General features: G+C 35.1%; 10 protein-coding genes across 14 annotated transcripts; 6 read left to right on the top strand and 4 right to left on the bottom strand.

The window, feature by feature from the left end:
* The first annotated feature begins 17,770 nt into the window (after nt 1-17,770).
* LOC141658465 (phospholipase A(1) DAD1, chloroplastic) lies at nt 17,771-19,210 on the top strand. Its single transcript, XM_074465411.1, has one exon. It carries the CDS (start codon nt 17,785-17,787, stop codon nt 19,207-19,209), a length of 1,425 nt encoding a protein of 474 aa, XP_074321512.1. The 5' UTR covers nt 17,771-17,784; the 3' UTR covers nt 19,210.
* A 20,320-nt stretch (nt 19,211-39,530) lies between these two features.
* On the bottom strand, nt 39,531-47,820 carry LOC141585957 (ATPase 7, plasma membrane-type-like). 2 transcript variants are annotated; one of them, XM_074407041.1, is made up of 21 exons: nt 47,741-47,820; nt 47,486-47,605; nt 46,302-46,400; nt 45,543-45,680; nt 45,041-45,175; nt 44,067-44,246; nt 43,678-43,884; nt 43,463-43,582; nt 43,258-43,377; nt 43,020-43,142; nt 42,810-42,914; nt 42,566-42,710; nt 42,304-42,471; nt 41,950-42,188; nt 41,832-41,864; nt 41,424-41,505; nt 41,183-41,343; nt 40,676-40,888; nt 40,398-40,580; nt 40,067-40,251; nt 39,579-39,815 (listed from the first exon to the last, which is right to left on the bottom strand). In XM_074407041.1, the coding sequence occupies exons 1-21, from the start codon at nt 47,789-47,791 to the stop codon at nt 39,764-39,766; spliced, it is 2,859 nt and encodes a 952-aa protein (XP_074263142.1). In that variant the 5' UTR covers nt 47,792-47,820; the 3' UTR covers nt 39,579-39,763. The 2 variants fall into 2 exon arrangements, with proteins under 2 accessions (XP_074263141.1, XP_074263142.1); XM_074407040.1 differs by lacking the exons at nt 47,486-47,605; nt 47,741-47,820 and having other exon boundaries at nt 39,531-39,815; nt 46,302-46,613.
* Nucleotides 47,821-50,939: 3,119 nt separating this feature from the next.
* LOC141658464 (uncharacterized) lies at nt 50,940-58,254 on the bottom strand. The gene is made up of 4 exons (XM_074465410.1): nt 57,786-58,254; nt 56,977-57,062; nt 55,309-55,470; nt 50,940-51,499 (listed from the first exon to the last, which is right to left on the bottom strand). The coding sequence occupies exons 1-4, from the start codon at nt 58,173-58,175 to the stop codon at nt 51,328-51,330; spliced, it is 810 nt and encodes a 269-aa protein (XP_074321511.1). The 5' UTR covers nt 58,176-58,254; the 3' UTR covers nt 50,940-51,327.
* Nucleotides 58,255-71,482: 13,228 nt separating this feature from the next.
* Nucleotides 71,483-76,410, top strand: LOC141585956 (RGG repeats nuclear RNA binding protein A-like). The gene is made up of 7 exons (XM_074407039.1): nt 71,483-72,292; nt 73,952-74,270; nt 74,354-74,419; nt 74,507-74,639; nt 75,092-75,250; nt 75,367-75,420; nt 75,930-76,410. Exons 1-7 carry the CDS (start codon nt 72,112-72,114, stop codon nt 76,140-76,142), a joined length of 1,125 nt encoding a protein of 374 aa, XP_074263140.1. The 5' UTR covers nt 71,483-72,111; the 3' UTR covers nt 76,143-76,410.
* A 680-nt stretch (nt 76,411-77,090) lies between these two features.
* On the bottom strand, nt 77,091-84,687 carry LOC141585955 (ras-related protein RABD2a-like). The gene is made up of 9 exons (XM_074407038.1): nt 84,154-84,687; nt 82,149-83,104; nt 79,759-79,831; nt 79,546-79,593; nt 79,410-79,457; nt 79,209-79,280; nt 78,924-79,079; nt 78,732-78,835; nt 77,091-77,490 (listed from the first exon to the last, which is right to left on the bottom strand). Exons 2-9 carry the CDS (start codon nt 82,160-82,162, stop codon nt 77,397-77,399), a joined length of 609 nt encoding a protein of 202 aa, XP_074263139.1. The 5' UTR covers nt 82,163-83,104; nt 84,154-84,687; the 3' UTR covers nt 77,091-77,396.
* On the top strand, nt 84,304-88,287 carry LOC141585954 (pentatricopeptide repeat-containing protein At1g02150-like). Its single transcript, XM_074407037.1, has 2 exons — nt 84,304-84,690; nt 86,567-88,287. Exons 1-2 carry the CDS (start codon nt 84,304-84,306, stop codon nt 87,818-87,820), a joined length of 1,641 nt encoding a protein of 546 aa, XP_074263138.1. The 3' UTR covers nt 87,821-88,287.
* A 4,468-nt stretch (nt 88,288-92,755) lies between these two features.
* On the top strand, nt 92,756-95,161 carry LOC141658463 (cyclin-U4-1). Its single transcript, XM_074465409.1, has 2 exons — nt 92,756-93,184; nt 94,764-95,161. Exons 1-2 carry the CDS (start codon nt 92,841-92,843, stop codon nt 95,068-95,070), a joined length of 651 nt encoding a protein of 216 aa, XP_074321510.1. The 5' UTR covers nt 92,756-92,840; the 3' UTR covers nt 95,071-95,161.
* Nucleotides 95,162-97,183: 2,022 nt separating this feature from the next.
* Nucleotides 97,184-103,988, bottom strand: LOC141585953 (uncharacterized). Of its 4 annotated transcripts, none has more exons than XM_074407033.1 (11): nt 103,540-103,988; nt 100,480-101,114; nt 100,300-100,389; nt 99,959-100,198; nt 99,410-99,631; nt 99,005-99,317; nt 98,464-98,789; nt 98,241-98,356; nt 98,029-98,132; nt 97,847-97,920; nt 97,184-97,592 (listed from the first exon to the last, which is right to left on the bottom strand). In XM_074407033.1, exons 1-11 carry the CDS (start codon nt 103,730-103,732, stop codon nt 97,446-97,448), a joined length of 2,460 nt encoding a protein of 819 aa, XP_074263134.1. In that variant the 5' UTR covers nt 103,733-103,988; the 3' UTR covers nt 97,184-97,445. The 4 variants fall into 4 exon arrangements, with proteins under 4 accessions (XP_074263134.1, XP_074263137.1, XP_074263136.1 ...); XM_074407036.1 differs by having other exon boundaries at nt 100,480-102,203; nt 103,540-103,942; XM_074407035.1 differs by having other exon boundaries at nt 100,480-102,323; nt 103,540-103,930.
* A 2,223-nt stretch (nt 103,989-106,211) lies between these two features.
* On the top strand, nt 106,212-111,482 carry LOC141585952 (uncharacterized). The gene is made up of 3 exons (XM_074407032.1): nt 106,212-107,905; nt 109,706-109,967; nt 110,994-111,482. The coding sequence occupies exons 1-3, from the start codon at nt 106,824-106,826 to the stop codon at nt 111,192-111,194; spliced, it is 1,545 nt and encodes a 514-aa protein (XP_074263133.1). The 5' UTR covers nt 106,212-106,823; the 3' UTR covers nt 111,195-111,482.
* Nucleotides 111,483-113,185: 1,703 nt separating this feature from the next.
* Nucleotides 113,186-116,051, top strand: LOC141585951 (large ribosomal subunit protein eL43). Its single transcript, XM_074407031.1, has 5 exons — nt 113,186-113,468; nt 114,849-114,888; nt 115,381-115,469; nt 115,559-115,641; nt 115,787-116,051. Exons 1-5 carry the CDS (start codon nt 113,466-113,468, stop codon nt 115,848-115,850), a joined length of 279 nt encoding a protein of 92 aa, XP_074263132.1. The 5' UTR covers nt 113,186-113,465; the 3' UTR covers nt 115,851-116,051.
* Nucleotides 116,052-131,744: the final 15,693 nt, after the last annotated feature.

The following is a 131,744-nucleotide window of genomic DNA, read 5'->3' as shown; positions in this document are numbered from 1 at the left end:
CCATTACTTGTATTTTGCAGTAAGTATTTCATTATCTTCTATGGGTGATTTTACAATGTTTTATTGTAATGGTTTTACCTAAAATTTATTCTTTTTAAATTATACTCCCTCCTATTCACAATAAACCTCCCATTTTATTTTGGCACAAATATTAAGGAAACACACTATCCCACCATATAATTAAATTTCAACCACACAAATACACTACCCCACCATATAATTAAATTTGGACCACACAAACACTTACCAAAAAAGGAAATAGGGAGGTTATTGTGAATAGACGGAAAAGGAAATAGGGAAGTTTATTTTGACTGGGAGGGAGTATCATTTTACTTTGAGGGTAAAATTCAATAATGTGATAGCAAAACCCAACAAAATACATCCATTTACACTTTTTAGTTGGCAAAAATAAAAGGAATAGACAATTCCAAAAAATATAAAGAAATTGCTTAAAAAGTCAATCCAACGTCAAACTCGAGAAATCTAACCATTACATCATCTATTCATGATAATCCCCGCAAAGAAAAAGTACCTCCCATAATTGAATGATTGTGATGATACATTAATACGTACTTTATTTTTCTAGATGATTCCCCTATTTTATTTTACGCTAAGTCTCCTTTAAAATGAATGTATCTATTTTTATCAATAAAATGGGTTATTTATGTATATAAGGCAAATTTGTTGCTTTTTTTCATGCATTATGCTTTTGTTTTATTCTAATTATTTGACTCGTTTTAAGCTCAAAATTGATAGTGTCGTCTTAAATAAGAATCCTCTATTTACTAAATGAATAGTTATATACTTCAAAAAAAAAAAAAATTGAATAGTTATATACTAGGTTAGAACCCGTGCCACAGCACAACATTTTATAGTGTGATCTTATATAGAGTGTATCAAAATTAACAAATTTACATAAATTATCTATGGTTTTAATTTAATGTTATAATTTATTAAATTTAATAATGTATAATAATAATAGTATTAAGAGGTAAAAAGAGGATGCTTACTACCATTAGTTCATACTTGAATTATCTTTTTCTTAACCTCTATTGTTTTTAGTAAAATTAAATGTATAAGTTTGGCATTGATTGAGAATTACAGCAATTATTTAGTCGTAACATATATATGTAATTATGACAATGATTTTAGAGTATATTTTTTACGGGTTATAATCTTAGAAGGCAAAAAACGTAAAGAAACGCAATTATTCTTCTCTACTAAGTACCTCTCCTATGCAGGTAGAGTGCAGGTTATCAATTCTGTGGTGTTTGGCCTTAGTAACTTTTGGTGCTCTAGCCTTCTGCTACCTGATCAAATTTGCAAGCTTATCTCCAAGCTCAATAAAGATATTTTCTGGGGCAATGATGTAGATAGCAGGAAGCATGTTTTTAAGAGTTGGAAGAGTATTTGCACCCCCTGGGGGGAGGGAGGGTTCCAAATCAAGGATGTTAAGGGATGGAACCAGGCAGTGCTACTGAAATGGTTATGGTACCTTGATCAAAGGAATGGAGCCATTTGGTCCCAATGGAAAAGTCAGTACCTTACTCACAACTGCTCAGTCTAGGATCTTGACAGGAAGGAGTACTACTCTGATAGCATCCGAGGCATTTTTAAAGTCAGAGATAGCTGCATTGAGAAAATGGGCAGTGTGCAGAATGTTCAGGATTTTCTGAACAGCTGTACTAAACTACATAATAATAAAATTACATAATTTCCCGCCTAAGAGATTATAGTATTCATTTATTTAATAAGAGATTATAGTATTCATTTAATAAATAGGGGATTATGTTCTCAATTTTTCCCTCCAAAAGGCATCTTATATTAAGTAGGGAAACTACTAATTATATTTTATTTCATTAAATTATTATTTTTCCACTAAAATTAATCTTTTTTTTTTTATCAAATTATATTATTTCACTGAACTCTATGCTATAATCTCTTAATTAAAATATAAATAAATTTTATATAAAACTATTCATTGCTAAATCTTTTATTAATAATGCTATTATTTGAAAATAATTTGACTAGTATAAAATAAAATTGTAAATCGTTACTATTACTTTCGTGAGAAAAAAAATTAAGAGAAAATAAAAATTGAAATAATTAACTTTGTGATATAAAAAAATATTTTGTTTAAAATATATTTTAGCACTTTACTCAATTCTCTTAATTAATTGTTAATTACAATTTTTTTCTCAAAACAAAATACAATGACAAGAAATAAGAACAATTAATGAGATATTACTATTATATAATAAATTTATTAAAAATAAAAAAACTCTATATACCTTGCATTTATTGCACGGGGTCTAAACTAGTTTGAGTATAAGTGATAAAAGAAATAATATTATGAAATTTTTTTATGAATTAATATTATGAAATAATTTTATACATTCCATGTAAATAAAATTAATAACATATACGCAGAATGAATTACAAATGCGAGTAAATGAAATTGAATTACATAATTTTTAAAACAAAACTACATAATAATAAAATTACATAATTTCAAGAAGGAATAACATTTATATACGGGATCGAACATAAAACGCAAATGAATACATACATATGTTAAAGTTGATTATATTAGAATATATTTCTTTTATCCGGATGTAAAGTTTTTTATGTATGCAATTTTTATTTACAAGAGTAGATTACGTTATTTAATCCTTATAAACCAGTGTATGTGAACACGTGTTTTTAACAAATTTAAACATAAATTATGTAGATCGTAGATTTAGACCAACTACATAAGTACAATAGAAATGCAAAAACAAATATATATCTAAAAACATTAATACTGGCCCAAATACATATCCTTGCAATTTTGCACGAGTTTAAAACTAGTTTATTTTTAATATAAATACAAAAATATTTGATATAGGAAGATATAGTGCTCCCGAATTGAAAGACATAGTTCACATAATTACAGATATATGAAAAATATAGTTTTCCAAAAAAATAAAAAAAATTTATAATCTATGAAATGACCCCAGTTAAAAAAATAGTACTCTCTATTTTTCTATTTTTTTCTCACTGTATTTTTCGACAAGTAGATGCTATATTTTTTGGTTATCTAAAATATAAAATAGTATTTTATGTATTAATAATTTTTATTTTCCCGTATAACTTTGACCTTATAAAAGCAAATGGAAATAAAATAGAAAAATGGAGGAAGAATTCTTGTGTCCTCCAGAGGACCATACTCCTCACACTTAAAGACAATCTACCAAATATAATACAGTATTATATTATAAAGTCTTAGGTGTAAGGGGTATGGTTCTCCCGGAGGACACAAGAATTTTTCGAGTTTACAAATACTTGTATAAGGCGGTTTTACATAAATTTATCGTAAAACGGAATATTTTAATAACCACATTTACTTATTAATAGGTTGTATTTGGATCCATTTTATAACTATATTAATGTAAAATCGTCTTATATAAGGACTAACTCTGTAGCCTTAAGGATGGTGACCATGGCAAAGCAGAGCAGCGAAAGGGGATTAGCCCCTCCACTCATGTTGCGCTCTTTAGTCTTTATTATATTAAGATTTGTTATCGGGTTTGGACCGTGTTTGTACGGAGGAGTGAGGACTGGAGGAGAGAGTCCGGTTTATAAATCTAAAAAGATTTCTTTCCAAAATTAATTGATAATGAACGGAGTAAGGTGACCTCTCCCATCTGAATTGAGATCATCTTTACACTTTTCCTCCCATGTAAGACTTTTTTCCGGTAGACCGGACCTCCACGACTGCAATTAGTTGGCTCAATTTTTTTTCCTTTCATTTTTTCTAGCATGCCCATGTCTTTATAAGAATGGGCTCTGATGATACCATATTAAGATTCATTATCGGGCTTGGGCTCCACCTAGACCTGTCAAAACTCGGCCCAACCCGAAAACCCCTCATCCGACCTGTTTTTTTGACCCGCGACCCGTTTAACCCGAACCCGAAATGACCCGTTATTTTAGGGTCGAGACCCGACCCGAACGGGTCGACCCGTTGGGTCATGGGAAAATCATGAATTTTATTAAAAATATTGATATTTATATATTATATTTGAAAATATAGTTAAAAAATTATTTTTTTATTACTTAAAATTAAAAATTCAACTGAAAAGTCAATTTTATATAACTTTTATAATATTTAATAATAAAATAATTATTAAAAAAACTTTATTTTAATAATTATATCAATATAATTATTGTATATGATGAATATGGTTAAAATAATAATTTTAAATATATTTTACTTTTTAAAAAAATATTTTTTAAATTAAAAAAATCGTTTAAAAAGACGTTAAAAATTATTTCTTGACCCGTATTCTGACCCTAACCCGACCCGTATCTGACCCGACCCGTATTTTGACCCAACCCGTATGACCCGACCCGACCCGACCCGCTTGACAGGTCTAGCTCCACCCATACGAAGGAGATAAAGTCCTCTTTATAAGTTCAAAGAGTTTTCATCCTAAAACCAATTGATAATGTGTGGGTAACTCGTTGATTTATATGATAGACAACTCTCTCATATTTTTCCAATATAAAATCTCCCATATTACATTTATCATGGTGAACCCTTTCATCTTCACATTACTCGGTAGGACAATGACTTTTTAAATTTTTAATTGATATTTTTGATTTTTTTAGTTTGAATTTTGGCCAACCACCCCCCTAGCCCAACTCAGCCCCTCTCACCAACAGTGTTAGCACTGTTAGGTTTTGAAGGCCCGACCCGCATGACCCGTGAAAAAAGGCCCAGCTTGCCTGACCTGTTCTTCCCCGCCCCATTACGGGCTGGTCCCGGATCCACCTAGTCCCTAGCACAACCCGCCTTGCCCAACACACTTCAACCCGTGTTGTGTGGGCTCGTGCCACCATGTCCCAACACACAGCCCGATTCACAGTCCACCTCTCATTAACCTTATTTTATTATTCGTTTATCCCTTGAAATTTCGGCTCTCTAACTAATAATGCTGATTCCGTCACTGAATCATGCCTCTTTAAAAAGGCAAGTCCACATCTTGACAACCATTCCTATCAACCCCTCAATCTTAGTCAGCCGAATAGTAAATCATAATTAGTCTATATCATGCACTATTAATGGTCAATTGCCGAAATGTGGCATAACTAATTAAGTAGACCTGTGATTTCACATTGAACTTGACTCATTGACTGAGTTTGCTTAATTTGGGTTAATCAAATCATTTGTAGCTTATTTTGCCGTCCATTAGACCAATACCTCAATTCAATATGAAATCGCAATATAAAAACATTCATGGTCAAGAAACCATCTCAATTAAAAGCTTAAGTTCATGGTTGAAGTTTCAAAATCGGTGTTTTATACTCTAACACGCCCCTCACACGAATGCCCTTTAGGTTTGAAGTGTGAGTGTAACTGCAGTCTACAGGCCTCCCCAAACCTGGTGCTAATATTCTACTTTAGAATTGAGGGGGTGAGATTCGAACCCGTGACCTTGTGGTCACACTGTCTCTGATACTATATAAAAAAACTATCTCAACCAAAAGTTTAAGCTCATTGTTGGAGTTTCAATATCGGTTTTATACTCTAACATCCATGACGAGAAAATTAGTCACTGTTAATGATAGATATTGCAATTTATATATATGTGAAAAAAAGTGAAATCTCCACACTAGTTAGTTGTTTCTGTATTTGGTTAGCCTTATAGAGTAGGACTTCTGAGAAACCGTCCCATGCTAGATATATGTGAGACGTGTGATTAAAGCCCTGTTCTTTTCTGTTTAATTTCAGCTCTTATTCAGCTCAGTTCAGCTCTATTGACTTAAACAAACTTCAATTTAGTTCCCAGCTTCATTCAGCTCACTTCAATTCAGGTCAGCTCAGTTCAGGTCAGCTCGGTATCATTCAACCCAAAAGAACAAGGCCTAACTATACTAGAAACTACTCGTTCCAAACAAGAAAATAAAAATAAAAATGAATTGATAACTAACCCTATCATGTGACAAACCGTCTTATAAGAACTAAGACGATGTATTGATATATGCAAAATAACACAAACTATCAAATAAGAACCACATGTATCTTACCGTGTAAGGTGGCCCGGCCCTTTAAATTGTTAAACACTCACTTATTACTATCAGTAAATAAAATGAGATATTTAACATACAAAAAATCATTGAACATTGTACAACAATCTTATACAATAATTATTCATAAAGTAAATAATACTTCATATCTAAGGATGTTTTATTTCACTTTATAAGTGACACAATTATGTTTAGCTGAGGTAGTGAGTGATTACAATCAAATGAATTGTCAAATCTTGTGCTTTATTATTCCTCTTGGACAATGTTATTTTTAAATAACAAAATATTGTCCTACCCAAAAATTGCTCAAATTTGGAGGACATGCAACACTAAGAAGGAAGCTTAAAGAGACAAGAGGGAGTGAAGAGGAAAGTCATTGTTGGTTGTTTGACAACTTGTTCTTATAATGCTTTCCTTATTTATGAGAAGCAATAAAACTAATTTTTTTGATAGTGGGCCTTGAGAGAATAATATTTAATTATAGCTTCTAATAATGTCTTCAAATGTAAATTTGGGGCACAAAGGCAAAAATGCTTTAAGCTTGTTTTTGAAAAATAAAATTTAGGCATTGTCTATTTATTAAGGTCCTATATATTTAGATTTCTAAATTGATGTTACAAAAATGTTTGTTGATGAGAAAAGTTAATCTTGGAGGTTCACTAAGGCTCTGTTTTTTTGGACTGAAACGAATCTGATTTGAACTGAACTGAACTTATAGGATCTGAACTGAACTTATAGGATCTGAACTGAACTGAACTTATAGGATCTGAACTGAACTGAACTTATAAGATCTGAACTGAACTTATAGGAGCCGAACTTAACTTTATTTTATTTTATTTTATTTAACTTAACTATTATTATTATTATTATTATTATTATTATTATTATTATTATTATTATTATTATTATTTGCCAAGAGAGAACATTGATAAAAAAAAATTATAGTCTAAAACACAAGGTAAAATAATACTAACATTTTTCCGCTTTATATGCATTGGTTTGTTCATACATTATACTTTCCATATTATCATAATCCTCATCACTTTCATCTTCACTATCACTCTCAACAACGGATCCATTGCCTTGCCAAATGTTTTTGACTATGTTGTTTCGTACCTAATACTGATACATGGTCTTATTCCGCTTTTTATCAAACATGCCCAATCTATTGTGACGCTGAAATTATTAATGAGAGGAGTGATTTTTTTAAAAAAAAATAATAATGTATGTATCAAATAATTAATGTCAAATGTTTTTGTATCGGTCTTTAAAAATAATACTCCGTATATAGCTTTTCTGAACTGAACTTATAGTATCTGAACTGAACTTATAGGATCTGAACTGAACTTATTGGATCTAAACTGAACTGAACTTATAGGATCTGAACTGAACTAAACTTATAAGATCTGAACTGAACTTATAGGATCTGAACTGAACTGAACTGAACTTATAGGATCTGAAGTGATAAAATTAAGTGACTTTAAGTCCAAAAGAACAGGGACTAAAGAGTTCTAATTTATTTCCTATGAAGTATCGAATAAGGTCATTTTCATTGCATAAATATTCGTGTAAAATTGTTCTACGTTAATGTTTTAATATCAATTTGATGAAATTTTTTATGTACATCATGTGAATCGAATCATTGTACATTCTAACCAATGAAGATACTAATTTTTTTATATTTTAGTCGCATGTCATATTTTATCTATATTTTATTTTGATACTAATGAGAAGTATTGTTAATTGTTAATCTATAAATATTATTAAAAAGCTAGCCTAAAAATGTCACGTAGACAATGCCACATGAGATGAAAAAAAGTCATGTACACATTAACAATGTGACTTGGCAAACTAATATGACATGCATTATCAATTTATTATTATATTACATTAATTTAATTCACTTATTTCCTTTAAAAATCTATCCATATTTCATCACCTTTAAACTTAATTAATTAACTAAAAAAAACAACAATAAAAAAATATGTATTAACTAGAAGTTAATAATTTCAAGATATTGCATATGGAGTGGTATTATATGTATTCGAAGTAAAAAAAAAAAAGTGAATACATAAGAAATTAAGAACGAAGAAGAATAAATGAAGTTGAAAACAAACAAAAAATTGTATTGTCACTAATTTCACTACTTTTTTTTTTAAAGGCACTAAATCACTATTATTGTTACTATAACTTTGTTTTATATAGAAGATGTTTTTCAGAACTAATTAATCGACAAATAAGTATTAAAGATCATATAAAATATTTTAGGAAAAGAAAAAATATATGGAAAAGAAAATATTTATTTAATTTAAGTAATTTACAAACAAATTCTGTAAATACTTAAGTGAAATTAAACACTAATAATATAATTTTAAAAGGGTAGTAATACCGTGTATTTAGTTCATGAAATTATTTCACGTAAAGGATAAGGTTTTGGAAAAGAAAAAATATATGGAAAAGAAAATATTTATTTAATTTAAATAATTTACAAACAAATTCTGTAAATACGTAAGTAAATTAAACACTAATAATAGAATTTTAAAAGGATAATAATACCATGTATTTAGTTCATGAAATTATTTCACGTAAAGGATAAGGTTTTGTAAAAAAAAAATTGCATTGTTTAGCAATATATTTAGTAAGTAAAACTAAAATAATTATATTTATAATTTTGTGTTCATGGTAAATTTAAATGATGAGACCTTCTCCATTCCACTTTTATTGTTTAATTATCCTTTCAAATTTATTCCAAATTAATTGTTTTTTCGAAATTTAGTATGATAAATGACGTAACTATTAGTATCTATACAATTTAATAAAAAGGCAAGATGAGTAGTTTATTATTTGACACGTGTCATGTTATGCAATTTTAAGTGCCACATTTTATGTTATTTTTCTTTGCATTTTATTAGGAATTGTAAGAGACTATGAATTGGTATGTATAAATTATGACACAATGAATTATCATTATTAAGTTTATTAGTGAAATTATGATGCAATGAATTTGCATAATTAAGTGTATTAGTGGTGATTTTTCAGTTACTCACTGAGTTTGTACAAATAGCTCATCATAGAGAAATAAGAGAACCAAACAAATACAAAATCAATTTTGTAACTCTCTAAAGTCAAACACATTTTATATCACTCATCCTTAATTCTCCATGGGTCGTGTGAAATGTACATTGACTCCGTTTTATTGTGCTTTGAAAATTAATGGTTTAATTTCATATAAATTTTGGATCTCAAAGGCGCTACATTTCTACTTAAAGTTTAAAATTTTTAGTTTGTTTGCATGATCATTTCCTGATTGTTCATAATTTTCATAATATAAAGCTACAAATTTTAAAAAAATAATATTTAAATTGTGCGTAAAATAAAAAAGTTCAACTTCATAGTTATGAAGTAAAATAACCAACTCTGGTTTCTTCCTTTCTAATCTCTAAATCACATGATTAGTATTTGTAATTTGTTTATAAGGTGATTAATTTGCTTACATGTATTTTTTTTGTTGACTTGCAGGTAGTACGTATAGATTATATAATTGAACAAGTCAATATGGAAGATGTTGTGCATTCGTTAATTAAGTAGTTTAATTTACATTGCTAAGACAAATTCGTCATATTTCAAGATTCCGACAGATTTGCAGTATTTGATTAGTCACACCAATTGTTTGATTTGAAACGTAATGTAGAATATTCGGTTGTTACCCTACAAAGTAATTAAATAAAATGTTATGTAGATTATAACTGTGATGCAACTCAAATTCATAAGATAGTCCACCAAAATGAATTTAAGTTTGCATACTTTGTCATTAACATAAAAATTTCCACGTAAATAAAACTATGTGTTACTTCTTTGTTTACAATGTCATCACATTAAGTACACGTCGACTTACTAACAAAAAAGTACATTTCGACTTCGCAACCCACTTTGAACAAACATATGCATGAATAAGTTTTAAAAAGGACATTTCAACTTCGCAACCTACTTCTCAAACTAAATTTTTCCCTATTTTAAATCTTACTACAACATGGATTATTTCTCAACATGTGTAAACCATTTTACATTTTATCTTAAAATATTTTATTTATCGTTGGAAAAAAAATTGGTCTCCATTTTCCTTCCCCTTCATTAAATTTTCGTATCAGAACAAAGTTTTAAGAAAGCGTCTTTATAAAAACCGTGCATTACACGGGTCACAAAACTAGTTTCTTATTAATTTGGTTGTACTATGATTGGTATACCAAATATGTCTATAAATTTCTCCTTTTTTTGTGTCATATTAAAAAACCACTTACTCCCTCCTATTCATTTTAACCTTCCCCTTTCAAAATGGCACGCAAATTAAGGGTAGGATTATTTTATTGTAAAGTATTGTGGTGGTGTAAGGTAATTGGAGAGAGGGAAGGTATTATTGTGGGGTAAGATGATTAAAATAAGTATTGTTGTGGGGTAAGGTGATTAAAATAAGATAAAGTATGAGTATTGTGGGGTATTGTTGTGGGGTAAGGTGATTAAAATAAGTATAAAACTTTACTAAATAAGGAAAGGGGGAGAGTTATATGAATAGATGAAATAGGAAAGGAGGAAGGTTAAAATGAATAGGAGGGAGTATTAAAGATCACAAGTTGGTTAATTAAACTCTACTTCCAAGGAGTGGAAGTATATCTCAAGTATTCGTTTACCTTATTAAAAATCACATATGGTGTATAAGAAAAAAAAAAAACAATCTTTTTTTTATTAGTCTTACTTATAAAAGTTGTATCTTACAATGGAAGGGTGATATCGGGGGGAGGGGGTATCCCCCGCTGGCGTTTGAAAATTTCAAAAATTTTAATTATATTTAAATTTTTTCGAGGCTACCTTATAATATTTTTAACCTTATACTAGTTTAAGTTAACATTGACAAATAATACTCTGTAAAAACTAGAAACTCTTGTTTCAAAGATAATTGCATTGCTCCCTATAAGTATATCCTTCTCCCATAAATTTCTAAGTTTTCGTGGCGTAAGTATGTCTTGTTGTAGGTACTCCTCCAAAGCACATTTGATAAAGAAGAAAAAAGAAATGTCCGTCCATTTGTTTAGCTCTGATCGTCCCTTGAAGAAACTTACTTTGTTTAGCAACCCTATCCTTAATTTAGTTTCTTATTCAAATAATGTAATAATAAAGTCTGAAGAGTCGGGTTAGTACTGTGTAAGTGACATTTTCTTTATTGCCGCCAAAAAAAAAAATTAAAGAAAAATTGAATTGCTCCCTCGATTCCTACCATATTTGTTAAATTTGGTGCATTAGTACTAGTATGATCACACCCAATTTCCACAATTTTGGGTACCACAACATAGTATTGCGGCTGAACACAGCAATCATGCATCTTCTGTCATTCTCTTCAATAACTATCACCTGCTCTTGTGTAGTTTTACGACTTGTGTTGTGCGTACTATCTAGATCCTTTATTTTTTTTCAAACATAGAATTCTCTATGAAGAAACCCAAAGTTCCACATGTTAGGGTTGTCTCACATTGATAAAAGAGGAGAAAAATTACCACTTTATAAGGCAAGGGGCTACTCCCTTTATAACCAATTGGTTTTAGAGTGTAACCCTCTTGGACCTAAGTTGTGGACTCTTTCTCCTCCGTTTGGGAGCGGCCCAGACCCGTTGTTGAATTTAACATGGTATCAGAGCCCATGGCTAAAGACCTGGGTTTCATGGGCCAAAGTTTGCAGTCGGACGAGCAAAGTTGCTCAGTTGAATTTGTCCGGTCTGAGTTAATACTGGACCAAGTTTACAGCTGGACGAGCAAAGCCTGCTCTGTTGAATTTGTCTAGTCTGTGTAAAAAGTGAAAGAGGAGAAGAATTACCACTTTATAAGGCAATGAGCTACTCCCTCTATAGCCAATTGGTTTTAGAGTGGAACCCTCCTGGGACTAAGTTGTGGACTCTTTTTCCTCCGTTTGGGTGCGGCCCAGACCCGTTGTTGAATTTAACACTCTATTTTCTTTGGCAATTCAGGGGGTGTTTGGCCAAACTTTCTAAGTGCTTTTCTAATTGTAAAAGTAGAAGCAAGGCCAAACACTATAATTTAGGGAGATAAAAAACTACTTTTAAAAAGTCAGAAGTTAATAAAAAGCTACTAGAAACAGAAGCACCAAATTGATGCTTCTGCTTCTACTTCTCCCAAAAACTCTTAGGATTATGGAAACTAAAAAAAAAAAAACTAAAAAGCAGTAGTAGGCCAAACACATCAATTTGTTAAGAAACTACTTTTACAAAAGTTAGGCCAAATAACCACAACTTTTTCAAAAAGTAGTTTATGAAAAAACTCATTCTAAAAAGTAAAAGCTATTTCACATAAACTAGGCCAAACAGCACCTCAGTCATGGACATCAAATTACCAATATCTTAATACACAATAATAAGATGATTATATCCATTTTAAGTTTAAAACGAGTTAATATTAACTCATACTGTTACTTGTTAGTTGTGACGAATTTGCTGTTATTCTTAAGACATTATGTTGTTTTTTTTGTCTCATCTCACTATTTGACCCATTTTATATTTAAGACGAATAAGACGAATTCGTGTTGTTTAAATTGTTACTCCTTCCCGTTACATCGAACTTTCGGAATAAGTGTACAAAGTTTATGGAAATTTGAAATCTAGGTAGTTTTGCGTGGCGATATTATTACGCTTAACATGTGCCGGAGTTATCGCCATTGTTCAGATTAATTCCAATTAACCAAGCTAAGGAAAATTAATTTGTGTTATCAAGTCGCACTGAGTCTCGTTATCATGCTCTCATATGTATGTAAACTCTATTAAAATAATGTATTCAATATAAGACTATGTGAGAGTATACTGAGACTCCAAGCTATATGATGTTGTCCTACCATACACTTTAAAGTCAATTCATTTTTATTCAATTGTATTGAACTTAAAGAATTAAAAGTTATAATGAAATAAAATGTAGATTGAAAGTTCCTATTTAAAACCATCATTGAACTATAAAGTATATTGCTTCTTGATGGACTTTCGACTACAAGTTGGAGTCAAAGATGGACTTGAGAAAGCTAAAGCGGGGTAATTAATTTAGTTGATATCTCTTAAAATGGTTATATTCGTTTAAGTCTAAAAATGGTCAAATATTTACTACTTCCTCCGTACCAGACCAAAGGTAACACTTACTATAAACGGACGTACCACACCAAAGGTAACATTCCTTATTTAGCTCAGAACATTACCAAGTAATCCTTATACCCATTTGATATTTACACAAAATGTCATTCCATACCCCACCTACCAACGCACAATTAAACCTACAATTACATACCCCACCTATTTTTTCCCTCTTTACCCTTACTTTTTTTTTAAATACTCCAATTTTCCCTACGTTACCTTTGGTGTGGTACGGAGGGAGTATATTATTAGATGGAATATACTTTTTGTCCTTATCAATACACTTTACTTTTTGTCTCATCAAACTATTTGACCAATTTCATGTTTAAGACATGGCCGTGTTAAACAATAATATAACTCAAAAAATAATATAACTCAAACGATGGCAACGTCATGATCATATCGTTTACTATTCGATAGATAAAACTGATAGAAAAACCTTCTCACGAACAAAAATCATCATTCGACTGTTATATTGTACGTGATACAAGTGGCGGAGCCAAAATTTATAGTTAGGGAGCGAAAAAATACTGTGGAGGCGAACATGTAATGATATAGCGTGCGGAAACTTGAAATTTTTTCAGAGATTTCAACCAAAACTTGCTAATTTCTAGCGGGATAAGCCCCCTAAATCCACTACCGGGTGATACCGTGATAAAATAGATATAGAAATAGTTATTGTGAACTAATTAGTTGGACACATAGAGGATTCGAGGCCATATATACATGACTACATTGAGGAGATCAATTATTTTCATAACCGAAAATAAATATTTGAAACTCATGATTGTGTGATAAAGTAATCGAGTGTTCATTGCATGTTTTGAGTCTTTCACAATTCACTTTTAAAGATGGCCCTGTTTGGTAAACAGCGAATTAATTTCAGCATAAGCAGATTGTAAAAGCAGATTATAAATAGCAGATTCTATCAGAAGGTTTGACTAGCATATTATAACTAGCAGAATTAATTTGAGTGTTTGGTAATTGGCAGATTACGATTAGTAGATTGTTAGTTTTCTTTGTAAAATGGAGAAAAATTTCCTATTTTACAATATGCTAACCAATATACTAGGGTAAGCAGCATATTGACCCCAAATATGCTGTTTCAATATGCTGTTTACCAAACACTAAAATTAGCATATTTATTAGCCAAACATGCTAAAACCCTTAAATATGCTAAACATTGGCCAATATGCCGTTTACCAAACAACGTCATAAGCTCTTAAATTTCCTTGTCACTAATAATTACACATATCTCATTTATCTCAATTATTTATTTATTTTTAATTAAAATAAATTAAAAAGTACTAAAAAAAAAATGTAAATAAATAATTAAGACGGACATAGGGTCTACCAGTCTACCAATCAATCTCATCATCATACGAGCAACTACAAGAAAATAAAGATGGTTAAATGATCAAATGGATATTACTATTCCTATGAGGTTTGGAATATAAAAATGGACATCATTGATTTTTCATCAAGATCCACCAAAATCAGTCCTTTATTCCTGGGACCTTTAGTCCTCTACTCACTTGGCAACTGATATATTGGATTATTGGGTATATAAAATGTAGTACATTGTACTCAAGTACACTATTTTATTGCCTTGTATACGATATGCTGTTTACCAAATGTTAAAATTCACTCCGTATAAATTTACAAGTTAAGTTAAATCTATTAGTCTGTAGAATCCATTCAATGCCTAATCGGAAAATAAACTTGGGCCAAAAATTACTTTTTAGTGTATTTAACCCAACTTAAACACTCAACTCATAATATTGTGAATGTGATAAGTACAATCCTAGTTCACCCATAAAAGGTTCTAAATGATGATTCATGTCAGCCGATCCCAAATTATTTTGGGATTAAGGCTCTGATGGTGTTGTTGTTGTTGTTGTTGTTGTTGTTGATAAGTACAATCCTAGCTTTTGTTTGTTGGTGTCAAATGAGCTACAAGGACGGTACAATATCGGGTGGGGGATTTGCACCTAAGACCTATTAGCCACTGTACATTCTTCTTATATTCTTCTTAATTACCACTAGGCTAACACATCTTTGATATTCTAAGTTTTATTGTGTTAGGGCCCGATTCAATGTTCTATTGTGTTATGCAGGAAATTTAGAGGACTTAATCTTTTACTACCTACAGTTCAACCCTTTTGACTTTTACGGTCTACTAGACGATACTTTAACCACATTTTTCTTCATTTATAAATTATTTTTTCTTGTAAAGAGCTGGCCATCAGCACTGGCTGGCCTGGCCCGCCCCGCCCTTGGCCTGTTATTGTAGGCAATTTGGCCCACCCTTAGCCTGACCCGCCTTTGGCCCGGGCTGACCCAGGTCCTAAATTTCCAGCCCAGCCTACCCTTGGCCCGCTTAAAGCAGAACATGGGCCTGGCCCGGGTTATATCTCCCACAGCCCGGCCCGGTCTGCCTCACTCACGGGCCTGGTCAGAGCCTGACCAAAACAGCACGGCCAGAACCCGGCCCGAGAACACCTCTAGTTTGGTGTGAATTGGAGATTTGAGTAGTTTCGTACTAGTATATACTATATAGGATCAAAAATAAATTCCAAATAAAGAAAGAAACTTAATTGGCTTCTTTAAGTCTTGAGATAGGTATACCTTTTTTTACCGCTGCTAAAAAAAAAAAAAAAAAAAAGTCTTGAGATATATCGTCACTCAATCCCACTATATAATCTCTACTGTTTGATGAGAAAAATGTGAGTTAATCCATCATCCTCAAGAAAGCTATGTTACAAGTACTTGCTTTTTTAAGTTCTTAGTGATGGATATAGCACTTCCAACAATTACATTATCTAATCTAACACTTGGCCTTCTTAAATTCTATCGTCTACGTGCATGGTGCCTTGATTTGTGATAATGAATACGAGTATATTCATCATCATATGGTTTTACACATTTACAAGTAGCTTTTCTGAGTCATGTCCTTCCTAGCTTAATTTTAGCTTATTTCAATACAGTTCAATTCAACTTCATTCAGATCAGCTCAGCTTTGCTCAATTCAATTCAGTTAACTTATATGCAGTTCAATTCAATTCAACTGGACGATTCAAAGTTTGATGGAATTAATTACACACAAGTATGTTTTCTATATGTAAGTATATTCATTATTAGTTCGGATTCATTTTAGAGAATTATACAATTTTAATATTTTATATCGTATAAAAAACAATATACGATTCAAGTTAACTTCTTAAAATACCTTTGGCAAAACAACTATGTTATTGCGTGCCTCTCAACTCAAATTTAAAATGTACTTATTACTCAGAGCAATGATATACTCCGTATTAAATAAGAAATCAATGTACATTAATTAATACGATTGCTTCAAAACCGACTTCAACAAGACAACAACCCACAAGGCGACAACTATGATCGGATTTTGATATGTGTTTTTCTAACCTATGCCCACTAGGTATAGGATAAAAACCCCAAAAAGGAAAGAAATAAATGATATTTTTATGGGAAATTGCAATATCAACTATTTTTACTTTGGGGTCGTTTGGTTGTATGTAGGAAGTTGCATTGCCTAGGAAGTGATAAATCACATGATTTTAGAATTCATGTGAATTAGGAAAAGTTGTTTGGTTGCATAAAGGAAATGCATTCATGTAGGCATTCCCACTTACTGCTAGGGGCTGGGTAAGAACTTCCTCCATTATGGAGGAATTAGAGTTCCTAGGCAATTCTATTTCATGTGAATTGGGGTAACCAAACAAGTTACCCATTTTGCAATTCACATGAATTAGAATTCCTGTGTTATTTAATGGGTAACCAAACAACCTCTTTGATTTACAAAAAAATACATTTATTACTTTCTATTTTAGGTTTCTTATCCTATGCCTAGTGGGCATATGTTAGAAAAACCCTTGATTATTATTTTGGAAAAATTCCAAATTTAGTGCTCTTTTTTCTTGGTGGATGGTGGGCCTTACTTATATCACCCATAGCCTTAAAACCTTTGGTACCCCACAATGTGACGGACCTCAAATTAAAATCTAGAAATTGAGAATTTTTCTCATATTGTTTTATACTTACATTAAAATTTATACTTAAGAATTTCTGGATAATAAAAATCGATAATCTTAGATATTTTTAAAAATTTGGGGTAACAACTGCTATATTGATCAGGGTAGGACCAATATATCTCATCTTTTCGAATGAGTGAGGTATGTTGAAACCATTGACTTTCAAACCAGCTCGAAAGAGTTGAACATTTATGTCCAATAAAAGTCATAAAGTCAATAATCCTGTTGACTTTACGAAAACAAGGTTTACTCCGCCCAATCACACATTCAACAAAATAAATTTACTCGGTGAATATCTCTCGTTCACTTTTTGTATGATGACCCCTCCACCTTCACTACTTTCACCTATATAAAGCTAAACCATGAGTCCTATAAAAACATAACGTAATTTCACATTAAAATATCATTCATATTTCATTCTCCTACGTACCATACAACTTATATTATATATTTAATTTATTATTTTTTATATAAAATAAAATGAGGCTATCCTTAAAGCCTCATAAAATATATAACATCCCTAGCTTTTTAAACGCACCACCACACGTGAAACAAAAGCATAATTGTAATTGCAACCTTACACCACAAGTAAACTATACTCGTACCACTACTACACAACCATACTCACAAAATATTTCTCCTAAAAAATGGGAATCCTTCATTGAACCCGTTTTCACGGGCCACGGGCCAGGACCGTCTCGGATTGCTGACCGGTGGATGGAGTACATGGGGGTGGAGGATTGGGCCGGGTTGCTTGACCCGCTTGACGATAATCTTCGGACGGAGATTATTCGTTACGGGTCATTTGTTGAGGCCGCGTATAGGGCTTTCAACTTTGACCCGTCCTCAGAGTCTTACGGGTCGTGCAAGTACCCGAAGAAGGAATTGTTGGAGGAGTGTGGGTTTCCCAGTACAGGGTACAGGGCAACCTGTAACCTGCGGGCTTCGTCAGGGATACAGGTCCCTGACTGGGCAAAATCCAGCTGGTCTGCGACAACGCAGTCCAGCTGGATTGGGTATGTGGCGGTCTGCCACAACAAGGCAGTGATTGATCGGCTAGGCCGTCGAGATGTCGTCATTGCCTTGCGTGGGACCGCCACATGCCTTGAGTGGCTCGAGAACCTACGTGCCACTCTCACCCCGATCCCATGGGACAACAATGTTGTCCCATCATCGGACCGAGGTGGCGCCCCAATGGTGGAAAGTGGGTTCTTGAGCCTATACACTTCAGGGAGTGAAACACAGCCTAGCTTACAAGATACATTACGTTCAGAAATACAAAGAATCCTCAATCTCTATCCGGACGAACAACTAAGCTTCACCATCACTGGTCACAGTCTCGGGGCCGCCCTTGCTACACTGGCGGCCCACGACATTAAAACTACCTTTTCCCGGGCCCCACTGGTGACGGTTATGTCATTTGGTGGGCCCCGGGTGGGAAACCGTAGTTTCCGGTCTACCATTGAGAAACAAGGGACTAAAGTCCTAAGAATAGTGAACCCAAATGACCTTATCACCAAAGTTCCTGGCTTCGTCACTGATAACAATGAAATTAACAGCACTACCACTGGTAGCACTACTGATGCTACTAATAAAAGTAACAATAGTAATAACGAAAAACTGCGACCATTAGCAAAGCTATGGCCGAATTGGATGCAAAAACGGGTTCAAGATCCGCAATGGGTATACGCGGAGGTAGGTCACGAGCTCCGGCTAACAATGCCGGAGCCGGAACACGTACCTCATTACTTGAGTAATATGAACTTGGCAAAATGCCATGACCTTAAAACGTATCTTCAATTGGTAGCGGAAGGCGTTACTTCTAATTGCCCAATTAGAGCATCTCTTAGAAGAAAAAGACTAGACGTTCAAAATCTGCCAACTAGTCCTCCAATTACTGTGTAATTTACGTACAAAATTTTTGTAATTTTGTAAATGTATGTTAGCTTAGGCGTACGTAATCAAAACTGTTTTGAAATTATAAGTAGCATTATTGAAATTGTACATATATAAAATTTTTAACTATTAGTATAAACCGATTTATATAAGTATTTGTGTCGTAATTTTAGCCATGCATGCAAGTGTTATCATGGTTAGATGTGTATAGTAATTTTAGTACATTTTTTTGTTATTGGGTATCAATATTGTTTCCATTATCGTTATTCCTTTTTTACCATACAGTTAATAGAAATGTTATAATTAAACATCTACTCTGTAAAATAATACTCCCTCCGTCCCGGTTAATTGTTGTCCTTTGGTTTTGGCACAAAGACCAAGGAAAGATGAATGAACCAATTACTAATTGACAAGTGGAACAAATTGAGTGAGAATGATCTAATTGCTCATAAAATTCATCCTTAAAATAGAAAGGACAACAAATGACTGAGACACTCCAATATGAAAAAGGACAACAAATGATCGGGACAGAGGGGTACTTCGTATTTAAAATGAAGGTAACTATTACTGAGATATAAAACTAAAGGGAGAATATATAGTTAACGAACTTCCCTCCAATAATGAAATAATTACTACCGGAAATGAAGGAAATGATTCCTCCTTCACCTCCCGTTTCACCCTCCACAATCACCACTAAGTACTAACCATTAAAATTAGCTTGTCTCTTCTTGTTTCGTTCTTATTTCAAGGTCTATTATTCCATGCATTAAAAGTTATTACTTTCATCTCGAGTGAGCCCTTAACAAAAGTATTATGATCACTGTACTAAATATTAAAGGATATAGATATATATACTCTTTCTTATTTATTCTCTCTTTACTTTCCAGACTCGCCCGACATTGTAATTCTTCCTTTTATCTATTTTACAAAGTGAGAATTACAAAATTATATGGAGTCCAATAGTCCATGCACAATACTCTTTTCATTCTAAACATCAATCTGTTTACCTTTGATTAAACAAAGAATAAAAAAAAGTAAATAAATAAATAAGACATAAAGGTAAACAAACAAATAGGAAAAGGTGGTGAATTATTATCAATGAAAAATTGCCATAAGGTCGGGTATGCTATCGCGAGGATCACTATCGACCTAAACCCTAGACCCTAGCTAATTAGGTAAGTAATTAGTGCTTATCATAAACTAATCACATTTTATCCGTTGCACGATATAATGGTCGCACGCAGTAACTTGTTAAAGCATTGACATACTATTTTGTGAAATTCTATATATTTGTATCCAAAATCCAAATAATTAAATTTTCATGTGTGTACAAACTTAACTAAAAGTCATCTAAATTATTCTTTAAAAAAAAAAGTCATCTAAATTATTGATTTTTTTTCCTCCAAAAGGTGTAAAAAGGCAAATTTTGTTTTACACTAGTCAAATATAATTCTATAAATTAATTATATTAATGATCGATGAAGTGGCACGTATTAAGGCATAGTTTGGGAGTATAAAAGGTTGCATCATGCATGCCTTTATAACACCGTCCGTGGTTCGTACCCCAAAATTACATGCAACGAAAACAACGTCTTAACCAAAGTTCACCGGCCACACCAACCATTTCTTTTCAATTTCATGACCAAATCTTCTTTGAAAATAATGTTGTGACAGTCAATGATTATACTATTATATTCACGCCGCATTCTCGAGTTTCATTACTATTTGTGAACCTTGATAGGGAATTTAAGGGAGGTTATTGAAACTGATACTACTAATATGAATGTATTGATATAAACATAAAGAACATGATGAAGATTAGAATATTATGATTGTAGAATAAAGGAAAATATCTTGTAGAAGTTTGTTAGAGAGAATTGAGTTTGTTAGAAATTGTATTCTGTATTATGAATTTCTTAACCAAATACATGAGAGCTGCTCTTGTATATATAGCAGCTTGTTACACCGACTTTCTTCCAACTAACTATGGTTGAGTTAGTTCTTAACAGACTTAGTTAACAAACTAACTAATCTTAACTAACTAATAACAACCATGAATCCTATACATCTAATATTCCCCCCTTAAGCTGGATGGGGTTGATAAACCAAGCCAAGCTTAGTAGACAAAAATTTGTGTTGAGCAGCACCCAATGGCTTAGTCATCAGGTCTGCTAACTGATGATTAGTTCGAATATGCTTTGTAATGAGAAAACCTTGTTCTTGTTTATCTCGGACGAAGTGGCAATCAATGCTGAGGTGCTTGGTCCTTTCATGAAATACTGGATTATTGGAGATATGTATAGCAGCATTGTTGTCACAAAACAGCTGGATAGGTTGATGTATATGTATGCCAAGATCTTGCAGCAATGCTTCTAACCAAACTAGTTCAGACGTGGTGTAAGATAAACTCCTGTACTCTGATTCAGCAGAGCTCTTGCTTACAGTGACTTGCTTTTTTGTCTTCCAAGAAATTAAGGAAGATCCAAGCATAACACAATAGCCACTCAAAGACCTGCAGGAATAGGCACATTGGCCCCAGTCTGCATCACTGAATGCAACCAGTTGCAGATCAGATTGAGAGCTATAGAATAAGCCTGCATTTATGGTGCTCTTAAGGTATTTAACAACATGTAATGCTGCTTGGAAATGAGGCACTCTTGGAGTATTAACAAATTGACTGAGATGCTGCACACTGTATGAAATGTCTGGCCTTGACATGTTGAGATACAGTAGTCTGCCAATCAACCTCCTGTATTGCTCTGGATTTTCCAGAAGATCACCTTGATCCACTGACAATTTTAAGCCTTGTTGCAGAGGAAAATTTGCACCTGAACAATGCTCCATTTGTAAATCTTGTAAAATATCTAATATATATTTTCTTTGATTAATCATGAGTCCTGATTTATTCCTTGAGATCTCTAACCCAAGAAAATATCTCATCTCTCCCAAATCTTTGATTGAAAAAGCTGAATGTAATTCCCTTTTGATACTATCAATCTCAGAGGCAGATGTTCCTGTCAATAGGACATCATCTACATAGACTAGAGCAGCTGTAAAGGACTGATCAGTAGCATTAACTTTTGTGAACAGTGAATAATCTTGTCTAGATTGAGTGTAGCCTTGACTTTGTAAAAACTTGGTTAACTCTTTATTCCATTGCCTTGAGGCTTGTTTCAAGCCATACAAAGACCTTTTCAACTTGCAAACTTTGCCTTCTTCAACTTGATAACCTTCAGGTGCTTTCATATAAACTTCTTCGTCTAAAAACCCATGAAGAAAAGCATTGTTAATGTCTAATTGGAACAAGGGCCATCCTCTAGCAGCTGCAACAGCTAATAATGCTCTAACTGTTGTGAATTTTGCAACAGGTGAGAATGTATGTTTATAATCCCTATCCTTCACTTGATTGAAACCTTTGGCTACCAATCTTGCCTTAAATCTTTCAACAGTGCCATCACTGTTATATTTGATCTTGTATACCCACTTAGACCCAATAGCTTTATGACCTTTTGGCAAATCCACAATCTCCCAAGTTTTATTAGACTCCAAGGCCTGCACTTCTTTCTCCATGGCTTCTAACCACCTGGTATCCCTCTGAGCTTGCTGAAATGTATAGGGCTCATGCTCAAGCATGACAGTGGAGAGTGACCCAACATACTCAGGATGATAGTCATCAAGGGATTCCAAAATTTGAGACTGAAAAGCATTGGACTGAACAGAACTAGAAGATGACTGCTGACCTGGTAGGGAACATTGAAACCCTTTCAACCAGGTAGCCATTTGCCTTGGCCTGCTGGATCTTCTTATTTCAGGTGGATCTGAACTTATATCTTGAACATGGGTATCCTGATTCTCAGGAATTGCCTCAGAAGTTCTGGTTTCAGTAACAGGAAGAACAACAGGACTGGAAACTCCACCAGATTGTTGTGAAGTATTTGTAGCTGATTGTGGAACAATTATAGTGGATACTGCTGGATTTACTAGAGTACTTGTTGTAATTTGTAACTCTTTGTGGGGCTTGTCTTTGTGAAAAGGAAAAATCGTCTCTTTGAACAAAACATCTCTATTTACAAAAACCTTATGCAATTTCAAATCATACAACCTATATCCTTTCTGATTGTGAGGATAACCAATAAAAACACATTCTCTAGCCCTACTACCAAATTTATCACTAAAAGTAGGAGGCATAGTAGCATAACAAAGGCATCCAAACACTTTGAGATTAGCATAACAAGGTTCTTGATTAAACAACAATTCAAAAGGAACTTTATTGTTGATAACTGGTGTAGGCATTAAATTTATTAGATATGTTGCAGTCAACAAACAGTCTCCCCAAAATTTTATAGGAAGATTAGCATGAAATCTCAAAGCTCTTGCTGTTTCTAAAAGATGTCTATGCTTTCTTTCTACCCGACCATTCTGTTGAGGAGTCCCTACTATACTAGTTTGATGTAAAATCCCTTTATCTTTAAACAAACTGCCACAATGCTCTTGTAAAAACTCAGTACCATTGTCTGATCTTATGATCTTAACATTAGCCTGAAAGTGATTTGTGATGTAAGCTAGAAAATCTTTTATCAAGTTATAAACCTGTCCCTTGTTCTGAAAGAGTATAGTCCATGTATTCCTAGAAAAGTCATCTAATATGGTCAAAAAATACTTTGCACCAGACAGGGTGGGTTTCCTATATGGCCCCCAAACATCTAAATGCAAAAGATCAAAACAATTGGATGCTCTATTAGAACTAACAGGAAAAGGTAGCCTGTGATGCTTGGCTAAAACACATGAGTCACAATGAAAATTAGCATCTTTTATTATATCAGAATATCCTGGTACATACTTCATTTTATTTACAGACATATGCCCCATTCTAGAGTGAATGAGATCTAACTTTTTAGAACTATTAACAGAAGAGAAAACTTCAGAATTATTAGAAATGCTAGATCTATTGTCTAAAACAGCACGAATTTTAGCTGAGACTAGCTGCTTTACAAGACTGACTAGATGCAGTGACTGTTTATCCATAGAAGTTTTGTCAAATCTGTATAAGTCACCCACTCTTCTTCCTTTAGCTACTATTTTCTTATTTGAAAGGTCCTGAAAATTACAAGCATGTGAGGTAAACATAACATATAAATGATGACTATCTAACAACTTACTAACAGAAAGAAGGTTTTGTTTAAAATCAGGCACATAAAACACATTAAACAGGCTAATTTTATCAGTTAGCAGGACAGTACCCATCATATGCACAAGCTTTACACTACCATCAGGCAAACCAACCTTAATAGGCTTAGAAAAATAATGAACATCAGTTAGAAGATGTTTATCAAAAGTCATGTGATCAGATGCTCCTGTGTCTATAATCCAATCAGTTGAATAAGAATGCTTATTAGCAGTAAAAACATCAGAACAAGAAGGAATCATACCTGCAAAATTAGCAGAGGACAGCTTAGGTTGTTGATCAGAAATTCTCTTAAGAACCTGATCAATAACAGAAGTAATAATGCCATCCAAGACTTCAGAATTAATGCCATTATTGGTAGAAACATTGCTGTTAACACTCAAACCATTATGAACCTCTTCTGGAGAACCTTCATCCTCTAAAGGTGAGTCAGCAAAAAGAACATCTGCAGCATGTGCACCTCTAGTTGGTGGTTTAGAATAAGAAGCTGAATTCTTGTCTTTCCCTTTATTCCTGTCATTTGGGAATCCTCGAATAACAAAACAGTTAGCTGGATTGTGTCCAGTCTTCTGACAATGTGGGCATTTAGTAAGACCAAAACAGGTCTCTCTGGTATGACCATTCTTGTTACAATGATCACAGTGCTTGACTGGAGCAGAACTGGTGGTAGCATTCTTAGCAAAGGATTTCTTTGAATCAGACTGTCTGAAACTTGCATAAGCATTTGCTTCAGTCATTGCAGCAACAGTTTCTGTAATTTGTTTTTGGCGCTCAATCTTCTGCAGGAGACTCAATACCTTATTCATGGTAGGTAGAGGTTCCATTGAAAGAATTTGAGTCCTTATGCCATCATACCCATTGTTGAGATTCATCAAAAACTGTATAACTTTGGCATTATTTTCCCTTTCCACTATCTTCTTGAGTAAGGAACATGTGCAAAGACTGATCTTTCCACAAGAACAGGCTGGTAAAGGATCCAAACAATCAAGAGTTTCCCACAAATTCTTCATTTTTCCATAATACTCGACAAGAGACAAATTATCTTGAGAAACATCTCCTAAGTCTTTTGTTAACTGATAAACTTCAAGGGCATTAGACTGTCCATAACGCTCAAGTAAATCATGCCAAAAACTCTCAGAGGAAGTAACATACTTAAAATTCTCCCTTAAACCTTTCTCCAAAGAATTAGACAGCCACCTCATTACCATAAAGTCACATCTTTTCCATTGTTTGTGACGTTTATCTGTAACAGAAGGCATGCTACAAGAACCATCTAATAACCCGTCTTTATTTTTTGCTGCCAAAGACATTAAGACCTCCCTTTTCCAACCCAAAAAATCATGGCCATCGAACAAAAAAGAAGCAAGAGTAGCAGTTGGTTGGTCAGAGGTTGATAGGAACAATGGGTCATCATAATAGTCAAGTGCAGAAGAAGAATCAGTAGAAAATGTTTCAGGCATTATGATGAAATGATGAATACAAAATACTGATCAAGATTTTAGAAACAGAAACAGATCAAAAACTGAAAGAATAAAACTCGTGAATGCGGAAGCGTTTATACCTCTGATTCTTGATTATATTCAGGACAAGAAACCAGAAGAAATGAACCCCAGAATCATAGAACTGAGCTAGAAACTGATACCATATTAAAACTGATACTACTAATATGAATGTATTGATATAAACATAAAGAACATGATGAAGATTAGAATATTATGATTGTAGAATAAAGGAAAATATCTTGTAGAAGTTTGTTAGAGAGAATTGAGTTTGTTAGAAATTGTATTCTGTATTATGAATTTCTTAACCAAATACATGAGAGCTGCTCTTGTATATATAGCAGCTTGTTACACCGACTTTCTTCCAACTAACTATGGTTGAGTTAGTTCTTAACAGACTTAGTTAACAAACTAACTAATCTTAACTAACTAATAACAACCATGAATCCTATACATCTAATAGAGGTATTGTTAGACCTGATAATATGGACCCGATCTGATTGATTTGACTAAAATAACCTTCTTCGACACTCAAACTGAGAATTTGAGCATGACTCGTATTGCAAATTGATCTAATCAATTAGAACTGTTTTTGTTATAATTTCGTTAGTTTGTTTGATTAAGCTAAGACACAAACTATCTACTTAAAACACTAAAGTAATTATCTTTGGTTGCCAATATAAAAATGGGATAATTGGGAGTTTCCATGAATTGTAAAAATGGAACATGTTTGGTTAAACCAAATCATGCAACACAAATTGGTCAGACCCAGTTTATATAATAGCCCTCTCTGTCTCTCTCTCAAAAACCCTAGCCTCCATCATATTATACAGGGGGCTCTCATCGATTATCAATCGATCGATGGTAAGCCCAAAATTGTTTCAAATTTCAATCAATAGTATGCATATGTATCTTTTATTCAATAAAAGTCTCCCTTTTGGTGAGAATCGTTTTTCCGTCCCTAATTTCGGGGTTTTTCCATTTATTCATGGGGTTAGTTTTATCAATAATATAGTCAAGAGTAGTTCGTTGATGGTTTGCAGCGTATTCTTTCAAAGGGTAAAAGTGATTTGTTAACGATCTTTGGAACCAGTCAGAGGTAAATTTTATCTCATAAATCAAACGAAGGATCCCCTCAAAAGCTACATGAAGATAGCGATAATAGGACGAGCCGAATTGTCAGATGCTGTTTTGAGATCCCTAGTTTATAAGAAAATTATTTTTCTTTGGTTTCCATTAGATTTGTTTTCGATTATAATTATTCTTTGTAAGTGTCGTATGACGTTCTATTAATGAATTGTTCTTTTCTCTCAAAAAAAAAAAAAATCATGTAACACAAATCAGGTAATTTCTTTTTCTCGTGAGTTGTTAACTCCTTTATAATGGAAGAATTTGATTACCTAACCTCCCCCTAGGTAATTAATTGGAAAGTCCCCAAGTCAATTAAACTTCCGGATGCAAACGAGTTTTAAGCAATTCACATGAATGAATTGTACAATTCAAGTGTTTTGTAAATTCATGGGAATTAATTCTCCTATAGCAACCAAACAACACCTTAAATAATTTTACTTTATCAGTATTACCAAAAAAAATTTAACAAAAATGAAAACTTTAAAAAGTACATAAATAAGATGGGATGTGCACCTTCGGATTATTTATCATCACTTAAGCCAAAAAGCACAAGATCTTGTATTAAGTAGTGGGTGAAATCTCTTACAAACTTCTCATGATCTCCTCAATCTATACATGTGGGACAACTTTTCTCACATTTCATGAGGTGTTACCGGTACGACCTCCTGAAAGGCTCAAATTGAAATGCATAATACACGAAATTTGGGATTTCAAAGTTTCAGTACAAAAATGTATGAAAATTGTATGTAAGGTTTCTCGGGTCAGATAAAGTAACCACGCAAATTTTGAGGAGCAACGAAGAACATTTGGGGGCGCCGTGTATGCGATACCCCGACCTCGACCGAATATCGGATAGTCTTGCAAAAGTGATCATATTTACCTTTTTGATTTGGCTTTAAATCGAATATGGTGTATCCCGAAGAAACCCCGAAAACATGATAAAAAGCCGGGTGAAAAAAAAATGGGCCGTTACAACCTCTCGAAGGGCTCATATTGAAGTACACATAACATAGAGTTTCTGGAGATTTTCAGGACTCGAAAAAAAATGTCTGGAAATCGTTCAGAGGGTTTCTCTGTCAAATAAAACGGTCACACAAATTTTGAGGAGCAACGAAAGACATTTGAGGATGCCGGTATATGATAAGTTATCATCCACCGAAAATCGAGTAATCATGTCAAAGCGATGTATATTTGTTGTTTGAGTCTGAAATCGAATAGGGTAACACCGGAATTGAAGATGTACACATGGTATAAAAATCGGGAGAAAAAGAATTGTGCCCTAGTACGACCTTCTGAACAACTCAAATCGAAGTGTATAATACACGATTTTCAGTGATTCAGGGGTTGCGGAAAACAAATGTCCGGAAATAGCACGGAAGGTTTAATGGGTTAGATACAATGCACACACACATTTTGAGAAGCAACGAAAGACATTTGAAGGTACGCCGGTATGCGATAAACCGGCCATTGCCGAAAATCAGACAATCGTGAAAAAGGGATGTATACTTGTTATTTGGGAATGAAAACAAAGAGGGTGACTCCTGAAATGACCCTAGACATGTGATGGGAAAAAAATGGAGAGAAAGAACCAAGACCCGTTACGACCTCCCGAAAGGCTCAAATTACTGTGTATAAATACACAGTTTTCGGAGATTTTGGGGTCATGTACTCCTGTGTAACAAAAAGGTACAGAAATCAGACGGAGGATTTCTCAGATTAGATAAAGTGGTCACACAAATTTATAGGAGCAACTAAGGAAATTTGAGTGTGTCACTCTGCGATAAACCAGAACCAGCCTTGACCGAAAATCCGATAATCGTGGAAAAGGGATATATGCTTGTTATTTGGGGCTGAAATCGAATAAGGTACCTCCTGAACCGACCCTGAACACATGGTAGAAAAAGCCGGGAAAAAAAGAAATGTTGCCCGATATGACCTTCCGAATGGCTCAAATTGAAGTGTATAATATACATTTTTCGGGATTCAACGGTCCCGGAAAAAAAAATGTCTGAAAATCGCACGGACGTTTCTTTAAGTCAGACAAATCGGGGACACAAATATTGAGGAGAAACTGAGGATATTTGGAGGTGACACAATGTGATAAACCAGCCTTGACCGAAAATCGGATAATCGTGGAAAAGGGATATGTACTTATTGTTTGGGGCTGAAATTGAATAAGATACCTCATGAAGCGACCTTGTACACGTGGTAGAAAAAACTGGGAGAAAAAGAAATGTTTCCATAAATGACCTCCCTAATGACTCAAATTTAAGTGTATAATACACATTTTTTGGGATTCAGGGGTTCCGGAAACAAAATGTCCGAAAATTGCACGGACGCTTCTTCAAGTCAGATAAAGCGAGAAGGCAAATATAAAGGAGAAACTGTGGATATTTGGGGGTGCCATTATGCGATAAAACAGCCTCGACCGAAAATCGGATACTCGTGGAAAAGGGACATATATACTTGTTAATTGGGGCTGAAATCGAATAAGGTACCTTATGAAGCGACCCTAAATACGTAGTACGAAAAACCGAGAGAAAAAGAAGTATTATCTGATATGACCTCCCGAATGCCTCAAATTGAGATACACGTTTTTCGGGATTCAGGGGTCCCCGAACAAAAATGTCCGAAAATCGCACAGATGTTTCCTCAAGTCAGATAAAGCGGGGACACAAATGTTGAGGAGAAACTGAGGATATTTGAGGGTGACACAATGCGATAAACTAGCCACGACCGAAAATTGGATAATCGTGGAAAAAGGGATATGTACATGTTATTTGGACTAAAATTGAATAAGGTACCCCATGAAGCGACCCTGTACACATGGTAGAAAAAATTGGGAGAAAAATAAATGTTTCCTGAAATGACATCCCAAATGGCTCAAATTGAAATGTACAATACACATCTTTCAGGATTTATGGGTCCCGGAAAAAAAATGTCCAAAAATTGCACGGACGCTTTCTTAAGTCAGATAAAGTAGGAACGCAAATATTGAGGGGAAACTGAGGATATTCGAGGGTGCCACTATGCGATAAACCAGCCTCGACCGAAAATCGGATAATCTTGGAAACGGGATATATACTTGTTATTAGGGGCTGAAATCGAATAAGGTACCTCATAAAATGACTCTGGACACGTGGAAGACAAAACCGAGAGAAAAAGAAATGCTACCCTATATGACCTTCCGAATGGCTTAAATTGAAGTATGAATACACGGTTTTCGGGATTCAGGGGTCCCGATACAAAGATGTCCGGAAATCACACGTATGTTTCCTCAATTCAGATAAAGCGGGGAAATAAATGTTGAGGAGAAACTGAGGATATTTGAGGGTGACACAATGTGATAAACCAGCCTCGACCGAAATCGGATAATCGTGGAAAAGGGATATATATACTTGTTATTTGGGGTTGAAATCGAATAAGGTACCTCATAAAGTGACTCTGGACACGTGGTAGAAAAAACCGAGGGAAAAAGAAATGTTGCCTAATATGACCTCCCAAATGGCTTAAATTGAAGTGTAAATACACGTTTTTCGGGATTTAGGGGTCCCGGAACAAAAATGTCCGAAAATCGCACGAATGTTTCCTCAATTTAGATAAAGCGGAGGCACAAATATTGAGAAGAAACTAAGGATATTTGAGGTGACACAATGTGATAAACCAGCATCGACCGAAAATCGGATAATCGTGGAAAAGGGATATATATTTGTTATTTGAGGCTGAAATTGAATAAGCTACCTCATGAAGCGACCCTGTACACGTGGTAAAAAAATTGGGTGAATAAGAAATGTTTCCCGAAATAACCTCCCGAATGGCTAAAATTGAAGTGTAATACACATTTTTCGGGATTCAGGGATCCCGGAACAAAAATGTCCGAAAATCGCACAGACGCTTCCTCAAGTTAGATAAAGCAGGAGCGCAAATATTGAGGAGACACTGAGAATATTTGAGGGTGCCACTATGCGATAAACCAGCCTCGGCCGAAAATCTAATAATCGTGGAAAAGGGATATATACTTGTTATTTGAGGCTGAAATCGAATAAGGTACCTCATAAAGCGACTCTGGACACGTGGTAGAAAAAACCGAGAGAAAAAGAAATGTTTACCGAAATGACCTCCCGAATGGCTCAAATTGAAGTGTATAATATACATTTTTCGGGGTTCAGGGGTCCTGAAAAAAAATGGCCGAAAATCGCAAAGAGGCTTCCTCAAACTCATATAAAGCAAGAACACAAATATGAGGAGAAACTGAGGATATTTGAGGGTGCCACTATGCGATAAACGAGTCTCGACCGAATATTGAATAATCGTGGAAAAGGGATATATACTTGTTATTTGGGGCTGAAATCGAATAAGGTACTTCATAGAACGACTCTGGACACGTGGTAGAAAAAACCGAGAGAAAAAAAGAAATGTTGCCTAATATGACCTTCAGAATGGCTTAAATTGAAGTGTAAATACACGTTTTTCGGGATTCAGTGGTCGCGGAACAAAAATGTCAGAAAAGTGCACGGATGTTTCCCCAATTCAGATAAAGTAGGGACACAAATGTTGAAGAGAAACTAGGCATATTTGAGAGTGACGCAATGTGATAAACCAGTCTCGACCGAAAATCGGATAATCGTGGAAAAGAGATATGTACTTGTTATTTGGGGCTGAAATTGAATAATATATACCTCATGAAGCGACCTTGTACACTTGGTAGAAAAACTTGGAGAAAAAGAAATGTTTCCCGAAATGACCTCCCGATGGCTCAAATTGAAGTGTATAATACACATTTTCCGGGATTCAGGGGTCCCGAAACAAAAATGGCTGAAAATCGCAAGGAGGCTTCCTCAAACTCATATAAAGCAGGAACACAAATATTGAGGAGAAACTGAGGATATTTGAGGGGGACACTATGCGATAAACCAGCCCTGACCGAAAATCGGATAATCGGGGAAAAGGGATCTATATACTTGTTATTTGAAATCGAATAAGGTAGCTCATGAAGCGACCTTAGATACGTGGTAGAAAAAACTGAGAGAAAAATAAATGTTGCCCGATAGGCCGACATGACCTTCTGAATGGCTCAAATTGAAGTGTATATAATACACATTTTTCGGGATTTAGGCATCCCGGAACAAGAAAGTTCCAAAATCGCATGGACGCTTCCTTAAGTCAGGTAAAGGGGGAACATAATTATCGAGGATTAACTGAGGAGATTTGAGGGTGTCGCTATTCAATAAACCAGCGTGGACCGAAAATCGGATAATCGTGCAAAAACATTATATACTCGTTGTTTGGGAGAGAGAAACAAGATCCAGTACTACCTTCCGAAAGGCTCAAATCGAAGTGTATTCATAGTTATCGAAGATTTTGAGGCCCTATTACAAAAATGTACGGAAATCAAGGGGTAGGTTCCGCAGGTCAAATAAAGTGGTCACAAAAATTTTGAGAAGCAACGGAGGACAATTTGGGGTGTCGGTATACGATAAACCAGCCTTGGCAGGAAATCGAATAATCATACAAAAGCGATGTATGCTTGTTTTTTGGCACTGAAATCGAATAGGTTACCTCCTGAAGCAACCTCAGACACGTGGTGGAAAAAATGAGAGAGAAAGAAACAAAAGCTGGTACGAACTAGCTCCCGTAAGCCTCATGTTGAAGTGTATACATGTTTTCGGAATAATTCTGCAGTCCCGGAATAAAAATGTCCGAAAATCGTACGTAAAGTTCCTCGGGTAAGATAAAGTAGGCACACAAATTTTGAGGAGAAATGGAGGAAATTTGAGCGTGCTACTCTGAGATAAACCATCCTTAGGTGAAAATCGGATAATTGTGCAAAATTGATGTATACTTGTTGTTTGGGCCTGAAATCGATATATACATAATTTTTATTTTTTTACCGTATTACTTATATGTTAAATCGACAACTCGGTAGTTTTCATATTTCAGCTCGGTGTATTTTGATTTGAGAATTAATAAACCGATCTGAAAAATCAATCAAGAAAGTTGAATAATGTCATGAAATGTGTATTTTAATGGAAATAAATTTTTAATTTGAAAACAATGATCTCTTTTTATTGATTTTCTCAAATTTGTTAATGATTTTTTTATCAGCTAATAATAACAGTTTGTGGTTTGATTTTATTTGGATAAGTATGCGTATATATTTTTATGAAAGGATAATTATTTAATGAAAGAAAATCTATTCTCAATTTTTTTTTTTTTTATTTATAAAGTATTCTCCCCGTCCCGGTCAATTGTTGTTCTTTGATTTTGGCACAAAGACCAAGGAAAGAGAAGTGGGTCAATTACTAAATGATAACTAGACCAAATTGAGCCAATTCATGGACTATACAACCAGATGTATATGTTGTACGGTGTAGAACCTGAGCTTTGTGTCAAAGTATATGAGCTTTATATTAAAGAATATGAGCTTTATTAGAAAGTATTGAGTTCATTCATTTACACATTAAAAACATGAAATTTAAATTAGCTCAGGAAAAATTACAAGTAAGCTCGAATTCTTATACTTGGATGTACCATGCTTATGGTACAACTGGATGTATAATCCTATTTGCGAAATTGAGCTTGATTGATCAAATTGCTTATTAAGTTCATTCTTAAAATAAATAGGACAATAATTGACTAAGACACCCAAAAATAAAATAGGACAACAAATAATAGGACAAAGGGAATATATTTCAGAGGAAAAACATTTAACCTTGCCTATTTTTTTTAGGGGATGACCTGGTTCAAACACAATTACTTTTGTAATTATTTTGACAATATGAAGACTACAAAAAACTTAAATACGGTTACCGTATGATAGATTTACAACGACGTCATCTTATATTATGTTCATTTTTATTTAGTATGAAGTGTATACATTTCCTAAAAATGGATGATTAATTAGAAAGATTAAAAGATTCCACAAAAGCTAACGAATGAAGCTGCTATTAACACTTCATCTCGAGTATTATGCAACAACCTGAATTTACAGTTAATGTATTATACAACTGGTTGTATAGACAACTTATTCAATGTAGTTGAGCTTTGTTACAAAATTATCGAGCTTTATTAACAAAATTATCGAGTTATGGTACAAAGTTATTGAGCTTAACAGAATAATTAAAATAGCTCAATAACTTGTAAAATAGCTCAACAGTTTTGTGTAAGAGCTCAACAACTTTGAGGCGGTTGTATGATGCTATTATACAACTAGTTGTAGGATAGTATTTGTGCGGAATTTATATATTTGGGAGAAAAATGGGGTAGTTATACTTAGGGCAGTCTAAGGGTGTTTTTTAGGTTCTTTAAACATAATACATAACCTTTAAATTTTAGGGGATCAAACACAATGGTGGAGCGAGGGCGTAGCGGTCGGAAATTTCAAAGTTTTTAGTTAAAATTTTCCAACTTTATTCGAGTTCCTCACTTTCTCTTACACCATTACCCGTTTTTAGGTTAATTCGAGTTAATTATGTTTTTATGTAGGGTTTTTCTAAATGTGCCCTAAGGGTACATGTTAATAACTTTAATATGGTAAGATTGACAACATATTCTCATGAGATAATATTCAAGTATAAACTCATTGTTACCATAAGTACTGAGAATATATTATTAATCTTATCATATTAAGGTTATTAACATGTGCCCTTATGGCACATTTTAGAAAAACCCTTTTATGTATAGTAAGGTCATATTCTAGTTTAGCAATTTAAGCTCGGTCATTTCATATCGGTTTAGTATCGCAAGTCAACAAAACTTAAGTCAATTTCAGGTCGGGTTAAATTAATTCAAGTTTCGAGTCTCATCAGATTCCACAATTCGAATTAGTTGTGGTTGGGTTGGTTTTGCTCGTTTTAGTCACTTTATAATATAAACATTACAATGCGAGTACGAGTGACATAGACCTAGGAAGCCAGATTCAAGGTATGTTTCTTATAGTAAGTACACGTTTCCCATTAAGGCACATTTTTATTTCACACATTTATCACAATTGCAATAGTGACTATCTAAAAAAAAGTTGCATAGTGCAATATAGATCTATAGAATATAGATAAAATCTTTATAATGGAGGTCAATCTCATGAAACTAATAGTAAGTTATCATTTCCTATCGAGTATAATGATGAATGAACCCCACTTATAGTTTAACTCGTTTAACAAAATTTCTCTAACGTGTGTGTTTTAAAAACTAGTATAGAATCCGCGTATGCATGCACGATATTTCTAGATCATTTAATTTATAATGTATTATTTATAAATTTAAAATTAACACATTATCAATTTTTTATATTTTAATAAGGATAAAAAATTAAAACGGAAAACTAATCAAAAGAACTGAGTAAAGTCATAAAATGTATCTTTTAATGAAATTTTTTATCACAAACAAATGATTTCTATTTATAAATTTTCTCAAATAGTTTTAAATAATTTCTTTTGTCACTAAATTAATAATATCAGTTCATAATTTTTTTATACGAATTAAGTACGTGATAAATTTTTTTTATACGAAACTAATAATATCAATTTATAGGGTTTTCATATACGAATTTTCATATTTATATCAATTTTGTTTTATTTTAGTTAAAATATTATAATTTAGTTAAAAAAAAGTATAATGATTAATAAGTTATATATTAATTAAAAGATAATAATTTAATAAAAAATAAAGTATTATTTCCATATTTAAGTAGATTCCTTTTGGAGGAAAAACTATTGAAAATTTTAATCTCTAAGTAGTAAGGGATATGCAAATAAAGGGAAATATTCATTTTAAACAGATCTTTTCTGTCTGAAATTAAGGCAGAAACAGTATGATTATTTTACGATAATGTATACATTTCCTCATAAAATGTTACCTTTAGTTTATTATTAAAAATGACAATTTTAGTTGTAATATTTTATCATTAAATGACCACATTTTATCATAAAATATTGATATTTTCTAGTCTAAAGGGGGACTTATTCCAAATAAAGAACCTGTTTAAAATGATACTGTGAGAATTTGAAATGTTAACTTATTTTTACCATATTTAATGAAATACGGAGTAGTATATAAAACTTTCTTTATATATATATAGGTTTTTACAGGGCAATTTTATATTGAGACAACATATAATTTTGACAGTATTATTACCAATAGAGGTGGCGATGGGTCACTTGAGCCAGTTATGGACTTATGAGTCTAGTCAAAGTTGGTTGAGTGATATCGAGTTTGGGTTGTATCAAGTCATCAATGTCGAGTTCGAGTCGGTTACAATTCATGTCACGTCATCAATTCATCATTGAGTGACAAGTTAGGTCGAGTTGGCTTCAGGTTAATACCGAGTCATATTCTCAAAATATATTTCAACTTATGCAGAGTATTTAATTTTGAACGAGTAATTTCATGCTAAGACAATGTGTAGGTGTAATTGTACACAAATAAATTAAGGGGTCGTTTGGTTCAACAAGTCGGAATGGAATGGAATGAAGTTTGATAGTATGGTGGTATGGAGTTCTAAATCCATACTTGTCTAATGTTGTTTGGTTCATCATAAATTATAGAGGGAGGGAATGGAGTTTGAATCCAAGGGAGGAGGGTGGGTATGGGATTCCAAGGGGTTGGGGTGGAGTTAGAATCCATTGGGTATCTAACTCCATTCCAAATCACCCCAACCAAACAATGGAATGGATCAAATCTATTCCATTCCATTCCAATATGTCCAACCAAACACCCCCTAAATGTCAATTTGATCTTATTTACACCATTATTAAGCTAGTTAATTTCTCATCAGGTTATCCATCGTATTGAGTTAATATCAAGTCAAAGGTTTGTTTAGGTCGGGTCAGATTAGATTGGGTTCGTTTAGAACAAATAAGGCTATTATCGATTGTTCCGGGTGTAATTTCGGAGCAGGATTATGACCACTTAAGCTTGTAGAATGACGTCGTTGATTGTCTCTTCCTTTCGCTCTCTCTTGTAAAGATGAACAAACTGAGGGCTCGGCTTGGTACCGAGCGTACTCACTCCGACGCTCAAGTCAGTAAACTTAAAGAGATAAGTTGTGTGTTAACTTGGCAAAGTATATTGTAGAGAGATAAAGGAGTTTATACCAGATTATTTGGTTAGTTTTGGGATCCTTTTCTCAATGAGAGAAGTGGAATATTTATAAACTTTCACCTTTTGTCACGTAGTGGCCAAGTGGCTAGCAGGTGGAAAGACTATCTTACCCTCGGCCGAGGGACCCGTGGCAGGCCGGCAGGCCTGGTTGACTCCATGCCGAGGGGGCTGGATGTGAGTACGCGGATATGCCTCTCGGCCGGCTAGTTGCCGAGACCGAGACCCAAGTGACGGGCCGACAGGTTGTGTCGGTTAGGCTGTTAATACGTTGACTTGCTGTTATTTAGCTTTGACCTTGCTCAATGTGTTGACTCGGTCAGCGGGTGCAGAATATGCCCCATCATCGATAATCAGCTAGCCTCATATCAGGTTCGTTTTAATTCATGTAATTTTCGGACTTTAATTTATCGAGACAGGGGCTAAAGACAGATCAGGTCAACTTTTACTAGCTTTAAGGCCTTTAACTGTCGCCAAATAACAAAAGTCTCAATCTACAGTTTCAAGGTAGATTACGTTTGCTCATAATTACAACGTTTGACCACCTACCAAAAAGCACACATGTCACTAATCATCACTATGATAGCATGTATGATATGCCTCTTCTCTTCAAGTTCAAAAAGTACTTAAGTTCTCCGACCAAAATATACCGAGTACTTAGACGGAATGAAGAAAATAAAAAAAATAAAGTAAATAAATTGAATTCCACTTAGATTCTTGACTGAAAATTCTTGAAAATGACTAGAATAGCAAAAGTTAATTTAAAAGTATATGTAGGGTTGCTTTTCATTTTGCGGCTATTACAGTTAAATGTCAAATATCTATGATATGGAAATTTATGAGTGTAAGATCAAGTGAGAATGCAATATTTTGGGTTGAGCATTTAATGTCTCTAATTGAAAGATGTATAAAAATTTGAAAACTTATATGGTCAAGCAAAATTAAATGTACTTTCAATGTTATAGACTCATAATTGTGTAGAGTTGACCAACGTGGAGGGCCAGCTCGGCCAGGTTAGGGCCAGCCTGTCTCATCGGGCTTTTCGGCTAGCTTGGGTAGTAGCTTGGGCCAGGTTAGGGATGGTCTCCAACTCGACACGACACGACACGACTTGTTAAAATTGAGCCGATCCAAATGATCGACTTGTACACCACCAGACACCCGAATATAAATTCGAGCTTGATGATCAGAACTCGAAATTGGTCCGATCCAATATAACCTGACTCGGATATTTATTGTTACACACTGATTATTATTTATAAATAACTTGATAATAGCAGAACCGGAAATGACCCGAACCCGAAATAGCCGGACCCGAACTGAACTCTTGCAAACACGAAATTGACCCAGTCCAGCCTGGAATACCCGACCCGGTTAACTCATTTTCCAGGTATAGGAATGGCTCGAGACACTACGCCCTATCAGTGCCTGGACCACATCCTACGAGGCTAGTGCGATGGTCATTTGGTCCGACTAGTGGCAAACTCTTATGCTATTTGAGACTGGAAATCGGGTCAAACAGGTCGGGTCGAGTCAATTCAGTTGGGTCAGTTAGAGTTTGCAAGAATTCGAGTTAGGTCGGGTCGGGTCAATTCGAGTTAGGTCAGATAATTTTCAGGACTGTTATTTACAAGTTGGGGATAAATAGGATAATGATCAGTTTGCAACAATAAAACATTCGGATTGGGTTATATAGGGTCAGGTCAATTCGTGTTCGGTTCATGTTGGGGTTCTCAATTCGGATGTCGGGTTGGCTAATTTTACCAGGTCTAATACATTAAAATTTATTGACGATTTGAAGTAATTTGTCGACGACTTTTAACGGTACCCATGATTAAACCTTAGCTAGCCCATGAAATATACTTTCAAGTCCTACACTTTGTATATGATTGGCCCAACGGCTGAAAGGCAGCTCTATCAAATTTGAACGTTGACTTACCTTTGCTAACCAACGTACTTTCAGTAAGATTACTTGACTGCTCAATTTCCAAGTGGAGGTCCACTTTCAACTACTCTTAGTCCATTGGAGCACAACGTAAACTTCGTAAAACACGTTTGTAAGAGGTCACAGGTTTGTGACAGTCACAAGCGAGAGCTGCCGAGATTTATTTATTTGATTAAAATTTTGTTTGTACTTGGTTAAATCAATTTCGGACTGAATATGAGTTAAGTTTGACCAAATTTGAGCTAAGTCGAAACTTAATATAGTCAAGATTAGATATTTTTGGGGTTAGGGTAGGAAAAATACTAAACAGAAAAATGGTAATGCGAAAAGCCGAAAAGATAAGGAAAAGTGCAGCAAAGAAATACTTAAAAAGTGAAAAAGTTTCATTTTCTTTTTTCTTTTCCTAAATGCTCTAACCAAACTCGCTTTGTTTATACTTAGCGAGTTGATACCTACAAAGTAAGAACAAACTATGAAATCAACAAATATTAGTATTAAATGGATTACCCTTGCAAACATAAAATGTTGGTTAATTTTAGTAAGACCACACAAAAAGAATGGGATTATATATGCCAAATAATTTCCAACAAAAATAAATAGGTGTTACAAATTGAATGTGGGCAAGAATTAGGTATTAGGACATACTCATCTTCAATATATATATTCAAAAATAAATTAAGGAATTTTTGTGTTAATAATAAACCTTCTTCAAGAACTTGAGGGTGTGTCGTTGCGTCGCGGACTTTGGAGCTCTCTCAACCTGCAAAATGTCCATTATAATTTATGTGATTAAATCTGTATGAAAAATTTAACAATTCAAATATTATACGGAATTTTATGAGAAATATTATCTCCAACCACTACCGTATTTTATTTTATTCTAAACATTTTAATTTAATACAGAGTATACTCGTTTAAGAGTATGTTGATACTGAAACTCAAAATCGCCTAAGAATACCACATTTAGTTCCTTAATCAACTTAAGATTCTTGTAAAACATTGAGACAATACCTTGCAACTTCAGCTCTTTTCATAGCTTCATCAGCCATAGAACTGAGTTCCCTAAAAGAGGCGTTCCTTTCCGCGAACATAGTCTTCATCTCTGGCGACTTCTTTCCATGTTGCGTCCATTTCTCCGCTGCCCATGCTGCCTCTCTCGCTTCCTTTCCAAAGCTCTTTTGCGTACTTAATCCAATCTTAAGTACCCATCCAAACAACAAACAAATATACATTTGTTAGGTTTAGATGATAATTCAAAGTTTTCGTGTTTGTAGCAACTTTGAAGGTTTCAAGTCGATTTACCATAAGATAGTCTTATACAGAAGAAGTAAAAACAACTTACCCTTTCATTGAAAGTACGATGCCAAGCTTTTCCGCTAAGGGCATATCTTACTCCGAACTTGATAAGATCAAGAAACATGTAAGTAACAATGTTAAACAGCCATATCACCCCACTCCAACCCCATCCAATCGCCCGAATTCCAGCTAAATCCCAGTTCACAGTCGCGGAAATTATGGTTGCAATCTGTGCATTATTTCATCAACATTTCAGTACAAAAATGCAAATTTTTCCCTGGAAACTTTGATTAGAAATGTTCCAATATGTTAGAATTTAGTTACCAGTTGAGCAATGAGAAAGGCAGCGACAAGCAGAAAGCCGGGTCTTTCAGTAAAGGACCATCCCCTGGCCCGAGTAACGAAAATAAGGGCTTGACTGATAGTACTGACTTGAAGATAAATAGCTGATGCCATTCTTTGGTGTAGTTCTTTGACAACTTCAGGCTTTGTCATGTCATGTGTGTACTGGTTTAAATCCCGAACGTGGAAGTGTTTCTGCTCAATATAAACCAGATATAATCACTAAATATAGTACTTCAAGCTGTTAGCTGCGCGTTATTTACAAGACGCACCAAGTCGTTTTGGTTAGTGTCTTACTAAGCATTGGGCTTAAGTAACCTTTTTTTATTGGTGTAAAGGGAGCCACTAGGGCGATTTTGATGATGTCGGGATTTGAACCCAGGTCATGAGACCTACCTCTCATGACTTTACCAACTAAGCTAGTTGACATCTGCAGCACATAAGTACCTTGGTAAGATTAGATAGTTATGAGTGGAATAATAAGAGTACCGGGAAGAAACTTGTGTCGTAAGCAGCCCAATAGAACACAATGGTCATGACAGCGAGGTAGGTACCGAGGATGACCCCAGTAGCGAAAATTTCTCTGAGGTTCCAACGATCAGGTGTCGGTGATGGTTTCACTCTGTCCTTTGATATGGTCATTATAGTACCTTTATATGTACAAATTGAACAACTTAGTGTATAGTTCCGCTACCAATCATAAAAAACTGTAAGGGCTGATATAACTAACCGTCATTGAGTATGGCAATGATCAGCACCATTAGAGGAGGGAAGTCGAATTTCCATATGACACAAAGCATCATGAATCCCATCTGTCACAAATAAAAATCGCCGTCTTCTGTGAATATTTGCCATACTGAAAAGTAGACTAACACGTAAAAAAACAACCAAATGTAGACCTGAATCTGATTATCCCGACACCAATGTGACCCGACTTCAGCAATGACCCAAAAAAGGTCCTAAATAGATGAACCTGTAGCTACTAAGGCGGAAAAAAACCCAAATTAATCGGGTAATAGTGCACCCGAAATGACCCAAGTTGCATATACTACTTATGTTCTGGACACAAATATCATCAATACCTTTTGTAATCGACAAAAGCTAGAATATATCGTAAGACAGTGTAGTGTATACTTACCACAATACGGATGGTTATGGAAACTGCGTATATCTACAGATTAGAGAAAATTAGGTATCAGAATGTGTCAGCCTTAAAAGTTCCGTAATTGAAGATCATAACTGAAGGACATTAGTACCGTGTAATTTTTCATCCTCTGGAAAATGGAACGACTGGTTAAAACAGCGCTAATGATAACGCTAAGGCCAGGCTCCGTCAAAACAATGTCAGAAGCACTTCTGGCTGCATCTGTTGAATCTGCAACAGCGATACCAATGTCTGCCTTCTTTAAGGCCGGGGCATCGTTCACTCCATCACCCGTCATTCCACATATGTGCTTTAACTCTTGCAATTTCCTCACAATTTCATACTTATGCTCTACAAAACACGAAAAATCAAACTTCAGAAGAAAATTCATAACAGTTTTTAACAGCAGAGCAAATGCTGAGCACTTGGATTAACTAGTTAAGGGTCCAGAATATGGTGTAGATACCAGGAAAAACACCGGCAAAACCGTCAGCATTTTCAATGAGCTCGTCGACTGGTGGCAAATCCGAGCCTCCCCGCTCTCTAAATTCGCTTAGAAGAGAGGACGAAGGATACATATTTGTTCCCATTCCAAGCCGCCTACCCGTCTCTTTGGCAATTGCAAGCTGATCTCCTGATTAGGTGTCAGTGAATCACGCAAGATATTAGAAACGGTGAAGGGTTGTTACAGTTTAAACATATTTCAACCAATTATCTCAAGGACTAACCTGTAATCATCTTGACGCTGACGCCTAGTTCTAGAGCTCTCATGATGGTTTCAGCACTGTCATGTCGAGGAGGATCGAAAAGTGGCAGAAGTGCAACAAACTCCCAAGGACCTCCTGGACTGTCTTTTTTACAGTCCGGAACCTCCTGCAGAGAGACATGGTCGTATTCATTACACACAAGTCAATATGTCATAGTACGTGCAGAACATTAACAAACAAATATTTCATAACTACATAAATTTACCTGGCGAGCAACACCGAGAGCACGAAGCCCACGTTCAGCAAACTTGTCAATAATCCCATGGACCCTTCCCGCTATAACTGATTTGTTGTGAGCTAACTCTAGAATCTGTAAAGAGTGTAAACATAAAAATTTTAAAAATAAAAAAGGCAAATAAATATGATTTATATCTTAATTAAAGGTAGTAATTATGGTGCAGTACAGTGTTATTACCTGTTCTGGTGCACCTTTGCTAACCCTGTGCATTTTACCATCTTGATCCAAGTAAGTGAGCGCAGTTCTTTTATCAGTCGGGTTAAATGGGAGGAAATGCACCTCTTTGATCCCTTCTCGCGCCTGCCATTAACATAATCAATCAGACGGGGTTTTAGACTGCCAAAATTCATTCATCAAACAGTGAAGATTTTAGTACTCCACTAACAAGACTATAACTTTTGTGATATTGCTGTACCTGTTTCGGGTTGTCCAACATTGACACAATAGCAGCATCAATTGCGTCTTGGTTCTCTACTCTTGACGCTCTTGCTGCCATTAACACTACCATGTTTGCATCAACATCTTTCGGAAATACCTGCAAATTAGAGAATCTTACATTCAGCCTTGCTAGCATAACCTCCATGAACTGAAGATATTGAGGTCGGAAAGAAAAAAAAAACCTCAATTAGATTTTTGTCAACGGTAAGCTTGTTAAGCGTCAAGGTTCCTGTTTTGTCACTGCAGAGTACATCCATGCCAGCCATTTCCTCAATTGCGGTCATTCTCTTTGTTATCGCGCCCTATATAGCATCGAACAGTTTCACAAAAACTCGTGAGAAATGCATCAGTAGACTGTTAATACAGGTACATTCATGGAAAGGTGTAATGAACTAGCCTGTTGAGACAAGCGATGTGATCCAATGGCCATTGTTACAGACAGTACAGTAGGCATCGCGATAGGGATACCACCTATAAGCAAGACTAGGAGGTTATCTATTCCCACCCGATAGGGCCTTAGGTGCAATCCATATATCACTATCACTTCAATGATCATCCCAACTGCGATTGAGCATATGCAGAAGTTTCCGATTGCTGTCAAAACCTACAATAGCAGACGCACATTCTTAACAAGACCAATAATACAATATAATAACATGTATTATAGGAACAAGAACTAAATATGGCAGAGCTACATATACTCTATTCAGGTCTGAATTCAAAAAAAAAAAAAAAAAAAAAAAAAAAAAAAGCTTAAGAGCCAAAGATTTCAGAGGAAGGAGATACCTTTTGGAAATGGCCAACATGAGTGGTACTTTCAACAAGATGAGCAGCCTTGCCAAAGAAAGTGTTGACACCAGTAGCGATAATGACAGCATCAATTTCACCTTGTTTACACGTTGAGCCTGAGTAGACCGCTGCACCTGGGTGTTTGGTCACTGGAAGTGACTCTCCGGTAAGTGCAGACTATTTCATTGTCAGAAGTACAAATTTAGTTAAAACAATATCCAATAGGTATAGAGCGACCACCACAACACAAAAATTATTCACAGTGCAGGAAATGGAAGGTATGATATAACAAAGACGTTTACAGATGAACTGTATTGAATCGCGTGTCTACATCCCATCTGCATTTTACTACTACACAATATAAGAAGCTTCAATTGCTTAGTGACCAATTTGGTTCGTCCAGCTAAATTCATAAATTATATTCGAAGAATTTGGTTCGTTGCATCTGCATATTCTAAGACCAAAAACAGCATTCCTGCAATGCTATCAGTCCGACAGTCCTTCTGATCAAAACACATTGATGCTATCAGTCCGACAGTCCTTCATATGAGCTAGCTAAGTTCAATGATTATTAAATCTGGGCTGCGACAATAAGCTATAGCCTGATATAGGTCCGAAAAACACCGATTTCATGATCAAATCTAAAATCGAGATTTCATTATACTCCTGTCATTTCATAATTATTAATTAATTTTATGTCAACTGCCACATTCCCACTTTGAAATGCGGACCATCTAAATCAACTATCATGTGACGGTAACTCATTTCCAATCACAGACATTCTTTCTATTCATTATTAGACACCGATAATTATTAATCCGTATTATTCATAGTACGTGCAGAGCATGAAAGACATTGCAGCAGTATCAAAATCAATTATAAGCTGGCAATAATACTATAAAAATCTGACAACTCCACAAAAACATACATAACTTAGTCAAATGTGAGATTATAACTTATAATATGATTACCTGGTCAATTTTAAGAGGGTCGCCTTCAAGAAGACGTGCATCAGCAGGAATAATATCACCAAGTTTGATGCTAATAATATCCCCTGGCACCAACATTGCTGCATCCTCTTCATTCCAGCTCCCATTTCTCAGGGCCTACTCCCCATTTTTTTAATTAGTCATTTCAACATATACTTGCCAACAAGTAGGTAATAAAATATACGAGTATATTCTTAACTATTAGAACTCATTTTCAGTATCACCCTTTACGCGGTTTGCCAGTGCCAAAAATGGAAAATTTATTTACTGAAAATTATCAGTTACCCTTTTAATATAGGATTCGGTCGTTGTACGCTGAGTAAAAACGTAACTGTAAAAATATATAGGAAACTGAGATAGCATCCACCTTTTCACATGCCCTTATGTACGGTCCATCATTATGAAATAAGGTGATACTGAGACTCAGTACCACCCAAACGCGTCCTATCATTCCAATTAGATGAGACTCCATGAGAGTATATACCTTGGCTTTGGGGGCGAGACGAGCCATAAGGGCAGCTGCAGCATTGCCAGCATTGTTTTCTTCTATAAAACTGATTGTAGAGTTTATGATCAGTAAAACTACAATACCTACAAAATCTGGATAATCTGGACCTTTTCCCTGTTGTAACACAACACATTGGTTAGTACCAAAAATTACAAATATTTTATTTCATATTGACAATTCTAGATTCCTAGCTAAAAAAATCATATACTTTCTCGGTCTTAGTGAACAGTTTACCTTTACTTTGACCAAGTTTAAACAAAAATAAACCAATAATTGGAACCGAGGAAATAATTGATAATTGATTATAGTTCTTCAGAGTTAATTTATATATGAGACGGTTTTATACATAACCCGCCAGCTCCCATGGCTTTATGTGGCCTTAGGCTAGATAAATTACCATTGAAAAAAAAAAAAAAAACTAGCAATTTTTAACTTAAGAAATCAATTTTTTTTTCGAGTCTATCTTATGGCATTACTTGTTCGCCTCATTAAAATTTTTCGACCCCTTACCGCAAGAGGAATAATGAAAAAAGCTAAAATTCTAGATAAAATGTCCGATTTTTTTGCTACTTTACTTTACACCCGAAATTTTTCACGTCAAATCCTGACTCCGCTACTAGCAAGCCCAAAATCTTATCTTTAAGATCGCAAATCAAATTAATTATGTGTACTCGTATTATGCATAAATTGGGATAAAAGAAGGAAAAAAGAGAATGCAATTAATTAAATAATTACCCCTCCATGAGCAAGAGCAATAGCCATGATAGCAGCAGCTTCCATAACCCATGATAATGGATTCCACATAAACCCTAGGAATTTCAATATCTTGTTTTCCTGCAATATTATCCCATTTTTTTACCGTTATATTAGGAGATTTTCATAGGAAAGAAGGTGTAGAATTTTGAATCTTTTAACTCTTGCATGATTTTGTAGCACCGTAACCCTAATTAAAGAAAATTGATTAAATTAACTAAAGCAACCGGAAACTAAAATGTAATTTATTGATAAAACAAAGTAATTGCTTGTTCGATATGCAAATTATAATCCACAGTTGAATAAAGGAGCGGATAATTAAATTAAGGATTAAAACCCTAATTACATTTTTTCTTAACTGTTCGTTCCGGTCATTCCTTTTCTATTTCTGGGTGTCTCAGTTAATTGTTGTCCTTACTATTTTAGATTGTACTCCCTCTGTCCCGGTTATTTGTTGTCCTTTTTCATTTTTTGGGTGGCTCAGTCAATTGTTGTCCTTTCTATTTTAGGATTGTACTCCCTCTGTCCCGGTCATTTGTTGTTCTTTTCTATTTTGGGTGTCTCAATCAATTGTTTTATAAATTTTTAATGACCCGAATAACCCAATTCAAAATTTTACTAGTGAATCTAGACCTGGCAAGCAAGTCGATCGGATCAATCAATTCAGGTTTATAAGAATTCGGGTTGGTTTTGAGTTCAGGTAAGCAGATATCTTCTAGCTTGACAAATTCACGTCATATCCTAAGCTACAACCATTTTAAGCTACTAAACTCTTCCAATGGTTTAGCTACCTTTTACATTAGCTTGACATGAATCACAAATTCTAATAAATTAAAAATTAAAAATAAATCAAACTTAATTTATTGAACTAATTTTTCTATTGGTTGTTTTGTATAGTGGGCCAATTTAAGCAACTAGCTTAATGAAGCTAGTTGCTTAAGGCAAGCCATTATACATAGCCTTCTCCAATGGTGTAGCAACTAGCTTGCAATTTTAAGAAATTGCAAGCAAGTCCCTAAGCTACACCATTGGATTAAACTTATTTGGGGTTGACGGTTAGTATGAACAATAAACATTGTGGGTTAAATAAGGTCCGGTTAATTTGGATTTCAGGTTAGATTCGAACCCTCATACGGATGCGGGTCGGGTCAGTATGTAACACTAACCTTTTTCTCCTCAAGTTTGTTGTATCCATATCTTGCAATTCTTGATTCAATATCTTCAGAGTTTAAACCCTCTCTTGTACATTCAAGACTTTGGAATACTTCCTCCAATGGTACATTTTCCTGCATGCATGCTAGTTAGTTCATATTCCCTCTGTCTCGATCATTTGTTAGTTCATATATTACGTGTATAAAACAAAATTGAAATTTACGTTACCAACAACTAGAATTAATTAACTCTAGCAAATTAGTAATTACCAAGTCAACACTTTGATTATCTCCATGATGATCCATGAAGTTGTCCCCCATGTTGTAGTCCTCTCAACTCTCTTGAACCAGCAATCTTTTTTCACCAAAACTATCAAAAGAAAAAAAAAGGTATAAAAAAAATCATTAAAAAGGAACACTTCTACGGTAAAACAATTTTACGCTAAATTATTGTAAAACCATTTGCATTCGCTATATAGACATTTTTAAATGGTAGTCTTTAAAATCTATTAACAAGGGTATTATTACAACTTTACAAGTAAACGAAAAAATTTACATTATGATGGATATAAGACAGTCTTATACAAGCACGTACTTTCGATCATTCATGGACCAAATTCTAAGTATTATGGAATCCGTTTCACATAATACTAGTATAAAATGTCTTACAGAAGACTAACTGAGCTAAAACTTGTACAATAATTCGTGTACTCCGGAGGTGTCGAGTACTAAAAAAACAAGTAATGTAAGAAATAAGACAACAAAAAATATTTACCTAAGAACCAAAAGTGTTGCTAAAAGAATATAGAAATAAATCAAAATTTGATGTAGGAATTATAACGTTGACCAAAAAAAGCCAACAACTCCCACAATCAAATTATTTTTCGAGTTTTTCGTGAAATTATGAGAAGTTTTATTGCAATTTTATTTATTTTGGGGAAATTATTAGTTTGTAATTATATTTTGAGGGGGCATTGTTTGATTTGCATAGGGTTTATATATACTAAGTAAAGTAGTTGAATTGGACAACCTTGCGAAATTACGAATGATTTTAACGAATCGTGAGTATCTTAATGATAATAATATAACCGGCCCTCTAATTATGCGAGGAAGATCGTTCCAAGTTTCCAACCGACCAAATGCCCCCTATATGTAACATTATTATTGTTGCTCCCTCCGTACTTGAAATAATTTTCGGTTTGAAACGATCTAAGATTTGAGTAAGGTTTTGTTTGGTAAAATTAGTCAAAAAGTTAGTCAAAACCTAAAAATATACTTGAAAACTGAAAAACTGACTGAAACCTGAAAATGTAGCTGATAGTTAGGAGTTAATAAGGTAATCGATTATATAAAAAAAATGTTTGACAAATTAATTGAAAATGTAACATATTTTGGTGAAATGACGTAAAAGTATATATATAATAATGATTTAAAATTATAGAGTGAAGGGGTAGAAGGGAATATAAACTCGGATCAGGTACCTGATTTCTCAAATGTTACCTTATGTATCATTTCATTTTAGGCAGTTTATTTGGTTAAATAAGCAACTTGTCAAACACTTGCAAAAAAATCATGTAGCTGAAATTTTAATCAAATAAACTAGTTTGGTCAAATAAGCTGCCCTGAAATTAGTGAAATGTCTTTATCAAACAACGCCTTAAATCTTGTAAAATAGAATATAATAAAAATTTTAATTGTAATATCATTATTAACTTGAAATTATTGATTTTTGCTACTAAAAATTCTTAATGAGGCCATGCATAACATATGTATAAAACAACATAAGAAAAAATTGATACCTAAAATTTTATTTCTAGGTTCACTCGTGAGCACAAGATAACTTTACAAATTACCCCTAGATCATTTAGGTCAGGTCATTCTTGTAGTAAATGGAAATGATTTTTACTTGAGAACAAATGTAGAGGCCTATTTTTCCCTCTACGGCTACACCAATATCTTTTTTCACCCTGTATATTAAAACCTATCGTTAGATTTTTTTAGATTAAATCTGGGCCGTTGATTAAAAATGTATGTCCATTTCTTTTGATAAAATGGAGAGGATCTTTCATTAGCTGTGAAACCTGCGATGATACGGAGTGCTTGCGTTTGTACGGATGTTTTAAAATTGTTCATGCAGGGCACTACTTGGAATTAATTATCACATCTTCTAATTATAATGAATGCGACAACAATTTACAAATACTTGTTAGAAATGATCACTTGAAAGGGAAAACTTTAAAGTTAAATCGGAACTCCAACAAGCTTTTTTAAGTAAAAATGTCGACTATTTCGACTTTCGAGTTGATCTAATTCGTACTAATGGTAATGTTTTATACTCCGTACCTTCTTAATTAATGGCTAATAAAATGAACTTAATATGCAAAATAAGCCAAGAATTACTTAAAATGCTGATCAAAATTCATTCGGTATTACTATTTTGAAAATACATTGCATTTACGTAAATTCTCTCTATTTCATTCATTTGTTTACCTTTGCGAATACAATTTCTGTAAGAAGTATTTTAATTAAAAATAATTAAATAATTGGAACGGTGGAAATAATCGGTTCCCCCCGTTATTTCGTATTTATATATATAATAACCTCTACTCTATTAATCAGACAACTTTGATCAAAGGAAGATGGTTGTTGGGAGTCATTGTCTTTTTAATTGGGCAACTTACGTCAAATAAACTACCAATACACAATAGGTGATGGAAACATTTATGGACTAGCTACTTATTTTGTACACCGCACTACGTATTGACCCATTTATAATTTGAACAAGTAAAAACGCATGTAATTTCGTTGCCAGGTTGGTGAATTCCACTATAGATTAAAACTATACAACCCATATTATTTAATCGGTATTTAATTTATAATTAATAATGTATCTTTGAAAAATTCGGATATTAATAAATGTTTGCATCAAATAGCAAATTCCAGCTTTCATATTTTGTCTTAGGTATAGAAAGGATCTTAAAAACCTAATTACTCCGTCCCTTCATCCCCTATCTACTAAAAGAATAGGTCAAACTTTCATTTTTCCCGCCTAAAAATATTTCCTAAAATTGGGATTAGTATTTTTGGTTTATACTATAAGTATGATAATAAGTTATAGATAGCCATAATTTTTTAAATGTAAATATTTATAATGTTCAATATTTGACATTTTCCTACAAATTTACCTCCATTCTTTTTATGATAAATAAATTCTTTTATTTTTGTTTAAAAAAAATTACGATAAAAATTCATTAATATTTTAAGAAGTTGCGCCTAAAAAATATGTTATTAGTTAAAAAATTACTAAATAACATCATTTTTTTCTCGGCAAAAGAAAAAAATTCATTACAAGTATTCAATTCATGACTTCTTACGATTTTAATTTTAATTTTTCAAATCAAAATATAATGAAAAGAAACATGAAAAATAAACTGTCAATTTAAAATTTATAAATAATACTCTAAAAAAAAATAAAAAACTATATATACCGTGCATATATTGCAATGGATTTATACCAGTTGATAAACGAATGAATAATACACTCTAAAATAAAATAAGTAAATAAATAATCAAGACGGAAGGACCATATGCTAGCTAGTGATCTCAAAATCATATCGTTCGTATGTACCAGGCTAGTAGTACCACAATACAATAACTTTTTCGGCTAAACTTGATTTAAATCTTCAAGTTTCTCCAACAAATTTGTAAACAGGCTCCTATTACGATATTATCAATATGTGACGATGTCACATGGATAACATAAAGAGATAGTTTACCATTTTTTAAATTCGACTTTATAACGTGGACTCTATCTCCGCCTTATGCGAGAAATTATAAACCCGTCGTATATATACATATTAGAAAGAGGAAAAGCATGATAATTCATGATCGGAAGTATTGGAGGAATCATCATCAGGAGAATGATTGTGCCTGCCTTCGTATGTAGTTATAACCATTCTACAATCTTCTGATAATCTTTCTACTCTCTTCTTCACTCTGCAATTTTGATGCGTGCATCTGTAGTAACTCCTGTTATTCATACAAACAATGTCATACTACTATATAAATTATTATTAGTAAATGTTACCTCAATATTATTCATTTTGATCTTAAAACAGATTTCAATATGTATTATATCATGATAAGGCCAGGCGTTCAGATAATAGCAAAAATTTAACTTGCTATCATTAAATGGGAGTATTTGAATCTGTTTTATCATTAAAACAGATATTGTGTTTAAGCAAGACTAGCTAAAAATCAAAATGTATAAAATCAAGCTTCTTAAAATAAAATCTTACCGTACTAATACTAATAATTTATGCGTAGATAATTTAATTGAATGTGAACAAAAATCGATCTTAATGCTTCATAATAAAATTAGGGATATTTTTATTTAGTAGTCTAGTTGTTAAATTAATTATGTGTGAGCTGTGACATACAATATTTTATTCACGCGCCATGCATTTTGAATATAATATTATAGTAAAACAATTTTACACAAATATACAAGTTATTGATCTGATCTATAATAAATCGGTATACTTTCCATGCATGTATTGCACGAGGTCATGCTATATATTTGCCTAAGCCCTGACTGTTCTTCTTGTAGAGGAAGAAGTTAGTCGCATATTATATGTAGTCATGTAGAATATTAGTGTCTTCACCTATTTTAGGGTTTCACAGTAATTTTTATTACTTAGCTTAAGTAGCTGTCCTATATCACATCACAAATTCTTGTTTAAAACGGACATAACCGTTTTAAATTTTAACCGGGTCAAATAAGATAAAAGCAGTCAAAATGCATTGATTGAGATGAGCAAAAAGCTTAATCTTAAAACGGATATATCCGACCTAAGGAAAACCTACTCATATCGAATTTGTGTAATAAGAGGCTTTAACTATATAGCATTGTATTATTGTATTATTATGTATGCATGCTGATGGGGCATATTCTGCACCCGCTGACCGAGTCAACATCTTGAGTAAGGTCAAAGATAAAAGACAGCAAGTCAACGTATTAGACAGTTTAGCCGATGCGGCCCTTCGGCCTGTCACTTGGGTCCCGGCTAGGACAACTAGCCAGCCGGGATACATATCCGCGTACTCATATCCAAGACCCCTCGGCCGGCCTGCTATGGGTCCATCGGCCGAGGGTAGAACGATCTTTCCACCTGCTAGCCACTTGGCCACTTGGCCACTACGTGACAAAAGGTGAAAGTCTATAAATACTCTACTTCTCTCAACGAGAAAAGGATCCAAAATATAACCTAAAACCACTCATAATCTGGTATAAACTCTCTTATCTCTCTACAACATACTTTGCCAAGTTACACACAACTTAATCCCTTTAAGTTTACTGACTTGAGCGTCGGAGTGAGTACGCTCGGTGCCAAGCCGAGCCCTCAGTTTGTTCATTGTTTCAGGAGAGGCCGAAATGAAGAGTCAAGCAAAGTCATCATTCAATCAACAAGCTTACGTGGTAACAACACTGCTCCGTAATCACACCCGGAACACATGCTAACTCAAGTATTAGATATGCAAGCGTGTAAGAAAAGATAGCTAGTGGGTGAAGGTACAAGGACATACATGATTACGGTGATCAGACTTTTACAGTGGTGAAATTATGAACATCTTTGACTAAGAGAATTATCAGAATAATATCAGTAGTAATATTCTCGACAGCTAAATTACAAGGACTATATGACGAGCCTAGGGAGCTCAGTATATTATGTGCTCTTGGTCTTTGGTTCTCTAGTTACTCAGCCTATAGGTGTGTACTAGTAAAGAGAAATCTATAGAGAAAATAATTGGTATCGAGTTTTGGCTCCACCCCTAATATTTACTCGTCAGTATTAATAAGTTTTGATGTCACTGTACGCAGCGGCGGAGCCAGGATTTGAGGTTAGGGGGCGAAAAATTCCAGCGGGGACGAACAAGTAATGCCATAAGATAAACTTGAAAAAATTTTGAATTTTTTTAACTAAAACGTGCAACACTTTCATTTTGAGTGGGGCAAACTCCCCTACTAGCCCCCTCTAATCCGCCACTGACCGTACGGAGTATAATATGGAGACCACAAATAGGATTATACATAGAGTTGTATATGAGCATTGTACAACTAAAGTAAAACAAATCGAGCTTATGTGTATTTTTTTTGAGCCTATTCATGCATAGTTATATTTTTATTGTATAAATGAATGAAATCAGATACTATCTAATAAAGCTCGTATTCTTTAGAATAGAACTCAGATTCTTTATTACAAAGCTTAGATTCTACATCGTACAACTGGTGGTATAATCCATAAAATTGTATAGAGACCATTAATGATGGGACTTCCATGAAATATGTAAAATCGTGGTATCGAGATTTAGTATAACTGGGTGACGACCTAACATTGCCCTAATTAATATTAATCACTTTGTCCCGGTCATTTGTTGTCCTTTTCCATTTTGGGGTGTCTCAGTCATTTGTTATCCTTTCTATTTTAAGAATGAACTTGATGATTAATTTGATCATTCTCATTCAATTTGTTCCACTTGTCATTTAGTTATTGACTCTCTCCTCTTTCCTTGGTCTTTGTGCCAAAATCAAAGGACAACAATTAATCGGAACGGGGGAGTAGTAAACTTTCAACTAAAATAATTTACCCTTTCCCAACTTCAATATTCAGCAACCTTAATCCCACAAACCTATAATTAAACAGATTAACTATCTCATTATGACTATATTGTCCACCTTAAGCAATCTAATCTTACCTTCTTTATAAGCAACATTACTACATAATTAGCAATTAGACTTCTGCTTCAGTAAGTTATACACTTAACACACATTTATTTGTGGTTTATAGACCGCTATGAAAGTGACTTTAATGCTAACAGGATTCAAACTTGATCAGATCATGAGTAGTACCGTTTATGACTTTACCAATTAATTAAGCTAGTTGACATTTACATACGCATATTTGATGTGTGGTGTACCATGCATGTTGTAGGTAGACTAACTATTAATTTTTCAATGCAAACTTGTGTATTTGATGTCCATCTGTTCCACTTTGCTACTGCAAATTTACTACAACGCATAAATAGTGGTCTAAATTGACTACTACAAGATTGTGTATTTCTTCTTTTATTTATTCATGTAATCATATACATGTCCACTCAAAAATATTGATGCATATCATGTAAGAGGGATTATTGTTTAGCTAATAATGGGGATGCTATTAGAAGTATTGGTTGCATTGTTATTTGTTATGTAAATAAATTTAGGTACAATTTTAAACTAGTCACATTCATCTCGGGTCAATTTAGATCGAGTTTTTTAACTGGTTAGGTGATTTATGGTAAAGTCATTTTGGATAAAGTTGTGAAAAATTTGACCAAGTTATCAAGTTTTGGAGTATTTTGGGATCAGCAAGTATTCCTTGTAACGGGCATATCCGTCACAAGCTTGCGACGGGTCAAGTACTACCCATATGGATAGATAAGACAAAACAGATTGCTGCTCCCTAGGTATTCTGCTTTTGTCTTATCTACCTTACATGGGTAGTACTTGACCCGTCGCAAGCTTGCGACGGATATGCGTGTCACAAATTTGTGTTTTGGGATACCTTATCTTGATCAATTATCAGAGTTGTTTTGATTAGGTTATTGGTTTCACCATAAAACACGTTTTACTTGTCGGCCTGCCAGAAAATCCATTTTTATGTCTCATTTTATCTCCGATCCCATTATTTCTATCCTTTAACACACCCATCCCCTCGATGACATAAAATGGAACATAAAAATAAGACAGATGATCTGTAATCCGCTTCTTAGGGATTATAGAAAGAAATAAGTACCTAGGATGGAGGCTATTCTTGACAACTTTCTGACCATATTTGCGCCACTTATAACCATCGTCTAGTACATCAACATCGCTTCTTGTTTGGAAACAAAACCTTGGCTCTCTCAATTTTCTCCTTATTTTCATTTTGTTCTTCTCCGAGCTTGAGCTTTTCCACCTTTCCATATACCATGCATACAATCATTCATCCGTCATCCATCAATCGCTTATGCACGGATATACATGATGCATTATTGATAAATGCATCATTATAATAGTTAAAAGATAATTTAACATTGTCTAGAATATAATTATTTCATCTCATGATATGCTCATCATGAAGACACATGTAAGTAAGAAAATTATGGCAAAACTCATCATGATCATCTACTTTAAATAATGACTATGTATATGCTACTTTCATCAATTAAACTTACAGTATTTATTGTGTTAGACGGTCTCACATTCAGTGGCGGATTTAGGGGTGACTAGCAGGGGCGCTCGCCTCGCTGGACATTGAAAATTTTGAATTTCTTAGTGAAAATTTTCGATTTTTTTCAAGATTTACTTTACGACATTACCAGTTTGCCCCGCTTAGATTTTTCACTCCCCTAACGGATAATCGTAGCTCCACCACTGCTCACCTTATAAGACATCCATTTTTATAAAAGTTACTCTTTTTTTTTTTTATAGCGACAAATAAAAGATTTTTTTTTTTTTATAGAAAATGATTGTTTTATTCTAGAATTTGTGTTTCAACTTTCAATACAAGCTAAAACTGCGTGCATTAAACTCGACAAAGACAAATCCGGTGACTTGGACATTAAAATTTGGAAATTTTTTTATGCTTGCCTTAGAGCAATAGCAATAGTAGTTCTTAACATTGAGGTTATCACTAAGAACCTTGTTTTTAAAGTTCTTCTATTGCATTGAAAAATTGGTTCTTATTTTTAAGAATTAAGTTCTAAAATAAGAACCAAGTTTTTAAATATGGGAATGTGTATAACCAATAAATCAGCTTTGTAAAATGTGAAAAACACTTTAACATTGTCCATTTTTAAGTATATTTCATTTAAGAACTTTTATATTAAGTTCTTCCATTGTAAATAAAAGTTCTTAAGTATTGAAATTGACGTAATATGACATGGCATAAAAAGAACTTTATATAAAGTTCTTCTACTGCTATTGCTCTTAGTGTATAACTCATTTGCTCTCCCTGAAATTTTTCGCCTCCCAACTACAAGTCTCGGCCCTCGGGATGGACAAAAAATATAATGATGTTGCTCATATAGTCTTAATTTCATCGTCCTCAAATATATACTCCCTCTATTTTTCTTTATATGACTTTCTCACATTTCGAGACACACACTTCTCTCTTCAATATCTCTCAAATTATATGCTTAAATATAGTGATATGTATACTCATATGAAAGAGTTTTTCATAAGTAATCTAATGGTATAATTTTTATAATTTTTTACCAAATATTTTGTTGTAAATATTAAAGTCAAAGGCTCGTCTCGTAAAAGCAAAACGTCATATATTAAAAAGTGGAGGGAGTATTTATATTAATATTAGTATTGATTCTAATTTATGTTCATATATGCACTGCACTTGTACGTGAAATTGAAATTTAACAAGTTTCTTAACACTTTATAATAAAGAGTAATTTAAATTGGAATGTACCAAAAATGATCGGAACCCTCGTTACGTCCATTATTTTCGTTTGATTCATCTTCATTTACAGTTTTAGGATCCGACGATCCATCCACCTGCAAGATCAATGTGCCACACGTAAATCATTGTAAGACATCAATAAAACTTAAGCACAACATTTATGAATTAAGAAATTTATTGAAAATTGTAATGTCACAAAATATCAGGAATTCTTGTTTAAGACGGGTACAACCGTTGTCACAAAATAGGTCAAAAGATACCATTTGATAACATAAGTTGCCTAAGAACTACAAGGAAATTTGTGACACATTATCATCATGTATGTGGTAATATTTGAATCTGTTTTATTAATAAAACGGATATATCTGTCTTAAAACACCAGCAACAAAATAATTTATATACTCAATAAAAACTCCCATTGTCCATCATACAATGGCTCACTAATGATATTCATCTCATTCAATATAGCAATTCTAATTATGTTATTTATTATAAAACCATCTTATGCAACACTGATCAATCAATATTACTCTATATTTTTTTTGGTGTTAAATGATGCGCAAAATTAGTACAATATCGAGGGGAGAGAGAGATTCAAACCGGTGAGCTATTGTCACGATACCTCAGTGTTAACTACTCTTTAGATTGAAAACACACACATGTACATGTGTGTATATACTATTTCTGAATGATCCATAATAAAAATTGCGTCAGCATCGAAAATTTGGGGAAAAAATAATACATAATTAATTATTAATTATAAATAACATAAATTATAAATTCATAAGTATTAAATTTAAAAGTACATATAAATGAACCTGATCATGATCTGAAGTAGTATTATTAGTATTGTTCCAAGAGTGCCGGTTGGTATTAGTAACATAATCAAAACTACTAACAAGCCCTATATTAGCAGCCGTGGCGGTCGACATAGGCTGAAGTGGGGCCGGATCATTGACAATAAAACGACGAGACGGTGCCGGTGGTGGCTCAGTAGACTGATGAGCCAACAAATTTGAGATTAGCATAACCTGATTTGAATGGTCTAGCTCTAAGTTGTTTGAAAACACATCTAAAGTACTAGTACTTGTAATAGTAGTAGTAGTAGTATTAATAGTATTATTATTATTGGAATGAATTAAGGACATATGAAGCTCATAGTTGGGAAAGGTATTGTTGTTCTTGGTGAAATTATTTGATCTTTCCATTTATTTTTTATTTTATTTTTTTTGTTTTGTTTACTCTTTTGGGTGGATTGGTGGGTGATGAGCTTGCTAGGTTTTCTTCAACAAGTAATAATAAAACCCTTGAAATTAATGGATTATATATGTTTAGTACATACTACATAGAAAACTTTTGTCTATATGTCTCTTTTTGATTTTGGGTGCTTTTCTTAGCATTTGGATGTGACATAAAGAATTGTTCATAAAAAAAATTATATTTATTTTTTCATGTAAAGATAGGGTTGTGGTTCAAATTTGATAAAACTCTAAGGTGTTTGGTTCACCCAATATAGGTATGAGGTATGGATTTGGAACATTCCAAACCCATACCATGTGTTTGGTTGACAAAATTGAAGGTTTGATACCCATACCTCAAACCCATGAGGTATGGGTTTCTCATACCCAGGAAGGGGGGTGGGTATGAAATTGATACCCATGGTATCAAATTACAAATATTAAAAGGTGATAAAAACAATTGTAAAAAAATCATTTTATATATTTATTTGATTAAATTTTCTCTACATGATTTAATAGTATAAAAATTATTATTAAAAATATTGTATTTTGAAGAGTTTTTAGCTTTGATTAATTTATAACCCCATACCCTCCAAAATTGAACCAAACACAAGGTATGAGGTATCAAGTTCCAACCCGATACCACCCAGGTATGATTCCCGATTCCAAATCCATACCCAAGAGAGGGGTGCTTGGTTCGCGCGTGGGTATGGGTTTGGAATCAGGAATCAGGAATCATATCCGGGTGGTATGGGTTTGGAACTTGATTCCTCATACCATGTGTTTGTTTCAATTTCGGGTGGAATGGGGATCGAACTTCATCATGGTTACAAAAATCTAAAATACAACATTAAAAATAATTATTTTTGATACTAAAAAATCATGAAAATGAATAGTTAATCAAATAAATGTAAAAAAAAAAATTATTTAAAATGTTCCATTTAAGTTTTTTCATATTTTTTGGTTTTATTACTTGATACCCATGGGTATCAATCTCATACCCACCCCCTCTCTTGGGTATGAGAAACCCATACCTCATGGGTTTGAGGTACGGGTATGAAACCCCTATTTTAGCCAAACAAACACTTGGTATGGGTTTGACTCATTCCAAACCCATACCTCATACCTTTATGAGTTGAACCAAACACAAGAGGGTCCGGTTTAAGTTTTTGCAAGAGCAATTTTGTGGAAGTTATTTATGGATGTAGACTATGTCTTCTAGATTTTGAACCTATTATTTTTAGGTAGCTGATCTGATATACGTGGTTTGGAGGTTATCACATATATTTAGGGTTTACCCAGACAACCCAGTGTACACCGAATATCGCAGTTGTTGATTCTCTCGTCAAAAAAAAAAAAAAAAAAACTCTTGCTATTTATTACATGGCACAAACTAAGCTATATACATTGTAAATTTGTAATTATAATCCGTAATCGGTAGATATTTCAAGTATAAAATTATGGAGATATCACATTTAAGTGTGATGAAAGTAGTTATTAGGATATAAAAGTGCATGCTTTACAATATAAAGATTTTTTGTTTTTATTAGTTTCCCACTTCTTATCGAAGGCTTAATTATTAGTCCGCGTGATTTGAAATACTGAAGATATCCGATCCTATTCAATTTTGATTTTGTTGTTGTTAAGAATCGTAAATCGTACCCTTATCATCCCAATGAGTCAGCCTGGCCTCACAACCTTCCGACCACCTAAGCTAAGATGCAACCCTAACGCAACTTTTCTTCGGTCAATCTAGGGTTGGTAGTCCCTAATCTAGCCCTCTCCTACCTAAAAAAAATCTTTGGCTCATCACCAAAACCAGAATTTGTGTCAAGTCAGGGTTAGGCCTCAACCAACTAAACCAAATACCACCCTCCATCCCCGGCCGGTTCATTGGCTGGTGGCCAATACGGTCCCTTGCCACCTCTAAGGCTCTAACCCTTAATACACTCTTACAGGTAGGTAGAGGTGACAATCAGGTCAGTCGGGTCGGGTTTGGGTCGGGTCACGTCGGGTCGGGTTATATCGGGTTCGGGTAATATCGGGTCAGCATACCCTTTCGGGTCGAGTCGGGTTCGGGTCGGGTCATTTCGGGTCAAATGATGTATCGGTTTGGGTCGGGTCATTATCGGGTCCGGTAACTTAATTGCATTACTATAATTTTTTACCATTAAATTTAGTTTTTAACCTATTATTTGGTTTAATTAATCCATTACTAAGTCAATCATATCAATCTAAACACAAAATCACTTTCATTTTGTTAAAAATTAAGCTTAATAATTGTCGGGTCATCAATTTAATCGGGTCAGTATCGGGTCGGGTTAATATCGGGTCGGCTCTGGGTCGGATTCGGGTCACTGATAATCGGGTCGTGTCGGGTTACGGGTCGTCGCCGGGTCGGGTTACAATGTTTTCGGGTTCGGGTCTGGTCGAGTTTGCTCGGGTTCGGTCGGGTCAGACTTGCCAGCTCTACAGGTAGGCAATATGCTACAAGGAAAAGTTAACGAAAAAGAATGATGGGACTTTAGGTGTCAAGTTCCAATATAGGCAATTTGCAAAATTCGCCAAGCTATCATCATAAGCAATTAAATCATGCACATTCTCCCGCAAAATCCGTTCATCCCATCAAAGTATCAAAGTATTAGGAATGAGCACACACAAAAAAAAACAAATCAAGTTTGATTTTATAAACTAAAATTAAATTAAAATTCAGATATAAAAATCCAAAATTTCAGATTCTATTCAGTTAGTTTTGATCTAAAAAAGAAAAACTAATTCTCCCTCTCGTTTATTGGAATCATACAATTTGTTGAATATATGTGAAACATATTTTATTCAAATGGTATGATTTCAATAAATGAGAGGAAGTAATAGTAAAAGAACCTTATACGATAATAATAAAAAAAAAATGGCATTTTTTTCTTTTATAAATGGAGTTAAAATCAAAGTATTTAAAAAAAAAAAAAAAAAAGCAAGTATCCATTTCAAACTACTCTCTCCGGTTTGCTGTTTTCTTCCCATTTCATTATAATGTTTCTCACATATATTAGAGAAACGGGAAGAAAATTATAAGTCAGAGGGAGTAATTATAAGAAACAAGTTCACCTTCACTTGTTGATTACGAGTATTTATTATTTAACTTAAAACATTAAATTACATTTTTAAACTACAAAACGAAATAGTACCATTAGGGTTGTCTTATCAAACAAAAAGAGGTCTTATCTTGTTCATTGTAATGACAACATACAATATGATTACATTTGTACAATTTAGGACAATAATAGAAACTCTTGTTTTGGTACTACAATTTACAAATCCACCAAGGACCTCTCTTTTATACGAAGTATTGTAAACAATGCGACGGTTGTTTTTATCAACGAAGGACCTTAGTTGTGTTGGGAGGGTCCAATTCCCGTTGAATTTTTCATATTTCTGCATCTGGCCCCCCTTGGTTCAATGATTGAGTATTATTAACATTGGAAGTTAAGCATTTGGAACTCGGCCCCGGCCCCGGTCCCTTATATTTGGCTCCAAGAACCGACACTCGTACGTACTTTTCATACAACAAAATAGTTAAAAGGTTAAAAAATCGTTTATTAAACGTTAAACAATTCCTTATCTATATGGCTACATACTTAATCCGACTCGGTGAATTGTTGTTCTTTTGATTTTGGCATAAAGACCAAGGAAAGAGGGGAGAGCCAATTATTAGATGACAAGTGGACCATATTGAGTGTGAATGATCAAATTGTTCATCAAATGTATTCCTAAAATAGAAAGAACATCAATTGACTGAGATACCTCAAAATAAAAAAGTACAACAAATGACCGAAACGGAGGGAGTATAAAGACTAGTAACAATCTCATAAATAAATACGGTTAATGCCACGCTTATCATGTACTAACAACAATTATTTATGTGCAAGATTGTTTATCATGTAAAAACTTGTTACATACTTACATTTTTATAGATGGTGTTATTTAATCCATTTTAGTTTTAAAACGGATATTAAATTAAAGAGACTAATAAAAGATAATTCAATTGGTCTTGCTTCAGACTGATCATTTTAGTCTGAAGCAATAAAACGGGATTTTGTAATAATTTTACAGTCAAATGTGATCACTATTGAAAAATAAGTTACCATAAGCTATTAAGTTGTAATACTGGTTATATCATTGTGGTTACATTTGAGAAAAAGGATTGTACATCGGATGTACTACATCATATTTAAGGACTTTTTGAGTTTTTGTGTATTTTTTCGAGTATTATAGAATTTATAAATTTTATTTTAGTTTTATGAAGTCAAAAATTAAATTTTTTTGAGCTTATATGTAATTTTTTTGAGTTATAATGTAACTTTTTGAGATTAAAATTTAAGTAAATAAACTCAAAAACTTTAAAATAAAATTCAAAAATTTTATATTAATGATCAAAAACTATAACATTTGATGTACTACATCAGATGTATAATCCACTTACTGGTTATATTTAACCATAAAATAGTTACATATGCCTGTATAAAGCTTGAGACTATACAAGAATTTTTGAAGATAATTAAGGCAAGTGAACAATCTTGTGTGGTACGGAGAACACTATACGCCACGGAATTCCATGCAGTAATCATGGCGTTTGTAATTAAATTTCAAAAGGTTACTCTATAATTAATGATGGTTAAGATTGGGCTCCAGATATTCCTCAGGCCCACCTGTCTTTTATGTCTAATCATATGCTTTTCTTACTTGTTAATCTCAACAAATTAGTTTGTTTTGTTTGTTTTGTTGACACTTAAACTTCCATTACCAAACTCAATGATAGTAGATTAGTAAATGTGGTTACGGTCGTGCCGGATTAAGTCGAATTTGGATCGTGGACACATTATAATAACCAGCCTTTTAAGATTAACTAGGTCGGAAGTAAATGTGACTACAATCATGTCGGATTAAGTCGAATTTTGATGGTGGACACGACATGATAACCAGACTTTTAAGATTAAGGCCATGTTCTATTGGATTTCATTTCAGTTAAATTCCGTCAATCTCTTCACAAATCAACTCTCACTTCAATTCAGGTTCATTAAATTCAGTTCCTTTCAGCTCTCTTTAGCCGAAAAGAACATGGCTTAACTAGGACGGACCAGCCCAAAACAAGTTAATAAAATATGGTCTACAAATTGTTATATAAGACTGTCTTATAGCATAAGACCAGCCTATAACCTTAAAGCCCAAACAATTAACTTATAACTCTTTTTTTTAATCAAATAGCCAAAAGCCCCGAAAAATTAGTTAACACACTTGTAAAAAAATATTTTATTTTGATAACCTAAAATTTTATATTAATAACTTTTATATTTAAATATATTAGTTTTTATCATAAAATGTCGTGTTGTTAAAATAAAAATAAAAATTAAATAAAAATTAAAATTAAAATTATCTTTGGGCTTCTCTCCTTTTGGGTCAGTCCTATGCTATAGGACGGTCCTATAGGAGAGTTGTTGAATATGGTCTATTAGCTCTATCCTACCAAGAAGGCAATGCCCCGGCCCATGCAAGTTAAACATGCTTTAAGGCTAAAACAATTTTTTTTTTTTTTTTGATACACTATCTGATTTAGTCTGAATTCAAGTCATGTAGCATTACTAAGACGATAGAGTTTTCCATCGTGAATTTTAACACTGCTAAAACGAATCTTAGCCCTTGTATCCATGGTTGTAACTTCCTACAATTCTTATTTGCAATTCCTAAGTGAATGATTAAAGAATTGGAACTAAATTTTACAATTTAGAGTAATGTTTTTTTACCAAGAACATAACATGAGTTATCTCAAGTGGTAAGAACACTCTTAAATCAACTATGAGGTTGGGGTTCGATTTGTTTGTTTTTAGCTTTTACTTGGAAGATTTTTTTATTTTTTTTTGGTCTCACGAAGCGCGCATATAGTCGCACTACAATAAGGGGGAGGGGGATTTGAACCTGTGACCTATTGTCCACAATACCTCCGTCTTAACCACTAGACTAAGACATCCTTGGTTTTTACTTGGAAGATTTAGCAACACTCTTATTCCGTTTAAAACTCGCTTAGTGGGCTGCGTACTTGCATTAGGCTAAAATTTGGTCCAATCACTTGGTCCATACCCAGCCGGCCAGCCCAATACATGTCTTGGGCTTTTCTTTGGCCAAGCCCAAGAAATTTGAGCTGAGTCGGGTCTAGGGGTTACCGCCTACCGGGATGGACCGGGTCAAGTTTTGCGAACCGGAGATCAAACAATGATAAAATCTTAGACCGTGGACCAGATCATATTTATATTAGTTCAGTCTGATTTTGACTAAAAATGCGAGAACTAGATCACTAGACCATATGGACTTCATAATATGGAGTATGAGTATTGTTTATTGCTGATACTTTATTATGTAAACGGTTGATTTTATCTTTGTTGGATACGAAGTTTAGTTTGCGTTTGTCTACAATTTTTATTTTCATTACAATAATTTAGTCCGGACTTAAATAAAGACCAAACCAATGTAAATAGCAAGAACATTGATTAGACCAAATAAAGCAGAGCTCAACCTAACCCAAACCTAATTGTGCGATCCAACACTGTGTTCGATTCCAACTCCTTAATAAACACTCCTTGTTGGGCCAAGTGAACGGACTTGAGTCATTTGATCACCTCTAATCTTTAGTCTTTACTCATCCGTTTCATTTCACACTTGAATTTTTTTTACTTGTGCATCACGTACTTCACTATGTTCAAAATTGGAAATTGATTTTAGCGCACATTTTTCATTCACCGTTTTAATTCTTCGTTCAAGTATCATTTTCTTCGATTTTCGCTGTTTTTCCGCTGTTGATCCTCTCGTTTCTCTTTTCGTTCGATTCATAACGTAGTTAATGAAATTCCGAAGAAATTCAATAGTTTTTCGCAGTTTTTAGGTTGAAATGATAATTTTGAGTTCGATTAATTGATCAAATGGACGAACGCAGCAGCAGCGGTAGTTCGTTTGTTGCGGTGCGACAAATTCCTCAAGGATTAGACAGCTGTGGAACTTCTCATTCGAATTCTGGTAATTTCTCTCTTTTATCGTATACAAATCATAGAATAAGACGGTCTTATAGCCTGAAATTACTAGTTAAGCACTCATTTATATCAATTTGTGCGTAATACTCTGTTATCTCGTATTAAATCGGAGAATAAGACCGTCTTATCTTGTAGGACTATTAATAAATGAGTGTTTTTGTATATAAAATGATCGTCTCATACTATAGGACGGTTTCTACTGTTATGAAGCTTATAATAAGCGTATATTTTCGAGTTCGGAACAAGTAACTGAAATTACGCCGGTAATTATTTTGTATTTGACGAAGTATATGCTTGATGCGCGTTTATTAAGTACGAGTATTTGATTGATAATAAATAAATTATAGTGTTGTGAGATATGTTGCTGTGAATTAGCTGGAAGTTATGGAGAATTGATTGATTAACTTAATTAGGTATCGAGAATGTTAGCGTCACATTCTATGTGAAGATTGTAATGTTTTGATTACGCGGAAATTTACATAAATGTTGTTGCGATTTGCGTTGATATTTAATTACGGAGTACTTTAGGTACGAGTTGTTGCTCGATTTCTAGAAACATTGTTAGCAAAGTCGAAAAGTGAGCTGTTGTAGTCGGGTTTCCGCTAGTTTTGTAGATGTTAGAGTGGATCTGTGGAAGATATGGATCAATTGCATCCTCCTGTTTTCATTTTAAGAAATGGTGATTGCAGTTTCTTGAAGTATTTCGGTTTTATTGGAGTGCTGGAATATTTACCTGCGGCTGTATATGCATTTTTAGTTAGGTACTGGATTTGGTATTATACTGGAATTTAACTTGTAATCTATTTAGTTTTGGTCACAATTGTAGTATCGTCTTTCATGACCTAATCTCGCTAACTGCCATCTAAATTGCGTCAAATATGCAGTAAAATATGGTTGTGGTGATCTGCATTACCTTTGGAAAACGGTTCCACTTCGCTGTCGTGACCTTGGTTTAATACCTACATTGGAAATTACTGTCATGAGTGTGTGTAAAAGGTAGTGAATATGTTGGTGATTAAGGATTGATAGTTTTCATTGTTCCGAAAAAAATAGAACTAATGTCCATTGTACAAGAGTAGTACTAGTGTCCTGAGATGAAACTTGTTGATCGTGGTTTGTGTGTTAGTACCTGACTAGTTGCCACTGATGCTTTACTGTTTGCTGCAGGCCTGCAGCTAAAGGTGTTGCAGGTTCAGCTGCATGGTTAGGTCGGGTTTTTCATGTGTATTTGCGCAGAGAAGAGACAGTGATGCTCGACCATCTTTTAATCCAACTCCAACTCAGGTTATTTGTTTACTTCTTTTTATATCTTTGGTCATCTGCGGGTGAACTTTCTTCGTCTGTTGTGCTTTGTTTCCTTAGTGTAATACTCTGGGATTTTTTTTTTGTGTGTTCTCTCTGTATAAACGAGCTAGACAGTACTTCTTTTGTCCATGTTATTTTGTTGTAAATAAGAACATTAGCTGAGAAGACTGTGAACTAGATGTCCATGTAGTCCAGTTAGCTGTTTTTGATTACGTCTACAATTTGACTTTGATGAGAAAGTTTGTTCCTGAAAGAGGTGCGCGAGTTATCTCATAACTTGCTTAAGTTGGATGTGTTTGCCAGTCATCCTATCTAGTTTTCATCTGCGGTTTTCCGATCTACATTCTGCTAACGTGACGATTCTAGACTGTTGCCTCATTTACAACTAGAATTCTGTACTACTTCATCTACATATCTGCTACTCAGTAGTCAGTATAAGATTCCTGAGATTATATTTGGCTTGTGTGCTTTCAGAAGGTGACTGCAAAACTGAATAAATGTTTCCTTATGATAAATCATATGTTAGGGTACAAACCCTTGTCCCACATCGGTAGAATAAAGATGGAAGATCATATTTATAAGTGTCCAGAAAATATAATAGTACGAGGCCTTTTGGGAAGGAGCCCAAGAGTAAATCCGTGAGGGCTTGGCCCAAAGCGGACAATATCGTACTATTATGGTCTGTGGACACAGGTGCAACAGAGGCCCAACACGAGTTATTCACGCTTCCGCACAACATCATATCCACAACACCAGGTGCATCCTCAATTCCCTTCGCATAAGTCTTTTCTAAGAACATTTAACAATATCTTATTGTCAAACCAAGCCAAAAATACTCAGTTACACAATTGTTGGATCATAACAGTCTTGTACGTGACTATAAGAGTATGTAAATCTTTAATCTGGTTTGTACAAATGTATAATTGTATATGCACAATCGATGAGTTCTGTTATAGTGTTATGTACTTACTGTCTCAATCTGACAGTTCTCGCTCAGTCGCTTGTAATTAGTATACTGTTTAATGTGTCTGTTAACAGTTTCTCTGTTCTGTATGAAATTATGAAGGATGGTTCGCGAGCACTGTGGAATGCTGCCTTTCCTGGTGAAGAACTTTGTGGTTTGATATCAGATCACTGAATGGAAATGGGATGGCAGGGAAAGATCCATCCACAGACTTTAGGTGTTTTAGCATTCTTTTTTCTATGATCTATCTCTGATTCTCAAAATATTTGGTTACTGAGCCCGCTATCCATGCCATGACAGGGGAGGTGGCTTCATCTCACTGGAGATCCTTTTACTTTCCGGTAGAAACTTCCCCGTATGTTCTTTCTCCTCATTCCTATTCGTTTCTTGTCCATCTGTTTTCACATTACTGAAGCGTGATAATTCTTTAATTTAGTTAAACAGACACATTTCAGTATTAATTTCTTTGATGCGGAACAGAAAACGGTTATGAGGCTTCTTGAAATATTTGTGTAGCATTTTAAAGCCCTGAAAACTGTAGGCTCTACTCGAGAGCATATACTGGGGATGTCCCTTAACTAATATGACAGCATCAACACAGAATCCTTCTCCATGATGAACTTTGTTAGCTTGGCATAATGTTATGTAGGTAAGGAGAGTTATTCTCTTAGTTTTGCAAGGCAAGTGCACAAGTTAAGCACATTAGAAACTGAGAGCGCACTGCGCATTACATACTGGCCACAAAAGACTTTGTACACCCTCTTTAGAAAGCTTCGCGAAGTTCATAAGATATAAACCAGCAGCACCGGACCACTACAATCATTCAACTGAATTATTGTTAAGTGGCCTACCCAGTTAAGTTCTCACCTGATGATGGAGCTGACTGCATCTTGTCATAGATGACAATGCCACTTATAAAAAATATTGTTTTTCCGGAACATTCGTGAAGTTCATGCATATTTTGATGGGCATTTATATGTATGGTTAATCGAGTTTATGATGTTTCAAATGAACAAGAGCGGCCAAGTGCCTAGACATTCCTGTACGACTATTTGGATAATTGGATCATAGGCCACAGATAGGAAGATTAGCACAGTCACTAGTACAGCTTGGCCAGGTGACCTCTTTGCAAGAGACAGTAGTAAATGGTTGTCTACTATTGTTGAATTTTGTTTTCCGAAAGTGTTTTTCAGTTTTCCAGATAGTTTTTTTCCCCTCTTACTGGTACAAGTATTTCTTTTTTTTCAGGTGATCTTGTCATTAGGAGAACTATGTAAACCATCCTAGGAAATAGCCTATTTAGGACAAGAAGATGTTGTAGCTTTACCCTATCCAAGGTCTCGTGTTATACTCGCAGTGGAGGGAGTTTCGAGGAGGCCGGGGAGGGCTTTTGGTGGCGGGGGGGAGGGTTGGGGATTTGGAATGAATCAAAAGTGGTCGGAGCGGATGGATGGGTTGGGTAACTACTAACTTGGGTTTGATAGAGTGTTAACTTAAATGTTAACTTGGTAACGAATAACGAGACTTATACATTTTGGATGAAGTCATTTTAAGTTTTGGATATTTTTGGATCTGTTATGATTTTAGATTTAAAAGTTGCTTTTGATAGGAATATGACGATTATTTCATCTTAGACTATGTTCAATGTATTTTGTTCATTGTTTTTAATGTTACACTATGTTCATTGTCTTTCCTTCAAGCCTTTGCATTTAGACTACAAGTAGTATGAACTAGATTCAATGTTAGTAGTTATTTCTTTTAATATAAATAAAGACTTTTGACCATCATTTATAAGATAGATATTGAAGAGAGAATTGAGATGAACAAAAAAAAGATCAATGCGTTCGATAAAATTTGTTTGAGTTTGACGCGATTAAGCTCTAGCTCGAGTAATATTCAATAGGTCTTGAGTATTATCCCCATTACTCGTGTTATAGGTCTAGCACTAAGTAAATATCTCATTGACTTACATTTCTACACATGAATTCAAGGCAAATATCCTTTTTGTTTTATTTTTCTGTTATTCCGCTTCTGCATTTCGCATCAGCTTTGGATAAGGTCATTTCGGATATTGGTTAGAAGTCTCGTCATTTGGATTTGATGTAGTCATGTAGATCATCGTGTAGGTTATGACTAACTCCCTGTTTAAATTTTTGCTATTACGATAGATTTTCTAAGTTTGATGTCAAATTAAAGTATTAAGGGGTTAATTCGTATAATCATATTGGACCATTGTTGAGTTGGAAAGGTAAAGCGTATGATCATATTTTGGTTGGGTAATTATGAATTGACAACCAAAGTTGACTGGTGTGAGTGGTAAGGGCTCTTATCTCTTAAATAAGTGGTCAGGGGGAAAGAAAAAAGCCAAACTTGGGAGAGGTCAACCCATTAAATTGCCTTCAGTACCCTGAAGGAGATTGCCCCAGCTATCGGTAGTTGATACTCCTAATCAACACCAAAAAAAATTATGAATTGACAACCGTCAAGTGTTAATTTCGGTTTATACCCATGGCATAATTATACTCCCTTACAACTCTGGTAAGTATATTCCACGTAATCATATTAGATTTAAGGTTTTGTTTATTTTTGAGTTTTACTTTCAAATATAGATACTCCCTCCAATTTGTTATAATATTCTCATTTGTCTTTGACACGATATTTAAGGAATACTATTAAAAATAAATAAAGGACATTGGTGGAGTTGATAATAGGAGACAAAGAGGAATTATTAGGAGTTAAATAAAAAGTTGTGGGGTCAAAACATTAAGAAAAGTAATAAAATATGAGTAAAAGAGTTGTGTGGGGTTTGATGATAGGAGTGAGGGATGAATAAAATGAGAGTAAAAGTTACAAAAAAAAAGAAAATGAAACATTACTTGAATAATCCGTTTCGGGAAAGAGGGAACATTATAGCGAATAAGAGGGAGTATATCACAAAAACTCTAGAGAGACGGTCTCTCAATAGCGAAAAGTATTGAATATGATGGGTTATGGGTGGTTGGGGTGGTAAATAAAGAAAAGATCTAAGGGTAGGAAAGTAAAAACCATGTCCAAATATGGCAAATGAGACAATTATGTGAGTAGACGGAAATGATAAATGAGACAGTTATTTAAAATAGGAGGGAGTATATATTAGATCGACAATTTTTTTTTTTTTTTGAAAATAAACAAAATATAAAGGCATATTGAGAATTTGAGATGGAGGAGGTAGCACACCAAGTTATTCGAAAGGTATCATCAGAGCACATCAAGTTATCTACCAAGAACATGCATCTAGCCCATCTACCATGTCTAGTCTCCCCAATTTGCAATCTTTATTCCCCACTTAAAAAAAAACTCAATTTGCACATAAATAAACACAAAAGAATTAACTAAAGCAACCAGAATACTTGATGACATTATTTGAGATTTTGTCGGATTATTATTCCACCCCAATGAAATAATATTTGCTTTCCGTTGTACATTTGTAAGAGTATCCACGACGAAAAGATTAGACATTCTTGTCAAAGGAAACCCGACTTGTAGACCTGTCAAACGGGTCGGGCGGGTCGGGTCCCGGGTCGGGTCATACGGGTCGGGTCAGATACGGGTCGGGTCATACGGGTCACGGGTCGGGTTAGGGTCAGAATACGGGTCAAGAAATAATTTTTAACGCCCTTTTTAAACGATTTTTTTAATTTAAAAAATATTTTTTTAAAAATTAAAATATGTTTAAAATTATTATTTTAGTCATATTCATCATATACAGTAATTATATTGATATAATTATTAAAATAAAGTTTTTTTAATAATTATTTTATTATTAAATATTATAAAAGTTATATAAAATTGACTTTTTAGTTGAATTTTTAATTTTAAGTAATAAAAAAATAATTTTTTAACTATATTTTCAAATATAATATATAAATAATAATATTTTTAATAAAATTCATGACTTTCCCTTGACTAACGGGTCGACCCGTTGTCGGGTCTCTCACCCTAAAATAACGGGTCATTTCGGGTTCGGGTCAAACGGGTCGCGGGTCGAAAAAACCGGGTTTGTAACCCTAAGAAAACGGGTCGGGTCGGGTCGGGTTTTCGGGTCGGGCCGAATTTTGACAGGTCTACCGACTCGTAAAATAGAAATTCCACACACCCAATTTTGAGGATTAGCCACGGTTGTTGACAATGAACCCGATTTAAAAAAAAAAAATTCACACCTTCAACCTCAGGAATTAGGATTAGACACTTATCGATGGTAAATTTGATTTGAAAAACAATACTCGTAAAAAAGAACATTTCCACACACACCTCATCACTTATCATTAATTATTGTTGCGGCTAGGGTTTAAGAACACCATCATCCCTCACTCATCCCATTTCACTTTCCTGACTTTGTCACCTGCTCTCCCTCTCTTCCTCTTCCTTATTCCTATCCATTTCTTCATCCTCAATCCAAAATACTCTTAATTTGTCCTACAAATGCACAGATCTAATCCCCAAATGGCATAAAGATTCAATTTTGACAACTTGGTTGTTCTTAAATCAGCTAAAACCCTAAGTTTCAACTTGTTGAGAAGAAATGACGACCATGAACCCTTTTGATTTGTTGGGTGACAACGATATTGATGATGTATCTCAATTGGTTGAGTCTGCTTCGGCTCAACTTGCTGCAATGGCAGCTAAGAAGACTGAAGAGCCTGCAACTCAACAGTCTAAAGCTGCTAAGTTGCCTACTAAGCCCGTTCCTCCTTCTCAAGCTGGTGTGTTTGATTAATTTCATTATTTTTCATTTAAAGCTTGTATTTTATTATCTTCCTTTTGTTTTTATTAATTTTTTTTGTGCATAGTAGTTTCGGATGATTATTCATGTTAGCCGACCTCAAATCATTTTGGGATTAAGATTTTTTTGTTGTATTTTTATTAATTATTATGGTAGAAGTTGGATTGGATTGGATTGGATTGGATGTGTTGTAAGTGAATAAGTGATAGTTTGTGGATTTATAAGATTTTCAGTTGGTCTACCTTAATACACTCATATCCGTCTTATGTTTAAAACGGGTCAAGTAGTACCCTATATAGATAGATGAGACAAGTTTATTGACATTTTACCTTTTGTCCCATCTATTTATCTGACCTGTTTCATAGGATTTGCTCGTATTAAGCAAGAATTTGTGTAAGATTTTGGAGGGTTCAATGCTTATAAGCCAGTAGTGGAATGGTGTTTTATTCATGTTTATGTGGTTGAGTTTTGCTAGAGACCTCCTCTTTCCGGTCTTTTCTCCAACCTTCTCTAATAGAACTATTAAATATATATTTGCCATCAATTATTTATATGCGAGTGGGCGAATTTATATATTATTACTATGTGAAAGGAGAAGGTTGAAGAAGGTTGGAAGGAGAAAGTCCGTAGCAATCCTCTTATGTGTATATATGTTGTTTTGGATTGATTTTTACATGTTTCGGGTCTTTTTCACAGGGTGGAGTTTTGTGTTTTGAGGTTTGTATGTTTCATGTCCTTTATTGGTTGGGGATTCTGTTTCGAGGGATGGTCGATCTTAGATTATGGTCTTTTGTGGTATGTGTACTGAGGTTGTTTCAATGGTGAACTAGGTTGCTGTTGTTTGTGAGTGGATTGTGAATTGTACTGCTTATTTTGTGTGCTTCGCTTCCGGTTCGTCACTGTGACACTGTTTGGTGGAAGTTATGTTTTCTAAGATTATCCTATGTTTTTTGATGATGCAAGTGTTAAGAGTGGGTGCCTGTCAGGCTGTTACACAGTTAATAGTATGGAGAGCGTGCTAACTTAGTTTAGGTTGTGCCTAATTCCATAGGTCTGATGAGTTCTGAGCCCTAATTACCTAGCCATTCATTTTCTTTCCGTCCTGTCGAAGAACATATTTCTCCAGCGACAATATCTGCTCCCTATTTTATGGTTTCTGCTAAATTTGGTAATGATAGTGATGAAGTTGTTGGAAGAGATAAATAGAAATGTCTATCTATCACTATCTCGTGGGCATGTCTAGATAAATAGACATGTCTATATAGTTTGATAAGTATGGTTTCTACCACAGTGGTAGTCTGTCGAAGTTTCTGTTTTCCGCATAGATTTGTTTTCTAGAGAGCCTGCTGACTTTATGGACCATGGCTGTAGACTGTTTTAGATCTTAACGGTGTGGAACTCCTAGGAATACTTCCACTTCAGTGTTCCTCTTCATTAACATTATAGGAGCCATTTGATTGGTTTGGTTTATAATTTGTTATTTCTTCTACGCTTTTTACTCCTGTGATCTTAGTATTTCTTCCATTTCCATCTTGGTATTTCTTCTACAGTCTATATTCTCCACAGGAGATAATCTCCATGGTCATTCTCTTATACACTATATCATGGTCACTACTTATATTCAATTTTTTTGGTTCAGTAAGGGAAGCAAAGAATGAAACTGGTCGCGGAGGAGGCCGTGGGTTTGGGCGCGGAGGAGGAGGAGGCGGCGGTCGTGGCCGTGGTGGGTACAACCGAGACCGAGACTACTCAAGTAATGAAAATGCTTTTAACAACTCTGGAGCTCCTGGACCCCAAGGAGATGAAGGTGAAGGGGGGAAAGCTGGTGAAAGGAAGCCGTATGGGGGGCCTCGTGGACCACATCGTGGTGGTCGCCGAGGTGGCTTTAGCAATGAAGAAGGGAGAGATGGTGACCGCCCTCGTCGGACCTATGAACGCCATAGTGGAACTGGGCGTGGGTAAATATTTCTTATTCCTCCGTGCAAATTTTAGTTTGTTTCTCTCCTTGTTTACAAAGATATCCAATTTTCTTTCTTACTAGGAATGAGGTCAAACGTGAGGGAGCTGGTCGTGGAAATTGGGGCAATCAATCTGATGAAGTTGCTCCGTAAGATTTTCAACGCACTTGTGTTCTTTTCTGTTGATTAGTACTTCCCATGCGAGCTTGCAGTATGATATTATTGAACTTTTTCAGAGCTATTGAGGAAGTTGTGGAAGAGCCCGAGAAGAATGTGATTGCTGAGTATCTTCCAGCAGGCGAAGAGGCCGTGGATGGCAACAAGGAGGCCAAGCCAGATGAGACTGAAGAGAAGGAGCCAGAAGAAAAGGTAAATTTTGCGATCTAGTCAATGCAGCTTTACTAGCTTATAAGAAAAGACGTGGATATTGGATATGGTCTACTCTCTGAATATACCCTGTTTATCCTTCGGTTATACATATCGAGCAATAGTTTCTGTTGTTCTTGAGTCAGGCATTGATTCATCAAAACATAGACGAGCATTTGACTACTTAATTTCCAACTTATATTCTTATTCTTGATTTCTGCGCATTTGTACGTTTGTCGGAGACCTAAAGGGTCACTCAACTAGTAGGCACCTTAAATAGTAGCCAGATTCTTGATATTTTTTTTTTGCTTAGCTTTGTGTTTCATACAAGTAACGAGCTTGACGCCTACAATCAGAACTAGTGGTGAATGTGAAGGGACTTTTTGCTTTTTGAAGTTACGGAATTCTTCTTAATGACATGCAGTCACATTGATATTATTTTTCTTTGTAAATAGGAGATGACACTGGAAGAGTATGAAAAGGTTCTCGAAGACAAGAGGAAAGCTTTGTTAGCTCTCAAACCTGAGGAAAGAAAAGTTGAGGTCGACAAAGATCTTCAGTCCATGCAGCAGCTTTCCAACCGGAAGGATGATGACCCTGTCTTCATAAAATTGGTGAGCCTCTAGGACCCGTTTTGTTGACGGGATTCATCACTACTTTAGCTACTATTTGGTCGTAATATTGTTAAATGTTGGGTGTTAACCTGTACGAGTACGGCTACTTGTTTCAGGGTTCTGATAAGAATAAGAAGAAAGAAGCAACGGAAAAGGAGAGAGCAAAGAAGGTATGTTCTCGAGATACTTAGACATATTGTATGTATAAGTAAAACTCTCACAATGACGTGTGCATGCATAAAGTCCCATTGTTTACCAGTGAGTGTCAATCTCACGATGGTATCTATGATGCTAATCATGCTATGTACTAAAAGTATGAAACATTTGTCGTGTCTAGAATGGAGTTAATGCCATGCTATATTCGTACAACGGTTTCTTACAAAACTAACTGATCCCGAAATAGATAAAAAAGTCGAAACAGACCTGGAGCCCAAGAAGCCCATAACATAGATAAAAAAGTTGAAAGGCGAGCTTTAATTCAGTAACAATCAGAAACCTGTGTTTTTCTTACAAGGCAAGTCCAAACCCAGTAACAATCAGAAACCCGTGTTTTTCTAACACCAATATGTTCTGTATTGTGGCAAATCATTTTGAAAGGCGGGCGTGTTAATTCATTGGCACTTTGGCAGCTTGGATTTATATCATAGGCTTTTAACACAGTTTTGTGGTGTGCGTGCAGTCTGTCAGCATCAATGAGTTTTTGAAGCCTGCAGACGGGGAGAAGTACTACAGCCCCGGTGGTCGTGGAAGGGGACGTGGACGTGGTCCAAGAGGTGGTGGTGGTGGTGGTGGCGGTGGTGGCAACTATGGTAGAGGCAACAGGATGAACAATGCCTCCTCTCCTATAATCGAAGACCAGAAACAGTTCCCGACTCTAGGTGCTCGTGCCTGAGCTCCGCTCTCCCATGTGGGATTTGGTCTCCTTGTCTGCCTTTCATTTCGAGTCCTTTAAGTCGCAGGAATGAACTCTCAGATTTGAGTTTCCTGATATCAGATTTAACTTCAAAGTCTATGATGATTTTGTAATCTGTATATTTTCTGTTTTCTTCCCAAATATTTTTCTGTAGTTTTTTAGTTACTAGGGGACGAGGAGATAAAATTTAACAATAGGACGATTTTTGATCAATTTTGTTATCGAGGCAGATGAGTTGTTTTTGTTTTATTATACGTAGAGCAGTTTACGTGCTCCAGTTGCACCGCTAAGCTAGTAATTAGCGATTTAGCGCACTTAAAGATTGTATATGTTGAGGTTTATTCCCATGTGTAATCGCAACCTCAATCTATACGAGATATTTCAGAAGAAAACTCACGGGTGAGAATGCTTGCGAAGATGATGCTAATATGCTATAACAACAGTAACAAACAATTTAGAGCGTTAATTAGATCGGTTTTTTTTTTTTTTCATCAAAGTTGTTTCTTCTAATATAAGAGTAACAAACAATTAGATCTTCAGTTCTTTGATGAAGTGATAATTTCGTGAAGCCAATAAAGTTGCGGACTTTATGGCTTCTATTGGACATTCATGTCCAACTCTTTCAAGGAGGTTTGAAAGTCGGTGACTTCAACTTACCTAAGTTGATCGTACCTTAGAGGATTAATCTAGTTTTATTAGATTATTTAAAAAAAAAAATTAAGGTGTTAAATCAGCCACGTTAAAATGCCACTAATTTAGTCGAAAATTAACTATTTATTTTGTATACCGCATTAAATCAACCACAACTCCATGGCACCAAATTAGAAATCGCTCCACCGCTCTTCAGGGTGGAAAAAATTCTATGGTTAAAAATACACGGGAGCTTCATACTTCTGAGTGGCAAAAAAATAAAACAGATTTCGGGAATAGTTCAACAAATAGAATCATCGTACATATTTGAAGTATGAATCATTCATTGGCAGTAATATTTTGAACTCTTAACTAAGAATATAATGAGCCAAAAGTCTGATGCTAGTAATTTTCGTTATCGTCATTTTTATACAAGAATCTAACAGTAGAAAGAATAGGAAAATGTAACAAAATGCAAACCACTAGACACGGGGTACCTAAAAAAGGCTGTGTCGAAGAATTTTGAATTGAAACAATATTGCAGCAAAAACAAATGCTTACGTGCCACAATGTAGCATCATCACGAAACCGTTAAATTATCTTCTAGGAAGAGCAGCAACCACTCTTCTGTTGGACAGGCTGACCTCGGATCTGAACTGTTGGAGGCCTGGCATTGTTCATTGGCTGACTCGCCATCCTGCAATTGAATCACCAATTTTGTAAACAAAATGAGTGAGTTTAATCGTTACTACCTCTAGCTCAGTTTAATTGTCCTCGTTTGATTTTTATCTGTCAAAAGATATCAGCCTAAAATTGTTCTCCGTAACAATTTTTTATGAAATGATAGTAAAAAATAGTTGTTTTAAATCAAGCATGAACACTTTCACATTTTTAACTGCACATATAATAACATATAACAACAACAACATCATCAGAGCCTTAATCCCAAAATGACTTGGGGTCGACTGACATGAATCATCCTTTAGAACCGTCCATGGACGATCGTACAGAAAAGGAAAAGTGAAAAACACAAGGAGGGTGAAACATAATACAAAAGTCGAGGTAAACTTATAGGTTTTAAAATCGAAGTCCGGATTTCTTTTATAAAAACTTAGAATTTAAATCGAGAATAAAGGTTAAAACGATTTTGAAAACCGAAGTAAAACTTAAGGGTCCAAAATAGCTTAAAAGTGAACCAAGTATTAATATATAAGAAAGTTGTTGGTAAAAACGTGTAATAAATCCAAAAAGAACAAATACATTTTTAAAAATTAAACAAAAACACTATATATTCCAAGTAACATCAAATACTAAAAATCCACATATAGTAGTATTTGGAGAAACTAAAGACCAAAGTTGACATTATTTGACCATCAAAGATTCAAAGTCATATTGACGACAATACATTTTGGGATGGAGGGAGTATAAGAGTTGGCCACTTCAAAGTCCGAGCGCTTGTTATTTTCCACAAGAGTTGGCTTCCACAAGTCAGAGAATAGTATTTCGCCCCTCCTTAACATCGATTTCTTCCACTTTTTCTTTTATTGGTCCATTTCTTTGATTTTTTCAACTTTCTATTTTTGTTTTTCACTCATCTCATATGCAAGTACAATACGAACTTTCCTTCTCTACTAGCTTAATTGAAGCTTAATTGAATGCCATAGTCAGAAGGAATCATATATACGGGATGTGCGGGGATATAAGCTAGACAGTTAGTTGACTTATTCCCAAGGAAATTCAACCTTTGTCCATCAAATAATAGGCTATTGCTAAAGAAGTCGTTCATCCTATTTTCCTACCTATTTACCTTAGAAGTTATATACGTATTCAGTACAAATAATCCCTGTCGCCATAAAATAGCATAAAGTCGATCTTTTGCTAATACCGCAAACAAACTCAATTAAGTGATTATTTCATTGTAGAATCTTGATCCAGTACCTGTTTTTAATAGAACCAGTCATAGCCATGAAAGCTTGTTCTACGTTTGTAGCGTCCTTAGCACTGGTCTCCATAAAAGGTATGCCAATTTCATCAGCAAAAGCCTGTGTTAAACACAAAGTTCGGAAAAAAGTCAGTGTTTCCCTCATCGCCGCAAAAAAACATCAAGCAAATAAAAGCTGCCTCAATAACCTTGGCAGTCTCGTATGGCACAGCTCTATTGGCAGCAAGATCGCACTTGTTTCCAACTAGAAGTTTATTGACATTGTCACTAGCGTAACGATCAATTTCATTAAGCCACTGTTTCACATTGTTGAAACTCTCCATGTCTGTCACATCATAAACAACCTAGAATCCAAAGTCAAAAATTGTGTAAGCAACTAAAAAAAAGGAGCTACAGATTTAAGAAGAACAACTCTGAAATGAACTGAAAAAAGGGAGCTCGAATAAGGATCAGTAGTAAAGTGGATTACTCACAATGATGCCGTGTGCACCACGGTAGTAGCTGCTAGTGATAGTTCTAAAACGCTCTTGTCCAGCAGTGTCCCACTGAAGTGCAATTTAAGCAAGCATGTCAGTTGCAGGAGAAATCAAGAAGTACGAGTCAAGAAGTCGATTATGTATAAAAGGTGGCTGCAATCTGCATTCAAATAAGATCAAATACAAGAATCATCTTACAATTTGAAGTTTGATAGTCTTTCCATCTTGCTCAACAGTGCGGATTTTCTGCAACAAGAAATATAAGATATAAGACTCAACCCGATAAAAAAAGAGGCTCTGTCAGCTTCTAAATAATTGGATAGAAGACACTCACGAAATCGACTCCAATGGTGCTAATGTAACTCTCCAAATATGAGTCATCCTGCATCAGTTACACAGTTAGAACAGGCAAAAATCTAAGGTATACCCAGTTGAAACTTGAAAGTATGCTGGAAAACAATATTACAGCACACCATAACTCACAGCTGCTTAGAGACATGCTCTGAGAGCTAATTCGCTAATTGGTAAATCAATTATAAAGGCGTACCGCAAATCTCAGAAGAAGACACGATTTGCCAACACCCGAATCTCCAATAAGGAGAAGCTTGAACAGGTAGTCACTGCAAAAGAAAGCACCCACTATGAGTAGATGTATCACATAAACAGAGATGCAAGAACTGTTAACAGCATGCACAAACTGTATTATCTAAATGTCAATACACATAGAACGTCCTGATTGAATTGCATTACGGGACAGTCAAGTTACTTAGCACAAGCTGAGGTGACAGCAAAGGAGGACAAAGTAAGGGGCTTTTGTCCGCCTCGTCTTTTTTCACAACACCTAAATTGAAGAACTCATTGAAAGCGTATAAGATCTCATATAGTTATTAACACGGAAGAACTTGGCTTGTTTGGTACTTACTGAAGAACCTAGGAAATATAAGAACAACCATTGTTGAATGAAGCTCCACAAAAAAATCATAATGGCCGCACAACTTGAGCTGATTAGACAGAGCTAGGGGTGGCAAATAACATAATTGCACAGTCCGTTTAGAATGATAAGAAACATCCCGAGCTCCTTAATGCATGAGAAACTATACTTTCTTGAAGGTACAAAATTCGACCCCGTGTATGCAAGATTGCAAGTCTAACCAAACATGCACCAAATGAGCAAAGTTCAACACGTACAAGCCTACGACGTCAGACGGCTCAGACCTTAACTTTTTCCAAACTGAATAACTCCACAAACACACTCCAATTGACCAAACTTCAACCTAATTCATAGTATTTACGAAAAGGCCAATATAGCATGACACCATCTCAAAATACGAGAAGCAAATCTGATCACATCAAACTTAATAACTAAACACAATTAGAATTCCAAATTCATCACAATTTCATGACCTAATATCCAAAAGGCTATTTCTCAATAGCTATTCCATATTACTTTGTCCACCTCGTACAACAATTTGCCAACATTTCTGTCTCATAAGTTATATAACAGTTCATAATTCATCACCAATTTGATGACCTAAAATTCAAAAGATGGCTTCTTATACTTAAAAATTACTCCAAATTATTGTGTCTACCTCAGTCCTCATACAACAATTTGATAACCTCTCTATCGCATAATCTATATAACAAATACATCACAAATTCATGACCTAAGATCCAAAAGTCAACTTCCAATTTTATATAGTTATTCCATAATTCCATATTACTTTATATGCCTCAACAACAATTCGCCAACATCTCTACCTCATAACCCATATAATAATTCATGATTCATAATTCATCACACTTTCATGACCTAAACACCGAAAGGCAACTTCTGATTCTTAAGAGTTACTCGATATTACTTAGTCCACCTCATACAAAAATTTGCCATAATTGCTACCTCATAATCTACATAGCAAATCAAAATGCATCACAATTTCATGACCTAAAATCCAAATGACAGCTTCTAATTCTTAAGAACTACTCCAAATTACTTTGTTTACCTCATACAACAATTCGTCGACATCTCTACCTCATAATTCATCACAATTTCATGACCTAAAATCCCCAAAACAGCTTCTAATTCTCAATAATTAATAATTTCTCCAAATTACTTTGACTACCTCATACAACTATTCGCCAACATCTCAACCTCATAATCCATCACAATTTCATGACCTAAAATCCAAAAGGCAGCTTCTAATTCATAAAACCTTTCTCCAAATTACTTTGCCTACCTCATACAACAATTCGCCATCATCTTTAATCTTTACCTCATTAACTCACCACATTTTCATGACTTAAAATCTAAAATACAGCTTCTGATTCTTAAGAAATTACTCTAAATTACTTCGTCTACCTTACACGACAATTCGACAACATCTCTACCTTATAATTCATCACAATTTCATAACCTAGACTCCAAACGATAGTTTCTTGTTCTTAAGAATTACTCCAAATTACACGACAATATGCAGACATCTCTACCACATAATTCATCACAATTTCATGACCTAAATCTGAAACACGGCTTCTGATCCTTAAGACTTACTCCGAATTACTTACTCTACCTCATACGACAATTCGCCACATCTCTACCTCATAATTCACAGATCCGCTAAAAAAACCGCGAATTACACAATTGTTCATATGATTCCAACTCACAAAACGCAAAATTAATCCCGCCGTTACATAATTCGACCGAACGATCGCAAATCACATAATTCACATCGCATCAAACATATAGTTATCACAATCAATTAATTAATCAAACAAACGCACGATCACCGACAAAACTCAATCAATCAAAAAACCGCATACACAACAGAATTACGAATAAAAAAACAATCGTAGAAATTAAAATTAACGAGTAACAACGAAAAGTAATAATCAATGATAAACGAAAATCGGATTAAAAATTATGAAAAACGAGGAGCTTACTACTCAGGATTCATGGCGGAAAGAGGAGAGAGAAAACTACGGTAATGGATGACCGGAAAACGGGAGATTACCAGTGATGAAGAGAGGGAGAGGTAGAGGTAGAGATAGAGAGAGAATGAGAATGAGAAGGTGTAAGAGAGAGAAAGGGAAGAGGGAGAGTTAGTTATAGAGAGAGAAATAGAAGGAGAAGATGAAGGGGGAAGGAAATAACTTGGAAAAAGGATGTCTTTTACTTTTATCAATCTTTATTCGTTTTTAATTAGTTCCATGATTGAATTTGATTAGATTCTTGGTCGTTTTTAATGTGGGGTGCGGTGTGACTCGTTGCCTACTTCTTCCTAAAGGTGGGAATCGGCTAGTTGGTGGTCAATAAGGTCGGATCGTATCGTGTTTAGGTTATGTCAGATCAGCATATTGTTGTGAGTCGAGACGGGTTCGTGATGTGTCGAATTGGATTTGTTCGATTTAGGTTGCGTTATTATCGGGTCTAGCATGAAAACCTTCAAGCCATAACCCTGACCATAACCTATTACTCGAACTTTGTCGAAAATTATGTTACTAGCTTATTAGTTAAGCTAGTTAATATCTAACATGTCTCAATACTTCAGCTAGTTTTCCTTAAGACGTAAGTACGCGTTTTAGTATGTAAATTTGGAATGCATATTGTTGAATTTGGTGGAAATTTGATTAATTTTTAAGAAGTATAAGAAAAAAAGAAAAAAAAAATCTAAGAAGGGGAGACGATGAAAAAATATGGAAAAATGTCCAAAAATAAATAAAAAAAAGTTATCTATAAAAGAGTAACTACGAATCGTTTATTTTTCCATTGTATTTTTTTAATCTTATTACCGTTGTATGAGCATACATGTCTTAAATGAGAATTCATCCCGATAATTAGGAGACCAATTGGCCACCAATATAACCACATTCATGTCCTACCCAAGTTGGAGACATGACTAAGCCTGCTTTTTCTTTTGACTTAATTTGATTCTAATCGATTGATTGATTCGATTCACTCATTCGATTGATTCGATTCATTCGACTTAATTGATTGATTGATTCGATTGATTCGATCATTGATTCGATTGATTCGATTCATTTCAACATTACTATTATTATTCTTATTGATATTCTTATTATTATTTTTATATTAATGTATTTACTATTGTTATTATTATTATTATTATTATTATTATTATTATTATTATTATTATTATTATTATATTTATATTTATTATATTACTATTATATTTATTAATAATTAATTCGTATTGTTTATATTATTTTTTTATATTTAATACATTTATTATTATTATTATTATATTTATTATTTTATTAATATATTTATTAATATTAATATTATTCATAACATATTTATTATTATTATTATTATTATTATTATTATATTTAATATTATTATATTAATAAGTTATTATTTAATATTTATTATTTTATTAATATACTCATTATTAATATTATTAATCACATATTTATTATTATTATATTTAATATTATTATGTTAATAAGTTATTATATTAATATACTCATTATTTATTATTATTATATTTAATATTATTATGTTAATAAGTTATTATTATATTATTTGTTTTTTATTAATTATTATTAATATATTATATTATTATTAATAATGTTATCATTTATATTACTAATATATTATTATTATTATTACTTTATTTATTATTATATTAATATTTTATTTTTTATATATCTTATTAGATTATATTAATATATTATTATTATTAATCAATAATATTATAATAATATTTAATAATAATAATAATAATAATAATAATAATAATAATAATAATAATAATAATAATATAATCTTTTTATTATTATTTGATTGATTGATTGATTGAATCAGTTGATTGATTGATTGATTGATTGATTCATTTCACCATTAAGTTGATTCATTGATTCAATTCCATTAAGTTGATTCATTGATTCGATTCGATTGACAATTTGATCCCAAAAAACAATGCGCCTAAACTTATCTTCTTCTCCCAAGTCCCAACCTTCCACATCCCTCTCAAAAAAAGCACTTTAAGCTCATCATTCTTCCCTCAACCTTAACACAAACACACAACCTCTCCCTAAAACCCTTCCCAAAACCACATTCCTCAAAGTTCAAAAAATGATTCTAAAATCAACCCTTAAACCAACATCACCAAATCCCCTAACTTCACCATTCTCCTCCTCATACTCCCTAATTTCCTCACATGGGTCACCTCCTTCTATACTATCATTTCCTTTAACCAAAACTCACAAATCCAACACTTCAATTTCAATTAGTTGCTCAACATCAAAAGTTCAAAACTTTAAAACAAGGGATTATGAGAAAAGACCTATGCTTAATTGGAATAGTATTTTTAAGAGGATTTCTCTAGTGGAGGATCCACAATTGGGTGTTTCTTCTGTTTTAAATCAGTGTGAAAATGGTGGCAAGACTTTTTCTAAATGGGAACTTTGTAGGATTGTTAAAGAACTTAGAAAGTTTGGCAAATTTAAGCAAGCTCTTGAGGTATTGCCTTTTATTTTTGTGTTGTTAATGTAGGATAAGGTTGCGTATATCTGACCCCTCTTATCCCGCAATTTGCGAGAGCCATGGAGACACTAGGGCAATTGTTGTTATTGTTATTGTTGTTGTATTGTGTAGTTACTCTTTTTCGCTCTGAATAGTCATAAATATCTTATATCGAAGATTTCTTAGCCTAGTGGTTAAGACGGTACTGGAATGATAGGTTGCAGATTGAAATCCCGAAATCCCTCTGTATTATATCGCTCACGTGACTCCTGCCTAGTGTATTGTCTTATCTATGATATTTAGGGGTGCTTGAATTGAGAGATTTTGAGGGAAAAGAAAGGGAAGGAGAGTAGGGGATTTAAAATCCCTTGGGTAGCAGATGAGGGTGGGGAAAATGGAGAGGGAGAGATTTGGAGGGATTCAATTTCCCTCCTCCAAGCCTAATCAAAATCTCACCACAATAGGCAAGATTTGGAAGGAAATTGTACCAGAACAACCACACTCAATTCCCCCTCCCCTTCCCTTCTCTCCCTTTCCCTTCCCTCCTTCCCCCTCCCCTCCCTTTCCCTTCACTTTTGCTATCCAAACACACCCTTAGTTTGAGTATCCTTAGTGAATGTTCCCCGTGCCAATCATTTGTTTACCATTCGTTAAACACAAATTCTCGTCTGAGTGAATGTTCCCCATCCCAGTCATTTGTTTACCTTTGATACACAAAAAAGTATGTAGTGTATTATCTTATCTACGATATCTGGTTTGAGTATCCTTAGTGAATGCTCCCAGCACTCCCCTTACCCCCTAAGTTATTTGTTTAGTTTTGATTAAAATACGGGTTTCAAAGAATAATAAAGGTAAACAAATGATTGAGACGTGGGGAGTATTGAGGAATTTTCTGGTTGGAGAAGGTGAATATTCAGCTTATTGCTCCCCCTTTTTCATATTAGTTGACAATTCCTGTTATTTTTTGTGTTTTTATATAAAAAATTTGATCTTTATGCATATTGAGTATTTGAATCTTGTATGTGATATGGTTCTGTGAGTAAGCTTCTTGATGTCAAGGAATAAGTTGAGGAGTGAAATGATGCTATGAACTTATACGCAAATTCTAAAATAAGACGGTATGCACAAATTCTCAAATTAGACTGTGGTACGACATAATAGCCTAATAGTTATGTGTCGTTGTACGGACTACAACGTTCTTACAGGAGACCAACTGGAATTATGAGGAATGTTTTGTTGTGATACATGACAAGGCACATTCATATCTTAATCGAGCACGGTATATCTTGATTAGTTGGTTACTGATGTTGTGCTATTTCTCGATGTTTGCCATGGATAAGGCTTAAGGAGATGATGTGTAATCAATGTTGTGTTCAGTTTCATGACCAAATTGGAGTAACTACTATTTTTAAGATTTGAGAATTTGTGCTTAGTTCAGCTGCTCGACTAATCTACTACTCCCTCTGTCCCAGTCCTGGTCATTTGTTGTCCTTTTCCATATTTGGGTGTCTTAGTCAATTGTTGTCCTTTCTATTTTAAGAATGAACTTGATGACCAATTTGATCATTTACACTCAACTTAGTCCACTTGTCATTTAGTAATTGGCTCCATGCTCTTTCCTTGGTATTTGTGCCAAAATCAAAGGACAACAATTGGCCGGGACAGAGGGAGTATATTGGAATGTCTTAAACATATACGGTCACTGGCGATCTGCCTTGAACTACTCAGGGTACTTGAAAACATCGGGAAAAAAATCTTTAGTGCATCTACTAGTAGAGCAAACTGTTTGTGCTACTTTACATCATATAAATTCTCAATTTTTTTTGGGATTAAGGCTCTGATGATTTTGTTGTTGTTGTTGTTGTTGTTGTAGGTCTATAAATGGATGCATAACAGAATAGAAATGTTTAAGATATCCAGCAGTGATACGGCTATCCAAGTAGATTTAATTGCTAAAGTTCATGGAATTCCAAGTGCTGAAGATTATTTTACAAGAGTACCGGATACATTGAAGGACATGCGACTATACGGGGCTCTCCTAAATGCATATGTTGGGGCTAAAATAAGAGATAAAGCAGAGACGTTGATGGAGCAAATGAGAAATAAAGGTTACTGTATTACGCCACTTCCGTATAATGTGATGATGACCCTTTATATGAAACTTGATGAATTAGATAAAGTCGAGGAGCTTGTTTCTGAAATGAAGCAAAAAAAAATCTCACTCGATTCTTACTCGTATAATATTTGGTTATCAGCTCGTGGTTCTCAAGGGTCTCCTGAATCTATGGAGCAAGTATTTCAAGAAATGGACTTGGATCCTAGGATTATTCCCAATTGGACGACGTTCAGCACCATGGCTTCCATGTACGCTAAATTGGGGCAGCTTGAGAAAGCGGAACAATGCCTGAGAAATCTCGAGACAAGAATCACGAACCGTGACAGAATGCCATACCATTATCTTTTAAGTCTATACGGAAGTTTGGGAAACCGAGGAGAGGTTTACCGCGTTTGGAACATTTATAAATCGGTTTTTCCGAACATTCCTAATTGGGGCTATCATTCTGTCATATCTTCTCTTGTGAGGTCGGGTGACATTGAGGGAGCGGAGAAACTTTATGAGGAATGGCTCCCTGTGAAATCTTCTTTCGACCCTAAAATCGGAAACCTACTAATGGGATGGTATGTCAAGGAAGAGCCTTTTGAGAAAGTCAAGGGTTTCTTTGACCACATGACTGAAGCCGGCGGAAAGCCGAATGCATCCTCGTGGGAGATTCTCGGTGAAGCTCATATCAAAGAGGGGAGAATTAATGAAGCATTAGCTTGTTTCAAAGAATCTGTTACAGCGGAAGGTGGTATTAAATGGAAGCCGAAGCTTTCTAATGTAAATGCCTTTTTCGAGCTATGTGACCAAGAAGCTGACCAAGCTAGCAAAGAGGATTTCGTTGCATTGTTGATTCAAATTGGTTGCTTGCAGGACGGAAATTATAGCTCTTTTCTAACTGGATATGGTGACACGATAGTTGGTAGCACTGATAAACGCGTGATATCTGATTCCATATCTGAAACTGAAAATGAAAATAAAGGAATCGAGAGCGAAGACCCTGACATGTTACTGTCAGCTACATAGTTAAGCCGATCTGATGTTGGGTCATTTTTGATCTGGTCAATATCGGGTTTCAACAAAGGTTAAGCCAACTATGAACTGAGCATGTCTGTTTTGGGTTTTGAGGAGTTGTGCTTGGGTCTAATTCAAGTCTCGAGCCAGTCACTTCTGCAATATCTAACCGTATCTGGTTATTGAAGCTGATGTCGAATCCTGCAATCTACAAACTTGCATTCTATCTACTTATGAACTCGGGTAAGAAATCCGCGCTTACCTCTGAGTCTCTGACAGACCTATTTTTCTTCGAGGCATACCATTTGTTAATGTGTACTGCTATGACATCTGCTCACATTTTTTCTTGTAAGGTTTTTTTGTTAATGCTTAGGTATATACAATATGAACAGTAGAAATTATGTGCATTCGTTTTATGTAAGACTTTTTGTTGATGATGTTTTAGACCTATCTTTCGTAAATTTTGCAAAATTTGCACTCGAGTGCATCATTGTCCGATGATTTCATTACATATTGCCTCTTCTGTATTTGGTAGCAAAAGATTCATAGACTTGGCAATGTAAGCTTGCTCGGCGCTCACTGGAGACGGATTGTATGATGGTTTGGGATGGATTGCCCAGCATGTTGCCGGGAAATCAACGAGTTAGTTTAATTATACTCCGTTTGTTAGATTGATTTTACGACGAGTTTTTATTGAATATGAATGTTGGATTGTCTCACTGGTTTATAGTTTTGCTTGTGACGTCTTACAACCTCCTTTCTTTTTTAACATTATTTAAATCGGTTGTGAATGCGGTCATAACTCATAACTTGCGACCATTACAAGTAAGAATTTGTAAATGAGCCAAAGTTATGTTTGACCGTATCCTTAAATTTACGATTTTTGAGTTTGACCGTGTTGTCCAAGAGTTAAAATATATACTCGTCATTTCCTCACTAATTAACATGGTCAATTTTATTTTTCCGTGTTCATATTACTCTCGGCCAAAAAAAATTGGTAATAATTTGTCGGAATTTATAAAAATTTCTCCAAATGTGATACATAGGCGGATATGAGATTTATAGTTTAGGTCGAAAATTTTTAAAGGTCGAACAAATGTATTACGGTAAACTAACTAGAAGAAAATAACTTCAAAAATTTCAACACTCAAAAGCGTTAAGTTCCGCCATATATATTTTTTTTGGTATAAAACGAGCCACAAGGGCAAATTTAATACCGACGGGATTTAAACCGTAACATGCAGAATTTTTGCCATCTAAGCTTAAGTAACAAATTTTTGTCGGTGGGAACAAATATTTGATTCAAGCATATATACGTTACATACGTTGCACTCGCGTAAAACTGTAGAAAGCAAATATAAACATGCACAAATCTTAGTTATTTACATGTTATGCACGTTCACAACTCACATTTTGAGCAAGTAATATGAATCGAGAAATTATCAAAGTTTGTGATTTGTTCATGATATATGTACAGTTGTATGTTTGGACGGCTACTTATATTTTTATGATTTTTTTGGTGCATTGTATACAATTGTCATTTTCAACTCGATATTTGAAAAAGTGTATATCGTAAAGGGATTATGATTTCATTTTCGAACTTTTAAGTTTTAGCCTATTTTGTTTTGTCACAAATTATTGCATATACTCTGTACATAAGATGATTCAATGATAACAATAAGTCGAAATTAAACAGCTATAGTAATTTAAGTTTTAGAGTGAAAACAAACATACTCAACTAAATTTATTATCTTTATAAAAATCAGATTATCAAAATATAATTTTTATTAAATAAATACCGAGTAATTATTTTTAACATTTTTTCTCGTTTTGGACGTGTACAGTGAGTTTGTGATAGAACGGTCTTATAGAGCAGTCAGATGTTTTTGGTGTACTCAAAGTACCATTAATTTTTGTCTTCTAGTTAAATGTCCTTTTCTTAATTAACCAAGTTTTTGGGACATTATATTGATAATATTATTATGTAATTTTAGAATAAGTCAAGTAGAGATTTGAAGTTAATTACTACTTAATATATATGCTCATTAGCTCATTTAAATATGATAAAAATGGATCGGCTCACGGTATAATACTATCTTATTCTATATTTTTTGTTAAATTAATAATTAATCCATGATAATTCATTACTGTGATTGTCAGAAAATGTTTCTTGGTTTGGGATTAGTATCAAATGTTTTTTTTTTAAAGAATTAGCTTTCCAGTAGATAATAGAACTTCATCCACAGTTCAACACACACTTTATTCCTTTTGCTAGCTTTTCCACAACTCTCTAATAACATGGCAACTCACTCAAAATCTAAATTCAACCCATAGGTTTAGCACATTATTAGATTATTTATATTTTAATTAACGGGATAATTAAAAACTCTCATAAAATCACAAATAATTAATTGCACGTATGCATAAGTTGATAATTTTAAACCTCAGTCGACATAAAATTTATCTACGGTTATAGTCTAAAATTCTACACTGATTATTATTGAGAACACGTTAGAAAAATCGAAAGTTTATTGCAACCTTTCTCATGTAATGGAGAAAAAGGAACATACATCGGATGTATTACCTCAAACTTTATAGTTTTTGAGCATAATGTGTATTTTTTTTGAACTTATTACCTCAAACTTTATTTTTTTTTTAGCATAATGACAATTTTTTCTGAGCTTTCTAAAGTTTATAAGTTAAATTTTAATTTTTTTTCTATCAAAACTCAAATTTAACTAAGTTTATATGAAATGTTTTTAAGCTTTTATTGTAATTTTTTGAGTTTAATGTTTAAGTGAATGAACTTAGAAACTTTATAGTAAAAATCATAATTTTTAAAACAAAACTCAAAAACTTTATTATAATGCTCAGAAACTAAATAATTGGTGGTAGTACATCGGATGTATAATCCAATTACTGCATGCACTGTGTAACTCATTTTATGTTATGATGCCTAATTGATGCAATAGGGAGATTAAATTCTTGCCACATGCAATTGGGATCTTTACAAGTATATAGGTATTCCCTATCCCTGTAGTTGGGTTGCAATTACTTCCACATGTGATCACATGTAAAGTTGTAATCTTTCTACATTTTTACCATTTGAGTATAAAATCTTAACTTAAATGTTTTTATTCTTGCATGAAATGAGGATTAAGTTTTGCTAGTCCTACAAGTCGGTGCAAGAGAATAATACGAGTAAAAATTAATATCCAACAAAAAATCATTTTTTTTTTCCACAAATATTTATTTGGCTAATAAGTCTTATTTCAGACGGTCTTATTTTCAGACCAGAAAATGTCACCATTTTTTAATAGAATGTAATTATTTAATGACAAAATGTTATAACTAAAATTGTCACTTTTTACCCTAAAAATGATAGTAACATTTTATCAAAAAATAGTAATATTTTATTGTAAAATGATTACATTTGGTCCGTCTTATTTCAAACGGAAAATAACTCGTCTGAAAATAAGAATTTGCGTTATTTGGCATGTCATTCCTTTAATTTAGTGAAGTCATAATTGATTAATTCACCACATTTTTTAAATAGTACCAAAATAGTAGTAATATATAATACTTCCTCCATTCAACTCCACTCTACCTATTTGTATTTTGCACAAATATTAAGAAGGGTGGGGTTGGGTGGAAAATATTGTATAAATAATGAGGTATAATGTAATTAAGTGGGGTATGAGTGAAAAATGGTGGAGTTTGATGTAGAAGTAGTGGGGTATGAGTGGTAAATATTGTAAATAAGTAATGGGGTATGAGGACAAAATGGTCATTTGACATTCTTTTTTAGGAAATAGGTAGAGTGGAGTTGAATGGATGGAAAAGGAAAGATGGTAGAGTGGAGTTGAATGGAGGAAGTAATATTCAACCCCTCGTCACCCAAAAAAAAAAAAAAAATTCATACACAAAGTTAATAGTTTTAACCTCGGCATCGCTTATCATTTACTTCAAGATTCGCTACTGGTTTATGATTATCATTCTACCATTTTAATAGAAATCAACATGAGATAAAACCATATAAAAAGTAATTAATGAAACCTACCCATTATTGTTTGTATTAGGGCTTAATTGGGAGAGTATAATATGGTAATTAAAGGAATATATATTCTCCAAATAGTAACATTATTAGTAGAGTTCTAGCTTTTTCCATGCAATGTATTTCAAATCCATCCACACGCTTTTACAGCTTGCATAAGCTAGGACATGAACAAGCTTATACATTAATCTAGCTTTTTTTCCCTAACATTTTAGATAAGATAAATTTTGAATCACCCTAATGACTTTCTACTCGAAATCAAAATCGCCACCGTATCCAACCAAAATTAGTTGATGTGAGTATATAGTGCTCTAATCTTACTATACAAGTAGTTACAATTTGAGTCTCAACTTTTGGAAAGAAACAAAAAATCTTAGAAGTCGCACTTAAACAAACTTGTCTTTTGTTTCTTAAACATAATTATTCTAACTACCTATGGTTATGAAATACTTCTAATCAACACTGTATCGAGTTTAGATTCTTTTTTTCACTTTTATGTTCCATATTATGTCTTATTATCTTTTTATTGGAACATCAGCATTATTAGTCGTTGAATTAAAAAAAAAGGTAAATCTCGCAAGATAATAACGAGTCAGAACTCAAAAGATTAAGGCAATAATACACAGTGCGAAATATTCATATGGGATAGAGAATCCACTCTTCAAAATATCACCGATTCACCGCGCTTTCGTCATAATACATGAGTAGTAAATTTATTCATACATATATAATCTTTATATATAGATAGTGAAGTAGTCATTTAAAACAAAATATTTCTAAAATTATTCAACCAACAAGCTAAGGGCAATTTGGTCATTTAAAACCTAACCCCTTTCCTTATTTAACCAATACACACAATCCATCTATATGTATGTCCTTAACTTTCATACTTACAAAATAAAAACCCATGAAGGAAAGACACTTCCGATAACATTCCAAAACACAACCAAAAAAAAAGAGAAAAAAAATATCATCACCATGGGAGAGCTTGAGAGTAGCTCAAGCACAATGCCAAAGATGATAAGCTTCCTTTCTTCTCTTCTTCAACGTGTCGCGGAATCGAACGACATTCAAACCCTATCTAAACCTCATCATCAAAAAGTATCAGTCTTTCATGGGTTAACTCCTCCTACAATTTCCATACAATCTTACTTAGAAAGGATTTTTAAGTATGCAAATTGTAGCCCTAGTTGTTTCGTCGTTTCATATGTTTATCTTGATCGTTTTACGCAACGACAACCTTTGTTGCTCGTTAATTCGTTCAATGTTCATCGTTTGTTGATTACTAGTGTTCTTGTTGCTGCTAAATTCATGGATGATTTGTAAGTTTTTTCTCCTATTTACTCTCGAATTATATATACCTGTTCAAGCCAATTTCATACGTTTGTTCAATATTATGTATGGGTGAATTGTATTCTAATCAATCATATGAAATTGGCTTGGATTATATATACTCGCTTTGTTCAAGCCAGTTTCATACGTTTGTTCAATATTTCGTATATCTGAGCTGTATTTTAATCAAACGTATGAAATTGACTTGAATGGATTGAGTTTTATTGTTGTTTTTATTAATAATTTCATAATTTGTTTGGTTATTAGTACAATATTTGCAATTTTGATTGTTGGGTTTTATGAATGTTGCTCAATTCATTGATTATGTATGATTTTAATTGGAATTATAGAGAAATATTGCATATTGATTAGTCATTAGTGGAATTGTTTGAATTTTTATTTAGTTTTAGTGAAATAAAAATATTGGCTTGAGTGGTTGACTTATGGGTGGGTGGATTTAATCTATTGATATTTCTATCTAGAATTTCATACAGTATAAATATCAGATTATGACTGCAATTTATATTTTTCTTTTTTCTTTCTTTTTTAAAAAAAGGAGGCAGTTCATGCACAATTTCGGTACAATATAAAATAGAGGCTCTAAATCTGAGACCTATTGTCGACATGTTTTAATGATTAGGCTAAAACTCTTTCACGTCGAGATAATATAGGAAGGGGAATTTGAACGTGGAATCTATTGTCCACGTGTCTTAACGATTAGGCTAAAACATCATTGAAACATTGAGATATTTAGTAGCTCGATTTCACGTAATTTGACAAAATGAGTAGACAAATTTTGCAATTATTGTCAATGTTCATGTGTCATTTTATGAGCTTAATGTTGCACAAGTAAATGTAGGAGTCTTTATCAAATCAATTTTTTAAACAAATTATATTACGTTCAATAGATGACCAACTAAGCACAGCTACCCTGAAAGCTACTCACTCTCCTATATCTTTGCACATGATTTGAAATAATTAACATAATCAATTAATCATGATCATTTCACATGGGAAGTCCTTAATTTTCATTATTCCCTTAATCATAATGACATTTATGTGAAAACTTATTTAATTACATCAAATTATTCTCATAATTACTTTCAGTAATTATTATGTGACACGGTCCATTTTCTTAAAATCACGCATTTATTGAGAGCAATAAATGAGTTGTTTTCTTATAGAAAAAGACGGTCTCACTGTGTGACACCGTTTTATTCTATAATTTATGAATTTCTTTTAATTTGATTAAGTTTTTACATAATCTTGTATTTATGCACGTTATATATTTATATTCTTACATCTGTTATAACATTTTCAATTTTTTACATAATCTTGTGTGACACGTTCTTATATTGGCAGCAATCCCTTTTCATAATAAAACCACTAATTTCTTGATAGTAATAATAAACAAGTTTTTTTTTATAGGAAATACTCGTCTAACAGTTTCAAACCGTTTTATTCTAGTATAATTTGTGAATTACTTTTAATTTGATTAAATTTTTACATAATCTTGTATTTATTCACGTTAATTATTTATATTTCTTACATCCGTTATAACAATTTCAGGTATTACAACAATGCATATTATGCAAAAATAGGAGGAATAAGCACAACAGAGATGAATTTCTTAGAAGTGGATTTCTTATTTGGTTTGGGATTTAATTTAAATGTGACACCAAATACATTCCACACATATTGTTCTTACCTTCAAAGAGAAATGATGCTGCTTCAATCCCCTCTTAATCTCGTCGTTTCGGATTGTAATTCGTCGTTAATTATGGGTAAATCAGTGAATAATAAGAAGCTAATTCACTCTTATTTGGTTGAAGATGATGCCAATTCTCATCAACAACATCAACAATTAGCTGTTTAGCTAATTATTCAATTAGATCTTAATGACTTGTACTTAGTTGTTTAATCTATTTTAGCTTCACTTGGTGAAAGAACATGGGATTTTGCAACTACTCTTGTCTTAATCTGTCTCTTTTTTATGTTTTTTGTTACATACTTCTGCTTCCAAATTACGGTTTTTTCAATGTGTGTCCTTAAAGCACACGATAAGAAGTTAATTAAAGAAAGATTTTTAAGTATATATTATCAGAAATTAAATGTACAAACTATATTTTTCTAATTAGTTTCATAATGTGTGCCTAAAGGTACATATTAGAAAAAATCGACTAAATAAAAATAAAGTTTATTTTGAGATAAAGTATAATGAAAACTGTGTCAAAAAGTACGTTGATTAACTATAAGTCTATAAGCAATAAAATAAGGGCCACATCCCAAGTGTACAGTAGCGTGACAAGGATTTTTAGTTGGAGGAGACGAGAAGAATTTAGAAGGTGAAAGTAGAAAAAATGCATGAAAGTAATTTCGGAAAAAATTCGAAGTTTTAAGTTCATTCTCCTTGACTCGATCGGACACTACATTCAAATCACTAAAGTCACATTACTTAATATTGTCATATTTCAACTATAAAATAAGTAAGTCTTTGATTATTTGAATTTAGTGGAAGAGTTCTTTGTTGATTACTTTCTTAGGCAACATAATTTGCATCACAAATAAGAGTTTTAATTAGCAGTAATACAGATGGGTGTATGTTCTTTACAGACTGGCTTAGAAATGATATAAATGTTTGTGTGTTCTCACTTTCTTATAACTTGTACTATAGAGATACTTTGTCCTCATTCATCAACAAAAATTGTTATTTTGAACTTGTTGTTTGGGTCCCTTTGCGGCTTGAAATAAAGGTAAACTTATCCAAATGATTGTCCCATTATCTCTGTGATCACAAGGTTCTTGAGCACAAGCCGAGCTCGCACGAACTGAGCTTTGATTGAGCCGATTTCGAGTTGCTCCCGAGCTGTCTCATCTTATTAACAGCCCTACTTGTGATAGACCTAGTAAAATACACCCGAGCGAAATATACTAGGTTTAAAAGATTTGAAAGTTGAAACTGGTCTGAAATGAGCTAATATAATCTACAATAACCCGTATGAAATCATAAGATAAGCCCATCCACATAAAAAAAAATAACAAAAGTTGATAATTATGACCCGTAATACGCCAAAATAAACCCAACTTACCGACTTCTTTTTAACCCCTTGACTAGAAAATGACCCGACTAAAAATTACTTGTGTCCAAGATGATCCAATAACAACACATAAATAACAATTTTGCAAACGGAGATAACTTGAGCTGATCTTAACTGTATGTAAATCCGTAATGACCCGATCCACTCGAAAAAAGTGTGGGATGAACTATCAAGAGGTAAAAATGAAGTAATGACAACACAAGGAAATGAAATGGACAAGTTGAGAAAGTATAAGTGACAAGGGACATAGGGCATGTGCAATTGTGCATGTACATGTGCCTTGAAAGCTTTCAAACAAATAATGGTAATAGAAAATGACAGAAACATCAACAAAATGTTAGTATTATACCTTATGAGGCATTAACTACTTTATTTTCTTAAATATTTCAAAGTAGTTGGTGTATAATTATACTCCATTATAACTAGAAATGGGATCTTTTAATAAAATGGGATTTTTGTTTTCTTGTTTTGTTAAAATTTTAAAATTTATCCTTTTGTATGATTCGTCTTTTCTAAAATTCATCCATACTACGGCTAGCCATAGCCTCGATTTTGTCGATTTTGGTGACATCTTGACCTCGAGTTGCAAGAACCATGTAAAGAAAAGTCCAAATGAACAGGGCCTTACACTAGTATCGATTCAGAGTGGTGAAAACGCTGACAAATTTTTGCTCCTTTCAAAAGACGAGGAATAGATGCAAAGATTAATCCGCCAGAAAGCGACTTTGCCAAAATGGCACAACAGGGTTTGGACGTTGAGTTGAGAAAAGAAGTTTCAAGGCATGGCCAGAGACCGCGCCCTGGCTTTAAAAATACAACAAAAAAAACGACCGCTAAACACAATTTGATTATTAGGAATGATTTTGAGATGCGAAGAGGGAAGACGATAGCTGAGATAAAAGGCAACATTACAGTTAATTATCTTAAAACAAGAGTTTATTATCCCATTCAAAAATAGAACTTACATTTTTACATATATAAAAAAGGCACACCTACCAATCGTAAAAACTAGTCTCTAAACTACGTCTTAAAATCGTTGTGTAAAAGTTTATTCTTATCTCGTCTTCACACTTCATAGAAGCAAACCTTAATACCACACCGGTAGTGCCCTGGCCATGAACTGTTGAACTTCAGTCGGTTGATTACTCTATATTCAGTAGTAAGAGCTTGAACCTCCACCTCCCATGTAGCTACTACCGTTAACACCACGGCTAGAACTTCCGCCTCCCATGTAACTGCCACTGCCACTGCCACTCATACCTCGGCTTGAATACATTGTAGAATAGGAGCTACCACCGACCTGTGATGTTAGGCACTTACTGCATTAGTACTGGCGAGCTACTACTGAACGAAGGGAATAATGCCTGGCACATCTCTCTATCTCCACTTCAAAATAGAATAATTATCATAGATTTTTTTTTTGGCAACTGTAAAGGAAACCCGTCTTACATAATCATGGCTCGTTTAGCTAGTCGATGGGCCACTGAATTAAGGTTTCTAGGTGACAGAACAATAAACCTATCACACATATAGATGTTTCGAAATGGAACTTACGTCAGCCCCACGGGAACTATAGTCACCGCCATAACTTGAGGAGTACGGCCCACCATCGCTGCCACCGTAAGATCCTGAAACAGTGGTTAATAGCTTAACATGTTACACGCAATGAACATGACCAGGGTTTCCGTCTTCGATACATAACTCCTCAAAATTTGAAAAAGTGTACGAGGACATACCACCATAGCTCATTCCTTGACGGCTACTGTACAGCCCATGGGAGTCTTGAGCTGTTAAGGAACTTCTGCTACTGCTACTATATCCAACAGCAGATCTTCCCATTCTGTAATCAACACTTACAATTTAGTCAGGCAACACGAGAAAAGGAAGGGGGGAGGAAGAGGGAGAAGGAGAAAAAGAAAGAGCTAAATGCAACTTTAAAGATGCTAACCTATCACCATATGTGTCTCCATACTGTGAGGCACTTCCAGGCATATCATAGTCTAAACGTGCCCTTGAATGACGAACACTGTGACCAGGTTCACTGTATCGTGAAGGCGCATCATCCTACAATATAAATAGAAGATTAAAACATTTGCCAAAATATATAAGAATGAGAAAGTGAAATGAAATTAAATGGAGGATTACAGTAAGAACATATACTATAAACTAACCAAAGCACTATAAGGTCGCTTGGAACCAGATGCAGAATCATATTCACGAGGACGGCCTTCACGGTAACTTGAAGGTGGTCTTTCATAACGTTGGCTGTAGCTGTCATCTGAATAGGGTCTTCTCGCAGTCACAGCAGAGCGAGAAGCACTGCTCCTATGCGCATCAGAGTAGACAGGTGCACGAGCAGGAGGATAATCATCCCTATAAGATGGACGTCTCTCTGGTGGCAACCTAGAAGCGTAGTCAGCTGCAGCCCTGCTCCTGGGTGGCTGTTCTTCCCTTCTAGAATAGTCTCGGTTGAAACTACTCTTGGGAGGTGGAAGGGCTGTGCATGAAAGAGCTATGTGAAATTTCAAAATATAATGTCTTGAAAGATCAAGCCAACAGTGTGGTAAGGGCGGTCGGAGGTACGCAGCCTTACTCTTCTATTAACGACACAAAATTGATGGGTTTGAATGACCCCTAAGGAAAAATGTATTGGAAATTGCACTGAATTACCGCTACTTCACTTTAAAAAGAACTTGGGAGGAAGTTGCATACCAGGAGCTCTTCTCTTGTAAGACCTTGGTGGAGGCGGCAATGGCCTTGCTCTAGCTGGTAATGGTGGTGGGGGGCGTCTATCCCTAGGTCCCATAGGCCTCTTCATGTTACGATCAGCAAGTACTGGCGCACGATTTCCAAATCCTCTAACACGAGCAGGAAGAGGACGTGGTGGAAGTGGGCGATTCCAAGGAGCTCTGGGGCGCCGTCCAGAAGCACGACCAGCAGCTCGACTAGGCCTATGGTCAGCACGAGGTTGATTTTTACCTTTGCCCCGCTGCAGTGGCCTTGACAATCTGGCTCTTACTTTAGCCTGCAGACAAACAATTTTTAAAAAAGGCATATGAATATCTGAGAATGTCTACGTATGCACAGCAATTAAAACCAGCAAAATCAGTTTTCAACCTTGGAATCTCCTTCACCCAACTCAGCATTATTGATACTTTTAGCACATGTCACTGCTGCATTATGGGAGTCAAATGAAACAAATCCAAAATCCTTTCTTCTAGCAGATGGCATATTTCTAGCAAGTTCAACCTTTTCAACTTCTCCAAACTTACTGAGCAGGTTGCGGACACGGTCCTCATCCCATGAGGCAAGTAGACCATCGATAAACACAGTTTTGACCTAACATGTTACAGTCAAAATATACTCAATCAATACTTACTCCATATATCTAAACCACGCCTCCAATCCCAACCCAACCATCAGCGTACATTGGGGAAAGGAGAGACATCACTTAAATTTAAACAAACCATTGCTAACATAATGGAGTTAGAAATTGCATCAACAAAAAAAACGGAACATTCAACAAGCAAATAAAATAGCCAACCATAGTCACAAGGAGAAATTTGCAACCAATATATCACTATTGCATTAACGAGAAATATATATCACTATTGCATTTACTAGAACGTGAATAAATGACATCTTGCAGGCTCAATATCTTGTTACCTGTGCCATAATTTCATCTCCAGGATCAATGAAAGAATCTGCAAATGAAACTTTAGCGGGCCTTTCAATTCCCAATAAAACGTCCTTCTTCTGGAGACGTTTAAAAGCATCCATCGCTTCTGATCGGGAGGGGAACTCCAGAAAGGCAAAACCTCTATTCTTTCCTTCACTGTTACTATCTTCCACCAGCGTCAAATCCTCAATATTTTCTACGCCATAAGATTTTAATGTCTCTTTTAACTGGAATACAGATTAACATGGACGAATCAGAAATCAACAATGTAGCTCCTACCAATTAGTAAATTGAATCTGATGGGGATATTGGTCCACAGACTACTTACTTTTTCCTTTGTCCATGTCTTGCATATGTTTCCCAAAAACAGTGTATCGCTGTCTTGACTGGGCGTCACACCACATTGTTTTCCCTTCACCTGGAAGTTTTGGTGTTAGAAGTAATTCTACATAATTCTTGGTTTATAGGCAGTAGTCACTCAAATCTACAACAAGATCAAAACAAGTACCACTGGATTTTTAAGTTCTGTAACAGCACGCTTTGCTTGTTCGATAGTAGCAAAACGCAGGAAAGCAAAGCCCTTGTTCTTTTTGGTCTGAGGATTCTTCATAAGCCTGACTTCAGTAATCTCACCAACAACACTGAAAACTTCCTTCAAGTCTTCCTCGGTGGCATCTTTGTCTAACCCACCAACAAAAACTTCAAATTCCTTTCTTTTCCTCCTCTCTTTGACAACTTCATGATGTTCATGTTCTTCTGCAGCATCAACCAAATCAGTATGGCCGTGGTCTTGCTCCTCATTATGCTCATGAACTTGCTCTTCATCATGCTCATGATCTTGCTCCTCCTCATGCTCTTCCTCAAGATCATGGCCATCACTCACATCGGCCTGCTCATCATCTTCTCCCTCATATTCCTCTGGAACATCATCCATATCCTCCTCAACCATGTCACCCTCCTCAACTTCTTCACCCTCCACAACTTCCTCCACTACTTCATACCCTTCTTCCTGGAAATCTTCTTGGTCAACATCCTTATCATCATAATCACCACCATACTCTTCTGGTTCATACTCTGGTTCATTATCCTCAAGGTCTAGGCGTTCCCCTCTTTCGTATTCATCCTCTTTAACCTCATCTTCCTCTGTAAGAAAAGAGAGGTTGAAACAAATACTGGCCTAGTTAACATGCTGTCCCCAGAGTGAGCGAATAGAAGTTCCAAAGAGTTGGGTGAGCATAAAAAAGAAACCCCCGCTAAACCTTGCAGTTCCAGTATCAAACACAATATTAACATGGTCAAATCTAATCAATTATAAAACAGTACGAAGTAGCATGTCTCATGTTCATGTACATGGGGTACATCTTTCAGTCAGATCCAAAACCTGCTACTCTGGTTCCATGGTTAAACCCTTGTGGTGTAAAATGGGAAGCGCCTAATGAAGTGAGCATTGAACAATCTCTACTTATCAAACCTCAGAAGCAGTGACAGAATCTTAACTCATTTCTGAACATGTTTCAGCTATGAAAAGACAATTTCCATTTTATAGGACCATTAAAGGTGTTATATGCTGTATGCACACTTGAACTTAAGATGTTGGTTGGAAGATCTTGTACATAATAATGCAAGAAACAAGTCAAGACATAATAACAATGATCACTGAGAACTCGCATTCCCTTTTATACATACGCACATATGGGAGCTCATCCGCTACTATAAAGCATACATAAATCTATCATGAATGGAGGGAGCATTCACAAAACTTTCCTTATTCTTTTGTTTCCCATCAGCACATCTACTTCGGGATGTAGGAAGCAAAGGGTTCCTTTCCCTCTAGATACAAGTTTTTCTTATGCACATCATGTGCAAACTTGTGAAAGTTAAATCAAATTCTGAATTCCAGTAATCTGTCATGCTTATGAAGTTATGTCTGAATATAAGTTGTACGCTGTGGGTTAAAGGATTCATCCACTCCATTACGACAATATTTTCCACATGTTACACGCGTCAAATATTCAATAGTCCCTTCCTGGGACAGTAAATAACCCGCTTCGAGGGCATAGAAGACTTGGGGAAATAATCCCAAATGTAACAATACACAGGCATGTTGCATTATTCCAATGTGCAGTTAAGTGTAAAGCATCTGACTTTACAGCATTAAGAGTAAAGCCAACCAATACCACGCATCATCAAAGGTAATACATGACCCCACTGCTCAAAACTTTCGCCCCCACCCTAAACATCCAAACAGCGAAGAAAGGAATAAGTTCAGCACATATAGTTCACTCATGTTAAAGTATCATATCTTGTTCTCCATTGGTTCGATGATTTAATTACTTGAAGCCAACCACCAACCTTTAAGAAAAGAATGCGATAATATCTATTTAACTTTTCACGATAATCAAGCCTAATATACTGAGTAACCAACAAAGATAAAAATCAACGCACATACTAAAACATATACAAGTTGAAAGAACAACCAACAATACATACAACAAAATAGTTCGATACAACTACAATATTTGTTACTGCCTTAGCACTATCAGATAGAAGAATATTCATACGGATCATTATTTCAGTTTTCACCCTCCCGATCCAAATTAAAACATTATTATCAGAACCAACATTCAAAGTACAGATTTTTCTCTCCTAGCGCACGTTTGGCTATGATTCCTACCAATTACTACAAATATATTCAAAGTAAAACCACTCATCAACGGTCATGTAACTAAGTGGGTTAACCAGGGGAGGTCGCCCCCCAAACATTCAAAAACAAGTATTTTGTCAAAAAATTGACTTTTTTTCTAGTTTTCTGTTTAGCATTACCACTCCACCCCCTAAAATTTATCGCCGCCTTAACTACAAATCTTGGATCCGCCACTGCCCATCAATTTCCATCACCTTAAAGCACGCATCTTTATTTTTGTCAAGTTTGAAGTAATTTATCAGCTGGGTTTGACTAATTGACAACAAATTCAAATTTTATAACCTATATTCAAATCAAATCAAATTCAACCTTAAATCAAAAATCCCCAATCATTCAATTTCTCAGCTTAGGTTGACTAATGTTAAGAATATAAAACCGATCTTGGACTCCAACCATCAGCTTAAGCTTTTGGTTGAGATGGTTTCATGACATGGTATCATAGCCAGTGTGACCAACAGGTCATGGGTTCGAATCTCACCCCCACAATTCTAAAGTGGAATATTAGCACCAGGTATGGGTTTGAATCTCACCTCCAGTTGCATCCACACTTCAAGCCCAAAGGGCATTCGTGTGAGGGGGCGTGTTAGAGAATAAAACCGATCCTGCGACTCCAACCATCAGCTTAAGCTTTTGGTTGAGATGGTTTTGTGATAACTAATTAACAACATAATTTCATATCCTCAAAACCTACAATCGAATCAAATCAAATCAACCCTACATCTAAATCCCCAATCTTTTAACAGATCATAACAACACAAACAAATTAAATCTTTAACAATCAACATATAAATCAAAACATAATCACCAATAAAACAAACACAAAAACAATAAATTTATCACAAATTGAACAAAAAATCAACTTACTTTTCATAGGAACAGATCCATTATCTTCAGATTTCTGCGTAACAATCAAGTCAACAGAATTAATCTTATTACTATCATCATCTTCAACCCTAGCTTCAGCTTGCTTGACATCAACAACTTTCGAAACACCTTTCCTAGCTGCCCTCTTCGCCGCCGTACTCGCCGGCGTCGATTTCTTTGATTTCGGAGGCATAATTTCTAGGTTTACAAAATTAATTACTTTCTTCTGATACGATTGCTTAAGAAAAACTTAATCGATACGTTAATTGAAGAAAAGAAGAGAGAGAATTAGGTGCAAATCGAGAAATTTAAGGGAAAGTAGAAAGAGAATGGGGAGAAATTGGGGATTTTATAAAATTAGGGTTAATCGTAGAAAAGGGGGCTTACTTTTAATAGGAGGTTCACCTTATAATTTGGTTTTTAGGGTTTTTTTCTACACCGCTTGATGTGGATCTTATTCCTCTTGCCATTTCTCGTGAATTTTTCCTCCTCCCGTCATTCTCATGCAAGACTGTCTTACGTAGTAGAGCTGGCAAATAATGACGTCACAAAAAAAACACGACATGAATCCGACATGAAACTAACGGGTTTGGGTTAAGACTTAATGACCCATTTATGTAAGTGGGTCAACACGAACACGACATGATATTTAATAGGATTGGGTTTTGGTTGAGCTCTCTAAACACGAAGCCGACACAAATGACCTGTTTACAAAATTAATCCTAATTTTTCTTGATCCTCTAGTCTCACGTAAATTTTCATAAATTCTTGTTTGAGACGGATGTAAAAACGGGTCAATTATATTGCTAACTAGTTTGAAAGACGTTGTACGAGTTAATTAACTTAATTATTTAAAAAGAAAATTATAAATATACATTATTAGTTTGGTATTCCAAAATTCATTTTTAAAAATGAATGAGTCTGATTTACAAACAGATATATTCGTCTAAAATGAGACTAATTATATATAAATATTGTGTAACAAGTTTTTCAATACAAATATTATTTCTCGGCTGAGTAGAAATTTAGTTATTAATAAATTTGTTTTACGAACTAATTAAAAGAGGTCAATTTGTCTGAGAATACCATTAACAAGACACGCTCACCTATCTTTATCAAATAAACTTCCAATGAATAAATTGCATTTCATTAATATAAGTAGTCCTACATACGTATTCTTTTGAGCTTGTTAAAACTTATTACTATGATACCAAGCCTCGAGTCTCAAATCTTAACATAACTTTAGAACTTACCTTAAATAGTGTTAGTTGGGTGATTTATCTTGACCACGTGACCAATACATGGTCACTTTTCGCTTACCCTAATTCAGTATGTGAAATGTTGTCCAAGACTGGAAGTATCTAATTGTCTTTAAGTTTTATTTTTTATAAGTTTTGACTACTTTTCAAACAGTTTTGAAGTGAAACTTTAAAAATATCTTATATAAATTTTTCGTCAAAGTTTGAACATTTTTAGAAAATATATTTACAAACTAATGATGTCTTTGTACTATTTAATAATGTTATTTATTAACGATCAAATTTTTATTTCAAATATTCATAGAATTAAATGATCTTTGCATTGTACCGTTGTATCAATATGGGTTGGTTCTAATGGAAGAGTCCACCTTTTAACCTTGAAATCAGGGTTCGGTTTCCATTTAATTGAAATATAAGCCATGTTTGTAGGCGATCTGTAAACACTGTTTTATTCCTAAGTCCTCGAAGAGGTCGGTGATCTACCTTGACCCTAGACTACTTAAGGTCTATCCTTAAACCTAAACTTTTTTATGTATTACGCATAAGCAATCAAGATATATATTTCTTTTCAATACATACTGTATTCGTTTTAATGAGGTTATCGATTATATATATTGTTTGACGGAGGCCCGACTAAAGGTCACATTAGTTGGGCTGGATCGGTCGTTATATAGACTATCACGACTTATTTAATTAGTATAATTCATTTTGATATTGACAATTGCTCAATTATATTTATTCGTCGAATATTGTACATGTATCATTAACAACATATACCGCATCCCTCGATTACTATTGTGATTTGTTGTATCTCTACTGTCAACATGGTCAATGAGTAGCTACATCATATGTGACTATGTAGTAACGGTTGAATTTGTGTTTATAATTTGTTTTTACAATCTGCTTATGATGAAATTAATTTGCTGTTTATCAAATAGGGCCTTAAACTTATTGTGTAAGTGAATACAAAATTTGGAATCACCTAACCTACCAACAAAATTATTGAAGTTATGCCCTGCAAAAACCATGGTTATCTTTTATGTTAAAGACATTATGACCTTTTTTGCATATTCGTGCAACAACGTTAGATAGTTACAAAGATCTTATGTCTTAATTGATCTAGTACGAGTTAAAACTTGTTAATTGTCACAATGACATATTCTTTCTACCATAATGATATATTCTAGAATATAAACTACAAATCAGAATAATTTTATTAAATTCTCACCAACTTTAAATGTTGAATTTAAATCATCAGTTATAATCTATATAAAGGAAATTTCCACATTAATCGGACATTAAACATTTTTTAAGTTTCTCTAATCAATTAGGACATTAGATGTAGTAGATGTTACAAGTAGATTAAATAAAGTAAAAAAGAAAAGAAAAAAACAAGGACAACACTAGATTTTCTCATCCTTTATTGCCAACAAGAACATGATTTCTGGTTTCAAAAAATAATTTCCCACATTTTTCTGACCGCAAAAGGCTCAGAAATCATCACTTTTTACCTCCAAATAGAAATAGATTTACAAAAATAAAATAATTTCATAGAATAAACAAATATTCCATGGTATATCATAGTATCATACTTTAGATATATATTCATCAACATCACTTCTTTTACAAAAATCAAGAAAACCCAGATACATAAATCTATAGATAACTCAATAAAGAAAGAAAATTCAAAAAAAAAAAAAAGGATTTGTAGTGTTATTTTGATAAAAAAAGATTGAAACTTGGATATTATTTCAATAAAAAGTGGTGATTTGTAGTGATTTTGATTAAAAAGATTGAAAATTTTGTATTAGTTCAATAAAAAGAGGTGATTTTTAGTGTTATTTTTGATAAAAATATTGAAACATTTTGATAATTTCAATAAATAGAGGTGATTTTTAGTGTTGTTTTGATAAAAAGTTTGAAACTTTGATATCATTTCAATAAATAGAGGTGATTTTTAGTGACATTTTGATAACAAGATTGAAATTTTGATAATATTTCAATAAAAAGAGGTGATTTTATTATATGCATCAGAAGAAATCTGAAGTTCAGATCGGTAAAGAAAGCAGTGGCATTTCTTCCGATTTTAACCCTAGTCCACCATTGTTATTAACTTCATTAATGACCCAAATTGACCCAAATTCTAGGGTTTTGGATCTCACCCATGTACAAAATGATCAAAATTTTGGGTCAAATTTATCACCTTCAGCAACAACACCACATAAAAGAAATACCCCAATGATGAACCCTAATAATTCTATTGTAAAGTCTCCAACTTTACCAATTTCACTTAAAGATTACCCTTTTTCAGTAACACCCACCTCAAATTTGAAGGCTTTTTCATTGGATTATTATGCAAGATGGGCATTGTCTTTGTTGGTAGTGTTTTCGACGGCGAAATCGACAGTGTTTAGGGTAGTAAAGGGTTTGGGTCAATTACAAAGACTTAGGGCTCATATAAGATTGGTATTATTGCTTGCATTGCCATTTTTTTACTTCTTGGTTTCGCATCCAAGTCACTCTTTTATTCTTGATTTTCTATCTGCATTTGCATTTTCAGCTGCCCTTTTGTTTTCCCTTAATCTTGCACTTCCTAGATTGCCTTCAATTAGGGTGTTTTTGAATAGATCATTTCATTTCCCAATTAAGCTTAAGTCAAATTCTTCAAGGATTCCTAGGCATTTGCCTGTTTTTTGGAGTATTGGGTCGAAGGCGAAATTTGATAAGAAATCGACTTCGGGGTGTTTGGTGCAAATTTATAGCAATGGGGATGTATATGAGGGTGAATTTCATGAGGGGAAATGTTCAGGAAGTGGGGTGTATTATTATTGCATGAGTGGGAGGTATGAAGGTGATTGGATTGATGGGAAATATGATGGGTATGGGGTGGAAACATGGGCTCGAGGTAGTCGGTATCGAGGGCAATATAAGCAAGGTCTTAGACATGGGTTTGGTGTGTATAGGTTTTATACAGGAGATGTGTATGCTGGTGAATGGTTTAATGGGCAAAGCCATGGTTGTGGGATTCATACTTGCGAGGATGGTAGTCGTTATGTTGGTGAATTCAAGCGAGGTGTTAAGCACGGGCTTGGTCGCTACCATTTTAGGTAATTTTGTGTGCTCATATATTTCTCTTTTTCAATGATGGTGTGGTTTTCTGCAATGTTGACTTGTTTCACTAATGCTTTGTCAATGATAACCCTATGGTTGCTTCATTATGCCTGATAGCCTGATAGGTGTATTTTTTTTTATAGCCGTGAGTCCAGAGTCATGGTCTCATGTTGCTCTATATGGGTTATTTTGCAATTTAGCTTGATGTTTGTGATAGCAAATGTTTGCTTTCTATTTCTGTTTGTTAAATTGTTAATGCATTACATCTAAAGTAAGCATCCTTCATTCTTGCGATGGGAGTTTTCTATCTAGAATTATTCGCTAGGTTGTGTACATCCGGCCCGTCTTATGCCATTTGCAGGAGCCCTAGATGCACAACGTCTATGTTGTTGTTATGAGAAATTTGAAAAAGTTCACAAAATTGTAAACATCATATCCTGTAGTGAAGGTCAGTGTTGTGTATCAGGGTGTTCAATGTGTTCTTGGAAGAGGACGCATTGAAATAAGGGGACGGAAGTCTTCATACGCCTCAACTAATTTTTTTCGAAAAATTCACACATACATTACTCCCGTTGTTTTCTTATATATATTATGGGCCTTAACTTGAGATCTAGAGCATGGCCACTTCCTACTTGAATCCATTAGACAACCATGGTTGTAACACCCCACGTTAATTGAAGAGGCCCATTGATAAACTTAAATGACTAGTGTTTAAGGGGATTGAAAGTATTACTCATATCAACATAGTGCACTCTCTTTTCTGGTTATCCATGCGAAAGAACTCCACAGTTAAGCCAAGCCAGCTCAGGCTAGGAGTAGTCTTAGGATGGGTGACCTCCTGGGAAGGTTCCCGGGATACGCATGAGTGGGGACAAAATGCGTTGAAAAGGACCCGTGTTGATCTGTCTGCGAGCTACCATGAGTGACCGCTCCCGACCCAGAGTTTGGGCCGGGGTGTTACAATGGTGGTGTGATGACGGAATAGTTATAGCAGCATGAGTTATAGGTTGTAGGTCTTGTTTACAAAATTCGTCTATTATTTTTTTTGATAAGGCTTGAGAGACTTGTTTCTCTTTGTCCAGACTCCATTATATAGCTTAACCCATTAACTCTCTCTGATCATAAGAGCTTATAGCTCTGTAGTCTGTAGTTAGTAATCTAATGAGGCAGAAAAACAGTATGATGACTGCATTGGAGTAACAGCTGTATCCAGTGAGTGAGGAAATTTTCTTGCTGTTAATATATCTCCTGCAGGTTCTTGTTCGTATCTGAGGTTACAAACCATATTATTAATAATGTATTAGTATTTGTGGTTTGTAAGGATATTATTAATACTCAAGTATTTTTTAACCATAAGAAAAGTGACGTATGGAGTCTATTTACTACGAGCCTATATAAAACTATGATGGGTTATACTTCACTGTTTTTTTTACAAACAATCAGGAAACATAAATGAAGTTTAGTGTGCTTCATTTTCGTGCTCTAAGTTCTTTTTATTTCTTTCCGTTAGCCCCTCCCCAACGCTCTTAGTCCTACTTGCGGTACATTATCATTCACTCATGATCTTACCGTTTAAACCAATAAACTCTAGGAACCCTGATGGCGGCTCAATACTACCACCTGTTTAGTATTGGGTAGATTATGATGTATTGGGTGATCGCTTGGGCAACTTTGTTGTTTGGATAGTTTGAATGGATGGTGTCCTTAAATGCCGTGATTTAACTTGAATTGTATGCAAATACGTTTAAGTACTTCCAATTTCGATATGATAGTTTGTTCGTCTTGGTATGCTTCAGGAACGGGGATACATATGCTGGAGAATACTTTGTCGACAAAACACATGGGTTTGGGGTGTATAAATTTGCTAATGGGCATAAATATGAAGGAGCTTGGCATGAAGGTAGGAGGCAAGGACTTGGAATGTACACGTTCCGAAATGGAGAAACCGAAGCAGGACACTGGCATAATGGGATACTTGATGTTCCTAGCACACAAAGTGTTATGTCTCCTGTGTCTCCTGTTGGTGTTAATAACTCCAAAGTTCTCAACGCTGTCCAGGTAAGCTTTATTTTTTTATGGAGTAGATTACGGACGATTTGTATGAACTCATGTAATGAGTTAGTTGTGTGGGATTTTTGGTAGCAACGATCTTAAATTTTAGTGTCATGTAGACATGTAGTAAACAAATATCTGGCTCTTTCAATGGGACTGTCCCATTTGTAAAGCGTCAAGTTTTTAGTTAGGGAAATAACCTTTCTAACTCTCATAATTTGAATCAAGCAACGCCTTTGACTAATACAACAACATCAGAGCCTTAATCCCAAAAATGATCTGGGGTCGGCTACTTAATTAGTCTTATCGACTCTATCCTCCCTTAACAACTGCTTCCACATGTTTTTTTCTATATTTGGCTATTTGCGCCAAAGTTGATCGGATCGCTTTTAAAGAACGGGTAGTTTGTGCCTTTGTGAGCCGTCGAATGATATTTCGGGCTTCTCTAGACCGTGTTAACAGTGAGTCAAGCAGACACGGCCAAAGTTATAATGTTGTTCTAAATTGGTTTCTATTACTGTCCAATGGCCATCACATGAAGATAGTGATACTTACCTGCTTGATTTACTGGTTTGCTATACTTCGTTAAAATGGACGTCGTCTTAGCAGAGCTGGTGCCATTGTTGGGGATAACTTTTCCTAAAGGCATAATTCTGTATTAGTTTTGCTCTTAGGTTATAATTGTTAGTTTAGTCTCGTTTTGTTTTGCTGCTTTGTTTATTTTCGCTGGAAATTTGCTGATTAGAGACAACAATATCTATATGAAAACAACAAATGATGGGATTTGTTTAAGATCCTTTCAAAGCCGAGTTCCTTTTTTAATCGAATTATAGTTTTTTTGGTATAAAATGACCATGGGTTCAATTTTGGTTTTGATGCTGAGAATTTCAAACCCGAGTTACGAGTACCATTGTCCAATGACTTTATGAGCTTAGCTAGCCTAGTTATAATTTTGAAAGAGTTAACAATGTCGTTAGAATCATCAGTTGTTATCTTGTCGAACTAACAATTGATATGATCTATGTGAGCCAGGAAGCAAGAGTAGTGACAGAGAAAGCGTATGATATAGCAAAAGTCGACGAGAGGGTAAATAGGGCAGTGGCTGCAGCAAACCGAGCAGCTAATGCTGCCAGAGTTGCCGCTGTCAAAGCTGTTCAAAACCAACTCCACCATCATGCCACACGTGACCGTTTTCCAATTCCAATGGTTTTACGCAAGACTACTCATCAATAATTGGCTTGGCTCTTCCACTACTTGCTTAACTAGAGAAGGTCTAACACATTACTCTAATGTACGACGACAATGGTCTTTTTTCTGTAGTGTTTTCCCATTTTGTAGCTTCCCCTGTAGTTATTTTGGGGAAGACATGGGTTTTACTTGTTACAGTTTTAGCTAAACCTTCAGTCTGTAAAAATGTGTGTAGTCAATGTTACTGCAGCTGGTCATACAAACCTTTTTCCAGCTAGTGTTGTATGCTTTTGACTTCACATTGTTAATGAAATCTAATTGTTCCATTCAAAACCGCCTATGTATTTTTTTTTTTGGTGTTGACCAAGAGTATTCTCTATCGACAACTGGGGCAATCTCATTCCAAAGTTTGGCCTTTTCATTCGCAAAGTCAGGAATCGAACTCCTGACCACTTGTTTAAGAGATGAGAGCCCTTACCATTCACACCAGCCAAGTTTGGTTCAACACCGCCTATGTTGTCAATTGCTACTCTCTCAGGTTGTTGCTTTTGTTTTTGGATAAATTTTGCAAATGTCGACTTGTTACGACTGAGGGAGTAATTAGCAAATGCCCTTGGGAATAATCGACATTATTGGCTTCAATACTCATTAGCACTCATGTTCGTCAATCTGTTTAGGTTACTGAATTGCAGGTGCACTAGCAACTGCTATTCTTCCCTGTCAGACGTCAGTGAGCTTCTCGATATTGATGTACAGGGTTAACTATCCGTCCTTCTGAAATTAACTGCATAAACATTGCTAATGTTTGAGATCAGGGAGATAATAATGCTCAATCAAAACATTAGAGCATGTTTGAATCTCATTCGGTCATCCAATGTGGACTTTTTTTTTTTTTTTATCTCTGTTCTACTTCATGGTTTTCAGGATGCGGAGATAACGTGGTTCTGCTTCGCCATGCATGTGCCGTGTGTTCTCTCCAAGAGTCCTTCCGAGGGACTCTGGTAGCTGTGAAGCATGAATGACTATGACAGTATGACTTCATTGTTGGGCCATAGAAATTCAAACCTGAGAAACAAGAAGGAAACTGTCATCAGAGGTATGAAATTGGAAATCAAGGGTTCCTGAGAGAAGCTTCGATGCTGAAGTAGTATTAATTCCGAAATGAGCTGCTCGAAGACTTAACATGCATTATCATCACTGATGAAACTAGCTTTAATTAGAGATCTTTGATTCAAGACCATGTTAAGCCGTTAAGATAATATGGTTAGTAGGAATATCTCATATTAACATATCTAGATTGTCTTCAACTATTCATTAGACACGTTTGAACTAGACCTGTAAACCAGGTCTACGGGTCAAGTCAAATACGGGTTGGGTTAGATATAGGTCACGGCCGAGTTAGAGTCAGAATACGGGTATCGACCCTAAAATAACAGGTCATTTTGGGTCGGGTTAAGTGCGTCGTCGGGTCAAAATTTTCGGGTCTTGACCCTTGAAAAGGGGACAGATCGAGTTTTCGGATCGGGTTAGAATTTGAAAGGTCTAGTTTGAACTATGAGAAAAGGACAAAGACAGGACATTAACAGGTTATCACGAATCTCGATACCCTCTAGAACATGTTTTAGGTAACATTGTACTCCCTTTGTCCTAGGGGTTGTTTGGTTGACCAAGGAACTTAATTTTCCTAGAAAAATACAATTCATGGGAATTAAGTTCCCTCATCCAATTCGGGTGAATTTCGGAAAAGTGTTTGGTTGCTCATGTAGGAACTTCCAATAACCAAGGGGGGAGTAGGTAAGCAACTTCCTACATCATGTAGACATTGGAAGTTCCTGGGAAGTTCTAATTTCTACATTTTCCAAAATTTATGGCAACCAAACAACCCATGTTTTTCAAAATCATGAGATTTTCCAATGCCTATGTTTTCTAAGTGGCAACCAAACGACCCCCTAGTCATTGATTTACCTTTGATTTTGCCACAAAACCAACCAATGAGGAGGGGACTACTTATTGGATGACAAGTTGACAACTGGACCAAATTAATTTTGGATAATTAAATTGTTAGCGGAGAGATAAGCAATTAAATGAGGCCCGTAAAATAAATTAGATAAACAAATGACTGGAACACGAATCCGAAAGGCGAAAGACATTTAGCCCAACAACAAAAGAGCATCAAGACATGATGCATAAACCAAACTAAAAGCCCATTAAAAAGAAAAGCAACACGTAAACCCTAATCGAAAAATATAAAACCCTAAAACCAATCTCAATTCACTTTTCTCCGTCACATTTCTCAGGTTTCTTCATCCTTTCGAAATGGTACTTTCTCTCTCTTCATTTTCGTCTTCCTTTCCTCTAATTCTTTGCTAATTTTTTCTTTAATTTAATTTGAGTTTATTGTTGTTGCGCATGATTAAGTAGCAAATTGCTTTTCGCGTTATATATTTGGTAATAGTGACATACTCGCTCCGTCTCAATCATTTATTTACCGTTGATTAAAATACGTCTCGATGTTTTGGACTGAGGAATTAGCAAATTATAGTTGTATTAGTTTATTTGATTGCTTGATGATTTAGATATAGAAGTGCATTAAACGACATTAAACCTTATCAGGTAGAGTAATTTTGGCGGGTGATGAAACGGAACACTCGTTTTTTTTTTTCCGATTGAATATGTGATGCAATTGTATGCGTAGTTTAATCTATGTTACTCCGATACATCACTTAGTTGCCTTATTCCATATCCGATACATATTTTGTCAGATACGATACTTTGATACTTTATTTAAGATCAAAATAATGAAAATTTCGCACAAAATAGCTGATACTCCGATAGGTATTTTGTCGAATACGAGTAGACGAGTTTGAGTAACACAGAGTTTAACACTTCCGATGCTTTATTTTGCCTATGTTGGTTGTAGATAGATATTTGGAAGCAATGTATCTTTTATAAGATTTCTAGTCCAGATGATCGGGTGTAGCTTAACTCATTATTCGTTGGTATTTGAGTATGATGGAATAAAGCAATAATGTCGTACCAAATTTGTTGGACCTTTGTAGCTAAGGTGCTCTGTTGAATCGTTCCATTTTATTTGGGGAAAATTATTTAGAAACAAAGGCGAGTGGGAGACGTGAGTCACGGGACTATTTTAATTTTGTATGTAAAAACAAGCCTAAATGCAAATGAAGCAAATATAGAAGATGGCGCGGATATGAAGTTTAAGACATTTGCTAAGATTGGGTGGGAGTAACATTTAGTTGATGCAATCTGCTTTCCATTATATTTCATTTAGAAATAGTCTCCTTACATTTGTTGACATATGTTAGGATTGTTTACAGTTGACCTCCCTTACCTTGTCCTTTAGACGGGAGTCTCAGAGAGACGGAGACTATGATTAAATGTGAAGTTTAGTCTTGGTTTTGCCTTGTACAAAGGCCAACAACTCGAATAAATAGTCGAGCCGGGGATGGCCCAGTCGTTACGTGCAGTTTGCATATTAGAAGACACTAGTTGAGGTCATTTGTGCTCTTTACTGTTCTGGCAAACAGACTGAAACATAACATCACGATTGCTTTTACTGCATCTCTTACACAGTGATCTGGCAGTACATATCTTTTGGAATTATATTTCGGCCATGTATGCTGAGTGATAGTTTTGCTTAGTTGCTGTAGTGATTGTTTTTTTTCAACTCACTGGCAGGCCAAAAGAACAAAGAAGGTTGGCATCGTCGGGAAGTATGGTGAGAAACGAAATTTCTCCACTTTTTTTTTCCGTATTTGGTTGTGTGATGTGCACCTAAGATCGGTTAGTGTCTTAGTGATGATTTTGACCACCAAAAATTTCCATTCTGACTGCTGTGTCCCTTTCATATACTCCCTCCGTCCAGATCATTTTTTTACCTACACTGTTTTGGGGTGACCCAGTCAATTATTTACCTTTCTATTTTGGGAAAGCCTTTGATCAACAGTTTGATCATTCGCACTCAATTTGGTCTTTGTTCCTCCTCTAACTCTTTCTTTGGTCTTTGTACAAAAATCAAAGGTAAACAATTGACTGGGACGAAGGGAGTTTGAGTTTGTTTGCTGGCTGTCATTTCTCTGCCGGTAAATAATTGACCGGGACGGAGGGAGTATATTGACTCTTTGAGTAGCACTATGGTTTTAAATGAGATGATTGTTTTGAATTTCTTTGTTTGGAACATCAGAAGTGTACTAAATAATGAGATTTATAGGTACCCGTTATGGTGCCAGTCTCCGTAAGCAGATTAAGAAGATGGAGGTATCTCAGCACAGTAAATACTTCTGTGAGTTCTGCGGCAAGGTAATGTTTCTAGCTATTTGTAGTTGTTCCTTTTGGCCTTATATCATGTGTGTATTTAGGTTCTCAATGCTGAAATGTTAATATTTCAGTACGCTGTGAAGAGAAAGGCAGTCGGTATCTGGGGTTGCAAGGACTGTGGAAAGGTCAAGGCTGGTGGTGCTTACACTTTGAAGTAATTATCTGCCCCTACGCATCTTCTTTACATTTTTTTTTTGTGAAATTTAATGAACGGAATGACATAATGTCGTATAGAGTTACATTAGCTAAAAGTATGGAGTCACTATTACCTTAACTAACCTTTCTCTTTAATGTTGCAGCACCGCCAGTGCAGTGACAGTCAGGAGTACAATCAGGCGTTTGAGGGAGCAGACCGAGAGTTAAATTGCTTTAACAGAGATCAGTTCCAGCAGAGTAGTGCTCGATAACTTTGTATTGTGGTTAGTTTAAAGCTGTATGTTCGATCACTTTTTTTGAACCTCTGGAAGATTGTTATCCATAGTTAAGAAACTAGAGTCATTTGAGTTCTGTCTCATTGGGATTTACCCCCGAATCCATTCGTAGTGATGCATTTCTTATTTCCAAGCCTGTCTTTCTGATTTTGTTTGTTATGCTTATCTTCATTGTCGGGGTTAGTGACGTGATTCCTCTCTGCCGCGCCTGCCTTTGCTTCAAGAGAAGCACAACAATATTAAATATGACGGTGAGGGATTATCGCTTTTGCATGCCCCTAACCTAATTTTGTGGCTTTCGAAAGTTGCAATTGTGTTTAGTTAAAGCTTGAACCCGTTATCCTTCACAAGCGTAAATCGAGGTGACATGCAGCCATAAATGTTTGCTTCAAGACAAGCGTAAATCGAGGTCACAAGCGTAAATCGAGGTCACTCGAGTAGAATTGGTGTCGTAAATGTTTTGATATTACTGTGATCACAGTGTGCTGTGAAAATCAAGTCATGGCTCCTGATAACTGAAACCGAAATAAGGATTATGGTCATACCAACTGCAATATAGATCTTACTCCAATAAACGCAACCGTTTGGTCTTGAGAAGAATAGTTGATGACTGATGAATAAGCAATCACAGGTATTATAAGATCAACCCATAAAATTGCTCGAAATCATCAAATATATCTTGCGACATGTTTGGGAACATATAATTGGATTTGTGTTTTGCATGATCTCCGAACAAATCTATGGAATTGGTTTTGAACTCGAATTAAACATTTGAATTTCCATGATTAAACTCGTAAATGTTAAATCAATTCCTCGTTTCTGAACACTTATTGAAATCACAAACAATGAGCGCGAATATGATCATACTCATCAAATCCTAACAACATAACAAAAAGATTAAAAAAAGAAACTCCATTCAAACTAACAATAATCCAAATTTATCCATCAAAATTTGTTCCAACAATATCAAAACACATGGGAGGCTCGCTGTATACAATAAATTGCAAAAATTACACTAAACTCAGTGTGATTTAACTCTACATTGCAATTGATTTAACCTTTTTTTTTTTACAGCAACAATTGATTTAACTTTAAGGTACATGGTAAACAACATAAATTAGCATTAACTTAACAATAGTTATTGTCTAAGCCCGTCTCACACTGTGAGACGGTCCCTTTATTTAAAAAGAAAACCCATTAATTAACAGTAGTGTGAGACGGTCCCTTTATTTAAAAAAATAACCCATTAATTAATAGTAAATAAACAACTTTTTTTATAAATGTGGACCGTCTTACGGTGTGAGATCGGCTTAGACTATAATTTGTGTTAATTTAAAGTAGATGATACTTCTTTTTCATGATATTTGCTTTAGTACTTGAACCACACCACCACCAAACATTGTCCATCTTTTATGAAACTACGAACCTCTTGAAAGCTTTGCTTTCCATTGCTCCATTTCTTTATTAACCCTTTTTTCATGCTTTTCTCCATATTTGTGTTCTTTTATAGTTTTATGCTTTACTTTAGTTGTTAGCTAGTTTGATCCCTTCCAACTTTTCCACTTATTCATTCAATTATGAATTTAAAGTTTTACATTTCAATACTTATATATATCAAACTTCTAAAATTAGTACAAATATATATTTAGTTAGATTGAGTACATGATTCATGTTAGCCGACCCCAAATAATTTTGGGATTAAGGCTCCAGAATATTGTCGTTTTTTGGCTAATTTATTCACGAGTGTCTAACATAGTTGTCTAGTACGTTCTATACAAAATTACAAATGTCCAGTACATCCCATATCAATGCATACATATATAATTGTACTATATTTTACAAAAACTTGTTTTTTCTGATATATTTTCGGTACTACAATAATTTTTTTCAACACTTTCGATTTGCTACATTGTTGATTTTCTTAAATATTTAGACAATCATCTTGCAAGTATGTGATTTACTTTTTTAGCCTTACAAGTGGAGAAAAAGGGTACTCATAGATTCTTAAGGAAAAAAAGACATTTATTTGGCTTTATTATTGTCTGGCATAAATATAGGAAAGTTAACAACTTGGACAAAGAAAATAATTGCAAGTCCAAAAATTTAGCTTTTATGCCCAAATAGTCTCTTGATATGATATCAATAAGATCAATTACTCATAGTTGATCACCTAAACTCAAAATCATCACAAATACTTGTGTAACCTGGTTTTACACAAGTGCCTATGCAAAATTACTTATTAATTTGTTTTAATTTTCTGAAGTAAAAAATCGCTTACTAATTGACTAATATTATAAGTTATTTGTGATTATATAGTCATGAATAAATTCTCTTATATGTTTTACGATAAAAATAATTTTACACAAGACTTCCAAGAAAAAGGTGCAACCATTTATATATGATTTCATTACACCTCGATATTACATTCCTCGAAGAAAATAAAACAAAATAAAAAAGTTACAAGGGCAATTTTTATTTTCAACCCCATAACAAGAGAAAAAATGCACAAAAAAAAAAAGTTATTTGGGCCAAAATTGTTCTCCCTTACTAACTTAAATTACTCATACAATTTCAAGTAGATCACACCAAAATAAACATAATCATCTCTTCCAAATATTGGTCACTACTTGAAATTAAATTTCCAAAATTATTAGGATTATTTTAAGTAATTAACAAGTTATTAAGGGATCTAATTACATAATTAAAACACTTTAATTATTATGCTACAATAACAGTTCCTGTTTGTACAGGTTTCTTATTAGACTCAGATTTAGTAGGAGTATCAGCCTTTCTAAGAGCTCTATGTGTTGAAAGTTTCCTAGATCTTTCCTTTGTATCATCTATCTCAATTTGCTCTTGCCTGCATTCTTCACTACAAAATGGTGTGTTCCCCCTACAAAAATTGACATAAATCCAGTCAGCATAAGTTTATATAAAACCGTCTTATAATAATTTCCATGACCATATGGACTCAACAAATCAATATCCCCCCTAAACCCGATTTAATGGTTTAGGTCAGTACGATAGATTTTATTATGTGCAGATGTTAGCTAGTTTAGCTGATACGGTGTATCATTCAGTAGTGGTTAGATTAGGTTTGAAATGTGTATATATTCAAATTGACTTTCATAACTTCTTCTACCAAAACATTAACAAAAGTCTTCCATCAATATGTTTTATGTCTACAAAAACTCAATTTGCTAGATTATTAGTCCTTTATAAACCATGATAATATAAGTCATACACCAATTCTTATTTAAGATCGTTGTAACTTAAGATGTTCTCATACCAGATTAAAATAGAGGTAGAAATAAAAGAAAATTATAAGAGGTTTTAAGTTATGACGGTTTTAAGCAAGACCAACTGTAAGTCGTAATATGACGATGATTTTTACCTGTACATAAAAATGTCATTGTTGGGTCCAAGATGTTTGTGACAAAGAAAGCAAGACTCAAGAAAATAAGGTTGTTGATGAGTGTAGATATCTTCACAACCAGCATAAAACATAACTCTAGAACTTGAAGATCTTGGTTTAACCATTGAAGACATAATTTATATTTATGTTTATATTTATATAAATAAATATTTGTTTTTCTTTGATGTATATGATGAAATATCAAGAGAAGGATATATAGAGAAATGAGAAAATAAAATGAAAGTGTAAGAGAGAAAGTGAGAGTCATGGTCCATTATATAAGTAAGGAATCATGAAGGTAGGTCCAAAAGTGTATGGTTGTATAAAATAAATACTCTTATTAATAATCATTATTTTTTGAAAGTTGCATAAATTTTTAAAACTATCCTCCCTAGTCAATAATTATTCCCAGATTATTTTACAGTATAAGACGGCTCTTTTATATATATAAAATCACCTACTTATTATATAACGATTTTTTTAGCGTGTGTCCTAACATGATAAGAAGTCATTTATGAAAATATATTTAAGATTTAATCATGGAAAATAGAAAAATTTACTCATTCTTACCATTTTAATGATTGAATCTTAAATATATTTTCATAAATGACTTCTTATCAACATTAGAAGTGAATATATAACAATAAAAATATCGTGTGACATTATTATTATTTTTGTATACCATCTGATTTAATCCGGATTTGAGTCGGATAGTGAAATTCTCAAGGCTCGGATTTCTGATCTCTAGTTAAGTTAAAACAATCCCTATAAGAGCATCTCCAATGGTTGGGAAAAAGGATTTGCTTGCAATTGTAAGAAATTGTAAACTAGTAGCTCAACCATTGAAGTTGTACATATAAATTAGCTTTGCTAAAATAATTTCAAGCTAGTAGCTCCATGAAACTACTTGCTTAAATGGACTCACAAAAACATAACCAATAGAAAAATAGTTGTCTCATTTATAAAGTTTATTTTTTATTTAGAAATTAAGAATTAAATAAATTAATAGAAAAGTGTATTAGTTAGAGCAAGTCCAATGGTGAGCTATAACTTTCTAGCTTGGTAATTCCATATCATATTTCAAGCTACAACCCTTAAACCATTCCAATGGTAAGCTATAAGTTTATAGCTTTGTTTTTGTTTAATAAATAAAAAATTAAGAATAAATCAAACCTAAATTTATTTAGCTAAATTTCTATTGGTTGATTTGTGATAGTGGGCTTATTCAAGCCTACTACTTCATTAAGCTAGTTGTTTAAAGCAAAATTTCTATTCTACATTTATCTCCATCCATCTCCATGGTGTAGAAGAACTAGATTTTAAGAATTTTAAGACTTTGCAAGTCCTGCCTACACCATCAACTCGCTTCTTAGGTCTTTATTAAGCTAATAGTAAATTGGGCTTCACCATCGGAAAGAAATCAGAAATAAATTGTTGTTCTTTCAAAAAAATGATGTGGCAGAAGGTAAGTTTAAGACTAACTAAACTGCTTACCATCAAGATCTTTCTAAACCCGTATCATTAAAAAAACGATCTTTTTCTATAATTTCCGCTCCCTGTCAGTGATTGGTTGGTACTCCATAGTCAGTATGTACGAGTGCGTGGTTTTGTACATAAAATAAAGGAGAAATTAATGATTTGCCCACGTAAAAGGTGACCTATATCATTAAATAATTAAATTACTTGTACTAGGCAAAGAAAAAAAAGGGGAAAGAAACAAGGGGCGATATTCCAAAATCAATGGTGTTACTTTGGAATCTATAGGCCTTGGAAAAGCAGCTTTCGCAATTTTATGTTTTGCTGGTTCATGCACCTGGTTAGAATTTCTTGTTTTGTTTTTATAACATGTAATTTTTATTTAGAATGTACCAATTTTACCCTTTTTTTAAGAATGTAGTAACTCCAATTTTACCCAATTTTATTGTCTGGTACTCCTAATTATTCGGTATTTTTTCATATCATAGTCGAAAGGTGCATTCTATCTTACCAAATACCAAGCATCAAGTGCGGAATATGTAGTATCAGTCTATCAGGCACTCAGACTTAAAATGAATTTGAGAGGCTCGATTCTACAAGATAATTTGAGGCCCTGATAAACAAGAACACTTTATTTTTGTAGCAATTAAGAACAAGCAGCTGATTATGAGCGCAAGTTTTGAGAATCTTTTGAACATAGTATTAGATGATTTGCTGCAGTCTCGCGAAATATGATTTAACCACTCCAACCCAATATTAAATTGTGGTTTCTGTTTTTTTTTTTCGAACGAGAAAATCCAATTTTCACATTCTTTTATCTAAAGAAGAATTGTTGCATTTTACACATTCTTTTATCTAAATTCATTTTATATCAGACAAGTTGGTACATTTGTAGAGGTAAAGAAGAATTACATGGTACTTCGTATTTTATTAGTACTTAGTATTTATAAATCGGTTTCCGCTTCATATAAAAGGGTTTGGGTTTTATTAAGCTAACCTCTCTATTTATGAGTCATTTGACACCCATCTTTATGTCCAAAGTTGAAATAAGTTTTTCTCTTTAAAGAAAACGTACATTAAAAACTCGCAAAGTGATGTCATGAGAATGATCTAATTTTTTCATCACGGATTAATCAACCATAACATTAATTGTATCAAAGAAAAAATCAATACAAAGCATTTGACTATCTAGACCTTTATGTTCCTAATATTATGACTACCTAATTCTAGACCTTCATAAATGTGACCCATAATTTACAACAACAAATTCCAACTTATTGCATTTCGGTATTGAATTCTTGTGCAGTTACTTTTCCTTATAAAATGGTCACACTTTCGCTTTATGTATAAAACAAGTTAAATATTGTCCTATGTAGATAATTAGGGCAAAAGTTGGTTGTTCCTTAGGCATTTTTTTTTATCTAATTCATATATTTGACCGTTTTATTGTTTAAAATGGATATGTCCATCTGATCTAATCAAAGCATTTGTGATTTTTGTGTGTCGAAAAAAGACTATCTAAACCTTCATAAATGTGACCGATAATTTGCAATATTAAATTCCAACTTATTGTAATTTGGTACTCCATAGTTTGAAATTTTGTGTCAAAAAAACTCTTCTAAACAACTTTCTCATTAATAATAAAGACTTTCTAAAATTTATTACTTATTAAGATATTATAGGAGATATTATTAACACTTGACATGTAGATATGAACAAACTTTACTCTTCTATCTTAAAAATAAATCACAAATTCTCATTATAGACGGACACTATCCGTCTATAGCTACAGACGGATAGTGTCCCTATCACAAATGAAAATGGGTAGTGCAAGTGGATGGGAAATGGATACCCCCACTTGCACTATCCACTTTCATTTATGAGAGAGACATTATCCGTCTATAGCTATAAACGGATAGTGTCCGTTTTTAATGAGATGGACTGAAAATAAATATCTTCATTCCAAAATAGTTGCCAGCTCATCTTCGCACTTGGCTACTTGCTTAATGAAATTAAAGCATGTTGTGTTTTATAGCTACTAATAATAGATTAAAGAGGTTGAAAGTAAGCTTCTTTAGATCGGGGGATTTAGAGAAAAATGAAGGGAGAAAGGGGGAGAGCCGGAGAGGATATAAAATCTCGGGCTGTGATTTAATAGAAGATGTATGATTTCATGATAAATCCGTCGAAAAAAATGTAACATGTTATTTTAAATTTTTCTTAAATTTTTCACAACTTAATCTATGATATCAACTTTAAATTTTATTGTCGACTTGTATAATTTTACATACATGCAATCGGCTTAAATTTGCATCCAATGGCTTCATGTCTAGTTATTTTCTTTGATGCTTAGTGCATCTTCAATGGTTCATTACAAGAACTTGCTTGCAATTTTTGCAAAATAATAAGCATGTAGCTTACCATTAAACATGGAAAAGTGAGATGTAGCTTGCACATGGTAGCTCTACCACGCTACATGCTTGCTTTAGGAAAAAAATAAAATGTAAATTCTCATTGGATGAAAGCAAGTATATCGGACCCATACAAGCTACATATATTGTAGTTTGCCATTAAATTGGTATGTTGCCGAAAAGCCGAGTAGCTACAATGCATTGTAGTTGACCATTGGAGATGCTTAGAACCAAATTTCCCAATGCTTATAGTGACAAGTGGGCTGATCCATTTCACATTGATTAAATTATATAGTAAGATTGTCTTACACGATCAAACACAGTAATGGAGCTAGAGAGGGCTCATCCCAGATGTAAAATGGAAATTTCTAATCCTCTTTTTTAATAGTCGGTTGAAATGATTTAGGGTTAAGTGTCTTTGAATGAATTGGGAAAAGATGGGAATTCGATTAGTTACTTGGATAATGATGCTAATTTATAAAACAGCTAGTCTTGCTTGTAACGGGCTAATCTCGTCATAAGATGAAGACTTCTCACAAAAAGGGAGAGGGGACAAGGTGGAGCACCCCTTATGTGCATCCCACTCACCTCTCAATGGATATTTTGTAAGAGGAAACGATATCCGTCACAAGCTTGTGACGGATATCGCCCATCTTCACTTAGACTTTGTGTTTATAAAAATACAAAAATAAGTGATGGTTATTTATAACTTCTCTTTTTTTTATCTAAATTACCGGCTTTATTTCCAAGTGGCTCAGTCCTTTCTCTCGTACATGACAATTCTCCATCACACGTGTCGCACCACAAAACGTCAAAAGAAATGGGACCCACAACCCTGCCCATGATTCCCGGGCTGTCCACCAACAGTGTACAAGGCATTCCTTGTCCCTGCCCGTCGCACGTGCGACCTTATTAACCCAACTAAATCCAGCAAACAACCAATGATAATTGTCCAAAACATACATGGAGTTAATTAATTTAATTAAGGGTAATAAATTATGAGCTAACCACTAATAATACAGTATGGAATATATAAAATAATTGGACTAATTATGTCGGAGAAAGGACTAATTTTACTAGTCATGAGGTCTATGGATTCTTTATACTTAGACTCTAGTTGCTTTTTATTTTACTTAGCTTGTTGTACATCTTGCACCCTCATAGGTTACACCATGACAATTTGTGAATTCTTTCATGTCCCCCTTGTTAGTTTCATTTTTTTTTTTTTCAATTCAATAGATTATCAAATACGGTTAATTTTATATCCATCTTATTCGGAATAACTGTCCCATTTGGATAACGACACGAAAATTAAGGAATAGAGAATAAATAAATAATGAAAAATATTGTATAAGGGTAAGAATATAGGACAGAGAGAGAGTTAAATTAGATGGGTTAGGACTTAGGAGTGGTTGAAGTGGTAAATAAAGAAAAGAGTCAAGGGTAGGAAAGTCATTAAAAGTGTCCAAATATACTCCCTTCCATCCAGACCAAAGGTTACCGTTACTTTTGGCACTATTTATGGTCGTAGAGAATTTTTGATATTATTCTTAATCTATAAGATAAAATATAGTCAAGTGAGATCTTGTTTAATTTATCGTCATGAATGCTATAAGAATATCAAATTTTTATAATTTTTAATAATATGTAACTAAAGATATGCACGTTACAAAAAATGTTTCGACAAGTGTGATAGAGCAATTATAACCTTTGGTCTGGATGGAAGAGAGTAATAAATGAGACAATTATGTGAATAGACAAAATGACAAATGAAACAAATTCTGAATAGGATGGAGTATAAGACAATTTACAAAAAAAATTGTATAAAAGGAAATTTAAATATAATTGCCTGTGCCTTAAGTCTCGGGGGCAGTTACCTCAGAGTTTATGGGGTGAATTAATTCTTACTGCTGCACACCTGACTAACCTCATGCCGTATGTAATTCAGTGGAAAATACCATCAAAAGTACTGTTTGGTACCAAGACAAGTTATGATCATCTCAGGGCTATAGCGTTATAGGATTCTCTCAAATATTGTCAGCTTCATAATTGTTCATCAATGGCATTCATGATGATCTTCATCTTTTCATGGCTATATAAGAAAACAGTTAGTCTCACTTGTGCTGGACACTATCCGTTACAAGTGAGTGACGGGTCACCTTCCTCTCACACAAATGCAAGTGGGAGGTAAGTGGGGCAGTCCATTTTCGCCCCACTTGCCCTCCCACTTGCATTTGTGTGAGAGGGAAGTGACGTCACTCACTTGTGACGGATATTATCCGTCACAAGTGAGAATTTGTGATAAAAAACGTTTTACAATAAATCTATGCAAATATATATGTAATGTCATTTTGCACTAACACTTGTATTAAGGCTTTGTTCTTTTGCGCTGAATTGAGCTGAACTGAATTAAAGTAAGTTGAGATAAATAAAGCTGAAATTGGCTGAGTTAAATTGGAGTGAGTTGGATTAAATTGAACTGTTCCGGGTATGAATTCCGAATCAAGTTTGTTTACCACGCTAGCTTTGTCGAATAATGCCTCTTCTAGCCTTGATTGCTCTCCTCGGCTTTCTCCTGCAACAACGAGCAAACTGAGGGCTTGGCTTTGTGCCAAGCGTACTCACTCCGACGCTCAAGTCAGTGAACTTATTGTGATTAAGTAGTATGTTGCTTGATGACGTGTATTGTAGAGAGATGAGAGAGATAATACCAATTTAAGGGGTTCCTAGGTTAGATTCTGGATCCCTTCCTCAATGAGGATTGAGGAGTATTTATAGACTTTCACCTTTTGTCACGTAGTGGCCAAGTGGGCCAAGTGGCACAAAGAGGTGAAAAGATCGATCTACCCTCGGCCGAGGGACCTATGGCAGGCCGACGAGCCTGGTTGACTCCATGCCGAGGGTTCTTGGATATGAGTACGCGGGTAGGTGCCCCTACCGTAGGTTGCCATGCCGAGACCCGGGCCGGCAGCCGAAAGGCTGCACGGCCGGATGTCTAAGTCATTGGCTTGTTGTGGATATCTTTGACCTCGTTCAATATGTTGACTTGGTCAGCGGGCACAGAATATGCCCCATCAATTTGCCCCCCAGCGTAGTCTATGCCGTGGTATGGGCTCCGATGTATGCTGAGTGTATATTCTGTGCAAGTATTTTTTTGCAAAATTTCTGGTATCGGCTTCTTCTGAAGCATCGGCGTGGTTCTTGTTAGGCCGTACCGTATCCCCCCTCCACATGGATGTGTAATGGACATCAAAATGTGGAAGAGAAGGTCTTCTTGCTAGCGGCGGACCCAAGGTTGAGAGTGCCGGCGTATTTTTGATTGCCCCCGCCGTGCTACCTAGCTTGGTTAGTCGTGTTGCTTGGCGGAGAATAGATACTTTAGGAGTTTTTGAGGAAGGTGAATAGGCAAAGGGATATGAAGGGCGTGTTGAAGACGCTTGTTCTTGTTGCTTTGATTGACATTCAACTTGTTGCGTCGATTGACATTCCGTGTATGCATGCACGACATGTGTCTCTTCGTTGATTGGCCGACGCTTCATGGGCAACGTTTTGATTGGTCCTCCTTTATGGGCCTTTGCCTATAAATACGGATCTCGAAGTGAAATTGGTTAATAATTTCATTCATTCTAAAAATTTTCTTCTTTCCAAAATTCCAAGTCTTTCCCTCTCTTCCGATCTTCAGAATTTTTACGTCGGCGTAGCACTTTTCTTCAAGGTAAACCAAAAAACCTTTTCAACTTTTTGTTTTGTTTAAGTAATTGTTGTGAACCATGTCTTCTCGACGCCGGTCCCGAAGTACCCATGCGCCGGGGGGTCCCCCGTCGCGCTTTGATGAGGAGGAGGCGGTAGCCGCAATTCCGTTAAGGTCGAGGGCCCTAGGTCTCCTTCCCCGAAGTTGACCGCAGTTACGGAGCAAAGTGGGAGGATGATGACGATGATGAGGAAAGGAATCCTTCCGGTGCGGAGAGGGCGACAGTCTTGCATCATTACGATGCTGTACCATCCATCGCCCCAATCGTGCTTGGACCGATGGGCTCGCCACGCTTGCTCGGCTCTGAATTTTTCGAAGAGCACTTCTTTTTTGGCAAGGGGTACAACATTGTCATCCCTAGAGAGGATCGGACCGTCTTGCCCTCCTCCGGTCACATCGGTGTATATATGAGACACCTGGAGTATGGTCTCCGGTTTCCTCTCAATATTTACGTCTCCACCATAATACAAAGGCGATGAACGTTGCGGTGGCACGCTTTCACCCGTTTGCCGTTAGGACTATAGTCGGCTTTGTGTGGGTGTGCCGCTTTAGGGGGTGATCCCAACGGTAAATTTATTCCGCCGGATGCATTTCCTTCGAATGAATGTTCAAGGCGGCGGGGGGTGGTATAGCGTCCGTCCGGCGAGCCGAGGCTATCTCACCGTGTCTAAGCTCTCCTCCTGCAAGGGCTGGAAAGAACGGTGGGTGTATGTCGAGGTCCCAGATGATTATTTGTTGCCTCGGTCCTTTGAGCATCGCGTCAACTTGCGGTGCGAGAGCAAAGGGGAGCGTGAGAAGATGATCCCCAAGGGCAAGAATAAGATGGACGCCGCGAATGTCTATCTTAATGAGGACGAGAAGCAGGCACTGAAGCTTTTCGAGGTCGATGATGATGGGGCGCCGAAGGTTTGGTTGCCCCCGACGCAAATCATCTTGATGGACGAGCCGCTTTGCTATGTCGGCCTCATACCGGCCCTAGCACAGGGTGAGTGGGGTCGGTGTGAGGCCCATTTCTGCTTTAATGTTTTTCGTTGTTTGTATCTTGACATGTCCCTTTGTCTAAGTTTCACTTCGTTTCTTTTACAGAGCACTTTGGTCCCGTTCTGTCTGAGCAATTCCTCGAGAAGATGGGGCTGGACAAAGACGGAAATGTTACGGAGAAGAATCCGAAGGTCGATGTGAATGACCGCCGTCCGTCGCCTACTGACCTCCTGAAGGGCTTGGACGAGACGGCGGCCCAGGCCAAGGTAGCTGCTGCCTTGCCTCGCCGGGTCCGAAAAGCCAAGTCTAAGGCGGCGACGGTGTCAACCTCAGTTCCGCCTCCACCAGAGGTGGAGATCGTTGACATTGTCGATGGAGAGGATTCCGATGCTGAGGGATCTCCGCTTAGGCTTAAGAGGAAAAGATCTACCCATGCCACCGATGCTTCTGCTTCCGTCGCTCATGTTAATGCCGCCGAGGAAACGGGTCAACCGCCAAGAAGAGCAAGCCCTCCCGGTGCGCATCTAACTTGCGGCTCGATATTTAGCCGCTCATTAGATATACCCGATGACCGGCTCTCTGGTATGTCCATGAACGTTGACGTGGACTCTTTGGTTGAATTTTTGTAGATCAACCGGCGCATCTCCCAATTGCGAGCGGCGAGTTGAGAAGAGGCCCATGCAGGCGGCGGGAAAAAATGTCGACTCCGTACTCGCGTCGATATCCAACGACCGGCTCATAGCGGAGGGTACAAAGCTGAGCAAGAAGATTGGGATTTGGTCCGATCTGGCCGGCTCTCGTATTAGGGAGCAGGAAAAGGCCTTGGCCGAGACGGGACCGTTGATAGAGCAGCTGAGGCTCGATGTTGTTGCCGCAAATGGGGTGGCCGGGAAGGCTAAGCTTGACCTCCTTGCCGCACAAGCGCGGGTCGAGGAAATTGAGAAGCTGCTGTCGGCCGAGAAGGCCAAGGTAGAGGCTGCTGATTCTGCCGCCGCCAAGTTGAAGGAGGAACGGGACAGGTACAAGGGCGGCTACGACGTTGTTGTCGCCCAAAGGGAGGAGTCGAAAAGGGCGTATCGGCTCCAAGCAGAGTCGCATAGGGAGACTAGTGCTATCCTTGCCCAAAGGGAGAAGGATATTGAGACACTTCAAAGCACGATTCTCCCTCGCATGTGTGCTCAGTATAGGGACCTGACCGAAGAAGCTTTCAGGGAGGTGATAGATGAGGTCTATCCGGATGGCTCCTTTCTGTGGACAAAATTTGACGAGCTGTTCGACGATAGGCTCGAGGCTAAAGAGAAGGCTGCGGCGGATAAGGCTGCCGAGGACGCGAGGGCCAAGAAGGAGGAGGCGACCGCTGCAAAGGCGGCCCTTGCAGAGGAGACGAGGGCGGCGGATAAGGCAGCTGAGGATGCTAAGGCTGCTAAGAAAGCTGCGGCGGATAAGGCAGCTGAGGATGCTAAGGCTGCTAAGAAAGCTGCGGCGGATAAGGCAGCTGAGGATGCTAAGGCTGCTAAGAAAGCTGCGGCGGATAAGGCAAATTGAGGATGCTAAGGCCGCCAAGAAAGCCGAGGATGCTAAGGTGCCCAGACATTGCACCTAAGCCGCTCACCGAGGGTAACGTCGATGGCGGTAAGGGCAAGCAAAGAACAGGCATAGGGAGACGGGCGGTCGTCACCGAGCTCACCCGGCGTCTCGGATAGCTTTAGCTATTCGGGGCCAACTATTAAGCCTTTTCTCCCGCCATCCTTTTGGCGCTTCAAAGAACCAAATCCAAACCTTTTGCTTTACTTTTCCTTGTATTTTTGTAAGACCCTGGTAGGTAGAGTCTTGGCTTATCCCAAAGGGGACGGCCGTCGTCCCCAGTGTTTCTCCTTCTTGTAACTCGTTATCTTTTTCTTAATGAGAATTTTGCTTGCTTTGCCTCTGGGCGGGCCGTGGCATTTGGTTTATCCCTTCACTTGTCTTCTGGCGTTAATTAATTGAGCGCTTTTCGTTTTTACCTTTGGCTTCAGCCGAGCGCGTTAGAATGCGTATCTCAACTGTGTTTAACGTCTTTAAGCTCGGTCTTAATTTGCCGAGAGTAGTTGCGTTAATTAATTGAGCGCTTTTTCGTTTTTTACCTTCGGCTTGGCCGAGGCAGTTAGAATGCGTATCTCAACTGTGTTTAACGTCTTTAAGCTCGGTCTTAATTTGCCGAGGGTAGTTGCGTTAATTAATTGAGCGCTTTTTCGTTTTTACCTTCGGCTTGGCCGAGGCAGTTAGAATGCGTATCTCAACTGTGTTTAACGTCTTTAAGCTCGGTCTTAATTTGCCGAGGGCAGTTGCGTTAATTAATTGAGCGCTTTTTCGTTTTTACCTTCGGCTTGGCCGAGCGGTTAGAATGCATATCTCAACTGTGTTTAACGTCTTTAAGCTCGGTCTTAATTTGCCGAGGCGATCGCGTTTCACTCGTCTCTTCCCGGCTAGTTACCGGGGCAACGGAGTTTACGTTTTGACCGCCGTTGAACATATGTTAGCATATCGGCTCGTCCCCCCGTCACTCCCGTTAAAGGCCGGGATGATCGAGGTTTTGGCTCTGTCTGCTGTGTACATATGTTAGGATGCCTTCTGATTGGGGTGGATTAACACTTTGATGAAAAACTTGGATGACTCCTCATTAGATATGAATATGCATTGGGGTGCCAACAATTGTTTTGGGCAACTCCGCTGTTATACAAAGTATTTTCTGAGATTGTCGGTGTTCCAATGGCTCATCAAGGGTACATCTCCCATGTCCGTCAGCCGGTATGTACCCGGCCTCATTTCTTCAACTACCTTGTAGGGACCCTCCCAGTTGGCCGTCAACTTGCCATGGATGTTTCCTTTGTTGGTGGCGGCTGACTTCCTTAGGACCAGATCTCCTACTTTTAAGTCCCTTTTGTGGACTCTTCGGTTGTAGGCCCTTTTCATTCGGCTCGATATATCTTTGCTAAGTTGAGGCGTGCCGTATCTCGGCTTTCTTCGACCAGGTCCAGGGAGGTTCTTAGGCCTTCCTCGTTTTCGTCTGGGTTAAAAGTGGCCGTTCTGAAGCAGAGGATGAGAAACTCCTCGGCCGAAAAGGAAGATGCCATCAAGGCCGAGGTTGATAAGTTGAATGTCAATCAAAGCAACAGTAACCAAGCGTCTTCAACACGCCCCTTCATATCCCTTTGCCTATTCACCTTCCTCAGCAAAACTCCTAAAGTATCTATTCTCCGCCGTGAACACGACTAACCAAGCTAGGTAGCACCGTACGGGGCAATCAAAAATACGCCGCACTCTCAACCTTGGGTCCGCCGGCTAAGAAGACCTTCTCTTCCACATTTTGATGTCCATTACACATCCATGTGGAGGGGGGATACTGATGCGCCTAACAAGAACCACGCCGATGCTTCGAAGAAGCCGATACTGAAATTTTGCAAAAAAATACTTGCACGAGAATATACACTCAAAGATACATCCGGAGCCCATACCACGGCATAGACTACGCCTGGGGGCAAATTGATGGGGCATATTCTCAGTGCCCTGACCAAGTCAACATATTGAACGAGGTCAAAGATATCCACAAAGAAGCCAATGACTTAGACATCCCGGCCGATCACGACCTTTCGGCTGCCCGGCTGGGTCTCGGCATGGCAACCTACCAGCCGGGGCACCTACCCGCGTACTCATATCCAAGAACCCTCGGCATGGAGTCAACCGGGCTCGTCGGCTGCCATAGGTCCCTCGGCCGAGGGTAGATCGATCTTTTCACCGTGTGCCACTTGGCCC

The sequence above is a fragment of the Silene latifolia genome, chromosome 6, assembly GCF_048544455.1.
Source record: "Silene latifolia isolate original U9 population chromosome 6, ASM4854445v1, whole genome shotgun sequence".
Taxonomy (NCBI): Eukaryota; Viridiplantae; Streptophyta; class Magnoliopsida; order Caryophyllales; family Caryophyllaceae; genus Silene; species Silene latifolia.
This window is presented reverse-complemented; position numbering and strand designations above follow the sequence as displayed.

Excerpts from the sequence above, each read along its gene's own strand:
- LOC141658465 (XM_074465411.1), top strand. The coding sequence starts at position 17,785 with ATGAGGCTATCCTTAAAGCCTCATAAAATATATAACATCCCTAGCTTT.
- LOC141585957 (XM_074407041.1), bottom strand. The coding sequence starts at position 47,791 with ATGGGGGACAACTTCATGGATCATCATGGAGATAATCAAAGTGTTGAC. Across the intron at positions 44,247-45,040 it reads ACCCTCTTAAAATTGACCAG|TCTGCACTTACCGGAGAGTC; the intron begins GTAATCATATTA and ends ACAATGAAATAG. Across the intron at positions 42,915-43,019 it reads GCAAAGGTGCACCAGAACAG|ATTCTAGAGTTAGCTCACAA; the intron begins GTAATAACACTG and ends CACTCTTTACAG.
- LOC141658464 (XM_074465410.1), bottom strand. The coding sequence starts at position 58,175 with ATGGAAAGATCAAATAATTTCACCAAGAACAACAATACCTTTCCCAAC. Across the intron at positions 57,063-57,785 it reads CTACTTCAGATCATGATCAG|GTGGATGGATCGTCGGATCC; the intron begins GTTCATTTATAT and ends TTGATCTTGCAG. Across the intron at positions 55,471-56,976 it reads GAGGGTTCCGATCATTTTTG|GTGGAAAAGCTCAAGCTCGG; the intron begins GTACATTCCAAT and ends GTATATGGAAAG.
- LOC141585956 (XM_074407039.1), top strand. The coding sequence starts at position 72,112 with ATGACGACCATGAACCCTTTTGATTTGTTGGGTGACAACGATATTGAT. Across the intron at positions 74,271-74,353 it reads CATAGTGGAACTGGGCGTGG|GAATGAGGTCAAACGTGAGG; the intron begins GTAAATATTTCT and ends CTTTCTTACTAG. Across the intron at positions 75,251-75,366 it reads ACCCTGTCTTCATAAAATTG|GGTTCTGATAAGAATAAGAA; the intron begins GTGAGCCTCTAG and ends TACTTGTTTCAG.
- LOC141585955 (XM_074407038.1), bottom strand. Across the intron at positions 79,281-79,409 it reads AGACTATCAAACTTCAAATT|TGGGACACTGCTGGACAAGA; the intron begins GTAAGATGATTC and ends ATTGCACTTCAG. Across the intron at positions 77,491-78,731 it reads ACTGGTTCTATTAAAAACAG|GATGGCGAGTCAGCCAATGA; the intron begins GTACTGGATCAA and ends ATTCAATTGCAG.
- LOC141585954 (XM_074407037.1), top strand. The coding sequence starts at position 84,304 with ATGATTCTAAAATCAACCCTTAAACCAACATCACCAAATCCCCTAACT. Across the intron at positions 84,691-86,566 it reads AATTTAAGCAAGCTCTTGAG|GTCTATAAATGGATGCATAA; the intron begins GTATTGCCTTTT and ends TTGTTGTTGTAG.
- LOC141658463 (XM_074465409.1), top strand. The coding sequence starts at position 92,841 with ATGGGAGAGCTTGAGAGTAGCTCAAGCACAATGCCAAAGATGATAAGC. Across the intron at positions 93,185-94,763 it reads GCTAAATTCATGGATGATTT|GTATTACAACAATGCATATT; the intron begins GTAAGTTTTTTC and ends TAACAATTTCAG.
- LOC141585953 (XM_074407033.1), bottom strand. The coding sequence starts at position 103,732 with ATGCCTCCGAAATCAAAGAAATCGACGCCGGCGAGTACGGCGGCGAAG. Across the intron at positions 98,790-99,004 it reads TTACAAGAGAAGAGCTCCTG|CCCTTCCACCTCCCAAGAGT; the intron begins GTATGCAACTTC and ends TTTCATGCACAG. Across the intron at positions 98,357-98,463 it reads AGCGACCTTATAGTGCTTTG|GATGATGCGCCTTCACGATA; the intron begins GTTAGTTTATAG and ends TTTATATTGTAG.
- LOC141585952 (XM_074407032.1), top strand. The coding sequence starts at position 106,824 with ATGCATCAGAAGAAATCTGAAGTTCAGATCGGTAAAGAAAGCAGTGGC. Across the intron at positions 107,906-109,705 it reads CTTGGTCGCTACCATTTTAG|GAACGGGGATACATATGCTG; the intron begins GTAATTTTGTGT and ends GGTATGCTTCAG. Across the intron at positions 109,968-110,993 it reads AAGTTCTCAACGCTGTCCAG|GAAGCAAGAGTAGTGACAGA; the intron begins GTAAGCTTTATT and ends TATGTGAGCCAG.
- LOC141585951 (XM_074407031.1), top strand. Across the intron at positions 114,889-115,380 it reads TGGCATCGTCGGGAAGTATG|GTACCCGTTATGGTGCCAGT; the intron begins GTGAGAAACGAA and ends TGAGATTTATAG. Across the intron at positions 115,470-115,558 it reads TCTGTGAGTTCTGCGGCAAG|TACGCTGTGAAGAGAAAGGC; the intron begins GTAATGTTTCTA and ends TTAATATTTCAG.